General features: G+C 43.3%; 1 protein-coding gene and 2 pseudogenes across 1 annotated transcript; 1 reads left to right on the top strand and 2 right to left on the bottom strand.

Moving 5' to 3' along the window:
• Positions 1 to 39203: 39203 nt before the first annotated feature.
• GAB4 (GRB2 associated binding protein family member 4) lies at positions 39204 to 105559 on the bottom strand. Its single transcript, XM_073007123.1, is given in 13 exon segments — positions 39204 to 39347; positions 40219 to 40323; positions 41307 to 41403; positions 47654 to 47744; positions 48164 to 48431; positions 51245 to 51330; positions 53221 to 53471; positions 71560 to 71767; positions 75467 to 75773; positions 93581 to 93656; positions 93658 to 93763; positions 94568 to 94660; positions 105475 to 105559. Coding segments are annotated over 13 exon segments (1917 nt in total).
• A 1848-nt stretch (positions 105560 to 107407) lies between these two features.
• On the bottom strand, positions 107408 to 130154 carry LOC140709191 (putative vomeronasal receptor-like protein 4; annotated as a pseudogene).
• A 2217-nt stretch (positions 130155 to 132371) lies between these two features.
• Positions 132372 to 142850, top strand: LOC140709190 (uncharacterized; annotated as a pseudogene).
• Positions 142851 to 144179: the final 1329 nt, after the last annotated feature.

Genomic DNA, 144179 nt, shown 5'->3' with positions numbered 1-144179 from the left:
CTGTCTCTACTAAAAATACAAAAATTAGCTGGGCGTGGTTCGGCGTGCCTATAATCCCAGCTCCTCGGGAGGCTCAGGCAGGAGAATCGCTTGAACCAGGGAGCCAGAGATTTCAGTGAGTCGAGATCACACCACAGCACTCCAGCCTGGCGACAGAGCAAGACTTCGTATAAAAAGAAAAAAAAAAGAAAACTGCAAACTGCAATCCAAGCTTGGCCACCACCCCATGTGCAGCTCATAGTGGATCTACCCATTTGTCAACTCTGAGATTTACATTCCTTCCTTCCCTTTTCCTTTTTCTCTTTCTCTTTCTCTCTCTCTCTCTCTCCCTCCCTCCCTCCCTTTTCTTCCTTCCTTCCTTCTTTCCCCTTCCTTCCTTCCTTCCTTCCTTCCTTCCTTCCTTCCTTCCTTCCTTCCTCCCTCCCTCCCTCCCTCCCTTCCTCCCCACCCCCTCTTTCTTTATTTCTTTCTTTCTTTTTCTTGACAGGGTCTCACCTTGCCACCTCCATCTTCCAGGCTCTAGCGATTCTTGTGCCTCGGCTTCCCTGAGTGGCTGGGATCGCAGGTGCATGCCACCACACCTGGCTGATAATTGTATTTTTAGTGGAGATGGACGGAGTTTTGCCATGTTGGCCAGGTTGGTCCACTCTCATCTTCATTTTTTTACGTTCATTTTTTTGGAGATGGAGTCTCGCTCTGTTGCCCAGGTTAGAGTGCAGTGGCGTGATATCAGTACACTGCAACCTCCGCCTCCTGGGTTCAAGTGATTCTTCTGCTGCAGCCTCCCAAGTAGCTGGGATTACAAGTTCCTTCCACTGCACCCAGCTAATTTTCATATTTTTAGTAGAGACGGGGTTTCACCATCTTGGCCAGGCTGGTCTCGAACTCCTGGCCTTGTGATCCACCTGCCTCAGCCTCCCAAAGTCCTGGGATGACAGGCGTGAGCCACCACCCCCGACCCCACTCATCTTTAAGATGACTACACTGCACAAGAAAGAAGGAAGGTAGGAAGGTAGGAAGGAGGAAGGAAGGAAGGAAGGAGGGAAGGAGGGAAGGAGGGAAGGAGGGAAGGAGGGAAGGAGGGAAGGAGGGAAGGAAGGAAGGAAGGAAGGAAGGAAGGAAGGAAGGAAGGAAGGAAGGAAAATGTTTTTGGTGCCAATAATCTTTGTGAAATAATACGTGGAATTTTGCTTTAATGAAATAGTTTTAACTAAGTAGTGACATGATCTGCTTAAGTGTATTGACCCTACCAATCAGAGGCCTCCAAATCCCCACAATGACTTTTTAGTTATATTTGACAAGCATTGATTCTCCTATCATACATACAGGATAGTCAGAATTTCAGAATTCCAACTCTCCCTATGCTATTTGGGCACATTGCGCAACATCTCTAAGACTCAGTATTTTTACTCTTAAGATACTACTAATAATAGTACCTAGTTTTTATGATATAATGTGTATCAAAAGCATTATACTTTCAGGCAGATAGCAATTTCTCAATAAATATTTGCTAATGTTTTAGTACACACAGGAAAATTGGATTATGATATTTATGACACTGTTGATTCTTCTTCTAGAAATACTCGTTTCTAAAACTTGTTTTCAAGTTAGAGCACTATTTTGTGTTCAAACTGAAAATACTTTATGTTCAGATTTTTTTAAAAACAGTATTGCATGAATGTTTTAATAAAAATATTCCTAAATGAGCTTGAGCAAGGAGGACAGGGGAGATAAGTGAAATAAGGCTTTGTGGCATAGGAGACATTTGGTGGAAATCTTTCAGCTCAACTAAGATTTGAAAAAAATAAAAAATAAAAAATAAAAGAATTTTTATAAAAAATGTAAAGGCAGGATTTACCCTGATGATCTTGTGGAGAAAATACAGAGTCTAATGTAATTCAAAAGAGACTAATCCGTCAAAGTAGCTTTTAAGGAAATATCTTGAAGAGAGAGAACATAAAATGAAGATCAGGTATGTAATTATTTTAATAATCTATTCATGAGATAAAAAAGTTGATTTTTTTTTTATTGGTCAAAAAGGGACAATAGTTTCAAGAACCATTCTTTGTTCAGCCTAAAGAGAATTTTACATTTTGAACCAGCGATGTATTGTGCTACGTATGATAATATCCAAATTCGTGTTTATGTCAACCATTTTGTTCTCAATAAAAACACTTTATTCACACAACTGATGATTATCTGAATTTGATTTAGTGCTGAAATGCCAAAAGGGGACTAATAAAAACAAAATTAATTTAGAGTTGCAAGTGGCTTAAGTGGAAAATAATGATCACATTCAACTCATCATTACTGAAACAAGAAAACAAACCGAAAAATAAATAAGAAAAAAATTGACTACATGAACATTTGCTTCTCCCCTAAGAATCAAAATCCTTAATTTGCTGTGGCAAAAAAGCATCTGGGTCCACAAACCCATGCAAAAGTCAACTGTTTCTGGGAGATAAGAAGCAGCCAAACACACCAGCTTTCAGAGGAGGTTAAGAAACCTATCATACCCTAACCCACCCTACCTGAGACCAGGCAAAGGCTCACTGTTTCTGGGGGAGGGATGGAGGAAAAATACTTCTCCATCAGGAAAGGAACAGGGATTGTTTTGGGGCCCAGGATTTTGCACTAATGCAGAGTTGTGCTACTGTGGTAAAGGGTTGGAAAATCTCCATCCAGTGACCACAGACAAAGGTGCCTTGTTCCTATGGAAGGAGAAATAAGACTTTGTCCTTATTGTGGGGTTGAAAACTTGCAATGATATAAACCAAAGGTTTTTTACCACTGATTTGGGAGGAGGGCAAGATATTATTTCTTCCTCAAAAAACAACACAGATAAGTGACAGTTTGACTCCCACTAGAATAAGAGTCAGGAAGTGCTAAAAAAATACTCCTTCTCTGAGTGTCCGATGATGAAACTGCCTCAAAAATAACATGAATCATCCCTCTGCCCCCAACCTGAACTTTCTGCCTAGTCACACACATACACACACACAAAATGATGTTCTACAGTTAGAGAGGAACAAGAAAGTGGAGAGAGATCCTATCTATGACACAGGTGGTAAGGACTACCGAAAGCTAACTGTGGAACGGGACATTGGCATATGCCCTCCAGAGCCTAAGGCCCCACACAAGGCACATGATATAGCAGCCTACTGCTGGAGAAATTTGAGTTACATGGTTCACTGAACGTTTCAGACACCACAGCAAGAAGCAACCTTTGTTCCTGTACACACTAATAACATGACACAAACCAAAATGAAACAGAAATATAAAACAATCTGGACATAAATAATTGTCTTATCATCTACTGGTCTTCTACATCTGACGATTTGCATTTTTTAGAAACTGAGAGACGCATAAAAGCAAGTTAGAAATTTGAGTTATGAGTTACAATATTTTCAAAAGATAAAAAGTCAACAGAATCAAATTCAGAGGTAATTCAGATGTTGGAACTAAATGCAAGTAATTTAAAATAATAATGATCAAAATGTTAAAGGATCTAGTTTAAAAAAGACAATGTGTATGGAAAAATGAGGAATTTCAGCAGAGATGGGAACAGTAAAAGGCAAAAGCTAGAAATAAGTGAAAGCATGAGAACAGAGATGAAGAATTACATCAGCGAGCTGATTAGCAGACTGGTCATCAGAGTTAAAGACAGAAGCAGTAAATTTTATACTAGGTCAATACAAATTATTTGAATGGTAGCATGAAGGAAGGAAAGAGAAAAGCAAAATAAACCAATGAAGCAAGCAAATAAATACCCCAGTGAATCCAAGAATTCTCTGGTAATATGAAAGTAACTAAAATACAAAATTTTTAAATAACTGAAAAAAAATCAACCCCCAATCTTATATTCATTAACTATATAGCAAAAATAACAATTAAATGAAGACATTTTCAGATTAACACTGGAAGAGTCCCTTGTTAACAGGTCTGCACTAAAATAAATGTCAAAATGATTTCTTGAAGCAAAAGGAATATGGAAGCAGATGAAAGTTGAAACTACACAAAGAAATAAAGAGTGCCAGAGAAGATATAAAGATATATTACCCAATGATTTTACATTGCTCTAAAGATAATTGTCTATTTTGTTTTAAAAAGAGTAACTTTATATTATGGAATTCATAATATTTGAGACTATAATGCATGACATAAATAGTATAGAGGAGAGAGGAAACAGAAATATACATTTTAAGGTTTTTATACCACAGTTGGTATAATACAAATTATAGGTTACTTTAATAAGCTAGAATAGGTATTGAAATCTCTAGAGAAACCATGAACATTTTAAAAAGATGGTATGTGCATTGTTTTCATAGAACTTCCAGCTTTTATTTATTTGTTTTTATTTATTTAATTGTATTTATTTATTTATTTTTGAGTCTCACCCTGTTGCCCAAGTTGGAGTGCAATGGCATGATCTCAGCTCACTGCAACCTCTGCCTCCAAGGTTCCAATGATTCTCCTGCCTCAGCCTCCCGAGTAGCTGGGATTACAGGTGTTCACCACCATGCCCAGCTAATTTTTGTATTTTTAATAGAGACAGGGATTAACCATGTTTGCCAGACTTGTCTCAAACTCCTGACATCGTCATTGGCCCACCTCAGCTTCTCAAAGTGCTGGGATTACAGACTTGAGACACTGTGCCAGGCCCCAGCTTTTAGTTTTTAAGATAGTTATTGTGTTATTACATGTGAAGTAAGGTTATTCTTAAATATCCATGTTTTGAGAATTAATGATAATGACAAATTATCTCAATCTAAATAACATTTTAATATTAAATATTTAAATATTTTTATTATTTTTTACTTTTTAACAGAAGTCATTCTAACTGGTGTGAGGTGGGATTTCATTGATGTTTTGTTTTGCATTTCTCTGATGATTAGTGATGGTATATATGTGTTAATATATTTGTTGGCCACATATGTGTTCTTTTGAAAACTGTCTGTTCATGTTCTTTGCCCACTTTTTAATAGAGTTATGTATTTTTTGCTTGTTGATTTGTCTAAGTCTCATGGATTCTGGATAATAGGCCTTTGCTGTATGCATAGTATGTGAATATTTCTTCCATTCTGTAGGCTGTCTGTTCAATCCCTTGATAGTTTCTCATGCTGTGCAGAAGAAGCTCTTTAGTTTAACTAAAACACACTTGTCAATTTTCATTTTTCTGGCAATTGCTTTTGAGGGCTTACCCATAAATTCATTGCCAAGTGCAATGTCCAGAATAATATTTCCTAGGTTTTCTTCCAGGATTTTTATAGTCAGAGGATGTAATCTTATGCCAATGGGTCTCAATAATCAAATGACTCCACAGTGAGAATCATTACTCTGAAAAATCGATTTTGTTATAATGATGGAAATTTAAATATTTGAAAGTAAAAACAGATGCCACCTTTTTGCTAGAACTCTACAAGGCAAATTGCTATGAGAGAGGCAGAGGAAACACAACATATATATATATCTCCAAAATATAATTTGCAATGAAATAAATGAAAGCACATTATAAATAAACTTACCTGATTTTACAAACTAACCTGTAAAGGGATTTCTACTAATTTTTCTATTGCCTACATTGCCCTTTCTTCTAGATCCGATTTATATTTTTGTATTTCACCAATGTCCCTTCACCAATGTGTACTTCCCATATGTTTCTTAAGATTTATGATTTCTTCTTCCAACATTTTTATCCTCCTCAAGTTTTTTACATTCCTGTTGTACTTTTTTCATAGATAATAACTCCTGTTGAATAACTTGATTGTTTTTAGTCAAATAGACATATCTTGAAGATACAGCTTCCAACTCTGCTGTAAGATCATCAAACTACAATAATAAAATCATATATCTTGATAATGAAGGAGGATGAGGATAATCTCATACAAAACCAATAACAAATTTTCAAATACATTTACTTGCAATAAAATGTTATCTATAATATAGATTCTATAAATGTTAACCCTTAAATTACTCAGAAATTCAAGAACAAATAAAAGCCACCATGAGTCACAAACATATATTCTTTACTATCATCATCTTTGCCACAGAACTTTTACACTTGATCTTTCTTTTATTTTTCCGAAAATTTGCATTTGTTCCTCCATAAATGGCTCTAAGTTAACTCTTATTACAAAGTTTCAAACCCCCTTCTCTCATTATTATACCCCAAAATTTGTCACAAAAGGTATCAGAGCTATTACATTGGGTTATTTAGGCCAAAGTCAATAAATGGCTCTTAGAATAAGACTTTGAAAATAATGTAATACTCTATGCTAGGCATGGTGGCTCATCCCTGTAATCCCAGCACTTTAGGAGGCTGTGGCAGAAAGATCACTTGAGGCCAGGAATTTGGGACCAGCCAGAGCAACATAGTGATACCATAATCTCGACCAAAAAAAAAAAAAAGATGGCCGAATAGGAACAGCTCCAGTCTCCAGCTCCCAGCGTGAGCGACACAGAAGACAGGTGACTCCTGCATTTTCAACTGAGGTACTGGGTTCATCTCACTAGGGAGTGCCAGACAATAGGTGCTGGTCAGCTGCTGCAGCCCGACCAGCGAGAGCTGAAGCAGGGCGAGGCATCGCCTCACCTGGGAAGCACAAGGGGGAAGGGAATCCCTTTTCCTAGCCAGGGGAACTGAGACACACAACACCTGGAAAATCAGGTAACTCCCACCCCAATACTGTGCTTTACCAAGGGTCTTAGCAAACGGGCACACCAGGAGATTATATCCCACACCTGGCCAGGAGGGTCCCACGTCCACAGAGCCTCCCTCATTGCTAGCACAGCAGTCTGCGATCTAGGCAAGGCAGCAGCAAGGCTGGGGGAGGGTCATTGCTGCCATTGCTGAGGCTTAAGTAGGTAAACAAAGCTGTTGGGAAGCTGGAACTGGGTGGAGCTCACAGCAGCTCAAGGAGGCCTGCCTGTCTCTGTAGACTCCACCTCTGGAGACAGGGCACAGCTAAACAACAATAATAACAACAACAACAACAAAAAGCAGCAGAAACCTCTGCAGACGCAAATGAGTCTGTCTGACAGCTTTGAAGAGAGCAGTGGATCTCCCAACACGGAGGTTGAGATCTGCGAACGGACAGACTGTCTGCTCAAGTGGGTCCCTGACCCCTGAGTAGCCTAACTGGGAGACACCCCCCACTAGGGGCAGACCAACACCCCACACCTCCCACGGTGGAGTACATCCCTGAGAGGAAGCTTCCAAAGCAAGAATCAGACAGGTACACTCGCTGTTCAGCAGTATTCTATCTTCTGCAGCCTCTGCTGCTGATACCCAGGCAAACAGGGTCTGGAGAGGACCTCAAGCAATCTCCAACAGACCTACAGCTGAGGATCCTGGCTGTTAGAAGGAAAACTAACAAACAGGAAGGACACCCACACCAAAACCCCATCAGTATGTCACCATCATCAAAGACCAGAGGCAGATAAAACCACAAAGATGGGGAAAAAGCAGGGCAGAAAAGCTGGAAATTCAAAAAATAAGAGCACATCTCCCCCTGCAAAGGAACACAGCTCATCGCCAGCAACAGGTCAAAGCTGGACAGAGAATGACTTTGACAAGATGAGAGAAGAAGGCTTCAGTCCATCAAACTTCTCAGAGCTAAAGGAATTACGTACCCAGGGCAAAGAAACTAAAAATCTTGAAAAAACAGTGGAAGAATTGATAACTAGAATAATTAATGCAGAGAGGGCCATAAACGAACTGACAGAGATGAAAACCATGACACGAGAAATACGTGACAAATGCACAAGCTTCAGTAACCGACTTGATCAACTGGAAGAAAGAGTATCAGCGATTGAGGATCAAATGAATGAAATGAAGCGAGAAGAGAAATCTAAAGAAAAAAGAAGAAAAAGAAATCAACAAAGCCTGCAAGAAGTATGGGATTATGTAAAAAGACCAAATCTACGTCTAATTGGGGTGCCTGAAAGTGAGGGGGAAAATGGAACCAAGTTGGAAAACACTCTTCAGGATATCATCCAGGAGAACTTCCCCAACCTAGTAAGGCAGGCCAACATTCAAATTCAGGAAATACAGAGAATGCCACAAAGATACTCCTTGAGAAGAGCAACTCCAAGACATATAATTGTCAGATTCACCAAAGTTGAATGAAGGAAAAAAGGTTAAGGGCAGCCAGAGAGAAAGGTCGGGTTACCCACAAAGGGAAGCCCATCAGACTAACAGCAGATCTCTCGGCAAAAACTCTTCAAGCCAGAAGAGAGTGGGGGGCAATATTCAACATTCTTAAAGAAAAGAATTTTCAACCCAGAATTTCATATCCAGCCAAACTAAGTTTCATAAGTGAAGGAGAAATAAAATCCTTTACAGACAAGCAAATGCTTAGAGATTTTGTCATCACCAGGCCTGCCCTACAAGAGATCCTAAAGGAAGCACTAAACATGGATAGGAACAACAGGTACCAGCCATTGCAAAAACATGTCAAAATGTAAAATCCATCGATGCTAGGAAGAAACTGCATCAACTAGCGAGCAAAATAACCAGCTAATATCATAATGACAGTATCAAGTTCACACATAACAATATTAACTTTAAATGTAAATGGACTAAATGGTCCAATTAAAAGACACAGACTGGCAAATTGGATAATATGTCAAGACCCATCAGTTTGCTGTATTCAGGAGACCCATCTCACATGCAGAGACACACACAGGCTCAAAATAAAGGGATGGAGGAAGATCTACCAAGCAAATGGAAAACAAACAAAAAAAAAAAAAGGCAGGGGTTGCAATCCTAGTCTCTGATAAAACAGACTTTAAACCGTCAAAGGTCAAAAGAGACAAAGAAGGCCATTACATAATGGTAAAGGGATCAATTCATCAGGAAGAGCTAACTATCCTAAATAAATATGCACCCACTACAGGAGCACCAAGATTCATAAAGCAAGTCCTTAGAGACTTACAAAGAGATTTAGACTCCCATACAATAATAATGGGAGACTTTAACACCCCACTGTCAACATTAGACAGATCAACAAGACAGAAAGTTAACAAGGATATCCAGGAATTGAACTCAACTCTGCACCAAGCAGACCTAATAGACATCTACAGAACTCTCTACCCCAAATCAGCAGAATATACATTCTTCTCAGCACCACATCACACTTATTCCAAAATTGACCACATAATTGGAAGTAAAGCACTCCTCAGCAAATGTAAAAGAACAGAAATTATATCAAATTGTCTCTCAGACCACAGTGCAATCAAACTAGAACTCAGGACTAAGAAACTCAATCAAAACCGTTCAACTACATGGAAAGTGAACAACCTGCTCCTGACTGACTGCTGGCTACATAACCAAATGAAGACACAAATAAAGATGTTCTTTGAAACCAATGAGAACAAAGATACAACATACCAGAATCTCTGAGACACATTTAAAGCAGTGTGTAGAGGGAAATTTATAGCACTAAATGTCCACAAGAGAAAGAAGGAAAGATACAAAATTGACACTCTAACATCACAATTAAAAGAACTAGAGAAGCAAGAGCAAACACATTCAAAAGCTAGCAGAAGGCAAGAAATAACTAAGATCAGAGTGGAACTGAAGGAGATAAAGACACAAAACACCCTCCAAAATATCAATGAATCCAGGAGCTCGTTTTTTGAAAACATCAACAAAATTGATAGACTGCTAGCAAGACTAATAAAGAAGAGAGAAGAATCAAATAGGTGCAATAAAAAATGATAAAGGGGATATCACCACCGACCCTACAGAAATACAAACTACCATCAGAGAATACTATAAACACCTCTATGCAAATAAACTAGAAAACCTAGAAGAAATGGATAATTTCCTGGACACTTACACTCTCCCAAGACTAAACCAGGAAGAAGTTGAATCCCTAAATAGACCAATAGCAGGCTCTGAAATTGAGGCTATAATTAATAGCCTACCAACCAAAAAAAGTCCAGGACCAGACGGATTCACAGCCGAATTCTACCAGAGGTACAAGGAGGAGCTGGTACCATTCCTTCTGAAACTATTACAATCAATAGAAAAAGAGGGAATCCTCCCTAACTCATTTTAAGAGGCCAACATCATCCTGATACCAAAGCCTGACAGAGATACAACAAAAAAAGAGAAATTTAGACCAATATCCCTGATGAACATCGATGCAAAAATCCTCAATAAAATACTGGCAAACCGAATCCAGCAGCACATCAAAAAGCTTATCCACCATGATCAAGTGGGCTTCATCCCTGGGATGCAAGGCTGATTCAACATACGCAAATCAATAAACATAATCCAGCATATAAACAGAACCAAAGACAAAAACCACATGATTATCTCAATAGATGCAGAAAAGGTCTTTGACAAAATTCAACCGCCCTTCATGCTAAAAACTCTCAATAAATTCGGTATTGATGGAACGTATCTCAAAATCATAAGAGCTGTTTATGACAAACCCACGGCCAATATAATTGTGAATGGGCAAAAACTGGAAGCATTCCCTTTGAAAACTGACACAAGAGAGGGATGCCCTCTCTCACCACTCCTATTCAACATAGTGTTGGAAGTTCTGGCGAGGGCAATCAGGCAAGAGAAAGAAACAAAGGGTATTCAGTTAGGAAAAGAAGAAATCAAATTGTCCCATGTTTTGGCACCGGTACCAAAACAGAGACCTAGACCAATGGAACAGAACAGAGTCCTCAGAAATAATACCACACATCTACAGCCATCTGATCTTTGACAAACCTGACAAAAACAAGAAATGGGGAAAAGATTCCGTATTTAATAAATGGTGCTGGGAAAACTGGCTGGCCATAAGTAGAAAGCTGAAACTGGATCCTTTCCTTACTCCTTATACGAAAATCAATTCAAGATGGATTAGAGACTTAAATGTTAGACCTAAAACCATAAAAACCCTAGAAGAAAACCTAGGTAATACCATTCAGGACATAGGCATGGACAAGGACTTCATGTCTAAAACACCAAAAGCAACGGCAACAAAAGCCAAAATTGACAAATGGGATCTAACTAAACTAAAGAGCTTCTGCACAGCAAAAGAAACTACCATCAGAGTGAACAGGCAACCTACACAATGGGAGAAAATTTTTGCAATCTACTCATCTGACAAAGGGCTAATATCCAGAACCTATAAAGGACTCAATCAAATTTACAAGAAAAAAACAAACAACCCCATCAAAAAGTGGGCAAAGGATATGAACAGACACTTCTCAAAAGAAGACATTCATACAGCCAACAGACATATGAAAAAATGCTCATCATCACTTGCCATCAGAGAAATGCAAATCAAAACCACAATGAGGTACCATCTCACACCAGTTAGAATGGCAATCATTAAAAAATCAGGAAACAACAGGTGCTGGGGAGGATATGGAGAAATAGGAACACTTTTACACTGTTGGTGGGACTGTAAACTAGTTCAACCATTGTGGAAAACAGTGTGGCAATTCCTCAAGGATCTAGAACTAGAAATACCATTTGACCGAGCCATCCCATTACTGGGTATATACCCAAAGGATTATAAGTCATGCTGCTATAAAGACACATGCACACGTATGTTTATGGCGGCACTATTCACAATAGCCAAGACTTGGAATCAACCCAAATGTCCATCAGTGTCAGACTGGATTAAGAAAATGTGGTACATATACACCATGGAATACTATGCAGCTATAAAAAAGGATGAGTTCGTGTCCTTTGTAGGGACATGGATGCAGCTGGAAACCATCATTCTCAGCAAACTATCGCAAGAACAGAAAACCAAATATTGCATGTTCTCACTCATAGGTGGGAATTGAACAATGAGATCACTTGGACACAAGAAGGGGAACATCACACACCAGGTCCTATTGTGGGGAGGGTGCGGAGGGATAGCATTAGGAGATATACCTAATGTAAATGACGAGTTAATGGGTGCAGCACACCAACATGGCACATGTATACATATGTAACAAACCTGCACGTTGTGCATGTGTACCCTAGAACTTAAAGTATAATTAAAAAAAAAAAATTAGCCGGGCATGGTAGTGGGCACCTGTAATCCCAGCTACTCAGTAAGCTGAGCTGGAGAATTGCTTGAACCTGGGAGGCAGAGGTTGTAGTGAGCTGACATTGTGCCTCTACACTCCAGCCTGGACAACAGAGTGAGACTGTGTCTCAGAAAAATAAATAAATAAATAAATATTTGCATATATAAATAGACATTTGTGTTTTCTTCTGGTGCTTTTCTCCTTTTGTATATTTAAAATTTTTAATCAATACTCCAGGAACTTATTTTTGTGACATAAAAATCTAGCTAGTTTTCTCCAAACAGCATGAATTATTCAGCATTGATGAATAATTCATCTTGTTTTACCAATAAGAAACATCACCATTATTAAGTGATAAATTTGTATTTGGGTATTTCTGGATTTCCTATTCTGTCCTATTCACTGATGTCTTTTCAGCTGTTAGTAAACAATTTGTGGAAAGAGCACATGACATTTTGATGTCTGGAAAAGCAAGTCTTTTTCCATTCTATTGCAAAAAATTAATTTATCACAATAATAAAATACAGCATGTGCAATTTAAAAACGCTAAAACTTTGCTATTTTTATTTGGCTTACATAAAAGTGATAAACACAGAAAAAGCTCACATCTTCAGAAAAACGAATCTTCCTATTCAAGGACATGAACCATACTTCCCATTTCAGTTTCCTTTTACGGTTCCTCAGTAAAGAACTAATTTACGGCCAGGCGCGGTGGCTCACGCCTGTAATCCCAGCACTTTGGGAGGCTGAGGCGGGCAGATCACACGGTCAGGAGATTGAGACCACGGTGAAACCCCATCTCTACTGAAAATACAAAAAATTAGCCGGGCGCGGTTGCGGGCGCCTGTAGTCCCAGCTACTCGGGAGGCTGAGGCAGGAGAATGGCGGGAATCCGGGAGGCGGAGCTTGCAGTGAGCCGAGATCGTGCCACTGCACTCCAGCCTGGGAGACAGAGCAAGATTCCGTCTCAAAAAAAAAAAAAAAAAAAAAACATATTTACGTAGGGTACATCGATATAAAATCCAAGTTGGATTTTATTTGAAAAATATTTAGCCCAGAAGTTGATATATTATGGGACTTAGTTCTCAATATACACCTTTCTATAATGTATAGAACATTGTTTTTAAATGTGTACATTAAAAATAATCTGCTGCATCGACTTAATTTTGCAAGTTAAATCACTTTAAAACAGTTTATTGGTGTTCTATAAGAGAAATAATAATTGGATTGGACTTAAAGTTTTGTTTTTGTGTTGCTGTTCACAAAGGGCCTGTGCCCTGTCCTCTCTGAGGTTTCCACACCCAGGGAAGTGTGGGGCCTGCGGAGGCGAGAAAGCCAGTGTCCCCACTCTCCCGCCAGGAGGGTATGTCTCCATCATCCCCCCACGTCCTGCCTCCTCCCAGCCCAGGCCCGGTTACCTCTTTTGCTTGTCCCTCCTGTTCATGTCAGTGCCCCTGAGCATGAAGATGAGATCCTTTCTGGGGACTTTACCCCATAAGGCAGCTCTGTGGAGCTTGTCCATATCTTCTTGACGGACGTGGTACCGGGGCTCCACGAAGGCGCTGTCGTCGTAGTCTTCCCAAGCACCTACGTTGCTCTTGCCGCTCCCCCTGCAGCAGGGGAAGCAGTGGCAGCACCACTTGCTCATCTTGCTCCTGAGACCAAATGGCTTCTTCATAGAGGAGGCAGCAGGCATTGAACAAACCTCAGCCACCATCTGCTTTTAACAGCCAGGGGAGGCCGGTAGTAGTGAGCAGATCGCGTCTACCAACCAGTTTCAACAACTAGCAGGAAACTCTGGGTTTCCAATCTGCTCTAAGAGAAAGGCTAATCCCAACCAAAACCTGCCAACCCCAGCTGGGGAGCCCAACCCAGCCCACCCAGGGAAAACCCACACCAGCCCGGGAAAGCCCATGCCCACCCGGGGCGACCCCACGCCCACCCCAGGAAAGACCAAGCCCCCCACCCCCAAGGAAACACCCAGCCCAGTCAAGGGAATACAAACCCAGCAAAGAAAAGGTCAAGCCCAGCAAAGGAATGCGAGGGAGGAAATGCCAATCCAAGCAAGAAACTCCAGGCAAAGCCACTAAGGCCAAGCCAAGCTACGAACGCCAAGCCAAGCTAGGAACACAAAGCCAAGCCTAGCCCTACAGGCAAGCCAAGCCGTTGCGCGTGTGCGGCGTGCGCGTGCGCGCCTCAGGCTGCGTCATTGCACGTGGCGCAGTGGCGATGTGTGCAACCCGCGTGCGCAAGTCTTGGCGCCACAAATGTCAGTGACAGCTTTGTGTTATCGGCAAACTTTATGGGAGTTGGCCGAGCTTTCAGGCCACTGAGGAGAGGCCTCTGGTGGGAAAAAGCCTCTTGAAGCAGGACTGGGGCTAGAGCGCCTGGAACGTGAGGATGCTGACAGACTCCTCTGAAGAAAGTCCCCAGGACACTAGTGGTGGTGCCATTGCGGGTGGCCGTCGCTGCGGCTCAGAGCTCGGGTTGGCAGAGCTGGATGCAAATGGCCTCAAAATCACTGAGCACAAGACGCCCAGGGAGCCCAGGACCTGCCTGAGGGCCTTGGACACCGCTCCTCCTTGGTCCACACCCCGAACACAGGACCATCAGCGACTGGGCACTCCGGGTCACAGAATCACGGCTGGGCGGCCACCTTCTGCTCTGGTGCCCCCTGCCTGGTGTCCAAGCCAGGGTCAACAGCTGTGGGGCTTCTGGCCCGGGGTGCTTCGCTTGACTGGCATGCAGTAGGGGTGAGGTGCAGGCCGCTGTCTCCAGGCCTACAAGACGGCGTCTGGAGGAGAACGTACCACCGATGGGGAGATGCAAGAAGGTAACCCCCATGTGCAGATCCTGGGAACAGGACACTGCCAGCACCAGGGAGCTAGATCCGTGCCTCCTGGAGGCCTCTGCGCTGGACCCAAGCAGGGGCACCTTGACCCTCCTGTCGGGACCCTCCTGCTGTGCAGGCTTATGCAGTCAGGCTCCAGGCTGCTTCGCCCATACCGCAGGTGCTTTGATGTGGAGGAAAAATGGCTTCTGGCCGGTTGCAGGGCTGACGCCTGTAATCCCAGCACTTTGGGAGGCCAAGGCAGGCGGATCACGAGGTCAGGAGATCCAAGACCATCCTAACACGGTGAAACCTCGTCTCTACTAAAAATACAAAAAATTAGCTGGGCGTGGTGGCGGGCACCTTTACTCCCAGCTACTCGGGAGGCTGGGAAGAGGAAGAGAGATGGATTCTAAGCCTGGGACACCAACCTGCTCTTGCCAACAAAAACAGAGGGGAAGCCAATTACAAATGCAAAAAAAAAAAAGTTTTTATTTCAGTGGGACGAATACCTAGGCGTGCAGTCACTGGAGTAAACTTCACTGGGGCATGCTGTGTAATTCTTTGTGTATATTGCTGAGTTCTACTGCTAATGTTGTTAAGAATTAGTATATCTATGTTCAAGAGAATTACCGGACTAGAGTTTACTTTTTTGTACTGTCTATTTTGATATCACAGTAATGTTAGCTTCATAAAAATGAATTGTGAAAGATTCTCTATTTTCAGAAATGATTGTGTGTATTAGTGTCAATTCTTTAAGCAGTAGGTAAAATTCTTCAGTAAAACCAGTTTGTCCTGGAGCTTTCTCCTTCAGCAGTCTTTAAAATTAGAAATTAAATGTCCTTAATTTTGAAGGCTATTAAATTATCTATTTTAGACTGGGTGAATTTTGTGGTAGTTTCTGTTTTTCATGAAATTGGCCCATTTTCTCCAAGTTGTCAAATGTATGTGAGTGGAGTTGTTCATGACATTCCTTTATTATCATTTTCATGTCTTCAGGGTCTGTAAGGATAGCCCATTTCATTCATGAAATTGGTAATTTAAGGCATCCCTTTTTTCTTTGTCATTATTAGAAAAGATTTGTCAATTTTATTGATATTTTCAAAGAACCAACTTTATTTCTTTGCTTTTCTTTGTTGTTTTCTTTTGGCTGTTTCATTTATTTTCTGCTCTTATCCTTATTATATTCTTTCTTATATTTGTTTTGGTTTTATTTTGCTACTATATTCTACTTTCTTGATATGATAGCTTGAATTTTTATTTGAGAAATTTCTACTTTTCTATTATACACATTTAGTGAAATACCTTTTCCTCTCAGCACTGACATTAACTATGTTAAATCAAGTTTGATATGTTGTTTCTTTTTATTCAGTTCAATATATTTAATTGTTTCCCTTGAGACATTCTCCTTAGAAGTGTACTTGCTATTTAGCACTATTCACAATAGCAAAGACATGGAATCAACCAAAATGTCCATCAGTGATAGACTGGATGAAGAAAATGTGGTACCCATACAACATGGAATACTATGTAGCCATAAAAAGGAACGAGATCACGTCCATTGCAGAGACATGGATGGAACAGGAAGCCATTGTCCTCAGGAAACTAATTCAGAAACAGGAAGCCAAACATCCAGTGTTCTCACTTGTAAGTAGGAGCTGAACAATGAGAACACATGGACACAGGGAAGGAAACAACACACACTGGGGCCTGTGGATGGAGGAGGGAGAGGGAGAGCATCAGGAAAAACAGCTCATGCATGCTGGGCTTAATACTGAGGTGATGGGCTGATAGGTATAGCAAAGTACCATGGCACAAATTTACCTATGTAACAAAACTGCACATCCTGCACCTGTACCCCAGAACTTAAAATAAATAAAAACGTAAAAAAAAAAAAAAAAAGAACTAAAAAAGTGTGCTGTTTATTTTTCAAGTACTTAAGATTTTGCTGTTATCTCTTTTATTTATAATTGATGCCATTTTGGTTGGAGGATACATTCTACATGATTTCAGTTCTTTTAAAATTCTTCATGTTTGTTTAAATCCAGGACACAGTCCATCTTGATTTATGTTCTGTGGGTACCTAAATGTTCTGCTGTATTCTGCTGCTAGGGGGTGGAGCACTTTTATTCTTTTCTTTTTTTTTTTTTTTTTTTAGGCAGATTCCTGCTCTTTTGTCCAGGCTGGAGTGCAATGGTGCGATCTTGGCTCACTGCAACCTTTGCCTCCCGGGTTCAAGGGATTCTCCTGCCTCAGCCTCCTGAGTAGCTGGGATTACAGGCATCCACCACCACACCTGGCTAATTCTAGTATTTTTCGTAGAGACGGGGTTTCGTCATGTTGACCAGGTTGGTCAACTCCTGACCTCAGGTGATCCACCCACCTTGGCCTCCCAAAGTTCTGGGACTACAGACTTGAGCCATCACGCCCAGCCGGCATTGGAGCACTTTATGAATGCCAGTGAAATCCTGTGGATTGATGGTGGTGTTGAGTTTTTTTTTTATAACATTGATAGTATTTAGGTCTAGTTTTTCTACCAATTATTGAAAGATGCTTGTTGAAGTCTCCAATTGTAATTGTTGATTTGTGTATTTATTCTTTCAGTTCTATCAGATTTTGCTTCACATACTTTGTAGCTCTGTTATTGGTTGTATATACATTTAAGATTGCCAAGTCTTTTTCACGAACCGAATCTTTTTTTTCTTATGTGATGCCCTTCTCCGTCTCTCCCAATTGTCTTTGCTCTGAAATTAATTTTAGCTGATATTGAGATAACACTCCTGTTCTCCTTTGATTAATGTTTATATAACATATCACCTTTCCTTCTTTCACTTGCAACCGATCTATATTGTTGTTATTATTGTGTGCTAGTGTAGACTCTCATTGCTTCATCTTCTTATGAGTTTTAAAGAAAACTCCTAAGACTGGTTATAAATAGCAAAACAGACCCAATGGCAATAACCACCTACCCACTAAATCTTGTCATGTGATATTCCTGTATATCATACTTGCACCTTCTCTGTTCAATGACTGTGACACTTCAAAGAATTTGGCAGGTTCAGCACAGTTTCTTATATACATAACTAAGTGCCTAACCTTTCTCAAGTTTCCAGTGAAATCTTAGCTCTATTTATGAAACATATATTTTGGATAGCAAACTAAAATTTATTTTTTTTACTAAACTCCATATCAATTCCTCTCTAACAGCCACTGTAACTGTTTCTTTCCTGGTATCCAAAAGGCACAACCTTGGCTGGCTCTGATTAACATTTTCTTATACACGCTGATAGGCCCACTAAATTATGCAATTATGACAGAATAATATTAAAAAGCTTAGAATTCATCTGTTTTCAAGCCCAAGATTCTATGAAAACTATAGAACATTTACCAATTAACTTTGTATTAGGCACTTCACACATCTGTCATGTTCTTATTTAATCCTTGTAATCGCACAAATGATCTTCTGCAGTAGGCATCATCTTCTCTTCTTAACAGTTGAAAAACTGAACTCAACATCATGTAGCTGGAATTAAGTTGGCCTTTTACTGACACCCACCTTTGTGCCAGTCTTTGGGAGACTGTACATCTGACTAAAATGTTTACACTTCTCTGAATCCACTCCATGTGCACTGTCCTTCTACTATGGCTTGGTGACCTAGGTTTACTCCTGGGGCTTGCTTTGAGCAGTGGAACTTCAGCAGGTATTACACAAGCAAAGGCTTAAATGGAGTTAGCATAATTAGACTTGATTTGTGCCTCTTTCACTACCGTGAGATAAACATATCTCAGCTAGTCTCTTGGTTGCAGGAAGATGAAAGAAAGGTGGTGCAGATCCTCATTAGATAATTTGCCCAATGCAAGCCAGTAAAGAATAGAGCTCCCTCCAGTCAGTAAACTGCAGAAGCACAAGTTCAGTCAGGCCCAACTAGGTTCAACCTAGATCAACTTGGTCTTCAATGTTTCCAGATACTTGAGCTGAAAGGATAAATGATGATTTGTTTTGAGTTGTGGGGTGGTTTGTGATGCTGCAGTTGATAACCAACACCAAATTGTAAACTCTTTCCCCTGCTTTTTTGCAGACGATGAAATGAAATACAATGCCTGATAGAAAAAGCTTACAGAAGTGTTGAAACATCTTTGCTGTCTGTGCATAAGAAAAGTTCAACACTAATGTTAAGAGGCAGGAAAGAGTGATTTTTAAGTGGCTTGTTAGTTTTTCTATCTGAAAACGGTACTTGATGTTCTCTATTAATCTAGGACAAAAGATGAGAACCAAAAGGAAAAGAGAGAATACTATCTATGATATACTGTAGTAACACACCAGTATACTTCTGAGTATATAAATGTCAAGAAGAAGTGTTCTGACTCGCTCCTCTCTGCATGCCCTGCTGGAAGAGGTAAAATATAACAGGCAAGACTCACTTTTGCAGTTAAAGTAACCATGGAAATTTTAAGCGTTCCATCGTGGATTAACAAACTATACCCCGTAAGCCAAATCTAGCCTGCTGCCACTTTTTATTAAGTTTCACTGAAGAAGACAGCCATATCTGTCATTATATATTGCCTACTGCTGCTTTTGCTCTACACTGGCAGAGGTGAGCAGTTGAGAGAGACATTACGGCACATAAAACTTAACATACTTACTATCTGGTTCAGTTTAGAAAATGTTTGCTGACCCTTGCTGTAGAGTGCTGTAGGAAGGCATGGCTGGAAGATGTTAGACTAGAGCAGGAAAGTACAGCTGATCATGTGAGGAAATCATGTAGCTATAGTTGTGGCTGTGGTTGTAGTACTGTGATTGTGCTTAACAAATGGGAAAAGAGACATGATTTCAGGGAATTCTCACTGGGGTCCACTGTGAAATGTGAGGTCAAAGCTTCTGTCATTCACCTGTTGTAGAAAATTACTGAATGGCTTATCTACTTTTAAAAACCTCCTTTTGATGCAGCATCTTTACAACATTAGTGTCATCTCAAAGATTTAACTTGATTTCTAGGTGGAAATTGGAACGAAGAGAAATGGGACATTCTGGAAATGTAGCCAGGCCCAGATGTATTTTCTATAAAACATCATGTGTGTGTGTTTAAAAGGTATCAGTCAGATATTGCCCCCAAAATACGTATATTTGGATCAAGCACAAAGTGTTGACATAACTACAAGGCATATGCTGTCAGACCACATTTCAGGGCACTCTAAATTGTGTGTTTGTTGTGTGCATCCTCCAGCCCTGACAAATCCCCAAGGACCAAATAAAGACCTCCTCTCCACTTCAAAGTTCCTCTGAGTGTTACTGTTCAAATTACAGTAGTGGCTGCTTTCCCCTTCTCTATTTGCTTGTCCTTTGTCTTTTTTTTCTTCTTCTTCTTCTTTTTCTTTTTTTCTTTTTTGAGATGGAGTCTGTCTCTGTCACCCAGGCTGGTGTGCAGTGGTGCAGTCTCAGCTCACTGCAAGCTCCACCTCCCAGATTCACGCCATTCTGCCTCAGCCTCCTGAGTAACTGGGACTACAGGCGCCCACCACCATGCCCAGCTAATGTTTTGTATTTTTTAGTAGAGATGGGGTTTCACCGTGTTAGCCAGGATGGTCTCGATGTCCTGACCTCGTGATCCACCCACCTCGGCCTCCCAAAGTGCTGGGATTACAGGTGTGAGCCACGGCACCCGGCCTTGTCCTTTGTCTGTTTTCAAACTACTCCCGGCTATGTAATCACTTATTCTCTCTCATTGATCACAACCTTTTCCAGTCCTGACTACGCTATCTCCCCATTTTTGTCATGGTGCACTGGTACATTACAAATTCAATCAAACTTTTACGACATTGCAGCTTTTGCCCAACACATCCCAGCTTCAAGGTTGAAAGATTTCTGATATTACCTCTGATACCAGTTCTTTCCCATTTATCGACAGTATCCAGACTAATGCAGTAGTGTTGCATTAATTAAAGGAAGCATGTACTACTACTGGTCTTTTTGCCAGTCTGACGCTGAATCAGGAGTCTAATGCCTCCTCATGTTTTAAGAACCATTTATCACCCATGTCATCCCAAAGCAGCCAGCTGTCTGAGCCAAGCCTCATTTGCATTTCATCAACCACAGGCTCTCTTTCCCCATCTCACTCTCATGTCCTTGTACTGGAGCCTTAATTTTCTAAAGCATATTTTTCAAAGAAGGAGCTTAGCTAAAATTACATGCTCCATAGAAAGTGGATTTCAATACCACACACAAGTCTCCATACTGATTGTGGTCAAAATGAGTAACACAGACTGTGTCTTGAATTTGTTCTTTCTCTTGGTCAGGTGATGGAGAGATGGGGAGAGCTGTAACCACTACCTCGCTCCCAAAATTGGTACAGAAATTTTATTGATATTTGAGTTTAATAGTAAATAGAAAAATTCAATTTCATTTTCTGATTATGAAAATAATTTACTACAGTAACAAATGAAACATATTTGATTTCATTTCATAATTCATTTTGCACTTGGCCCTCTGTTCTTCCTACTCTCTCCAGTCGAACGTTATATAACTTCCCTACCCACCAAAGCTTTCTAGACATATCTTGACAATGGCCCACATTTCCCAAACCAATGAAAACTCAACTAATGAAACTGCAATTCGAAGCTATTTCAAAATAAGTTCAGCATTGATCTTCATAATTTCAAAATCTGTTTCTTTAATGTACACATTTTATTTTTTACATATGTCTTTACTATATCCCCCTTTTCTATCTATTGATCCAAATTCTAATACTGTTTGAGAAAATTTAGCTTTTTCTTTCCAAGGAAAAAGTAATACTTCTCCCTTTCCTTGAATCATTTTTAGAGTAAACACCTTTTCAGAAAGCTTATGCAGAATGTGTGTGTATGTATGTGTGTGTGTGTGTGTGTGTTGGGGGGTTGTTGGTTGAGGTTGTATGTATGGAGAGTGGGGTGGATGAGATTATGTTAATTCACTGTGCCATAGACTTGTCCAACCTCAATGTTTGACCTAAATCAAATCCCTGGAGATAATTTTTTTAGGGGCAATCATCCCCTTTTATGTTCTTGCTTTTAAACTCAGATGGTCAGCAACAGTGGACACCTGTCTCCTACTGAGACCACTTGATAAAGGTCATTTAACAGTTTTTCCTGATAATGCCCTTTAGTCACCATGGGGTTGGTTTCAGATTCCATTCGGTGACCTAGAAACTTGAAAGCTCTATATTCATAACTAATGCTTTGGGATTTCTGGTCCTCAATAGGGAATTATTGCAACGAGTTTCTTTTTGAAAAGTAAATGACCTTTTGGAATTTTTATTAAATTGAATGAGGAAATAAGAATTTTGTATGTATTAAATCTAGTTCACATCTCAAGCACATTTTAAGATGAATATCACTTAAATTTTAATCAATCATGTATCAGAGCACAAGAACAAATACTTTCCAATATACTATGTAAAAAGAGGTTTTACCTAGGTAATACCATTCAGGACATAGGCATGGGCAAGGACTTCACGCCTAAAACACCAAAAGCAACGGCAACAAAAGCCAAAATTGACAAATGGGATCTAATTAAACTACAGAGCTTCTGTACAGCAAAAGAAACTACCATCAGAGTGAACAGGCAACTTACAGAATGGGAGAAAATTTTTGCAATCTACTCATCTGACAAAGGGCTAATATCCAGAACCTATAAAGAACTCAAACAAATTTACAAGAAAAAAACAACCCCATCAAAAAGTGGGCAAGGGATATGAACAGATATTTCTCAAAAGAAGACATGCATACAGCCAACAGACACATGAAAAAATGCTCGTCATCACTGGCCATCAGAGAAATGCAAATCAAAACCACAATGAGATACCATCTCACACCAGTTAGAATGGCAATCATTAAAAAGTCAGGAAACAACAGGTGCTGGACAGGATGTGGAGAAATAGGAACACTTTTACACTATTGGTGGGATTGTAAACTAGTTCAACCATTATGAAAAACAGTATGGCGATTCCTCAAGGATCTAGAACTAGAAGTACCATATGACCCAGCCATCCCGTTACTGGGGATATACCCAAAAGATTATAAATCATGCTGCTATAAAGACACATGCACACATATGTTCATTGTGGCACTATTCACAATAGCAAAAACTTGGAATCAACCCAAATGTCCATCAGTGACAGACTGGATTAAGAAAATGTGGCACATATACACCATGGAATACTATGCAGCCATAAAAAAGGATGAGTTTGTGTCCTTTGTAGAGACATGGATGAAGCTGGAAACCATCATTCTCAGCAAACTATCACAAGAACAGAAAACCAAACACCGCATGTTCTCACTCATAGGTGGGAACTGAACAATGAGATCACTTGGACTCGGGAAGGGGAACATCACACACCGGGGCCTATCACGGGGAGGGGGGAGAGGGGAGGGGGGAGGGATTGCATTGGGAGTTATATCTGATGTAAATGATGAGTTGATGGGTGCTGATGAGTTGATGGGTGCAGCACACCAACATGGCACAAGTATACATATGTAACAAACCTGCACGTTATGCACATGTACCCTAGAACTTAAAGTATAATAATAAAAAAAGAGGTTTCAATTTGATTAAGTGTCATTTATTGTTATGTATTTGATAATCTTCCTAATTCATTGTCAAAACACCTTACATTTTCAGAGCTATAAAATGTGCTTCAGTAAGAAAAGTTATGTTCTAAAATCCCTTTTAATGCAGTGAGGACACTCTAAATTATTGCATAAACACTATACACTTATTTTCCACTGACTTGAAAATGCCATACTGGTACTTCTGAACTAACATTCATTTTTCAAACAGTAAACTGGTTTTCTGTAGCTTCTATGCTGTCATATATTCACAAGGATTCATAAAAGAAATATTTATTCTTATACATTTTTTTCATTTCTCTTAGTACCTTTATTTTCTCTTTATTTTCCTTCAGATTTGTGAACTGAGACGTTAATAGTTGAAGCTGAAACTTTTTCCCTCAGCTTTTGTACATGTAAATCTCTTTTTATATTACAACTCTTCCTGCCATGTTCAAGGTTATTAAAATATGTTCACATTTTTATAGATCGATTGTTTTGCTAATAACATTTTTGTGAACACTTTCCCTTTGACCACTTTAATTTGCTTTCATATTTTTTCATAATCCTTACAATATCATGAATTTTGAAAACATGGAATAAGGGCTTCTGATATTAAGAAGAATGGGTTTAATGAAATCAGATAACTTCGTTTCTGAGTATATTTTGCCCCTCTTTAGCAAAACCATCATAAAATTGGGATAGAAGATGTCTGTTAGTTGTATGGATGGATTGTTTTAAACACTGGCTGGATATGCATATATAGTCATTTCTATTTTTATTTTTATTTTTATTTTTTGAGACGGAGTCTCGCTCTGTGGCCTAGGCTGGAATGCAGTGGCGCGATCTTGGCTCACTGCAAGCTCTGCCTCCCAGGTTCACGCCATTCTCCTGCCTTAGCCTCCCAAGTAGCTGGGACTACAGGCACCCGCCACCATGCCTGGCTACTTTTTTGTACTTTTAGTAGAGACGGGGTTTCACCGTGTTAGCCAGGATGGTCTCAATCTCCTGACCTGGCGATCTGCCCTTCTCGGCCTCCCAAAGTGCTGGGATTACAGGCGTGAGCCACTGCCTCCAGCCTATATAGTCATTTTTTAAGATAGAATTTTAATTTTAGAATAGCTTTAGATTTCTAGTTGGAAACATTAACAGCAGTATAGGCAAGCTGAGGAAAGAATGTCAGAGCTTGAAGACTGGTTCTTTGAATCAACTCAGAGGAAAAATAAAGAAAAAAGAATCTTAGTCAATGAACAAAATATCTGAGAAATATGGGATTATGTAAGGAGACCAAAACTACAACCCACTGGCATTGCTAAGAAACAAGGACAGAGAGTAAGCAACCTCAAAACCATGTTTGAGGTTATAGTCCATGAAAAATTCCCCAATCTCACTAGAAAGGTTGACATGCAAATTCAAAAAATTGAGAGAATCCCTGTGAGATACTATGACCATGCAAAAGGCACATAGGTCATTAGATTCATTCAGGTGAAAGCAAAAGAAAAAAATCTTAAAGGCAGCTAAAGAGAAGAGGCAGATCACTTACAAAGGGAACCCCATCAGACTAGCAGCAGAATTCTCAGCAGAAACCTTACATGCCGGAAGAAATTGCAGATGCTATTTTCAGCATCCTGAAAGAGAAGAAATTCCAACCAAGTATTTAATACCCCAACAAACTAAGCTTCATAAACAAAGGAGAAATAAAATCATTCCCAACAAATAAACACTAAGGGAATTTGTTACCAGTAGACAAACCTTACAAGAGGTTCTTAAGAACATGCTAAACGTGGAAATGAAAGAACAATACCTGCTACCACAAAAGCTCACTTTAAACACATAGCCCACAGACACCATTAAGCAACTAGATAATCAAGTCTACAAAACATCCAGCTAACAACATGATGGAAGGATCAAAATCTAACATATTACTAATCTTAGATGTAAATTGTCTAAACACCAGACTGAAAATGCATACACCGGCAAGTTGGATAAAAAATAAAAGGCCCAACCATCTGCTGTCTTCAAGAGACCCATCTCACATGTGGTAAACACCGAAAATCAGTGAATTAACACAGTAATGATACAACTTTTCAGTAACATTTGTCGATGTCAAAATAAAGGATGAATTTCTAAATTTAACGTTTTATTTTTGGAAGCAACAGTTGCAATTCAGGACATACACACAGGTGGTCTTTGGTATATCTGAAGAACAAAGAGAAGTTTGGGGGTTTTACTTTAAAAAGAAACATTACGTATTGTTTTGAAAGAAGGCTCATGGGCACTAGAGAAGCCTTTGGGAGCTGGAAAGCTCTGATTGGTGAGTGATGGTGGCAGGTAAAACTGGTCTTGGTGTCAAAGCAGGAAGTTTCATCAGTCACTAGGTAAAACCGGTCTTAGGCTGACAGCAGGCCATTTCAGCAGCTGGACTTGTGGAAAATAAAATTCTTGGAGCAAGTGCTATGTTCCCTTAGTGCTTTTACCCCCTGGTCCCTAGAGTCTGATGTAGTTGAGCATGACAAGAATTACACAATTTATAAACTTTCACATATTATTTGATTCTATTTTTAAACACCTATCTAAAAACACTTCACTGCACACATTATATACATGTGTTGAAATAACTTGACAAAGCTAAGCTTTTAACCTTAATGGTAAGTTGTATGTTTAAAGAAGTATATGTAAACACTTGATCATTTAGTTTACAGTTAGGTAATCATATAATCACTAAATAGGCACTGTTAACAAATCATTTTTAAGCAACATTATTATAATCATCTTTTATGTATGTATGTATGCACAAACACTTCACCATACATTACAATGCTCTAAAATACCACACTTCAGCACATTCAAGCTTTACGTCCATATGGCACCCAAAATGTTTAAAGAAGTATTTTCAAACACTTTTTTACCTAGTTTACAGTTTGGTACACACTTAAGTTCACTCATGTACCCTACCACCACACTGCAGAAAAAAAGAGCATCATTTCCGACTTACTGTTCTGGAATTCAGTTTTCTCTTCCTTTTTGACCCCTGGTGATTCTCCCTTACTGTCTTGCAAGTTTAGCTACACCCTAAAAATGAGTTTATAAAGCAAAAATTGCCAAACACACTAAGGGCCAATTCACCATGAGTTGGCAAATGCAACAAACAAACAAAACATCTGGTATTTACTTGGAACTTCTCAGCTTTTCAAACTTCACAAGAGACAGAGTTGTTTAATAGTCCGAGCTACTTAAAATGGAATAGGCTGCCTAGATACCTCCTGAGCTCCCTGTCACCACAGGTGGATGAACAGAGGAGACAGGACTTCCATTTGTTGGAAATGTAGCCCAAGGTTTTGGCATCAAAAAGGAGGAAAATAAAGAGCTCTGAGCTTCTGAGACTGTTACTGTTTGTTTCCTGGTAGAGTGTGAGTTTCTGGTGGGCAGGGACCACATTGTTTTGAGCTCTTTGTCCTCTGTACCCAGTACATGCCTGCAGTGAATGAGGGAATATCATAACAGCATTAATGCAGTGTGAAGAATGCTATAATATAAGTATGAACAAAGAGGAGGGAGCATGGCCCTGTACTGGGCACTGAGGGAAACCCAAGATGAGTGAAACATGGGTGTTGAACTCTGGGCACAGAAGGTCTGATCTAGGGGATAAGATGATCTGCAAATACTTATTACTAGCAGGTGCATGCTATATTATATTATAGAGTTAAACTTTATAATACAGGTACAGATAGCTTAGGGAGCCAACTTGAGAAGATTCTGGAAAGCATCATAGAGAAGAGATCTAGCAGTTAGGCCTTGACAGACAGGAACTGGCAAGAGGGGGTCGCTCCAGATGAGTCAGAAGAAAAGGCACAGAAGTGGAAATATCCAATTTCAGTTTGGCAGTAGTGTGTCGGCAGAGTGTAGGGAAGATCAAAAAGATCAGCAGAGAGCAGTGCTCTGAAAACTAGGCGGAGTCATTCTGCATCATCCAGCAGATCTGGGCATCTCCACATTTCCACCAAACCACTTGATATCAGAGAAGGGGACTTACCCAAAGCAGCCTGACATGAGCTCAGAGTCTCTCTACAATCTCATTGTACCTCAGAGACTCAGCTAAGCAAGGAGGTGAAAGATTACTTTATGGCAAATTACAAAACACTGCTGAAAGAAATCAGAAATGACACAAATAAATGGAAAAACATCCCATGCTTATACATTGGAAGAAACATCATCATTAAAATGACCATACTTCCCAAAGGAATTTACAGATTCAATGTTATTCCCATCAAACTACCAACATCGTTTTCCACAGAATTAGAAGAATTATTCTAAAATCCATTTGGAACAACAACCACAAAAAAACCCTGAAGAGTCAAAGTAAGCCTAAGCAAAAAAAAAAAAGAAAACAAAACAGAACAGAAAACAAAACAAAAAAAGTGGGAGGCATCACACCACCCGACTTCAGACTATGCTACAGGGACACAGTAACCTAATACTGACTGGTACAAAAGTGGATACAAAGACCAATGGAACAAAATATAAAAGCCAGAAATAAAGCTGCATACCTACAACCACCTGATCTTCAACAAAGTCAACAAAAATAAGCAATGGGGAAAGGACTATTTAATAAATGGTCCCGAGTAACTGGCTAAGCATACACGGAAGAATAAAACTGGACCCCTATTGCATTAGTCAGCTTTCTCTAGAGGGACAGGACTAGTAGGATAGATGTACATATGAAAGGGAGTTTATGAAGGATTGTTAAGTCACACAATAATGAGGTGAAGTTCCACAATAAATCGTCTGCAAGATGAGAAGCAGAAAAGCCAGCCCTAGTCTCCAAACCTAAAAAGTAGGGAAGCTGACGGGGCAGCCTTCAGTCTGTGGCTGAAGGCCCGAGGGCCCCTGGCAAACCACTGGTGTAAGTCCAAGAGTCCAAAAGCTGGAGAATTCAGAGTCCAGTATTCAAGGACAGGAAGCAGCCAGCCTGGGAGACAGATGAAGGCCAGAGGACTCAGCCAGTCTAGTCCTTCCATGTTCCTCTGTCTGCTCTTATCCTAGCTGCACTGGCAGCTGATTAGATGGTGCCCACGCAGATTGAGGGTGGATCTGCCTCTTTCAGCCCACCGACTCAAATGTTAGTCTTTTTTGGCAACACCCTCACAGACACACCAAGGAACAATACTTTGCATCCTTCAATTCAGTCAAGTTGACACTCAGTATTAAACATCACACCTACCTATCATCACATACAAAAATTAACTCAAGATGTATTAAAGACTTAAGTGAAAGATCTCAAACTAATCAAAATCCTATAAGAAAACCTAGGAAATATCCTTCTAAATATAAGCCTGGGCAAATAATTGTGGCTATGTCCTCAAAAGCAATTGCTACAAAAACAAAAACTAACAAGTGAGACCTAATTAACTAAAGAGCTTCTCCACAGCAAAGGAAACTATCAAGGAAGTAAACAGACAACCCACATAATGGAAGAAAGTATTTGCAAACCATGCATTCAACAAAAGTCAAGTATCCAGAATCTATAAGTAATTTAAACACTTGAACAAGCAAAAAGCAAATAACCCCATTAAAAAGGTGGCAAAGGACATAAACAGCCACTTCTCAAAAAAAGACATACAAGAATATTTATGGAAAAAAAATGCTTATCATCACTAATTACCAGAGAAATGCAAATCAAAACCATAAAGAGATATCATCTCACACCAGTCAGAATGGCTATTACTAAAAAGTCCAAAAATAACAGACTGATGAGGTTGTTGAAAAAGGAGTGGGTATATACGGTTGATGGGAATTTAAATCAGTTCAGTCACTGTGGAGAGTAGTGTGGAAATTTCTCAGAGAACTTAGAACTACCATTCAACGGTAGTTTTGTGTTTTTTTTAACAATAGCAAAGACATGGAATGAACCCAGGTGCCCATCAATTATGGGTGGAATAAATAAAACGTGGCACATATACACTATGAAGTACTACACACCTATAAAAAAAGAATGAAATCAAGCCCTTTGCTGCCACTTGGATGCAGCTGGAAACTATCATCCTAAACAAACAAATGCAGAAACAGAAAATCAAATATCACATGTTCTCACTTATAAGTGGGAGCTAAACATTGGGTATGTGTGGTAATAAAAATAGGAGCAATAGACTTTTGGGAATACAAGAGCGAGGAGAGAGAGAGAGGGGTGTAAGGTTAATAAAAACTATCTATGGGTTTCTAGGTTCACTACCTGGGTGATGGATTCACTCATGCTCCGAACCTCACCACCATACAATATACCCAGGTAACAAACCTACACATATACCCTGATTGTAAATTAAAGGTGGACAAAAAAACTCAGGCATGTAGTTCATAATTATAAACACTTGTTTTAACATAAATGCATATTTTTCTTTGTTGAATATTAGAGAATATAGCTCCAGGAAAAAGTGCTACATTTTTCCTGTGGCTTTAGATACCACTTGCCAACAAGTCAGTTTGAGAGTCAAGACAGAAAAGTATAGGATTTTATTGTTTATGAAATTCTTCCACATGTGTTCTAAAAGCACGTTATGGTTTGGATATATGTTCCCTTGCACACAAGCTCTGGAAAGTGTTTGTACCAAGGCACATGCATCAGGCTACGCCAGTTTCTCTGGGAGCAGCAGAGCTTACTCAGGGGGCCATCATATGTAAATTTCCAGAAGCATTAGGAGCTTAAGAGTAATTTGGGGAATTGTTTTAGTTTCTGAAAAGTATGAAGTTCCATTCTATGGGGAAAAATGGCATTCGATGCTCTTTTTTCTGTTGTGAATATTTTTCTCTCTCTCTGTGTGTGTGTGTGTGTGTGTGTGTGTATGCGTATGTGTGTGTGTATAGGCTTTGTCCATCTGTCTGCCTTTCTGTCCCTGTTTGTTGATATTGTGTGTGGGGTGAGGAAGAACTGGATAGGGCAGAACTGCAAGAAAAAAGAGGGACTAAGAGAGAAGATGCTGTTATCTCCCCTCTGGCAGTTCTTTTGATCTTTTTTAATCATCTGTGGGAGGTGATTGGCTAATCTGATATATTATCTAATAAACGCTCCTGGGAAATGAGTGAGTTACACCACTGCTCGAGCAATGTCTTCTGCGGTAGTCAGAGGACGTGCACTGGGGAGATGAGGGTATTGGGTGCTAAGCCAGCTCAAAGTTCTGTGGAACCTTGTACAAATCTAGGGCACCGTACTCAGGATCTGGGGACAAGAATAGGGCTAGAGTAACTGTCATAAATGCTGCTTAAATCAATTAAGAAACACTACATTGTGCTTAGGTGTTTTCTTTAAAATATATCATTATTAGAACTAGTGCTTGGTGATACTGCTGCAGGTGCAGCTGTATAATGTGATAAAGGGTAATGAGGGGAAAGCTTGCTCATGACCAAGGACCCATACCACAGAACCCCAGCACACTCCCATTGACCTGACTGTAGGATCATGTCCCAAGGGGGTGACTAATTGTCTTGCAAGTTGACTCTGCAAATCTAATAGTAGAAGACGAAAGCAGGAACATGACTGCCGGTAAGCACCATGGAAGAATAGAATGCCAAACTAGTAGAAGGTAGACATATCCTCACCTGACAGATGAGGAAATCCAGGCCCAGGGAGGTTTACAGGTTGAGTCAGAGACGCTCACTGACCACGGCCAGACAGCAAGTGAGGACGAGCACTGGGGCTCACACTGAGGTCTTGATGCCACTGGATTTGGCCAATGGACCAGGGCTGTAGCTGCTGGGCTCCTGTAGGAACTTATGAATCCTTCATTCACTGCCATGTGACCTGACCAATTATTTTCTCTATCTGAATCTTAGTCATTTAATCGATAAAATGGGCATTACTTTAAGGTGGTATGAAGTGAAAGGTCACATAAAAGACCCTCACGTCAAGATGAGAAGCTGGACTGTGTTTGCAGGCAGAAGCTGTTGGCACCATTTGTAGGCAGTTTCTCAGGACTCCAGCCAGGTTGGATGTAGTGAAGACGACTTCCCAGAGGAGGTGACTGTTTCCTAGTCCAGTTACTGGGCTGATTCTGGTGCCCACTGCCTTGCCTTTCTTCCTCCTCAGGACTTTCATGTTCCCAGTAAGGATTACCCTAAGCAGCAATTATGGTAGGAGGCCTGGACCTCACAGGAGAGCGAGCTGACGGGTTTCTGCCCCGAGCACATGGCCAAGTCAGATACGGGCAATATTGTTTTAATCAATCTGGGTGCCCCATGTTGCGTGAACAGCATCCCTCAGGCCTTGTTCGTGGTTTTTGAGTAGACGCTGATTTTGCACTTCCTGTCTGCCTTCGGTTCTCTGCATTATGGTCAATGGTAGATGGTAGAAAGGAGTGAGAATGTGGGCTGGAGAGAGTGGGTCTTGCTTTGCATTGCTGACATGATCCCCTGAGGTCTGTGGGCACATGAAGGCCCCAGACGGCCTCAAGCCATTGTCAAGGCAGTAGGTAGCAACGGGATGAGAACTCAAGATGGGCACAAGGGACGGGGCTGCGGTGGGAGGAGGGGTCCTCGCTGGGCTGCTTGACATCACTGACTTTTCTCCATGAGTCCATGGTCGTGGACTGCGTCTTCCTGTGTGGAGCTCCCATTCATTCTGGTTTCAGACATGTTTTCGTTTAATGCAACACACACAGTATTTACAGTCTATGGCTACCTATTCACTTTATGGCTTGCTTAAAAATCACTCAAAATCTCAGCTTTGATTCCGTGAAAGTAAGCTTTGATCCAGGTTTATAGTATGACCTCAAGGCAATTTCTCCTCCCTGAGCTTCAGGTTCAGCAGAGGAGGTTGGCTATGATCTCTGACTTCCTAAGCTGCTGCTACTTGTTCTTCTCAAACTTCCTGGTGAAGGACTTGTTTTTTTCTGTTTTTGGTCTGCTGCAGACCATTACTTTTGTAAAATACAATAAAATGACTTACCAAAAAACAAAAAATGACCCTGTGCCTATGTGGGCATGGTAATATCACAATGTTTTACAGGTTTCTAAATGCTTCCTCCATTTCTGAACTTACACTGCCTTGGACCAGCTAAGTGGCCCACACTTTTGAGAGGTGCTATTCTGTGCGGTGGGCTGTTTGGAGAAATGCATGACTGATCTTTCCAGATTGTCTAGTGAGAAGAGAAACAAAGCTGGGATCTGGAAATCAGCTTGTTCCAGAGAATATGGGCATGAAGAGGATCTCCTTCCTGTCTCCCATAGGGGCCACACCTCTGCCATCAGAAGCCAGTGTACACCACCGTGTTCTCTTCTGTCAGCATAATTCTCATACTGATGCCTGCCTCTCTCATTTGAAGGCAGGGGGATAACTTTGGGTGACTCTAGGGCCAGGGTGCTGAGCAGGGCTGCAGGAGCGGACTGGGGGTAGAGTTGGAGCCAGAGGCACTGCTCTGCATAGGTCTGAATGTCCTGTCCCAGGGAAGCAGGGAGAAAGTGGTGTGGGTGGAATAACTCATGGTGGCTCTAGGGCCAGGCCCCTGAACAGGGGCTGCAGCAGTGGACTGGGACAGGGGTGGAGCTTGCTGCTTTGCAGGGGTCTGGATGTTCTTTCCTGGGGAACCATGGAGAAAGGGGTGTGGGGGCTGCCGTGGCTGGGATGATGTTAACATGAACTCTGTGGCAGACCTGAGCCCCAGCCTTAGAACCCTGGTACCACAAGACCTTAGGACACACTAATCTTTGGCTCCTGGGGCTATGGGATGTCAGAGCTGGAAGGGACTTCAGGGGTTACCTTGCTATACCGTTTATTTTCCAAACCAAGGTCATTGCCGTGTTTCCAATCCCAGACACTCTGGGCCAAGTGTTCACCTTCTCTTCCTCCGGGTCCCACGCCTCCAGCCTCACTTTGAACTAGAAATGCCTGTTCTGCCTTTGGCCTGGAGACCATGGGCGAGTAGAGGTTCCTTTGGGGCCTTTGCTTACCCTGGGCACTCCTGCTTTTTTTGTGACGCTTCAAACACTCTGGCTTCATTTGAGAGCAACTCACAGCCTTTTATTTCCAGGCTGCAGTGGCTCTTTGCCTTCCTGGATCACAGCCAAGTGTGTGCGGCGGGAGGAATGGGTGGAAAGGGAGCTCTGGTCAGGCCCCCACAGTGACACCCTCCCTGCCCCAGCACCCACCTGCATGTGACTACAAGAGCCTGCTTCATGGAAGAAGCTATGAAGCCCTTGTCCATGCTAGCACAGGTTCATGATGGAGCCTGTGGGGCCATGGCAGGGCCCCCTTGAGCCCCATTCTGTGCTGTGCTGCCCAAATCTCTCTCCAGTGATTCCACCTACTGCATTAAGTCTGGGGCCTTCACGTGCTGTAAGTATCATTCATCTACTGTCAACTTTGAGCACCCACATTGCCAGGCATCCCTGGGCTGTTGAGGGTACAGAAGTGAATGAAGGTGGTGAACAAGAAGGGGGAGAATGGCCTGGGACCAGGGACCCACAGGAACACCACCGCCCTCTCTGTGAAAACGCTGTGTGGTCTCCAGGGCTCCAGCTTTGACTTGAACCTGGTCAACTACTTCCTGTTCCCTGACAGGCTGACAGCAGACAGCTGCTGCTCCAGCGAGGTGGGTGCTGTTCCTAAGGGTGTCGAACAGACAGGGGCCTGAGCCAGCGGCCACACTACCTCATCCAGAGATTGCTGTGCTTCCCCTTCAATGCGGGAACTGCAAGATCCTGGGTGACATCGCTGCCCACTTGCTGGTGCCAGGCCAGGGCTGTGAACTAGCACTGAACCAGCACTCTCTGGAGTGTCCCGGGAGAGCTGTTCCAACCACTGCTAAGCCCGCAAGGGTGCTGCTGCCCAGCCCCTATGGGAAACTGCCCACACAGGTGGCCTTCTCCTGCTGTCTGCTGCAATGTCCCTTCCCTCTTATGCAAGGAAAGTCTGTGTGCTCTTTTACCAGCAGTAGCCCGGGGAGGGGCCCAAGGCTGAGCCGGGCTCTCCCAGAGTCTGGACCACGTCCACCCTCCACATGGCGGGATGGAAGCCATTTCCAAGGACAGCAGCATCCTCACCTGTGGGAGAGCAGACCCACCAGGATCCTGGATTTGATCTCCTGGGCAGAGATGCATCCAGTCCCAAGCACTGGTTCAATACAGTATTTTCCTTCACTTTGAGTCTTTTTTAAAAAATCCATCCATCCATTCATTCATTCATCGCTCAGTGTTCGGAATATATTGGTGGTCCAAACAGACCTAATCCCTTACTTCAGAGGAACAGACATTGAGTAATGAATTATGCAGTTATTTAGTAAGTGTGCTGTTCTACGAGTGTGAATGGCCGAGTGTCAGTGGGAGGTTAGTTCTAGCTCCTAACTGTGCCTGTGACTCCACCCTTTAGAGTTAAGGGTGGCATCAAGATATTTAACAACTGGAACAGGAAAGGCTTTGGCCAGCAGGATGAGTTTTAGCCATGGACAACCAGAGCAGGACCTCAGGGCTGAGCGGGGACAGTCCAGTGACCTTCTTGTGCCTTGACCCTGCTATAGCCCCTTTTCTATGAAGAGAAAGACCCTTGTTCTCAAATAGTATGAAACCAGCCTCTCTGGAGCCTTTGAAAGCTGTTGCTCTTCCTGTATGCTGTACCCTTGATTTCCTCACTGCATCTGGGCAGCCTGATAGGGACCCGTGCTCCTCCTTGGTAAGGCGAGGACATACCCATCCCCTTCACTTGAGATACAGCATGGAGTGAGAGCCCTGTGTGCTGAAGGATCTGCCTAGTTCTGAGGCTGGAAGGACCTAGAGGATGGAATGGAAGAAGGAGGAAGGGTGCACAGGATGTGGCATCCCAGTGGCATACTGTGGAGGGGACTCACCTCTCAGGTGCACCTGAAACCCAAATAACTGGAGATGTTTCAGACCCAAGAATCCTGGACTGCACACAAACACCTGTTGCAGATGCCACATTCCTCTTTCCTCGCACCTAAGAAGCTGGGGAGGTTGAGAGGGGGTTGTCACATCTCCAGAGCTGGACTTGGCACGGGTCAGGGCTAGCTGGGAGGCAGCCCCGTTTCTCCGGAACTCGAACCCATCTCCTTCCCGTGGGCACCATCCCATCCAGGAGCTGGAGAGGAGCACACGAGCAGCCACACTGGCAGGGCCGAGGACTAGCTGTCACACAGGGCCATGGTGCACCCACCATGCCTACACCCAGCTCCTTACCACAGGCACCATCCCATCCTGGAGCTAGAGAAACGCAGGAGCAGCCACGCTCACAGAGCCCAGGAACAGCCTTCACCACAGGTTTCCCACTCCAGAGCCTGCACCCGGCTCCTTTCCTGGACCCCACCCTATCCTGGAGTTGAAGCAGAGAAGTGGGGCGTGTACAGAGCCTGGGAGCAGCACTTACCACTGGGTCCCCAAGCACCATGCCTGCAGTGCCATTTGGGAGAACATGGAAGGTAAAAAGGCACCAGGGACCTCAAAGGCTGCCCCACTTGTGCAGTGGGTGGAGGGGAGCTGTGAGATGTCAGACCTCAGGGACCTGTGCCAGAGGCCCAGTGGACACAGACACAGATGAAGCCCTCTCAGAACCCACCATTAGACACCCTTCTGAGAAAGACGAATTGGCAGATGCTAGCAGAATGTCCAGTTTACAGATTAGGAAAAGAGATTCTGTGATAAAGAGAATTTATTTTCTTTCTGAGCCAGGAAAACTACTTATTTCCTACTTAAGATGAAGTGAACAGACTGGCACAGTGGCCTTCCTGGGTCATTGGAGAAATGATTCTGAAACGGTTTTCTTGTTGACAGTGTGTGTCTCTGCCTACCCAGGGCAGCCAGGTGCTCAGGCTCACCCCAAGGTGGGACTTCAGTGAGTATGGGCTCTACTCCCAGAGAGACCCAAGTAGCCCACGCTGGGCTGTATTCCTCATGCACTTCACTGTTGTCCTGCTCCAGTGCCTCAGTACAAAGGAGCCTGCCAGCACGAGGCCTGTCTCGTGGCCACAACAGAAACGACAACCACTGGAGCACACTCCTGTCACCCCAAGTCTGCTCACAGGGTAAATACACATAATAAAAGTTGTAGAAAAAAAATGGATTAACTTCAGTGATTAGGCACCAACAGTGATTTGAAAAATGAAATGTCAGTTTTAAATGGTACCAAGTCAAGAACTTAAGACGGGGCTTCTCGCCCATTTTCTCTTAAGGAGAAACCAAACATTCTGTACAAAATGATTCTAAACAGCAAGATACAAGTAGCCAACAAATAAAAACAAGAACACACACTGCTGGACCGAATATGCCAGCCTGACTCTGCAGTGGGCTCTCAGCAGGCAGACGGCCACTGTCCCAGGCCCCAGGGGCCTGGTGTATCCCAGAATGATGCCCTTAGTGCTCTGCAGGTCAGCCTCCCCTCCCCCACACTTCCTAGAGCAAGGCCCAGGCCCAGAACGGCAGTGCTCACTTCCCTGCCTGCATCTCCCTGGAGGTCACAGTCATGCCGGTGGTGCTGTGCCAGGGCCTGGGACTGAGATGACAGCCTCACCGCATGCTCAAGGACCACAAGGCAGACTGCAACTGAGCCTATGATCCCACAACCAGAATGGTTGTGCTTCTGCCGCAGGAATGCGGTCTATTTTACTGGTTTGAACTAAAGAAGTTGTCCATATCAAGCCAGGAAGGGACTGGCTAATTGGCCAAAGCTCTGGTGTTGCTCATCCCTCGTGATGCAGAGCCTCCAGAAAGTAACAGAGCAAGGAGCTCCCCGAGACCAGTAGAGCCTCAGCCTAGGAAGGGGACAGAAAATATCAAATCCAACTACCCACTCCACAGATGGAAAAGCAAGGTCCTAGGGAGATGTCCTTGCCCCTGCTTCTCATTGTTCCCACCTGACTGCTCTCTAACTTTGCAGGTGGTGGGGGTGGGTGAAGGCAGCTCCCCTGGAGAGCCCAGCAGGACAAGCCCCCATGTGAGTTGCATTGGCTGAGGTGTCCCTTTTTGGGGTCTCAGTCATGGCCAGGCCACCAGGGGAGGTGGACTTTAACCTCATGATAGGTCCAAGGACCCCTGTATTAAGCTGAGTTGACTTTTCCTTCTGGGCTGGTGGGTGGAGGGGTGGATACATGCTAGACATGACTGGAGTTCAGGCTTGGGACTAGAGCTCTGCTTCCAATAGGCCCGTGTCCTCTTCTCTTGCCCTTCTTTCCATCTCCACCCTAATTTCACCCTCAGGGTTTTGGTGGTCACAGGAACCAAGAGCTAGAAGGAACCCCTCTGGAGATGCGACTTCAACACCTCCGTCTCTGAAGCCTCCACCAGGTTCATGCACGCCATGCACACTCAGAACACGCAGCACTTTCTCAGCAGCCTGGGATCAACAGGGAAGGTGACTGGGCTGGGAACTGAGATCAATACTGGGCCCCATTGTAGTCAGCTGGGGACAGGGAACAGCAGTTAAGAGCTGCGCTGTATGGGATCTCTTGCAGAGGACCTTACAGGGACACAGTCAGGGCTGGGCCAGTCATCCAGCACCCTGCACACTCTGCCCAGTGTGGCCACCCGGCCATCACCATTCCAACTGTGGGAGCACAAAGGCCTGGCCCCTGCAGTTCTGAGCTGCTGGACCTGTACTCCAAAGTCCCTTTGGTCCCTCAGCACAAGGCTTTTCCAGTCTGTCGTTCCTTCTTTCTCCACTGCACCCTGGCCCTGCCCTCCTTCCCTGTAAAAATCTGACCTACCTTCCTCTCAAGCCTAACTCAGGCACCCCTTGTCCTAAAAACCACCTTCTCTGCCTCCACTCCCTGTGGAGTTTCTACTTTCTGGGCACTCCATCAGCATCTTCAGCCCATCTTGGCCATCACCACTGTCTGTGTCCTTGTCCTTTCCCTCACTGATGTGACCTTGTCAAATTTGGGAAAAGGTCTGATAGACTCCTGTGTCTTCAGTGCCTAAGCCCAGGGCCTGGCCACCTGAGCCAGGGGAGAGGGCTCCTGCTGAGGGGTAGATCCCCAGAAGCTGACCAGGCCCCTGGTCTGGTGAAGTGTGGCACTCACAGGTGCTGACAGGGTGTGGAGGCTGCCTCCATCAAACCCTGTGGGCAGTCATTTTTTGGAGGAGGAAAGTCTATTCACCCCAAGGTAGGTTGAAGTGTCTGCTCTGCCCTGTTCATTCTGAAACTCTTAATGTTTTCCCTTCCTTTTGCCTTTCCCTCTCTGCCTCTCCCACCCGGGAGCAGCTGCCATACTCTGGCCTCAGTCTGAAAGTGGGAGACCCTGCAGGTAAGAGCTGCCTTGCTGGGTCTAAGGATCTAATTCCTTTGCTTCTCAAGACCACCTTTAACCTTCCTTCTCAACTATCCCAATGTCTGATGGCCTTGCCTCTCCCCTGACCAAAAAATGCCAGGGCTGAAAAGGTCCATGTCCACTGTGGCCTGCGGGCCTTGGGTCCCAGGGTCAGCAGGGTAGCTCCTCATGTTCCAGGATTGAGGGGAACAGCCCAAAGGCTAGAGGGAAGAGGCTGAGGACCGTGAGCAAAGTGTGAGTGTGGAAATCTGTTGGGAGCCCGGGTCTGAGGAGCAGGAAGAGACTGAGGATGCTTGCTGGCAACCGCTCCTAGCAAGGGGGTGAAGGTGGGGACCACAGCCAGCCAAAGGCAGACGTGGGCCCCGAGTAGGCAGAGGATGTGTCTGGATCAGGCCTCTGCTCTCTGGATAAGGGATGCGGTCCCTGATACCACAGAGCTGTAGAGTGTGGAGGAGCAGCTCTGAAGCACTGTCCTGGTCCCGCTCTGGTTTTAGTGGCCCAAGTCACAGCTTGGCACCCCTGGGAGGCTCCAAGGACTGCCGCAGGCACATCTGTTCATGCATGGTCTTCTGCAGGGCCCAGGTCTTCTCCAGATCCACCTGGACATACTCCACCTTCTCACTGGACGTGACAGAGCCTATGGATGACTGAGGGACAGAGGGTGGAAGTGGAAGTGGGAGTGTCTGTGAGTTCCTGGTGAGGAAGGACAGGCTGAGGAGGGGGCTCTCCCAAACTGTCTCAGGGGGAAAGGAACCTCTGCCTCCTGCTCTCAGCAGCCTGTGGGGCCTGGGCTTTAAAGCCTCAACTCCAGGCTAACCTCTCCTGCTGCTGGATGCCACAGCCTTGCCAGCACTTCTCATCTCCCAGCTCGCAGGAAGAGCCAGGCCCTTCTCTAGCCCAAAGATTGGTCAAGGCCTTCCCCTCTAAACACTCATCCAGGGCAGGAAATTTCCCAAGGGTCAACAAGCAGCAGCCTAGGCCTTTCCAGGGGTGCCTCGGTGAGCCCTATCTCCCCAAAGGGGGCAATGTACAGAGGTGGAGCTCTCCACCCTGCTGTCTAGACAGGCTGACTACTGTCTAGTAGTAGACAGTGCTTTACTGTCTACCAGTAGGTGTGCTTTCTCGGGAGGCTTTCTGGGGCCCCGAAGTCCCTTCTGAGGCCCCCGCATCAGTGGCCAAGCTCTGGAACCCTCCTCATAGAAGAGTTTGGCCTGGAGCCAGGTTGCTGAGTCCTGGGTCTCTCCTGATTTATTCTGCAACCTCCACAGATCAGGTCTCCACACAGTCATCTGTCTGTCTCTACAGGGAGGCAGGGCAGGCTGATGAAGGCACCACGCTGAGAGGGAAGGAACAGGAGTCCCGAGATCCAGATCAGAGCACCACTGAGCATAAGAGCCAGGCACTAGGCTGGGAGTGGCAGCCCAGCAGCCCGGTGCTGCTGGTGCTGAAGGGCCTGGCCCCACAGTCTCTCCCCCAGGATCCAAGGACTCTGCCCAACCCCAGCTCCACCCCAGGCACCTTGCTCGGCTGGAAGTCCAGGGCCACATAGTGGATGGTACCAGTGCTCCTTGGCAGGGCTGAACTGCTGGTGCCACCGGAAACAGGAAATGCAGATGCCGCGTTCTGCTGTCACAAGGAGGAAAATCCTACAAATGAGTTTAGGACACAGACAGACGCAGCACCCAGTGGATCACACCCGTGGGTGTAGCTGCGAGCCTACTGGGTCCTACTCTGAGCCATGCACTGGGGCACTCTCTGCTCATTCAAACCCTCTCAGCAGTCCTGTGAGCCAGGTGTTACTACTGTAGCCTCTCCTTCACACACTAGATGCTGCACCCAATCAGTCCTCTGAAACTCCCACCCATGGCCCAGAGTGGGTCCATCCTACAAAGAAGCTGCCTCCCCCTCCAGCTCCCAGAGATCGGCAGTGCCCACCACCCCGGGCTGCACGGAGCCTACTCCCTTACAGCCCACCACCCCGGGCTGCATGGAGCCTACTCCCTTGGCAGCTCTCCAGGAGACACACAGGGTCCCCCAGCCTCCTCCCTAGAAGGCTGCCACCTTGCTGGGACATTCCTGAAGTGTGGCTCTGGTGAGAAAAGTGGCCGCCCTGGGCTCTGGGTTTTGGCTGCTTTGCTGGTTGGCTGGCTTATTCTTCTGGTATCTATGCAGCAACTATCAAGTGCTGGTCATGATGCCCTCTTCAGTGCCAATCTAACGGGTATCCTGTGCTCCACCTGCATCTCCACGTCTCTCACAGCCCTCACCACGGTGAGGCATGTACATTTGTGTCTCCCCATGGCCAAGAAGACACCTCCAACTCTGCCTCTTCCAGGGCAGGGCACCACCTGTATCACCATCATGAGGGCGAGGCAGGCTGCCTCTGCTCTTCAAGTTCCAGACTTCCTTAAGGGGAAACCATCATATTCCTAACCCTGATGATTGCCTGATACGCCTGTGCTCAAGAAGGCTTGCAACAGGAGACCAAATCACACCTGACTGGGCTGGGGTGAGTCAGCTGGGGTAGCTAAGCTGGGAACCAGGGACGTGAGTGTGGGTCCCAGGGGAATCTGATAGGAGGCTTACAGTGACCCCCAAGGACTCACCAAGAAAATCTCTCTCTCTCCACTGTCTTCTGAGTATGTGCTGGTGATGCTCTGCATGGAGATGGGGTATTGGTAGGAGCTGGAGTAAAAGGTGTCGCTGTCATGGGAAGAAGGCAAGGAATACATCCTGGGAGGGGCTCAGGGCTTCTGTCAGGGCTCCAGCCTCCAGCTGGGCCCTGACTTGAAGCATCCAGACCTCACACTGTTACCAGATCAAGAACTGATAGGGCCAGGGATCATTATTCCCCCTTTACAGATGAGAAGGCAGCCACGCCTCATGAGACGGAATCAAGATCAGCTATGTCCAGGCCAATATCAGCATCCAGTTTCCTGACCACAAGCCAATGGCCATCCCACTCAGTCCTCCACCAACCCGAACCAAGCTCCTGTTTCCACTAACAGACACTCACCTGGTCCCAGACCAGGACTCTGTGACAGGTGGCTTGAAGGAGGGCTCACTGATGACCCTGTTGTTTCTCAGGTTGGATGGTGTTGGATTTGCTGGAGCAGGAAAAGAACCTTCAGTCATCAGCCAGGTCTGGTTCCCTGTGGCCAGACTGATCCCCACCCAGGTATCCCACTCCTTCCTTGAACCCCGTGCTGGGCCAAGGCCACAAGGTGAGGTCATAGCAGCCTGGAAGCTGAACTCTAGCTCTTCTTCCTGGTCTACATGAGGAGGGCACAGACCACACTTCACTGGACACCTGCTGTGAGCCAGGGCCACTGTCCCAGACACTCTCCTTCCAAACAAACCAAGGAAGCAGGAGTTACTATCTCCATTTCACAGAGAAGAAAACTGAGGCTCAGAGAACTCACATAACTTGCCAAAGTCAGACGTTCCACATCCAGGATCCACCTGACCCCTAAGCGAATGAAGAGTCCCTGGACATTGTCAAGAGATAGAATGGGGAAAGACTTACCTTTCCGGTTAGGCTTGAGGCTGCGGTTGACAGGGGGCAGCTGGACCTCATGTCCCTGGCTGAGGTCTTGGTGCACAGAAAGCTCCGTGAGTGGGAAGCCAAGCAGGTTAAAGCAAAAAGGACATGAGCCCACAGCGGTGACACCCTGAGAATCACTGCGTGCTTGCTCCACAGCCACCAGGGTAGGGAAGCCTGGGTTCATGGGCACACAGCAGTCCTCAGAAGCAATGCTGTCCAATAGGCCCATGAGTACTTTTCCTGGCTAGGAAGGGGAAAGTGAAAGAAACACAGCTATCACCAGCAAGAACAAGACAGGAATGAGAATTTCTAGAAAAGGCCAAAAAGAGTCATGACTGGGTGTTTTGGCGAAACTCTTGATCACCTTGGTTGGGGGCTGCCGTCTTCAGCAGCCACCAGAGGCCCAGACAGAAGAGCTCCAGCCAGGAACCCCATGCATGGGGCCCCTCTGGGCAGCCTCAGGGGTCAGACTTTGGAGCAGCTTCCATTACACAGTCACACGTAAAAGTGGAAGAGTTTTCAGTTCTTACAGGTCCTGGGAGGTCACGGAGCACAGACAAAGAGAGCAAGAGGAGAAAGGGTGGCAACTGGCAGTGTATCTTGCGGAATGGGGTGTGGATCACTTAATTAAGGTTGGAGTAAATGCCTGGATGATCCATTTAAAGGGAGCAGCAAGACAGTGGTGAGTCCAGTCTGCTGGCTGGGGGAGGTGAGTCTAAGTTCCTATCTCTGGCCACTGACTGAAGCCACATGGGTGTGATGTAGAACTGGAAACCATCGGGGTGACTAAGTCCTCTGCCTCTGTTCTGAGAAAGTTAAACCTGCATTCAATGTGGATGCCAGGGCAGCATACAATTATAAGCCTTCACTACATGGGGAGGGCTACACTTTGAAGCTATCAGAGTGACCCTGGAAAGACTCTGAAATCAAGGTAGAGGCAAGAAAAAGTGAGATGTCTGGGCCCTTCTAGCTCTCAGGACCTCGTGGGGTTCAGCTACAATTTGTGACAAATCTATAGGATAAAATATTTTTAGTGGCTGGGTCCATTCTGGTTTCTGGATGCTGGACCCAGGCAGAAGGCAGCACAGGCCGTGCATCATGTAGGTGTGGCCTCAAGACCCACCAACCACCTCAAGTCCTTACTTGGCACTGGTAGGTGTGGTGAAAAGAGAGAGAGATCAGACTGTTACTGTGTCTGTGTAGAAAGAAGTAGACATAAGAGACTCCATTTTGTCCTGTATTTGAGATGCTATTAACCTGTAACCCTACCCCCAACCCTGTCCTTGCCAGAGACATGTGCTGTGGTGACTCGACGTTTAATGGATTTGGGGCTGTGCAGGGTGTGCTTCGTTCAAAAAGTGCCTGAAGGCAGTATGCTGGTTAAAAGTCATCACCATTTTCTTAATCTCAAGTACCCAGGGACACATACACTGCGGAAAGTTGCAGGGACCTCTGCCTAGGAAAGCTAGGCATTGTCCAAGGTTTCTCCCCATGTGATAGTCTGAAATATGGCCTTGTGGGAAGGGAAAGACCTGATTGTCCAACATCCATGAAGGGTCTGTGCTGAGGAGTATTAGTATAAGAGGAAAGAAGGCCTCTGGGCAGTGGAGATAGAGAAAGGCATCTGTCTCCTGTCCGTCCCTGGGCAATGGAACGCCTCAGTGTAAAACCCGACTGTATGTTCTATTTACTGAGATAGGAGAAAACCACCTTAGGACTGAAGGTGGGACGTGCTAGCGGGAGTGCTGCTCTTTATGCACTAAAAAGGTTTATGGAGATGTTAGAACATGCATATCAGGGCACAGCACTTTTCCTTAAACTTATTCATGTCAGAGATCTTTATTCACATGTCTTTCTGCTGACCTTCTCCCTCCTATGATCCTATTTGTCCTGCCACTTCCCCTTCTCCAAGATGGTAAAGATAATGATCAATAAATACTGAGGGAACTCAGAGATCGGTGCTGGCGTGGGTCCCCTGGGCCCACTTTTTCTTTGTCTCTGTGTCTCATTTCTTTTCTCAAGTCTCTCATTCCACCTAACGAGAAACGCCCACAGGTGTGGAGGGGCAAGCCACCCCTTCAGGCAGGTCAGCATCTTAGGCCCTGATCAAGGCGAGGACCATATCAGATGTCTTGGCTCTGGAAGGTGAGGTGTGGGGTGAGGTGCACTTCCCCAGACAAGGAGATTCCTCTCCCCCAACAGCTGTGATTAGCAGACAAGGTATCAGGGAGGTACAGGGAGCTTGGGGCTCACTCAGGCTTGTGGGTGACCATCAAGCTGCAGGCAGAGCTGCCACAGAGTTGTGCAATGCAGCAGACCTAGGTACAGCCTTCCTCCAGCTCCTGCCCCATCTGCCCTCTGCCTTGGTTACCTAATTCCCACCATCTTTATAAGGGGCCTGAAGCCAGGCTTTGTTGCTTGTCTGACACCTTGGAGAACTGTGGTTACCCTTTCCAGGTGGCAGCCTGGAATCCATCCACCTCACCTGACTCTGAGTACTGCCCTTGCCTTGAGGCTCACATGGAAGCACCCCTTCTCCAGAGGATCTCCTGGATAAGGTTGCTGAATCAGATCACCCACCACCCCAGTAGCCTGTCCCCTCTGCCTACCCATACCAAAGGCTCACAAGGAAGCACTCCTGCTCCAGGGGACTTCATGGGTTAGAGCACCTGCTGAGAGCACCCAGAACCCCAGCATTCTGCACCCTCTGCTACCCACAGGGCTGGTGAGCCTTGTGATCCCAACTACTCAAGCACTCACTTTCTTCCAGACCTGGATGCCCGTATCTCACTTATCCAAAAACTGAACCCATGATTCTGAACTGAGGTAAGAACCTAGGCAGGCTCCTAGGAGGGAGATGCTGTCACCCTTTGGGGGATGTGCTTTTAGTTCCATGGAGTGTGTGACCTTTATCTCCCTGAGCCAGCCTGGCGACCCCTGGTTCAGTCATACTCACCAGGAAAGAACTGACTCCCTCATGCATGGACTCAGCAGGCCGGCCGGCATTCCCTCCACCATGCCGGGGGTACTTGCAGGAGGAAGCTATGACAGAGGAAGGAGATCCAGATGTATCACAGTTGATCTATGTGTTGATGCCTCCCACACCCTCCCCAGTGCTGCTCAGGGTCTCACTGATGCTCCAGAGGACACGACTCTCAACTCCAAATGACAAGGTGTTACCTCTAACACATCCTTGCTCCCTACCACAACTCCTCCTGGGTTTCCAGGTCCAGCTCCAGTGTTACCCACAGAATGTCTTTCCTAGACATCTACCCACAGGATACACTTCTCCTTCAACTCCTACAGCACCCACCACCCATACCCTTCACCCACCTGCCACCTCCAGGAACAGTAAAGAGGCTTGTACTGACTTCTGCATGTCGGTTTCATTTCATTGTGTACATAAATGTGAGCTCTGAACAGCAAACCTGTTTTATATGTCTCTATCATTTCAATTTCACAACACAAGGGCCTTGCTGAAATTGCTGACACACTGAAAAGACTGCAAAGAGTTCTAACCCAGGATCCAGGACCTCAGGGTGAGGCTCATCTTTGCCACTTCTGACTTGCAACCCTGAATAAGCCTAAGTACCACGGGCCTCATATAAAACAGAGAAAACAAGGCTTTGCCCCACCAAACTCTCTCATAACAGGAAGAACAAACAAAGGCTTTGCAAGATATAAGAATGGATGCAAAAGGAAAGGAGTTACTATTGATCTATTTTTTTTCATTGAGGAGAGGAGGTTATATGCAGATATAAAATACTCTCAGTGGAAAACAAATGACAAAAAAATCTAGGTATTTCAAATACAAGTTTAGACTTCAAACAAAGAGATCTAAGTATAGGTTGGAAAATATTTTGAAGATCTCGTTTTGTTTCAACGGTGAGTCCACACTGGTTTGGCTCTAGTTTGGACTGATCTCCTCAATTTCTATTTTAAGTCTTTGCTTTGATTTACACATGCATACGCGATTATTTAGAATTCCAAACCCATAATGTGCTGTACTGCAACGAAGAATGTTCTGTCTCCCTTAGTGGAGGCCGAGTCTGCCACAGTCTTGCCACTGTGGGTGTCTACTAACAGCCTCCAGTGCTGGGGGACCCAGCGGTCAAGGTCCACACAGGAGATGAACTTGACTATCAGTGACCTGAGTGGCTCCCAAGTCTCCCTTGACCATGGGAGACCAAGGACTAGCTAACCACTGAGAACCCGGTGCCACCTCCCCTCTCCCTCTATTTCTCGGTGAGGGCTCATACTGACCTTGGCAACATCGGCTGTTGTCTATTGCAGGAAGGGTATTCCGCCTGGGGATGGCAGCGTCAATGGACCACCTGCTGCTTTCACTGACTGAAGGTCTCTGCTGAGGGCTGCCCCACTGACATGCTTCTGCCTGACTTGCCTCGGGCAGGGGATGGGAGCCAATGGACCCAGGAGTGGCCATGGCCGTGGCACAGAGGTTCTTGTCTAACATGACTGTCCTAGGGATCTGGTGCGCTGAGAGTGGGATGGCCGGAACACCACTATTGTTCACCAGGTGGCCCCCAAACTCCTGGCACAGGGTGCTTCTGGGTGCCTTGAAGGGGTACACACCCTCATTATCTGCCTCAGAGCCTGTGAGGCTGCCTCTGGTGTGGCCATGGGAGGCCAGGCTCCAGGAGGTTCTGCAGGTGCTGCCTCTGAATTCTGTATTGTGCTGGCTCGGCTTGGAAAGGCTATGGAAGCCATGGATGTGACCGCTGACTCCATCGACACTGTATTCACTGTGCTGGGCAAGATCGTGCACGGCTGTGCTTTTCCTCATGGGGAATGGGGCCCTGGAGCCCTGGGAGAAGCTGGCACTCCTAAGACAGAGAAAGAAGGGAAGGGGCAGGGGTGAGAGGAGGCCAGGACTGCCCCAGGGAGGCAGGCGGGGAAGTTCACAGCCCCATGTAGTGAGATGGTATGGAGAAAACACAGGAAGAGGAATTGGGCAGACCTGAAGTTTGTCTAGTTTGGGAGTTCACTACCTTGTGGCCTTGAGCATTTTCCCTTTCTGAATTAGTATCTCCATCTATAAAATGGTGATTAAAAACTCCCTTTGCAGGTTGCTTAGAAATCAGACTCTATAAGAAGGCAAGGAGTACATCCTGGGTGGGGCTCAGGGCTTCTGTCAGGGCTCCAGCCTCCAGCTGGGCCCTGACTTGAAGCATCCAGACCTCACACTGTTACCAGATCAAGAACTGATAGGGCCAGGGATCATTATTCCCCCTTTACAGATGAGAAGGCAGCCACGCCTCATGAGACGGAGTCAAGATCAGCTATGTCCAGATCAACATCAGCATCCAGTTTCCTGACCACAAGCCAATGGCCATCCCACTCACTCCACCAGCCCGAACCAAGCTCCTGTTTCCACTAACAGACACTCACCTGGTCCCAGACCAGGGCTCTGTGACAGGTGGCTTGAAGGAGGGCTCACTGATGACCCTGTTGTTTCTCAGGTTGGACGGTGTTGGATTTGCTGGAGCAGGAAAAGAACCTTCAGTCATCAGCCAGGTCTGGTTCCCTGTGGCCAGACTGATCCCCACCCAGGTATCCCACTCCTTCCTTGAACCCCGTGCTGGGCCAAGGCCACAAGGTGAGGTCATAGCAGCCTGGAAGCTGAACTCTAGCTCTTCTTCCTGGTCTACATGAGGAGGGCACAGACCACACTTCACTGGACACCTGCTGTGAGCCAGGGCCACTGTCCCAGAAACTCTCCTTTCAAACAAACCCAGGAAGTAGGAGTTACTATCTCCATTTTACAGAGAGGAAAACTGAGGCTCAGAGAACTCACATAACTTGCCAAAGTCAGACGTTCCACATCCAGGATCCACCTGACCCCTAAGCGAATGAAGAGTCCCTGGATATTGTCAAAAGATAGAATGGGGAAAGACTTACCTTTCCGGTTAGGCTTGAGGCTGCGGTTGACAGGGGGCAGCTGGACCTCATGTCCCTGGCTGAGGTCTTGGTGCACAGAAAGCTCCGTGAGTGGGAAGCCAAGCAGGTCAAAGCAAGCAGGACATGAGCCCACAGCGGTGCAGACACCCTGAGAATCATCACTGCGTGCCTGCTCCACAGCCACCAGGGTAGGGAAGCCTGGGTTCATGGGCACACAGCTGTCCTCAGAAACAATGCTGTCCGATAGGCCCATGAGTGCTTTTCCTGGCTAGGAAGGGGAAAGTGAAAGAAACACAGCTATCACCAGCAAGAACAAGACAGGAATGAGAATTTCTAGACAAGGCCAAAAAGAGTCATGACTGGGTGTTTTGACGAAACTCTTGATCACCTTGGCTGGGGGCTGCCATCTTCAGCAGCCACCAGAGGCCCAGACAGAAGAGCTCCAGCCAGGAACCCCATGCACGGGGCCCCTCTGGGCAGCCTCAGGGATCAGACTTTGGAGCAGCTTCCATGACACAGTCACACGTAAAAGTGGAAGAGTTTTCAGTTCTTACAGGTCCTGGGAGGTCACGGAGCACAGACAAAGAGAGCAAGAGGAGAAAGGGTGGCAACTGGCAGTGTATCTTGCGGAATGGGGTGTGGATCACTTAATTAAGGTTGGAGTAAATGCCTGGATGATCCATTTAAAGGGAGCAGCAAGACAGTGGCGAGCCCAGTCTGCTGGCTGGGGGAGGTGAGTCTAAGTTCCTATCTCTGGCCACTGACTGAAGCCACATGGGTGTGATGTAGAACTGGAAACCATCGGGGTGACTAAGTCCTCTGCCTCTGTTCTGAGAAAGTTAAACCTGCATTCAATGTGGATGCCAGGGCAGCATACAATTATAAGCCTTCACTACATGGGGAGGGCTACACTTTGAAGCTATCAGACTGACCCTGGAAAGACTCTTAAATCAAGGTAGAGGCAAGAAAAAGTGAGATGTCTGGGCCCTTCTAGCTCTCAGGACCCCGTGGGGTCCAACTACAATTTGTGACAAATCTATACGATAAAGTATCTTTAGTGGCTGGGTCCATTCTGGTTTCTGGATGCTGGACCCAGGCAGAAGCAGCACAGGCCATGCACCATGCGGATGGGGTCCAGTACCAATGTCCACTCGGATTTCTGGATACCAGACCCAGGCAGAAGGCAGCACAGGCCATAAACCATGCAGGTGTGGCCTCAAGACCCACCATCCACCTCAAGTCCTGACTCAGCACTGGCCGGTGTGGGGAAAAGAAAGAGATCAGACTGTTAATGTGTCTGTGTAGAAAGAAGTAGACATAAGAGACTCCATTTTGTCCTGTATTTGAGATGCTATTAACCTGTAACCCTACCCCCAACCCTGTCCTTGCCAGAGACATGTGCTGTGGTGACTCAAGGTTTAATGGATTTGGGGCTGTGCAGGGTGTGCTTTGTTCAAAAAGTGCCTGAAGGCAGTATGCTGGTTAAAAGTCATCACCATTCTCTTAATCTCAAGTACCCAGGGACACATACACTGCAGAAAGTTGCAGGGACCTCTGCCTAGGAAAGCTAGGCATTGTCCAAGGTTTCTCCCCATGTGATAGTCTGAAATATGGCCTTGTGGGAAGGGAAAGACCTGATCGTCCAACACCCATGAAGGGTCTGTGCTGAGGAGGATTAGTATAAGAGGAAAGAAGGCCTCTGGGCAGTGGAGATAGAGAAAGGCATCTGTCTCCTGTCCGTCCCTGGGCAATGGAACGCCTCAGTGTAAAACCCGACTGTATGTTCTATTTACTGAGATAGGAGAAAACCACCTTAGGACTGAAAGTGGGACGTGCTAGCGGGAGTGCTGCTCTTTATGCACTAAAAAGGTTTATGGAGATGTTTGCATGTGCATATCAAGGCACAGCACTTTTCCTTAAACTTATTCATGTCACAGAGATCTTAATTCACATGTCTTTCTGCTGACCTTCTCCCTCCTATGATCCTATTTGTCCTGCCACTTCCCCTTTTCCAAGATGGTAAAGATAAAGATCAATAAATACTGAGGGAACTCAGAGACGGGTGCTGGCGCGGGTCCTCTGTAGCTGAGCACGGGTCCCCTGGGCCCACTTTTTCTTTGTCTCTGTGTCTCATTTCTTTTCTCAAGTCTCTCATTCCACCTAACGAGAAACGCCCACAGGTGTGGAGGGGCAGGCCACCCCTTCAGGCAGGTCAGCATCTTAGACCACGATCAAGGCAAAGATCATATCAGATGTCTTGGCCCTGGACGGTGAGGTGTGGGGTGAGGTGCACTTCCCCAGACAAGGAGATTCCTCTCCCCCAACAGCTGTGATTAGCAGACAAGGTATCAGGGAGGTACAGGGAGCTTGGGGCTCACTCAGGCTTGTGGGTGACCACCAAGCTGCAGGCAGAGCTGCCACAGAGTTGTGCAATGCAGCAGACCTAGGTACAGCCTTCCTCCAGCTCCTGCCCCATCTGCCCTCTGCCTTGGTTACCTAATTCCCACCATCTTTATAAGGGGCCTGAAGCCAGGCTTTGTTGCTTGTCTGATACCTTGGAGAACTGTGGTTACCCTTTCCAGGTGGCAGCCTGGAATCCATCCACCTCACCTGACTCTGAGTACTGCCCTTGCCTTGAGGCTCACATGGAAGCACCCCTTCTCCAGAGGATCTCCTGGATAAGGTTGCTGAATCAGATCACCCACCACCCCAGTAGCCTCTCCCCTCTGCCTACCCATACCAAAGGCTCACAAGGAAGCACTCCTGCTCCAGGGGACTTCATGGGTTAGAGCACCTGCTGAGAGCACCCAGAACCCCAGCATTCTGCACCCTCTGCTACCCACAGGGCTGGTGAGCCTTGTGATCCCAACTACTCAAGCACTCACTTTCTTCCAGACCTGGATGCCCGTATCTCACTTATCCAAAAACTGAACCCATGATTCTGAACTGAGGTAAGAACCTAGGCAGGCTCCTAGGAGGGAGATGCTGTCACCCTTTGGGGGATGTGCTTTTAGTTCCATGGAGTGTGTGACCTTTATCTCCCTGAGCCAGCCTGGCGACCCCTGGTTCAGTCATACTCACCAGGAAAGAACTGACTCCCTCATGCATGGACTCAGCAGGCCGGCCGGCATTCCCTCCACCATGCCGGGGGTACTTGCAGGAGGAAGCTATGACAGAGGAAGGAGATCCAGATGTATCACAGTTGATCTATGTGTTGATGCCTCCCACACCCTCCCCAGTGCTGCTCAGGGTCTCACTGATGCTCCAGAGGACACGACTCTCAACTCCAAATGACAAGGTGTTACCTCTAACACATCCTTGCTCCCTACCACAACTCCTCCTGGGTTTCCAGGTCCAGCTCCAGTGTTACCCACAGAATGTCTTTCCTAGACATCTACCCACAGGATACACTTCTCCTTCAACTCCTACAGCACCCACCACCCATACCCTTCACCCACCTGCCACCTCCAGGAACAGTAAAGAGGCTTGTACTGACTTCTGCATGTCGGTTTCATTTCATTGTGTACTTAAATATGAGCTCTGAACAGCAAACCTGTTTTATGTATGTCTCTATCATTTCAATTTCACAACACAAGGGCCTTGCTGAAATTGCTGACACACTGAAAAGACTGCAAAGAGTTCTAACCCAGGATCCAGGACCTCAGGGTGAGGCTCATCTTTGCCACTTCTGACTTGCAACCCTGAATAAGCCTAAGTACCACGGGCCTCATATAAAACAGAGAAAACAAGGCTTTGCCCCACCAAACTCTCTCATAACAGGAAGAACAAACAAAGGCTTTGCAAGATATAAGAATGGATGCAAAAGGAAAGGAGTTACTATTGATCTATTTTTTTTCATTGAGGAGAGGTGGTTATATGCAGATATAAAATACTCTCAGTGGAAAACAAATGACAAAAAAATCTAGGTATTTCAAATACAAGTTTAGACTTCAAACAAAGAGATCTAAGTATAGGTTGGAAAATATTTTGAAGATCTCGTTTTGTTTCAACGGTGAGTCCACACTGGTTTGGCTCTAGTTTGGACTGATCTCCTCAATTTCTATTTTAAGTCTTTGCTTTGATTTACACATGCATACGCGATTATTTAGAATTCCAAACCCGGCCGGGCACGGTGACTCAAGCCTGTAATCCCAGCACTTTGGGAGGCCAAGACGGGCGGATCACAAGGTCAGGAGATCGAGACCATCCTGGCTAACACGGTGAAACCCCGTCTCTACTAAAAAATACAAAACAACTAGCCGGGCGAGGTGGCGGGCACCTGCAGTCCCAGCTACTCGGGAGGCTGAGGCAGGAGAATGGTGTAAACCCAGGAGGAGGAGCTTGCAGTGAGCTGAGATCTGGCCACTGCACTCCAGCCCGGGTGACAGAGCGAGACTCCGTCTCAAAAAAAAAAAAAAAAAAAAAAAAAAAAAAAAAAAAAAAAAAAAAGAATTCCAAACCCATAATGTGCTGTACTGCAACGAAGAATGTTTTGTCTCCCTTAGTGGAGGCCGAGTCTGCCACAGTCTTGCCACTGTGGGTGTCTACTAACAGCCTCCAGTGCTGGGGGACCCAGCGGTCAAGGTCCACACAGGAGATGAACTTGACTATCAGTGACCTGAGTGGCTCCCAAGTCTCCCTTGACCATGGGAGACCAAGGACTAGCTAACCACTGAGAATCCGGTGCCACCTCCCCTCTCCAAATCTCAGTGAGGGCTTATACTGACCTTGGCAACATCGGCTGTTGTCTATTGCAGGAAGGGTATTCCGCCTGGGGATGGCAGCGTCAATGGACCACCTGCTGCTTTCACTGACTGAAGGTCTCTGCTGAGGGCTGCCCCACTGACATGCTTCTGCCTGACTTGCCTCGGGCAGGGGATGGGAGCCAATGGGCCCAGGAGTGGCCATGGCCGTGGCACAGAGGTTCTTGTCTAACATGACTGTCCTAGGGATCTGGTGCGCTGAGAGTGGGATGGCCGGAACACCACTATTGTTCACCAGGTGGCCCCCAAACTCCTGGCACAGGGTGCTTCTGGGTGCCTTGAAGGGGTACACACCCTCATTATCTGCCTCAGAGCCTGTGAGGCTGCCTCTGGTGTGGCCATGGGAGGCCAGGCTCCAGGAGGTTCTGCAGGTGCTGCCTCTGAATTCTGTATTGTGCTGGCTCGGCTTGGAAAGGCTATGGAAGCCATGGATGTGACCGCTGACTCCATCGACACTGTATTCACTGTGCTGGGCAAGATTGTGCACGGCTGTGCTTCTCCTCAAGGGGAATGGGGCCCTGGAGCCCTGGGAGAAGCTGGCACTCCTAAGACAGAGAAAGAAGGGAAGGGGCAGGGGTGAGAGGAGGCCAGGACTGCCCCAGGGAGGCAGGCGGGGAAGTTCACAGCCCCATGTAGTGAGATGGTATGGAGAAAACACAGGAAGAGGAATCGGGCAGACCTGAGGTTTGTTTAGTTTGGGAGTTCACTACCTTGTGGCCTTGAGCATTTTCCCTTTCTGAATTAGTGTCTCCATCTGTAAAATGGTGATTAAAAACTCACTTTGCAGACTGCTTAGAAATCAGACTCTATTATATCTAGAGCTGGTATATCTATATCTGGGCTGTGATTAGCAGGGTGATCAGTTTCACCCCCACAAAACAGACAGTAGCAAGCCAGGTACACTATTGGTTCCCTGCTGTGAGCATTCCCGAATGTGCATGTCTGAATGCCCAGGCTGAGAAATGGTGGGGAGAGCTTTGAAGTGGGTGGCAGGAAGCAGCAAGCGAGTCATCTCATCTCTGAGTCTCAGTGTTCCCCTGTAAAGTAAACCAGCAGCTCATGGGTGTCAATGTGGTTAAGTTATAAAGAACTATTCAGAAGTAAGTGACACATTCATCTTCTACCAGGTATTACAGTGGTTAGAGAGGCAATTAGAGGGAAAAGTTTCTCTCCCCAGAAACCTAAACATCTAAAGAAAACATGGTTTCCTGTTTGGCAACTACATTTGGGATGGAAAAAGGTTTGAAGCCAGGCACAGTGGCTCACACCTGTAATCTCAGCACTTTAGGAAGCCCAAACAGGCAGGTGGCTTGAGTTCGAAACCAGCCTGGACAGCATGGTGAAAACCTGTCTCTTAAAAAAAAATATATATATATATATTAGCCGGGCATGGTGATGTGCACCTGAAGTCCCAGTTACTTGGCTGGGAGGCTGAGGTGGGAGGATGGCTTGAGCCCAGGAGGCCGAGGCTGCAGTGAGCTGAGATCATGCTATTATACTCCAGCTTGGGCAACAGATCCAGACCCTACCTCAGAAAAAGAAAAAAGAAAAAGTTTTGAATTATTAAAATGTAGGTTTTGGGAGATAAGGCAAGTATTAAAAAGAGAATCAATGAATGAGAAGGGAACTGTGTCATGTTCCAGTGCTGCCACTGACAAGCTCTGTGTGCCTTCCTGATTGCCCCAGACATGACCCGGAAATCACAGTGATTTTCAAGCATCCATCTGGCTCTGCAGCTCTACAGCCTTCGGCTTTATGAGAGTGGTTTGGAACTGGGTTCTATGTTCTGTGTGGGTGTTCTGGGAAACTGGAGGATGTAGTTTTGAGCAAGTATGGATCTGGGTCTTCTTCCCTATCTTTTATATTATTATTCCTCCTAGGATTTAATGTAGGGAAACAAGTAAGACTGGATCCTTATAGCAGTGGTTCTCAGCCTCTTCATGGCCACAGGCATCTTTAAAAAGCTGAGCAAAAGCTCTTGGGGTATCTCCCCAGAATGAGGCATATCTCACACACATGCACATTTGCAAGCTGTTTCTAGGGGTCATAGCCCTCTGAGACCAATTCGTGGAACTGCCTCACTGGTATGCTCTCAGCCTATGGAGAGCTTTCCCTTAGGGACGTGGCCAAAGCTGGCCCAGAAGCTTAGAAAAATGAAGGGAAGCAGGTGTTCAGACCAGGCTACCTCCTCTGTGAACATGGGCCACCGAGCTTCACAGCCCCCCTCCCTGGGCCTCTGCATTCCTTCTCTCTTTCTATTCCTCTCCACACACAAGACCAAGCCAACAGCATGGGCCTCCATAACTGAACACGTGTCTCTAAAGCATGCTGCGCTTCACCAGCAGACATGAGAGTGGAAGAAGATGCAGGATCCTCATGTTAATATTTGTCTTTGGTGCCTTTCACTTGGTCTTTTGGAGTTTCCAGCTCTCTGGTAGACATGCCACCTGGATTTGCTCCTGTGATGTTTGCTCATGCCTCACTTTCCATCTAGGCCAGGCACAGCAGACACAGATGCCACCTACCCTGCAGGACAGGCGTCATAGCAGTGGAGGAGGTGTCATGAACGCACACCACCACAATCAGATGGGATGAGCACACACGGTTACCGACAGATCTGGATGAGCCCTCCCTGGTGGTGGTCAAGACCACCAGGAAAGCCTTCTGCAAAGCCTTCCATCTTAGTGAGCCCAGAAGAATCAGCAGGAGCTGGCCAGACAAAAGCTGAGACAAGGGAAAAGCTGTTCCACTTGGAAACAGCAAGATGCAGAACACAGCCTGGCCGTTCAAGGGGCTGCAAGCTGCTCAGGCTGAGAGATGACAGTGGAGGGGCCAGGCCAGCACTGAAGGGATCAGGAGCTTCGGAAGGACGTCAAAGTGGGGATGGAGTGTGGGAAAGCACCTCAGGTGTCCTGCGGTAATCTCACACATATTCAGAATAAGCCCATCATCTTCCTCCTGAAATCTACCTCTCCTGATTGTTCTGTCTTAGGATTGGCACCAGCCTCTCAAACCCAAAACACTGGAGTTACCCACACTGTCATTCACTCATCAGTCAGCCTTAGTGAGCCCACCCTACTCATTTCCTCCTGATCCTTCTTCTGGACCACAAAAGTCTCGTAACAAGTCTTCCTCACATTTCCCAGGGCCTCTCCAGCCCTCTCCATCCTGCTATTTACCTTCCTCACCTCCCAGCTTGAACATCTTCACCACTGTCACAGAGACTTCAGGACGAAGTCCAAACTCCCAGCTTTACTCCATTCCATCTCTCCAGTCTTTTCTCCCTAGTTACACTTCCCACCTAGGATCCACTCAAACCAGACGTTACTGTGTCCCCAGCGTGCTCCTCAGTGACACTTCTGGGCTTTGTCCTGTTGTCAGCTGTCCCTGGATGGCTTTTGAGGTCCCTCTGGCAAGCTCCTACTCCATTTATCCTTCAAACTCAGCTCAAAAGGCACATTTTTAAAAGCCTCTCTTATATCCTCTTCCTCCAAGCGTAACCACTCACCTGCATAACTGTTCTTGGAGTAGCAGCAAATTGCTATCTGCATCACACTCCATTGTTACTTATCTCCTCCACCCGACTATGATTTCCCTGAGGAAGGAAACCCTGTCTTACTCATCTTTCTTTCCTCAGCACCCAGGTTAGTGCTTGTCACATAGTAAACAATGAATTAAATGTTTGCTGAAGGAAGAAGCCAATGAATGCAAAAGTAAATAAAGAAAAGTGGGGTGTTGCCATCCTTTTTCCTGAGCTTGGCCCAAACACTTTGAACCAGCAGATCCAAACTCTTTCTCCTTAAACCCCACTTTCTTATGTCCCAACATCTGCCTGCCCAGGTCCTTTACTCCAGCTCAGATACTTCTCAACCCTGACCATGTCATCCACATGGTCTAAACCCCATCCCTGGGTTTGTATACCTCATCTTGCCTTGGAATGCTTCTCTGATGCATCAAAATGTTCCACCAAGTCCAAAAGACTTTCTATCTACAAAAGAATTACTGGTCCCTAATTCTCCCTCCCATTTTAAGCACACCCTCCTCTGTGCCCCCATAGCACCTGGGCTCCCATCAGGATGTGCACTCGCTCTGTCTTGTGTGTGTTACCAGTGTATGAGTCTCCCCACTCCCAGCAGACCCTGGGCTCTTCCTCCCTGTTCCCACAGCACCTGGGCTACCAACAGAACATGGAACTGTCTTGTGTTGCTCTGTCTTGTGTTGGTTTCTGGGTCTATCTCTCTCTACTCCTAGCCAACCATGTCCTCCAAGACAGCAGAGGGCCACATCCTGTCCCCTGGAATTATGCCTGGCTTATGGTAGATGATACTGATGCATTTTGAGCAGGACTAATCATCACTTCAGGCATCAGGTAAAAGGTAATCAAGGGAAGGCAACATGCCCGAAATTACCTACTCAAAGAACAGGAGCACTGTGCCAGCACCCAGGGCTCTGGACACCCTGCTCAATCCCTGCTGCAGTGTGCTCCCCTTGGGCAAGAATCACGAGGAGAACTCTGAGGACTCAGAGGTCCTGGGGACTCCATTACTGACATGCACACCCATGTGAGGCCAATGTTACTATGGTGTCCTGCATTGCTTCTGTTGGATGGATACCTGGGAGCAGTGGATTTGGAGAGAGCTTCACTTCCAGGACTGCAGGCTGACAGAAGCTTCATAAAACAGGTAAGACCCTGTGTCAGGTGCATGACATGTGATGCCACTTTAATTCTTCCTAATAGGTCTGAGAGACACGTGTTACCCCGGCGTAGCAGATGAGGAAGGCAGTATATGGCCAAGTTGGTACAGGGAGACACTAAAGCACAAGTGCACAGGGTGCTTCCTGGAGTCAGCAAGCACTTTGGGAGGAAACACTCACTCCAGCCAGCAGCACACTGCACCTGCCCTCCTGTCCTAGGCTTCTGGCTACACAGAGGCTGTGGCATGTGGGGCTGTCACACCACCTCCTGCATATTCTTTGGTGTCAATATCAACCCAGAGCTCTCCCCTGACTTTTAAAAATGGTTTCCTAGTTTTTGTAGCCACTTCCTTTTGCTTTTGGTCACTACATTTAAATAAATAAATAAACACTGTAAAAATCTAAATGATGGGTGGCTGCTAAGATGGCCGAATAGGAACAGCTCTGGTCTGAAGCTCTCAGCAAGATCAATGCAGAAGGCGGGTGATTTCCACATTTCCAACTGAGATACCCGGCTCATCTCACTGGGACTGGTCAGACAGTGGGTACAGCCCACAGAGGGTAAGCCAAAGCAGGGTGGGGCATCACCTCACCAGGGAAGCTCAAAGGGTTGGGGAATCCCTCCCCTTAGCCAAGGGAAGATGACAGGGACTGCACTGTGAGGAATGGTGCATTGTGGCCCAGATACTACACTTTTCCCATGGTCGTCACAACTCACAGACCAGGAGATTCCCTCAGGTGCCTACACAACCAGGGCCCTGGGTTTCAAGCACAAAACTGGGCGGCCATTTGGGCAGACTCCGAGCTAGGTGCAGGAGTTTCTTCTACACCCCAGCGGTGCCTGGAATGCCAGAGAGACAGAACAGTTCACTCCCCTGAAAATGGGGCTAAAAGCCAAGGAGCCAAGTGGTTTAGCTCAGCGGATCCCACTCCCATGGAGACCAGCAAGCTAACATCCACTGGCTTGAAATTCTCACTGCCAGCACAGGAGTCTGAAGTCAACCTGGGATACTCAAGCTTGGTTGGGGAAGGGGCATCCACTATTACTGAGGCATAAGTAGGTGGTTTTCCCCTCACAGTGTAAACAAAGCCTTCAGAAGTTCGAACTGGGCTAAGCCCACCATAGCTCGGCAAAGCCACTGTGGCCAGACTGCCTCTCTAGATTCTTCCTCTCTGGGGAGGGCATCTCTGAAAGAAAGGCAGCAGCCCCAGTCAGGGGCTTATAGATAAAACGCCCATCTGCCTGGGACAGAGCACCTGGGGGAAGAGGCAGCTGTGGGTGCAGTTTCAGCAGACTTAAACGTTCTGCCTGTGGTTCTGAAGAAAGCAGCATGTCTCCCAGTACAGCTCCCGAGCCCTGCTAAGGGATAGACTGCCTCCTCAAGTGGGTCCCTGTCCCCTGTCCCTCCTGACTGGAGACATCTCCCAGCAGGGGTCAACAGACACCTCATACAGGAGAGCTCCAGCTGGCATCTGGCAGGTGCCCCTCTGAGATGAAGCTTCCAGAGCAAGGAACAGGCATCAATCTTTGCTGTTCTGCAGTCTCCGCTTGTGATAACCAGGCGAACAGGGTCTGGAGTGGACCTCCAGCAAACTCCAGTAGAGCTGTAGCAGAGCTGTAGCAGAGGGGCCTGACTGTTAGAAGGAAAACTAACAAACAGAAAGGAATAGCATCAACAAAAAAAAATCCACACAAAAACCCCATCTGAAGATCACCAACATCAAAGATCAAAGGTAGACAAATCGACGAAGATGAGGAAAAAACAGTGCAAAAAGGCTGAAAAACCAGAACACCTCTTTTCCTCCAAAGGATCACAACTCCTCGCCAGAAAGGGAACAAAACTGCACCGAGAATGAGTTTGACGAACGGACAGAAGTAGGCTTCAAAAGGTGGGTAATAACTCCTCTGAACTAAAGGAGCATGTTCCAACCCAAAGCAAGGAAGCTAAGAACCTTAATAAAAGGTTACAGGAATTGATAACTAGAATAACCAGTTCAGAGAAGAAAATAAATGACCTGATGGAGCTGAAAAACACAGCATGAGAACTTTATGAAAAATACACAAGTATCAATAGCCAAATCCATCAGGCAGAAGAAAGGCTATCAGAGATTGAAGATCAACTTAATGAAATAAGCATGAAGATGAGATTAGACAAAAAAGAATTAAAAGAAATAAGCAAAGCCTCAAAGAAATATGGGACTACATGAAAAGACCAAGCTACGTTTGATTGGTGTACATGAAAATGACAGAGAAAATGGAACCAAGTTGGAAAACACTCTCCAGGATATTATCTGGGAGAATTTCCCCAACACAGCAAGACAAGCCAACATTCAAATTCAGGAAATACAGAGAATATCACCAAGATACTCCTCGAGAAGAGCAACACCAAGACACATAATTGTCAGATTCAGCAAGGTTGAAATGAAGGAAATAATGCTCAGAGCAGCTAGAGAGAAAAGTTGGGTTACCCATAAAGGGAAGCCCATCAGACTAAGAGCAGATCTCTCTGCATAAACCCACAACCCAGAAGAGAGAAGGGGCCAATATTCAACATGCTTAAAGAAAAGAATTTTCAACTCAGAATTTCATATGCAGCCAAACAAAGCTTCATAAGTGAAGGAGAAATAAATTTCTTTACAGACAAGCAAATGCTGAGAGATTTTGTCACCACCATGCCTGCCTTACAAGAGCTCCTGAAGGAAACACTAAATATGGAAAGGAAAAACCAGTACCAGCCACTGCAAAAACATACCAAAATGTAGAGACCATCGACTCTATGAAGAAACTGCATCAACTAACAGGCAAAATAACCAGCTAGCATCATAATAACAAGATCAAATTCACACATAACAATATTAACCTTAAATGTAAATGGGCTAAATGCCCCAATTAAAAGACACAGACTGGCAAATTGGATAAAGAGTCAAGACCCATCGATGTGCTGTATTCAGTAGACCCATCTCACATGCAAAGACACAGATAGGCTCAAAATAATAGGATGGAGGAAGATTTACCAAGCAAATGGAAAGCAAAAAAAGCAGGGGTTGCAATCCTAGTCTCTGATAAAACACACTTTAAACCAAGAAAAATCAAAAGAGACAAAGAGGGCATTACATAATGGTAAAGGGATCAATTCAACTAGAAGAGCTAACTATCCTAAATATATATGCACCCAATACAGGCACACCCAGATTCATAAAGCAAGTTCTTCTAGACCTACAGAGAAACTTAGACTCTGACACAATAACAGTGGGGGACTTTAACACCTCACTGTCAATATTAGATCGATGAGACAGAAAATTAACAAGGATATTCAGGACTGGAACTCAGTTCTGGAACAAACATACCTAATAGACATCTACAGAATTCTCCACCCCAAATCAACAGAATATACATTCTTCTCAGCACCACACAGCACTCACTTATTCTAAAACTGACCACCTAATTGGAAGTAAAACACTCCTCAGCAAATACAAATGAATGGAAATCATAACAAACAGGCTTACAGACCATATTGCAACCAAATTAGAACTCAGGATTAAGAAACTCACTCAAAAACGCACAACTACATGGAAACTGAACAACCTGCTCCTGAATTTATTTATCGGGTAAATAACGAAAATAAGGCAGAAATGAATAAGTTCTTTGAAACCAATGAGAACAAAGACACAACGTACCACAATCTCTGGCACACAGCTAAAGCAATGTTCAGAGGGAAATTTATAGCACTAAATGCCCACAAGAGAAAGCTGGAAAGATCTAAAATTGACACCCTAACATCTAGAGAAGGAAGTGCAAACAAATTCAAAAGCTAGCAGAAGACAAGAAATAACTAAGATCAGAGCAGAGCTGAAGGATATAGAGACACAAAAAGCCTTTCAAAAAATTGATGAATCTAGGAACTGGTTTTTGGAAAAGATTAACAAATTAGATAGACCTCTAGCCAGACTAATAAGAAAAGAGAGAAGAAACAAACAGACACAATAAAAAAATGATTAAGGGGGTAACACCAGTGATCCCACAGAAATACAAACTACCATCAAAGAATACTATAAACACCTCTAAGCAAATAAACTAAAAGATCTAGAAGAAATAGGCAAATTCCTGGACACATACACCACCCCAAGACTAAACCAGAAAAAGTAAAATCCCTGAAGAGACTAATAACAAGTTCTGAAATTGAGGCAGTAATTAAACACTACCAACCAAAAAGAGCCCAGGACCAGATGGATTCACAGCCGAATTCTAGCACAGGCACAAAGAGGAGCTGATATCATTCCTTCTGAAACTATTCCAAAAAATAGAAAAAGATGGACTACTCCCTAACTCATTTTTTGAGGCCAGCATCATCCTGACACCAAAATCTGGCAAAGACACACAAAGAAGGAAAATTTCAGTTCAATATCCCTGATGAAGATTGATGCGAAAATCTACAATAAAATACTGGCATATTGAACTTAGCAGCCCACTAAAAAGCTTATCCACCATGATCAAGCCGGCTTCATTCCCGGGATGCAAGGCTGGTTCAACATACGCAAATCAATAAATGTAATCCATCACATAAACAAAACCAATGACAAAAACTGCATAATTATTTCAATAGATGCAGAAAAGGCCTTCGATAAAATGCAACACCGTTTCGTGCTAAAAACTCTCAATAAACTAGGTATTCATGGAACATATCTCAAAACAATAAGAGCTATTTATGACAAACCCACAGCCAATATCATATTAAATGGGCAAAAGTTGGAAGCATTCCCTTTGAAAACTGGCACAAGACAAGGAAGCCCTCTCTCACCACTCCTACTCAACATAGTATTGGAAGCTGTGGCCAGGGCAATCAGGCAAGAGAAAGAAATAAAGGGTATTCAATTAGGAAGAGAGGAAGTCAAGTTGTCTCTGTTTGCAGATAACATGATTGTATATTTAGAAAATCCCATCGTCTCAGTCCAAAATCTCCTTAAGCAGATAAGCAACTTCAGTAAAGTCTCAGAATACAAAATCCATGTGCAAAAATCACAAGCATTCCTATACACCAATAATAGAGAGCCAAATCCTGAGTGAACTCCCATTCACAACTGCTTCAAAGAGAATAAAACGCCTAGGAATAGAACTTACAAGGGATGTGAAGGACCTCTTCAAGGAGAACTACAAACCACTCATTGCTCAAGGAAATGAGAGAGGACACAAACAAATGGAAAAACATTCCATGCTCGTGGATAGGAAGAATCAATATTGTGAAAATGGCCATACTGCCCAAAGAAATTTACAGATTCAAGGCTATTCCCATCAAACTACTTTCTTCACAGAATTAGACTTTCTTCACAGAATTAGAAAAATCTACTTTAAATTTCATATGAAACCAAAAAAGAGCCCGTATTGCCACGGCAGTCCTAAGCAAAAAGAACAACCTGGCAGCATCATGCTACCTGACTTCAAGCTATACTATGAGGCTACAGGCACCAAAACAGCATGGTACTGGTACCAAAACAGAGATATAGACCAATGGAACATAACAGAGGCCTCAGAAATAACCACACATCTACAACCATCTGATCTTTGACAAACCTGACAAAAACAAGCAATGGGGACAGGATCCCCTGTTTAATAAATGGTGTTGGGAAAATTGGATAGCCATATGCAGAAAACTGAAACTGGATCCCTTCCTTACACCTTACACAAAAATTAACTCAAGGTGGATTAAAGACCTAAAAGTAAAACCTAAAACCATAAAAATCATGGGAAAAAAAAAAAAAAACTAGGCAATACCATTAAGCAAACAGGCATGAGCAGAGACTTCATGACTAAGGCACCAAAATCTATGGCAACAAAAGCCAAAATTGACAAATAGGATTAATTAAGCTAACCAGCTTCTGCACAGCAAAAGAAACTATCATCAGAGTGAATAGGCAACCAACAGAATGGGAGAATATTTCTGCAATCTATCCATCTGACAAAGGGCTAATACCCAGAATCTACAAAGAATTTAAACAAATTTACAAGAAAAATCCAAACAATCCCATCAAAAAGGGGCCAAAGGATATGAACAGATGCTTCTCAGAGGAAGACATTTATGTGGCCAACAAACATACGAAAAAAGCTCATCATCACTGGTCATTAGAGAAATGCAAATCAAAACCACAACAAGATACCATCTCATGCCAGTTAGAATGGTGATCATTAAAAAGTCAGGAAACAACAGATGCTGGAGAGGATTTGGAGAAATAGGAACATTTTTACACTGTTGGTGGGAGTGTAAATTAGTTCAAACATTGTGAAAGACAGTGTGGCAATTCCTCAAGGATCTACAACTAGAAATACCATTTGACCTAGCAATCCTATTACTGGGTATATACCCAAAGGATTACAAATCATTCTACTAGAAAGACACATGCACTCGTATGTTTACTGCAGCACTATTCACAACAGCAAAGACTTGGAACCAACACAATGCCCCTCAATGACAGACTGGATAAAGAAAATGCAGCACATATACACCATGGAATACTATGCAGCCATAAAAAGGAATTAGTTCACATCTTTGGCAGGGACATGAATGAAGCTGGAAACCATTATTGTCAGCAAACTTACACTAGAACAGAAAACCAAACACGGCATGTTCTCACTCATAAGTAGGAGGTGAACAATGAGACCACATGGACATAGGGAGGGAAACATCACACACCAGGGCCTGTCAAGAGGTGGGGAGATAGGGGAGGGATAGCATTAGGAGAAACACTTAATGTAGACGACGGGTTGATGGATGCGGGAAACCACTATGGCATGTGTATACCTATGTAATAAACCTGCATGTTCTGCACATGTATCCCAGAATTTAAAGTATAATTAAAATAACTAAATAAATATAAAATAAAATACAGTGTGGGGTAGAAAAAAACTAAATGATGCCCCTTAAAAAAGTAGAAAAGTAAGAAAAAAACCCCAAATTAGAAGGAAATAAATATTACAGTTCAGAGCAGAAATAAATAAAATTTAGAGTGAATAAAATAAAATATCAATGAAACAAAAACTTAGTTTTTTTGAAAAGATAAACAAAATTGAAATCCTTTAGCTAGATTAACAAAAAAATGAGTCAAGCCTTAAATAAAATTAGAGACAAAAAGGAGACATTACATCTGATAAGACAAAAATTCAAAGGACCATCAGAGATTATTATGAGCAACAATATGCCAAAAATTGGAAAACCTGGAAGATACGGATTAATTCCTACACAAATACAACCTAGCAACGTTGAATCATGAAGAAATAGAAAACCTGAACAGACCAACAAATCACAAGATATATGCAGTAATAAAGAAACTCCCATCAAAGAAAAACTCAAGACCTGATGGCTTCACTGCTGATTTCCACCAAATATCTAAAGAACTAACATCGGCCGGGCGCGGTGGCTCAAGCCTGTAATCCCAGCACTTTGGGAGGCCGAGACGGGCGGATCACGAGGTCAGGAGATCGAGACCATCCTGGCTAACACGGTGAAACCTCGTCTCTACTAAAAAATACAAAAAACTAGCCGGGCGACATGGCGGGCGCCTGTAGTCCCAGCTACTCGGGAGGCTGAGGCAGGAGAATGGCGTAAACCTGGGAGGTGGAGCTTGCAGTGAGCTGAGATCCGGCCACTGCACTCCAGCCTGGGTGACAGAGCAAGACTCCGTCTCAAAAAAAAATAAAAAAAAAATAAAAAATAAATAAAAAATAAAGAACTAACATCAATTCTTCTCAAGCTATTCCAAAATGTTGAGGAGGTTGGAATACTTCCAAACTCATCCTATAAAGCACTATCCTGATACCAAAAACAGACAAAGCTACAATAAAAAAGGAAACATCCCTGATGTTTATAATGATATATTATAAAGATAATTCATCTTGATCAAGTAAGATTCATCTCAGGGATGCAAGGTGGGTTCAACATATGCAAATAAATAAACACAATACACCACATTAATAGATTCAAAAACAAAAATCGTGATCATTTCAAAATATGACAAAAAGTTATTTGATAAAATGCTACATCCCTTCACAATAAAAACTCTCAACAAACCAGGTATAGAAGGAACATACCTCAAAACAATAAAAGGTTTTATATGCAAAACCCACAGCTAGCATCATACTGAACAGGGAAAAATTAAAAGCCTTTCCTCTAAAATCTGGAATAAGACAAGAATGCCCACTTTCACACTGTTATTCAACATGGTACTAGAAGTCCTAGCCAGAGCAATGAGAAGGGAGAAAGAAAGGGCATCCAAATTGAAAAGGAAGAAGTAAAACTGCTCTTGTGTGCAAATAATATAATCTTATATTTGGGAAAACTTAAAAATGCCAAAAGGTTGTTGAAATGGATAAATAAATTCAGCAAAGATGCAGAATACAAAATCAATGTGTAAAAATCAGTAGTATTTCTATATGTCAACAGCAAAGTCTAAAAAAGAAATTAAGAAAGCAATTCCATTTACAGTAGCTACAAAAAAATACTTAGAAATAACCTTAAAGAAGTAAAAGATCTCAACGAAACTATAAAATGCTTATTAAAAAAATTTAAAAGGACATGAAAATGGAACAATATCCCATGATCATGATTATAAAAATTAATATTGTTAAAATGTTCATACTATCTAAAGAAATCTGCAGAATCAATGCCTATCAAAATACCATTCAGTATTCTCTATGGAAATAGAAACAAAAATTCTAAAAGTTATATGAAACCACACAAGAATCAGAACAGCCAAAGCAACCCTGAGCAAAAAGAACAAAACTGGAGGAATCATATTACCTGACTTCTGTCGGGGAAAATCTGAGTGTTGGGAAAAAAGCTGAGGCAGGGCTTGCATGTCTGAAATAATGTAAAAGAGTCTTGGAACATGTCCAGGGTCCAGGGTCTAAAACCCCTCTTGGCCTTTGGAACACCAAGTTCTGTGCCAAAGGGTGGAAGGCTGCCCTGCCACACCATAATCTAAGTCCAAGGCATAAAACCCCTCGTGGCTTGGATAGAATCCAGGACTCAGGGCATAAAACCCCTAGTGGCCTCTGGAAAGTGTCTAGACTTGGTGGCTCCTTGCTTCTAGCCCTCCCAGGCTCATAGATTAATTGTATCTTAAACTAGAAGAACATGTTTCCCATTATCTCAAGTAGCAGAACATGTTCTGTATGCTTCAAAGAAAATGCTAAACCACCACAGCTGTAGATCATGCGCTTGACGCATCGCTACCTTTCAATCCCCACATCCTCACCACCTGTTTCTTTGTATGATCACCAACAAATAGCATGGGCTCCCAGAGCTTGGGGCCTTTGCACCCTCCATACTAGCATTGGCCCCCTGGTCCCACCTTCACTCTTAACTTGTCTTTTCTCAATCCTTTGACTCCACCAGACTTCGTAGCCCTCATGGCCTGGTGTTGGGTCTTATCATCCCAACACTATCCAAAGAAACCTGCAGAGTCAATGCCTATCAAAATACCATTCTGTATTCTCTACAGAAATAGAAACAAAAACTCTAAAATTTTTGTGAAACCACACAAGAATCAGAACAGCCAAAGCAACTCTGAGCAAAAAAGAACAAAATTGGAGGAATCATATTACCTGACCTCAAAATATACTACAAAGCTATAACCAAAACAGCATGGCACTGACTTAAAAATGGACATACAGGCCAGTGGAACAGAATACAGATTCCAGAAATAAATTCATGCATTTACAGTCAACTCATTTTCAACAAAGATGCCAAGAGTATACACTGGGGAAAGAATAGTCTCTTCAATAAATGGTGCTAGGAAAAATAAATATCCATGTGAATGTATGAATGAAACTAGAACCCTATCTCTCACTCTATACAAAAATCAACTCCAGATTGATTAAACATGTAAATGTAAGATCTGAAAACATGAAACATCTAGAAGAAAACATTGAGAAAACACTTCAAAACACTGGTCTAGCCAAAACGTTCTTGCATAAGACCTCAAATGCACAAGTAATCAAAGCAAAAACTGACAAATGGGATTATATCAAGCTAAAAAGCTTCTATACAGCAAAGGGAAAAATTAACAAAGTGAAGAGACAATCTATGCAATCGGAGAAAGTATTTTCAAACTATTCATCCAATAAGAAATTAATAGAATATATAAGGAACTCAAACAACTCAATAGACAAAAAATCAAATAATCAGATTACAAAATGGACAAAAGATCTGGACAGACATTTCTTCAAAGAAGACATCCAAATGGCCAACAGGTGAATGAAAAGATTATCAACATCACTAGTCATTAGAAAAATGCAAATCAAAACCACAATGAGATATCATCTCCCCCAGTTAAAATGGCTATTATCAAAAAGATAATAACAAATGCTGGCAAGGGCATGGAGAAATGGGAACACTCTATATACTCTTTGTAGGAATGTAAATTAGCACAGCCACTATGGAAAATAGTATGAAGGTTCCTCAAAAAACTAAAACCAGAACTACCGTGTGATCAGGCAATCTCACTGCTGAATATATATCCAACATCTGTATTATCTTGAGGTTCACATCTGTGTCTTCCAATTAGAACTGGTTAAATTCTGCTGGTTCTCCGTAAGCTGAGAAATTGTGAATTGCATCCTGAATGTTGTGCATGTTGTGTTTTGTGTAGACTGTGGGTTGCCATAATCCTTGGGAGAATGTTGATGTTTTGGATTCTGCAGCAAATCAAGCTGGTTAGGTTGAGACTGCAAGTTTCATCTCTCCTACGTGTGGTAGTTCCAAGCTGTGCTCAGTTCATATAGCTCTGTTACAGTGGTTTGGGACTTTCCATACATGTGTAGCTCAAGGTGAGCATAAGACTTTGGGGGTTTCATGCTTAGAATTAGCAGATCCCTTCTCCAGCTCACCCTGCTCTAGAATCCTTTCCAGCTCCACTGGGCTCTTTTCTGGTTCCTCTACCTAGAAAGACGGGGTTTCCAGGAAAGTTCTAACCACTGGCCCTACTGTGTTGCTTTGTGTGGGCGCACCCTGGAGGCAAATCCATGGAAGACAGAAAATTGACCTCTGCATATTTACTGCTCCAAGTTTTTCTCCAGTCCACTCTCTGCCTCCTTTCGTTTACTTCCCAGAGTCTTTGGGTAATCACACTTTGTATGTGTCCAGCGTTTTAATCTGTGATCTGGGAAGGATATCCTGTAGTGGGTCTGCCACCACAGTGGAGCTGGAATTTCTAAGTCCTTTTCCAGAGTCCCTGTATCTCTCCCAAAATCCATCATCTCTTCACCCATTACGTACATTTTTTGCCCATAGATTTAAAAAGTTAACATACTTATTTTAAAGTCTTTGTAGGCTAGCTCCAAAATCTGGGTCTATTCTGGTCTGTTTCTATGTACTGAGTTCTCTAAACTGTGGGTCAACTTTTACCATTTACTCATACGGCTAGTAATTTTTCATCGTACACTGAATATCTGGGATCTGTTCTAGAAAAAGCCATGGAAATTGAATCTCAGTTTTTTCAAGAGTCAAATCTGTTCCAGTTCCTGCCAGAGTTTTGATTGTTCTTCAGTGCCTTCAAACAGTTGTTTTTTAATGTCTCAGTTTCTAACTGTTCAGCAATTTAGTATGATGCAAGCTATGCCACTATCATTAGAAACAAATCTTTCAGGACTTAAGAAAGCTTCCTTCCTACTCTCCATCTCCCCTTGAAATTTGGCAAACAGTGTTTGAACTTTTCTGAAGAAACTACGCTGAAATATTGCTCATTGCCCTCTCACTCCCTCATCCACACAAGCAAAAACAAAGAGAGAAGACAGCTCAGCCTGGCCAAGGGCCCGTGGCAGTTCTGTTCCCAAGCTGTAGACAGTTCTTTCTCCTCCACTGTGCCATCTCACTACAGCACACGACCATCAAACACTGATCATGTACTGATGCAGACGTACTACATGCCTTGCCTTGTGTCCTCAGAGCATCTTAACATGGAAATCCGTAACACGACCTCCATAACATCCAGAACATCTTAACATGGAAATCCATTAACATGAGGCAGACAGCCCCAAATGCTGGGAGAGAGAACATAAAAAACTGCTGTGGTGATTCAAAGAAACCAACTCCTGCTGGTAAGACTAACAGGAATTTCACAGAGGAGGAAGGAATGCAGAAAGTGGACCCTCACTGCTCATGCAGGCAGAGACATTTATGTGTCTGTCTCCTTTTGCTTCAGCTGTGTCATTGGAGTGCAGGTGGTAGTGGCTGTTAGTATACCAAGTCTTCTACATAAAGTGTGTCCTGCAGATGAGCTGCACTGGTATCCTCAGTCTGTGTCAGCAAGGTTCACTGATGAAAACAAGCATCTCAGCAAGCTCACTAAGTGTTCTACGTGCATGTGAAAGCATGAAGGGCACCAACACGAAGCACTGTGTCTTTTACAAGAACGACTGTAAGACCTCCCTTCTCTCTGTCCAGGCATTCATACATGCAGGAGAGGGAAAGGGGCACAGGGAGAACCACAGGTAACATGGACGGAGCTTCTGCCACTGTGCACTTCATGTGTGTTCTGCCACCTTACACCCATCAACCCTTGAGTTAGTCATTTCCATTCTGAAGATAAGGAAGTTGAAGGTCAAAGAGGTTAAATAAGTGGCCTAAGATAACAAGAAAAGTGGCAGAACCTGAATTTGAAGCCATATCTGACTGATGCCAAACCTGTGCCATGCTTTCCATTGCACTGTACTGCCTATCCCTGGTCTGGGACTCAGGAGAGGCAGGTACTGGTGTGGTTCTGCCACTAACTAGTTCACTGATCTTGGTTAATTCTTTCTATCGTTCTAGAACACAGATCTTCATGTATCAGTTGATGAAGGTGGAACTGCTGAAAGTTCACAAATGAAGGAATAGCGTTGCTTCAGGAAAACGGCTGATGGAACCAGCCTTCAGATTGAGTGGTGGAGCCCCTGCTGTGTTACAGAAAAAGAATTAGAAAACCAGGAGTGCAGCAAAGTGTGAGACAAAGAGTTCAGGACAGATGTGAGGGCACCTGGGTTCTAGTCCCTCCTCTACCATTTGATAGCTGTCAGCCTCAGCTGCTTCACCTATAAAATGGACATAAATGATCTTTCTAGCTATCTCTCATATGTTTGACTGGTTCCAGTGAGATTATGTACGAAAATATTCTCAGAGATGTCATGAAGTAATCTATTAACACAGGCATTATCACATAACCATGTTATGTGAATATGACTGTGATCTGTGTGCCATGGTGGCAACTGAGCACCAGCTCTGGTCAAGCCCATCCCCTCTGCACATTTGCTGGCCCTTACACTGGGAATTACAGGTGATAAAACTGGTGCAGGCTCTGCCCCTGTGAGACAGCCAGTGGTGTCAGAGAAGCAGAGGTCATGGTTCCAGAGCAAGGAGTCCCTTGTGAAACCATCTGTGGTGATGGACATGCTGCCTATCTTTGCTAGTCACTTTGGTGGCTACTATAAGTGAGAAACTGAACTCAAAATTTAATTTAATTTTAATTAGCTTAAATTTAAATAGCCATGACTGCAGCTACTGGGGAGCAGCACAGCTTAGAATTCAACTGAGCTGTGGATCTGTTCATCAATCTTAAGGTTTCATAGCTGTCCTCTTAAGGCCAACACATAAACTGACTTTGTTATTTGCAGTTCTGAAACTCTAGCCACTAATCCTTTTTTCCCCAAAATCAAACAAAATTTTCATGGCATGATTTTTTATAATGGTAGGTTTCTTAGGAATCCAATTATCACTTTGTAGCAACATAAATAAAACCAATAAAATGTGAAGGCTACATAAACAAAAAATTAAATTTTGTTATGTATGTTTGCTAACCTGGAAAGATATAATATTTTATGTCCTTCTCTTTGAAATTTAAAAAAAACCAGGGACTGAAAAGAACGAGACCTTGTGGGGCTCACTCCCCGCACTGGCCGTAGTGGTCCCCTACCTTGCATGTCCTGCTTTCTGGCTGGCGTGCTGGTGCGAGCAGAGACACCCCCGAGGTGCAAGGATGGGCCAGATGGGCGGCACATGGTGAGACACAGGAGGTTCAGATGCGCGTTCTCGTTCTTGGGGGAGGTGCTGATGGGAGCGGCTGGGCTCAGCTGCAGAAGAGCAGGGGCCATGACTGGCTGAAGAAATGTTTCCCAGGGAGCCTGTGAATGAAACAGGAAGGAAAGGCATCCTTATCCTAAAGTGGGCTGCTAGAGGCAGAAGCACATGCAGGTAGAGGCGATAATCCAGCCCCAGCACCCTTCTTCTCACACGCCCGCCCCTGTGTCCTCCCAGAGGAGGGCTGGGGCCTCCTGGCTCTCCTGGCTGAGGAGCAGACGCTCTGCCTCTTTCCCACCCTACAGCAGCCTGGAAGCCTCATAGTGCCCTTGGGCCATGACTGTGCCACTCCCAGACGGTGTGACTCCCCACAGTCCAGGAGTGTGGTCCAGGCCCCCAGGCAAGACAGCCTCTGCAGTGGTGAGTGCCACCACCTCCCTCCTCCATGGTGGCTCCTCTGTCATGGCTTCCCTCAAAGCTAAGGCTGTCTGGGTCAAGTGAGGCTTGCCAACTGAAGCCGCATTCTTGCAAACCCAGCTCTCCTGCCTGTCCTTCCACGGCATCTCAGACTCCTGATGTGTTGGCAAGGAAGACAGGTATCATGGACAGGTGGTACTTTGCTGCACCCCAAGCCCAGCACACTGTTCATCTGGCTTGCTCTCCAGGACCTGTCCACACTCCTCAACAGAACCTACAAGGCCTTTCACAGTCTGACCTGTTTCCTGCTTTCCTACACCCACAACCAAAGTATATGGCAGCATCGGCCATCCTGCACACACCAGCCTCTTTCAGGCTTCTTTGCTTTGGCTTATGCTGTTCCTTCTGCCTGGATTTCACTTCTACTCAAGCTCACATGCAGACTTTAAGACCCTGCTCAAATATCATATTCTCTCTGAAACTTCCTGGACCAGCTTTCTTCTGGGTGTCACAGCACTTGGCCCATGTTCCCATTATATGCATGATCCCATCATAGGCACTTTCTTGCCCAGTCCATGGGTTTTTGAGAACTGCAACTGATGTTGTTACCTCCACGGCCCAAGCATTCACCTAATAGAGGCCAGGTACATGGACAGTTTTTAGTTTGTGTTTGCAGAATAAATAAAAACACACTTTCAGCCATCAAAAATCCCAACAGCAAAACTTCTTGTTCAAAAGAAATGAAGGTCTACAGGTGTAACTTCAAATGATGTGATTGCTAGTGGGGTTATGTTTGGGTGGTGTTGATGGTGGCTTTCTAAGGGTTCTTCAAGTCATATCAGAGGGGACAGAGTTCTCTTTCTGCCTCCCTGATATCTGGCCTATTTCTGGCTGTGCCACCTCATGGCCTGAAGCAGGAACCCCAGCTGGCTAATGCCCCTGAGTGTCCGCTCCTCTCCAGCTGTTTCTGATGCTGGGCAAGACAAGTTCTGCCAGTGAGCAACAGAAACATCTGACAGGGCTCTGGGAAAGATGGCTCCACTGACAGCTATGTGCACTCCAAGATGAGCTCCCATGCAGGTCTCCTGGTGAGTGGGATGTCTGCTAACAGAATCAATGGCCTTGCAGCTCCAAAAGACCTGCAAGATGAATGCTCTACCAGTGGAGGAGAAACAGTCTATGCTATGGGGCCAAGCAGCCACGGCACCAAGGATGAACGCAGCTGCTGCCCAGGGAGGGTGCAACAGGAAGCTCTGCCGAGCCTCTGCTCCTGCCATCTTGTTGGATCTGCTTCCTCTGCCTTCAATGGAGCTATTCTTCAGGATTCCGCTCTAGACCCTCCTCAGCCTCACCCTGACTCTGGATACTGCAGGATGATCCTGTCCTCCCACAGCCCCTGGTACCGCCTAAGTGATAGCAACGCTAAAACCTGAACCTGCAGCTCAGGCCTTTCTGGGGCTCCCTGCTGCAAGGCAGACACCCCATAAGCAGGTGTCCCCGATGCTCCAAGTGAGCCCCTCACATGCCTGTGTTCCCTCTAGGCAAGGCACATCAGCATGACTGTCCACTCCACTCTCCAAGCCAGAGCCCAGGCATCACTGTGACTCTTCACTGTTTCTCACCAACCATGTCCTGTCTTTATGGCATTGCTCATGGAAAGCTCTTCCACAGTGCCCTGCATCCTTAAGATGACTCACAAAGCATTCTCTCTTTCTAAAACCATATTTCTGTTTATTTCTTCAACCAGTTTCTTGCCAGTAATTGCTCGTGTTTCAAATGGAATTCTTGTAAAATACCAACCTTTCTCTCATCGCCCCATACATTCAGCTCGAAACTCAGTGAGGGCAGATACTTCATCTCTTTTGAAATGGTTCTGTTCTCAGAATCAAGCCCAGTGTGTGATACAACAAGTATGTGTTGATCAAACAAAGGATGTAGCACAGTAAGGAACTACTCCCCTGGTGACAGTCACTGCTCCTCACTGCCCTCCCAATAAAGTCCAGGCACCTCAGTCTGGTAGGAAAGGCCACTTTTCCACAACCTACTCACCCTGTCCTGTCACCCCAAGCATCCTTCATGTCCCCAGTTGTATCTGTGGGCTGTGAGGATGAAAGAGTGACCCACCCTCATCTCCACAGCCCCTGTCTAGCACTCAGGCAGTAGAGTCCTATCCATGACCCAGAGTCCATTTATATGCAGACCTGGGGGTCTGTCGGCACCAAGTCATGGCTATAAAACCGATCAGCTCTCTCAAAAGGCCTATAGCTCCAGAAACATCCTTTCAAAGCAGTTCTGACAATAAACGTTGCCTGAAGAGTTCTTAAAACCAGACTGCTGTGTTTTGTCCCAGAGTTTCTGATTCAGTAAGTCTGGACTGCGGTGCAGACTGACTTACAAGAATGAATTACTTACTGACATTCTTACAAGAATGTGCAGGTCTAACAAGTTCCCAGGTTATCCTGATGCTGATGAGCTAAGAATGGTTTTTACATTTTAAAAGGATTGTAACATTTTAAAAAAACAAGAATATAAAATAGAGACTATATGTGACCTTCAAAATCTAAAATATGTACAGGAAGTATCTGCTGAGCCCTGGACCCTTGCTACTCAAAATGAAGCTTTTCTTTTCAATTTTACCCTCCCAAAAAAGTGGGAAGGAGTGGAGCTTCCAAAAGACACTAATGCCTGGGTCCACCACTCAAAGACTTCTAGGTAACTCACTTGGCACAGGTCCTTGGCATCAACATTTTTAAAATGTCCCTCAATTCTGATACGCAACCAGGTTCAAGAATGACCAATTTAGACCATACACTTGCCTCAGAAAAAAAAAAAAGAAAAAAAGCCTGCTCCTTAACCTTCCTGGTGAGTAGAGGACGAGCCCGAACAAATGTGAAGGAGCATTTCTGCAACTTAAAACTCATTTTTAAAAGCTGAACTACTCTTTTGTGAAGGTTATTAAAACCCAAGCATAACTCTGTATTTGCTCCTTTCACCTGTACCCTCCTAAGTGATTATAAATCAGTAAGATTCACAAAGCACCCCTAAACAAACCCACCAAGGGTCAAGTGCAACTGTGCCAGGTGGTCTGAAGTAGGTGGGCCAGAACAGTCAGAGATGGACCAGTAGAGGGCGAAGGAGAGGTCTTCCCTAGGGGTGGCTGAGAGGCGACAGGGCAAAGGTGCAGAGAGCTCAGGGAAGGGGGAGAGGTGGAGGACTGAGGATGGTAGTGATATCGAGGTATCAGAAGAAACACCCAAAACGCCTTTAGCTTCATCACGAGCCCAACACTTCTTGGCAGTGTTGGCAGCTAGAGCTCCCCTCCTTGCTGGAGATCGGAGGGCCTCATCTCAGCCCCTCCTGAGACAGGGCTGTGTGTGCTCCCATACCTGTGCTTTCCTCAACCTGCCTGAAGCCGCAGATCTGACAGATGCTCTGGACCCACTTGTTCATGTCCTCCCTGGTCTCAGCCACCAGGTAAAAGGTACGCTCACTGGTCTTGAGGTCAAACATGTAGCCGTTCTGAATCTCCTTCTTGTTGAAGTTCAGAGTCACACCAACATCCAGCTGCTCACAGAGGTTCAGGTTGATGGTGCGCAGGGGATTCTTGGAGCCATCATTCTTGTAGTATTCCAGAACATCTGGGTCACTGCTAGTCTGGCCCCTCCGCAGGATAAACCAGCGTTTCCTCCAGGCCTAAATCCCACCAGGAAGGAGTAAGAAGAGGGGAAACATTCATTTGTTATTACAAAGCTTTTAACAGATCTAAGACATCACTAAGTTGAGGACGGGACTTGGACCTGCACTCAGCCTGTGTCTCCCTTTCGAATTTCCCCAGAGTTTCAAAGGTGGAGAGTGACTCTGAATGCATTTTACTGCAGCATCTCACTATGTCAACAGAGTCTCATCACTACAAAATAACGTGCATTTCCACACTTTAGAGCAGGAGGTTGGGTGAGAACACTTTATAGCAACAATGTCATTAGGCTAGAAAACTGACCTCAGTGCATAGCACTTTTAGACAGAGCAGAACTCTCAAAGCCACAACATCTTAGTTCATAGATGGGGACCTCCACTAAGCATGGTGAGTTGAAGCAACAGTGTCAGAAGCAGAAGTATTAGCAGTAAACAAGTAGCAGAAAAACATGTTTCCCAACTTTTAGTAAAATGTGCTTTTTACCATATAATGATGCTTTAGAAGAGTCACAGAAAAACCCTTCTAAAACTTCTCTCAAGCACAGGACTTCAGGATGCTTCTTTTTTAAGGGACACAGTCTTACTCTGTCACTCAGGCTGGAGTGCAGTGGTGGCACAGTCACAGTTCACTGCACCCTCTAATTCCTGAGCTTAGGTAATCCTCCCACTTCAGCCTCCTAAGTAGCTGGGACTAGAGCACACAACACCATACCTAGCTAATTCTTTCATATATTTTTCTGCAGAGATGGGGTCTCACTATGTTGCCTACGCTCATCCTGAACTCCTGGCCTCATGTGATCCTCCTGCTTCTGCCTCCCAAAGCACTGAGAGGCTTTTTTTCCATCTTGTTCACTGCTGTATCCCTAGTACTCATAATAGTGTCTTGTACGTGTTAAGTGCTCAGTATGTATTAGTGATCAGATAACCTCCTTACACTACTCCACCCCATAGAATTGAATGCATGATTACATTTTCTCTCAGGCTCTCTTCTTCCATCTCTTCAACAAGACTGAGTGATCCATGAGCAGACACCACATACAGGGATAAAAGACTACCCATGGTAGGCCGGGCGCGGTGGCTCAAGCCTGTAATCCCAGCACTTTGGGAGGCCGAGACGGGTGGATCACGAGGTCAGGAGATCGAGACCATCCTGGCTAACACGGTGAAACCCCGTCTCTACTAAAAAATACAAAAAACTAGCCGGGCGAGGTGGCGGGCGCCTGTAGTCCCAGCTACTCGGGAGGCTGAGGCAGGAGAATGGCGTAAACCCGGGAGGCGGAGCTTGCAGTGAGCTGAGATCCGGCCACTGCACTCCAGCCTGGGCGACAGAGCGAGACTCCGTCTCAAAAAAAAAAAAAAAAAAAAAAAAAGACTACCCATGGTAGAGAACTGTGGATGAGTCTATGCTTCTCCACTGGCTCCAGGTGTGACTTTCCAGTAAGCCATTTACCTCTTTGGAGCTTGTCTCAGCTACTGGAATCACCACCACCACCACCCTGAGTACCTCATAGTTTTATTATGCAAATAAACCCAAACCACTTGGTATACAACCCTGAAGGACTACAGACGCCAAGCATCGGGTTATTATCACAACTCTTTAGAACCCAGAAGACCTACACTCTAGGACTCCTACCACCTTTTCCCACTCACCTTTTATCCCTGTTATTCTCCCCCTTATCAAACTTCCTTTCCATGGCTCTATTATAATCACACCCTTGCTTCTTTCTCCATTCCTCTTATTTATCTGGCAAAACCACAGCCCCTGGCTAAGCCTAATGCTTTGCCTACTCCACCTGTTCCCATTCAGCTGTGAACAGCCGGAGAGAATTACATAACCATACTGCCTGGTCTCACTTTAACTTCAAGGGGCCCTCACATGGCCCAATGTCCTACCATATTTACCTAGTTCATGGCTTTCTCCTGCTGTTTTGCAACAACTTCTCAACTTCTCTCCCTTTAAACCTCCAACACCCCTATTTCTTTGTTTCTTATTCCATGAGAAAATATAACCAACGCAAAGAGAATCCGCCTCCACACCCACCAGCCTGCCTGTGCCTATAGCCCTGGACCTTGTCACTGGGGAGCACAGAGTCTTCATCCATTCCAAGGCCAACCTTCTTGCATTTGTGAACACCCTCTCGCTCACAAATGGACATCACCCCAACAGTTCTCCACCTCTACTAGGATCATTCCCATCAAGACACAAACTCCTCCCATCTTAGAAAAAAATTAAAAGTTTGGCTTTAGCCCACATTCTCTTCCAACTATGGCCCAGCTTTTCTACCCTCTTTACCTTAAAACTCTGAAGAGTTTCCTCACTGCTAATCTTCACTTCCTCTTCTCCTGTTTTGTGAAATCACTCTAATCAGGCTGTTCCCCTCTGTACCACTAAAATGACTCAGGGAAGGTCCCAAAGACTTCATTGCCGCTATGTCAACTTCTGGGCCTCACTTAATCTCCCAGCATAACCCGTGCCCAATAAGCCTTGGATTGAAAAAGATTGAAGACTGAGGCACAGCCAGACAGGATAGAGTTGAGGAACATAAAAATAAGTGCTACTTATTTACAGTCACCTGAAGTCTTGCCCAGGCTGCTGCCTGCACGATTGAGTGTGTGCGTGGTGCAGGTGCATGTATATTACGAGCATAGCAAGTGTACTGTTACTACTCTAGCTGGCGTTTACTCTCATATATTGTGAGGATTTTTATGCTACTGCATTATTTCAATTTTGTGTAAATTATGCAGCTGTATTTCCATATATTAAGTCTATATGTTCACCTTAAATTCTGTGATCTTGCTATATTCACCTAGTTCTGGGAGGGTTTTTTGAAGTAGATTTCTTAGAAGTTCCTGTATATCCAATCATGCCTTTTGAGAATAAAGACAATTTTACTTCATCTTTTACAATCTCTCTGACTTTCATTTCTTTTTAATGCTTGTTACACTGACTAGACCCTTTGGTACAACACTGCATAAAAGTCATATGCACAGACATCCTTGCTTTGTTCATGATCTTAGGGCAAAACATTCAGTATTTTATGATTAAGAATGATGTTAGCTGTAGGTTCTTCATAGATACAACTAATTTTCTATGGTTTGTTGAAATTTGGTCAAATACTTTTTTGCGTCTATTCAGATGATCAGGTGATTTTTCTTCTTTATTCTCTTACTGTGATGAACTGCACTGGCCTGTTTTTAAATGTTAAGCCAACTTTGCATTCATTCTATAAACGCCTTGGTCATAAAGTGGCAGAGCAAGACTTCAAGCCCAGCAGCCTGGTTTCATGGGCTCTGCTTGTTCTCTCACCAATACTGCTTTACGTGTAGAATTTGGGCTGAGGCTAGGGGAGAGGGAACAGTGATGACGATAGCTCTGCAAAGATAGTTGGGTGGATAATGGAATACAGTTTCCCAAATCTGTAAGCAGATCCTTGAAAGCTGTGGATTGCTCAGCTCCAGTGTTCATCCTCCCAACACTTTCTTCCAGTGCCTGTAATTTACTGGAAATCCTTCTGCATCCATGTTGTGTATCAATATCATTATACTCCCCAGAAGCACACTGCTGAAGTATTTCTTTTAGCATTTCTCATATTGTGGGTTGTCTGGTAACATATGGTCTTAGTCTGTTGTTGTTGTTGTTGTCTGGTAACATATGGTCTTAGTCTGTTGTTGTTGTTGTTGTTGTTGTTTTCTATCTGATGCTCTGACAGTGTGTTGGTTTTGCCTTCATATTGTAAAACAGAATTTTCCACTGGAGAATCTAGGGTGATGGCACCACAGACTGTGTCATGGCCTGTGTTCTCCATGTCTTCATTTCCTCACCTGAGAAACGAGGATAACACTGTGCTTATGCTATCAGGCTGTTCTAAGGATATGAAGTGACTCAGCTAAAAGCCTCGGTACTGTGCCTCACACCTAGCAAATATTCAATGAACACTTAAAGAAAAACAAATGTGTGCCTACAGTGATCAGATTCTGTTAGGCAGACTACCTATAGGATAAAAGCCACAGGTCATGGTTTCCAGGAGCCTGAAATACTTCTTTTAGCATTTCTTATATAGCATGCTTTCTGATAACACCCTTCTTAGCTTTTTAAAAAATGTGACAATGTTTTTATAGTATCTTCACTTAAAAAGAAAATTGCACTGGGTGTAGAATCTCAGATGATGGTTTTCTTCCTCCAGGGCTGTTGACACGTCAGTGCACGTCTTCTGGCCTCCACTGTTTCTGATAAAAGCTGACTGTCAATCTGGTACAGCGTGGGTTACCCCTCTGGCTGCTTTTTGTTTGTTTTTTGTTTTGAGACAGAGTCTTGCTCGCTTGCCCAGGCTGGAGTGCAGTGGTGCAATCTTGGCTCACTGCAACCTCCACCTCCCAGGCTCAAGCGATTCTCCTGCCTCGTTTTCCTTACCTTTGTCTTCAGTGATTTGATCATGATGAGCTTAGGTACATTCTCCTTTGTGTTTATCTTGCTTGGAATGAGGTGAACTTCTAGGAGCTGTGGACTACTGTTTATGATCAAATTTGGCAAAACTTCAGCTAAAATTTCTCCAAATATTTTTTCTCTCCTCTCCCTCATCCTCTTTCTGGAACTTCAGTTAAACATATGTTCAATTTCATGATACCATCTCACAAAGTGGCTATTCATTTTTCAATTCATTTTTTTCAAGCAGGATAAATAGCATGAAATAAGACAATAGAAATAAACCCAAGTATGTCAGTAATTACATATCCAAATGTGACAATAATCACAGCAGCCTGGGGGAGACTGCTAGATGACCTGGGCGAGGAAGGTCTCTTCGAGGTAGTGACATTTTATAACAGCAATCACTTCTACAGAGCCTTACTACACACTGAGCACCATTCCAAATGCTAAATATGTGTGTGTATGTACACATATACATGAATTTATCCTCACAACCTAGTCAAGTAGATATTACCACTCCAATGAACAGTTTAAGAATTAGGATGCAGAGAAGTAACTTGCCCAAAGTCACAGAACCAGTAAGTGGTAGAGCCAAAATTTGAAACCAGAGGACATGCTCTCATCACCTTACAACACTGCTTGAAAATACCAGTTGAACTAGAAGAATGAGAAGGAGCCAGGCACGTGAAAGTGGTGGAGGAAGCTGCTGCATCCCAGAAGAGGGAACTGCAAGTGCAAAGGCCCTAAGTGGGGAAGAACTTGGCTCTTTCCAAAGCGAGAAAGGGGCCACTGTGGCTAAATGACAGTGAGAGATGGGAGAATGTGGCACGGGAAATTTGGAAGGTGGCACATGCCACACTAAGCAGTTTATTTGATGGCCAACTCTACCTCAGGTACTGAGCTCCATGCTTTGTATCAACCTTACATTATACAATTTCTTAATACAAAAGTCACCTGTGATACATATTATTTGCACCTCACATTTTGTAGAAAGTGAAGCTTCATTCACTAAGTAGATTTGCCTATGATGCACAGCTATTAGGTAGAGCCACGATTCAAACCACATGGGACCACCTGCAAAATTCAGGCCACAACCACACAAGACATCAGGTCAAGCTAAATACAATCATTTGTCCAAGAATCATCTCCACCTCCCTAGAGAAGCACCTGGCTATGAACAGAAGATGCACACAGACTTCTAAGAGACTTCTGAATAAGGTGACTGTGAGGGAAATGCTTTGTGCTATGGAACTTCAGATCAGGATTATCTTTATTCTGAACTTGGCTTTGTCCCAGAAAGCCAGAGTTTCTTGTTAATTTCTTCCTTTGTCTAGCTCTTGGTTCTAAAACTGCATCTGTATTTCAGATTTATGTCAATATTTAATATTTACTACTGCTGGAGTTGCCTCCTTTCAGGGCCTCAGTTGAGCCCTGGTAACCTGTATTGATCTGCGGCATTTGTCTCTACCTCAGGCCAGCAGAATGCAGTCTAATGACTAAGGATCCTCATAAAAAGGGACAATGACCAGCGGAAGGTAAAAACGGAGAAAGAGGCCACTGGGAAGTTTAAACATGGTGCAGAACCCACCACAGCACAGCAAAGCGGCTGTAGCCAGACTGCCTCTCTAGATTCTGCCTCTCTGGGCAGGGCATCTCTGAAAGGCAGCATCCCCCCAGTCAGGGGCTTATAGATAAAACTCCCATCTCCCTGGGACAGAGCACCTGGAGGAAGGGGCAGCTGTGGGCGCAGCTTCAGCAGACTTAAACGTTCGGCCTGTGGCTTTGAAGAGCACAGTGTATCTCCCGGCACAGCGCCCAAGCTCTGCTAAGGGACAGACTGCCTCCTCAAGTGGGTCCCTGACCCCTGTCCCTCCTGACTGGGAGATATCTCCCAGCAGGGGTTGACAGACAACTCATACAGGAGAGCTCCAGCTGGCATCTGGTAGGTGCCCCTCCGGGACAAAGCTTCCAGAGGAAAGAGCAGGCAGCAATTTTTGCTGTTCTGCAGCCTCCACTGGTGATACCCAGGCAAACAGCGTCTGGAGTGGACTTCCAGCAAACTCCAACAGACCTGCAGAAGAGGAGCCTGACTATCAGAAGGAAGACTAACAAACAGAAAGCAATAGCACCAACATCAACAAAAAGGACACCCACACAAAAACTCCATCCAAATATCACCAACATCAAAGACCAAAAATAGACAAATCCACAAAGATGAGGAAACACCAGGGCAAAAAGGCTGAAAATTCCAAAATCCAGAATGTGTCTTCTCCTCCAAAAGATCACAACCCCTTGCCAGCAAGGGAACAAAATTGGATGGAGAATGAGTTTGACGAACTGACAGAAGTAGGCTTCAGAAAGGGGGTAAAAACAAACTCCTCCGAGCTAAAGGAGTATGTTCTAACCCAATGCAAGGAAACTAAGAACCTTGATAAATGGTTACAGGAACTGCTAACTAGGATAACCAGCTTAGAGAAGAACATACACAACTTGATCAAGCTGAAAGTGACAGCACGAGAACTTCGTGAAAAATAAACAAGTGTCAATAGCCAAATTGATCAAGCAGAAGAAAGGATATCAGAAATTAAAGATTAACTTAATGAAATAAAGTGTGAAGACAAGATTAGAGAAAAAAATTTAAAGGAATAGACAAAGTCTCAAAGAAATATGGGACTATGTGAAAAGGTCAAATCTACATTTGAGGTATACGTGAAAATGACGGGGAGAATGGAACCAAATTGGAAAACACTCTTAAAGATATTTATTATCCAGGAGAACTTTCCAAACCTAGCAAGACAAGCCAATATTCAAATTCAAGAGATACAGAGAACACCACCAAGCTACTCCTCAAGAAGAGCAACCTCAAGACACATAATTGTCAGATTCACCAAGTTTGAAATGAAGGAAAAAAATGGTAAGGGCAGCCAGAAAGAAAGGTCAGGTTACCCACAAAGAGAAGCCATCAGACTAAGAGCACATCTCTCTGCAGAAACCCTACAAGCCAGAAGAGAGTGAGGGTCAATATTCAACAGTCTTTTTTTTTTTTTTAATTATACTTTAAGTTCTATGGTACATGGGCACAACACGCAGGTTTGTTACATATGTACACAAGTGCCATGTTGGTATGCTGCACCCATTAATTCGTCATTCACATTAGGTATATCTCCTAATGTTATCCCTCCCCCCTCCCCCTACCCTACAACAGGCCACAGTGTGTGATGTTCCCCACCCTGTGTCCAGGTGTTCTCATTGTTCAATTCCCACCTATGAGTGAGAACATGTGGTGTCTGGTTTTCCGTCTTTGCAATAGTTTGCCGAGAATGATGGATTCCACCTTCATCCATATCCCTACAAAGGACATGAACTCATCCTTTTTTATGGCTGTATAGTATTCCATGGTGTATACGCACCACATTTTCTTAATCCAGTCTATCATTGACGGACATTTGGGTTGGTTCCAAGTCTTGCTATTGTGAATAGTGCCGCAATAAACATAAGTGTGCATGTGTCTTTATAGCAGCATGATTTATAATCCTTTGGGTATATGCCCAGTAATGGGATGGCTGGGTCAAATGGTATTTCTAGTTCTAGATCCTTGAGGAATCGTCACACCGTCTGCCACAATGGTTGAATTAGTTTACAGTCCCACCAACATTGTAAAAGCATTCCTATTTCTCCACATCCTCTCCAGCACCTGTTGTTTCCTGACTTTTTAATGATCACCATTCTAACTGGTGTGAGATGGTATCTCATTGTGGTTTTGATTCGCATTTCTCGAATGGCCAGTGATGCTGAACATTTTTTCATGTGTCTGTTGGTTGCACAAATATCTTCTTTTGAGAAGCGTCTGCTCATATCCTTTGCCTACTTTTTGATGAGGTTGATTTTTTTTTTGTAAATTTGTTTAAATTCTTTGTAGATCCTGGACATTAGCCCTTTGTCAGATGGGTAGACTGTAAAAATTTTCTCCCATTCTGTGGGTTGCCTGTTCACTCTGATGCTGGTTTCTTTCACTGTGCAGAAGCTCTTTAGCTTAATTAGATCCTATTTTTAATTTTGGCTTTTGCTGCCATTTCTTTTGGTGTTTTAGTCATGAAGTCCTTACCCTTGCCCATGCCTATGTCCTGAATGGTATCGCCTAGATTTTTTTCTAGGGTTTTTACGGTTTTAGGCCTAACATTTAAGTCTTTAATCCATCTTGAATTAATTTTTCTATATGGTGTAAAGAAGGGATCCAGTTTCATCTTTCTACATATGGCTAGCCAGTTTTCCCAGCACCATTTATTAAATAGGGAATCTTTTCCCCATTTCTTGTTTTTGTCAGGTTTGTCAAATATCAGATGGTTGTACATGTGTGGTATTATTTCTGAAGGCTCTGTTCTGTTCCATTGGTCCATATCTCTGTTTTGGTACCGGTACCATGCTGTTTTGGTTACTGTAGCCTTGTAGTATAGTTTGAAGTCAGGTAGCATGATGCCTCCAGCTTTGTGCTTTTGGCTTAGGATTGTCTTGGCAATGTGGGCTCTTTTTTGGTTCCATATGAACTTTAAAGTAGTTTTTTCCAATTCTGTGAAGAAAGTCATTGGTAGCTTGATGGGGATGGCATTGAATCTATAAATTACCTTGGGCAGTATGGCCATTTTCACAATATTGATTCTTGCTATCCATGAGCAAGGAATGTTCTTCCATTTGTTTGTGTCCTCTTTTATTTCGTTGAGCAGTGGTTTCTAGTTCTCCTGGAAGAGGTCTTTCACATCCCTTGTAAGTTGCATTCCTAGGTCTTTTATTCTCTTTGAAGCAATTGTGAATGGGAGTTCACTCAGGATTTGGCTGTTTGTCTGTTATTGGTGTATAGGAATGCTTGTGACTTTTGCACACTGGTTTTGTATCCTGAGAATTTGCTGAAGTTGCTTATCAGCTTAAGGAGATTTTAGGCTGAGATGATGGGGTTTTCTAAATATACAATCATGTCATCTGCAAACAGGGACAAATTGACTTCCTCTTTTCCTAACTGAATACCCTTTATTTCTTTCTCCTGCCTGATTGCCCTCGCCAGAACTTCCAACACTATGTTGAATAGGAGTGGTGAGAGAGGACATCCCTGTCCTGTGCCAGTTTTCAAAGGGGATGCTTCCAGTTTTTGCCCATTCAGTATGATATTGGCTATGGGTCTGTCATAAATAGCTCTTATTATTTTGAGATACATCTCATCAATACCTAATTTATCAAGAGTTTTTAGCATGAAGGGCTGTTGAATTTTATCAAAGGCCTTTTCTGTATCTATTGAGATAATCATGTGGTTTTTGTCTTTGGTTCTGTTTATATGCTAGATTACATTTAGTGATTTGTCTATGTTGAACCAGCCTTGCATCCCAGGGATGAAGCCAACTTGATCTTGGTGGATAAGCTTTTTGATGTGCTGCTGGATTCGGATTGCCAGTATTTTATTGAGGATTTTTGCATCGATGTTCATCAGGGATATTGTTCTAAAATTCTCTTTTTTGTTGTTGTTGTGTCTCTGACAGGCTTTGGTATCACGATGATGTTGGCCTCATAAAATGAGTTAGGGAGGATTCCCTCTTTTTCTATTGATTGGAATAGTTTCAGGAGGAATGGTACCAGCTCCTCTTTGCACCTCTGGTAGAATTTGGCTATGAATCTGTCTGGACCTGGACTTTTTTTGGTTGGTAGGCTATTAATCACTGCCTCAATTTCAGAACCTGTTATTGGTCTATTCAGGGATGCAACTTCTTCCTGGTTTAGTCTTGGGAGGGTGTCCAGGAATGTATCCATCTCTTCTAGATTTTCTAGTTTATTTGCATAGAGGTGTTTATACTATTCTCTGACGGTAGTTTGTATTTCTGTGGGATCAGTGGTGATATCCCCTTTAACATTTTTTATTGCATCTATTTGATTCTTCTTTCCTTCTTTATTAGTCTTGCTAGTGGTCTATCAATTTTATCGATCTCTTCAAACAACCAGCTCCTGGATTCACTGATTTTTTGAAGGGTTTTTTGTGTCTCTATCTCCTTCAGTTCTGCTCTGATGTATTTCTTCCCTTCTGCCAGCTTTTGAATGTGTTTGCTCTTGCTTCTCTAGTTCTTTTAATTGTGATGTTAGGGTGTCAATTTAAATCTTTCCTTCTTTCTCTTGTGGGCATTTAGTGCTATAAATTTCCCTCTACACACTGCTTTAAATGTGTCCCAGAGATTCTGGTATGTTGTCTCTTTGTTCTCATTGGTTTCAAAGAACATTTTTATTCTGCCTTCTTTCCGTTATGTTTTTCAGTTTCCATGTGGTTGAGTGGTTTTCAGTGAGTTTCTTAATCCTGAGTTCTAGTTTGATTGTACCGTGGTCTGAGAGACAGTTTGTTATCATTTCTGTTCTTTTACATTTGCTAAGGAGTGCTTTACTTCCAACTATGTGGTCAATTTTGGAATAAGTGTGATGTATTGCTGAGAAGAATGTATATTCTGTTGATTTGGGGTGGAGAGTTCTGTAGATGTCTATTCGGTCCACTTGGTGCAGAGCTGAGTTCAATTCCTACATATCCTTGTTTACTTTCTGTCTTGTTGATCTGTCTAATGTTGACAGTGGGGTGTTAAAGTCTCCCGTTATTATTGTGTGGGGGTCTGAGTCTCTTTGTAGGTCTCTGAGGACTTGCTTTATGAATCTGGGTGCTCCTGTATTGGGTGCATATATATTTAGGATAGTTAGCTCTTCTTGTTGAATTGATCCCTTTACCATTATGTAATGGCCTTCTTTGTCTCTTCTGATCCTTGTTGGTTTAAAGTCTGTTTTATCAGAGACTAGGATTGCAACATCTGCTTTTTTTGTATTGTTTTGTTTTGTTCTCCATTTGCTTAGTAGATCTTCCTCCATCCCTTTATTTTGACCCTATGTGTGTCTCTGCAAGTGAGATGGGTCTCCTGAATATAGCACACTAATGGGTCTTGACTCTTTATCCAATTTGCCAGTCTGTGTCTTTTAATTGGAGCATTTAGCCCATTTACATTTAAGGTTAATGTTGTTATGTGCTCGAGCTTCCAGGCCGCTTTGTTTACCTACTCAAGCCTCAGCAATGGTGCACGCCCCTCCACCAGCCTCCCTGCTGCCTCACAGTTTGATCTCAGACTGCTGTGCTAGCAGTGTGCAAGGCTCTGTAGGCATGGGACCCTCCGAGCCAGGTGCAGAATATAATCTCCTGGTGTGGTATTTGCTAAGGCCTTTGGAAAAGCACAGTATTAGGGTTGGAGTGTCCTGATTTTCCAGGTACCATCTGTCATGGTTTCCTTTTGCTAGGAAAGGGAATTCTCCAACCCCTTGCACTTCCTGGGTGACACGATACACCGCCCTGCTCCGTGGGCTGCCCTCACTGTCTGACAAGCCCCTGTGAGATTAATGTGGTACCTCAGTTGGAAATGCAGAAATCACCCACCATCTGCATCACTCACACTGGGAGCTGCAGACTGGAGCTGTTCCTATTCGACCATCTTGGAACCTCCATTTTCAACATTCTTAAAGAAAATAATTTTCAACCCAGAATTTCATATCCAGTCAAACAAAGGTTCATTAGCAAAGGAGAAATAAAATTCTTTATAGACCAGCAAATGCTAATAGATTCTGTCACCACCAGGCCTGCCTTACAAGAGTTCCTGAGGAACCACTAAATATGGAAAGGAAAAACCAGTACCCGCTATTGCAAAAACATACCAAAATGTAAAGACCATCGACATGATGAAGATACTGCACCAACTAACAGGCAAAATAACCAGCTAGCATAATGACAGGATCAAATTCTCACATAGCAATATTAACCTTAAATGTAAATGGGCTAAATGCCCCAATTAAAAGACACAGACTAGCAAATCGGATAGAGTCAAGACCCATCAGTGTGCTATATTCAGGAGACTCATCTCATGTGCAAAGACACACATAGGCTCAAAATAAAGGAGTGGAGGAATATTTACCAAGCAAATGGAGAGCAAAAAAAAGCAGGGGTTGCAATCCTAGTCTCTGATAAAACACACTTTAAAGCAACAAACATCAAAAGAGACAAAGAAAGCCATTACATAATGGTAAAGGAATCAATTCAAAAAGAAGAGCTAACTACCCTAAATATACATATGCACCCAAGACATGGGCACCCAGATTCATAAAGCAAGTTCTCAGAGACCTACAAAGAGACTTAGACTCCCACACAGTAATAGTGGGAGACTTTAACACCCCACTGTCAATATTAGGCAGATCATCAAGACAGAAATGAAACAAGGATATTCAGAACTTGAACTCAGCTCTGGACCAAGTGGACTTAATAGACATCTACAGAGCTCCCCACCTGAAATCAACAGAATATACATTCTTCTGAGCACCACCTAGCACTCACTTATTCTAAAATTGACTACATAATTGGTAGTAAAACACTCCTCAGCAAATGAATGGAAATCATAGCAAACAGTCTCTTAGACCACAGTGCAACCAAATTAGAACTCAGGATTAAGAAACTCACTCAAAAATGCACAACTACATGGAAACTGAAAAACCTGCTTCTGAACGATTACTGGGTAAATAACAAAATTAAGGCAGAAATAAAGATCTTTTTTTTTTTTGAAACCAATGGAAACAAAGACACAATGTACCACAATCTCTGGGACACGCCTAAACCAGTGTTTAGAGGGAAATGTATAGCACTAAATGCCCACAAGAGAAAGCGAGAAAGATCTAAAATCGACACCCTAACATCAAAATTAAAAGAACTAGAGAAGCAAGAGCAAACAAATTCAAAAGCCAGCAGAAGACAAGAAATAACTAAGATCAGAACAGAGTTGAAGGAGATACAGACACAAAAAAAACTTCAAAAAATCAATAAATTTAGCAGCTGTTTTTTTAAAAGATTAACAAATTAGATAGACCACTAGCCAGACTAATAAGAATCAAATAGACACAACAAAGAATCATCAAATAGACACAACAAAAAATGATAGGCGGGTATCACCAGTGATTCCACAGAAATATAAACTACCACCAGAGAATACCATAAACACCTCTATGCAAGTAAACTAGGAAATCCATACAAAATGGATAAATTCCGGCCGGGCGCGGTGGCTCAAGCCTGTAATCCCAGCACTTTGGGAGGCCGAGACGGGCAGATCACGAGGTCAGGAGATCGAGACCATCCTGGCGAACACGGTGAAACCCCGTCTCTACTAAAAAATACAAAAAACTAGCCGGGCGAGGTGGCGGGTGCCTGTAGTCCCAGCTATTCGGGAGGCTGAGGCAGGAGAATGGCGTGAACCCGGGAGGCGGAGCTTGCAGTGAGCTGAGATCCGGCCACTGCACTCCAGCCCGGGCAACAGAGCGAGACTCCGTCTCAAAAAAAAAAAAAAAAAAAAGGATAAATTCCTGGACACATACACCCTCCCAAGACTAAACCAGGAAGAAGTCAAATCTCTGAATAAACCAATAATAAGTTCTGAAATTGAGGAAGTAATTAATAGCCTATCAACAACAACAAAAAAAGTCCAGCACCAGACCGATTCACAGCCGAATTCTACCAGAGGTACAAAGAAGAGCTGGTACCATTCCTCCTGAAACTATTCCAAACAATGTAAAAAGAGGGACTCCTCCCTAATTCATTTTATGAGGCCAGTATCATCCTGATGCAAAACCCTAGCAGAGACACAACAAAAAAAGAAAATTTCTTTTGTTCATATTCCTAACGAACATCAATGCAAAAATCCTCAATAAAATACTGGCAAACCAAACCCAGCAGCACATCAAAAAGCTTACTGACCACGATCAAGTCGACTTCATTCCTGGGATGCAAAGCTGGTTTAATATACACAAATCAATAAATGTAATCTGTCACATAAAAAGAACCAACGACAAAAACCACATGATTATCTCAATAGATGCAGAAAAGGCCTTCAATAAAATTCAACACCCCTTCATGCTAAAAGCTCTCAATAAACTAAGTATTGATGGAACGTATCTCAAAATAATAAGAGTTATTTATGATAATCAATAAACATAATCCATCACGTAAAAAGAACCAATGACAAAAACCACATAATTATCTCAATAGATGCAGAAAAGGCCTTCGATAAAATTCAACACCCCTTCGGGCTAAAAACTCTCAATAAACTAAGTATTAATGGAACGTATCTCAAAATAATAAGAGTTATTTATGACAAACCCACAGCTAATATCACACTGAATGGGCAAAAGCTAGAAGGATTCCCTTTGAAAACTGGCACAAGACAAGGATGCCCTCTCTCACCACTCCTATTCAACATATTATTGGAAGTTCTGGCCAGCACAATCAGGCAAGAGAAAGAAAGGGTATTCAAATAGGAAGAGAGGAAGTTAAATTGTCTCTGTTTGCAGATGACATGATTCTACATTTAGAAAACCCCATCGTCTCAGCCCAAAAACTCCTTAAACTTCAGTGAAGTCTCAGGATACAAAATCCATGTGCAAAAATCACAAGGATTCCTACACACCAATATTAGACAAATATAGCACCAAATCATGAGTGAAATCCCATTCACAATTGCTACCAAGAGAATAAAATACCTAGGAATACAACTTACAGAGATGTGAAGGACCTCCTCAAGGAGAACTACAAACCACTGCTCAAGGAAATAAGAACTACAAACCACTGCTCAAGGAAATAAGAACTACAAACCACTGCTCAAGGAAATAACAGAGGACACAAACAAATGGAAGAACACTCCATGCTCATGGATAGGAAGAATCAATATCGTGAAAATGGCCATACTGCCCAAAGAATTTACAGATTCAATGCTATTCCAATCAAGCTACCATTGACTTTCTTCATAGAATTAGAAAAATCCACTTTAAATTTCATATGGAACCAAAAAAGAGCCCGTATAGCCAAGAAAATCTTAAGCAAAAATAACAAAGCTGGAGGCATCACACTACCCAACTTTAAACTGTACTACAAGGTTACAGTAACCAAAACAGTGTGGTACTGGTACTAAGACAGACATACAGACCAATGGAACAGAACAGAGGCCTCAGAAATAACACCACACATCTACAACCATCTGATCTTTGACAAATCTGACAAAATCTAGCAATGGGGAAAGGATTTCCTATTTAATAAATAGTGTTGGGAAAACTGGCTAGCCATATGCAGAAAACTGAAAGTGGACCCCTTCCTTACAGCTGACACAAAAATTAACTCAGTTCTAAAAGAGGTCAGGGTCAAGATGGATTAAAGACTTAAATGTAAGACCTAAAACCATAGAAACCCTAGAAGAAAACCTAGGCAATACCATTCAGGACATAGGCATGGGCAAAGACTTCATAACTAAAACACCAAAAGCAATGGCAACAAAAGCCAAAATTGACAAATGGGATCTAATTAAACTAAAGAGCTTCTGCATAGCAAAAGAAACTATCATCAGAGTGAACAGGCAACCTACCAAATGGGAGAAATTTTTTCCAATCCATCTACCTGACAAGGGGCTAATATCCAGAATCTATAAGCAATTTAAACAAATTTACAAGAACAAAACGACAACACTGTCAAAAAGCGGGCAAAGGATATGAACAGGCACTTATCAGAAGAAGATATTTATGTGGTCAACAAACATGAAAAAAAGCTCACTATCACTGGTCATTAGAGAAATGCAAATCAAAACCACAAGATACCATCTCATGCCAGTTAGAATGGCGATCATTAAAAAGGAAACGACAGATGCTGGAGAGGATATGGAGAAATAGGAACGCTTTTACACTGTTGGTTGGAGTGTAAATTAGTTCAAGCACTGTGAAAGACAGTGTGGCAATTCCTCAAGGAATTGCCTTCAACACCCTTTCAGAAAACTACACTGCAGAAAACTACACTGCAGTGCACACTGTCCCTCAGGATCTAGAACTAGAAATACCATTTGACCCAGCAATCCCATTACTTGGTATATACCCAAAGGATTATAAATCATTCTACTATAAAGACAAGTGTACCCGTATGTTTACTGCAGCACTACTCACAACAGCAAAGACTTGGAACCAACCCAAATGCCCATCAATAACAGACTGGATAAAGAAAATGTGGCACATATACACTATGGAATACTACACAGCCATAAAAAAGAATGAGTTCATGTCCTTTGCAGGGACATGGATAAAACTGGAAACCATCATTCGCGGCAAACTTACACCGGAACAGAAAACCAAATACAGCATGTTCTCACTCATAAGTGGGAGGTGAACAATGAAAACATATGGGCACAGGGAGGGGAACATGACACAACGTGGCCTATTGGGGTTGGGGGGCAGGGGAAGGGAAAGCATTAGGAGAAATACCTAACGTAGATGATGGGTTGATGGGTGCAACAAACCACCATGACACGTGTATATATGTATGTAACAAACCTTCACGTTCTACACATGTATCCCAGAACTTAAAGTATAATAAAAACTTGAAAAAACAAATGGAGAAAGACAAGAACGCAGAACTGGTTATAGCCCATACCGCAGGGAAGCAGAGGAAAGGGAAGATGACTATGGGATCAGCTTATTCTGGATAGATTCTTGAAGGGCTGGACCTGGGGCTAAGGAATAGGAGAGAAGAGCCTCTTCCATGTACTTGGTATAATCATACTGACTCCTAAAATTACTGTTTCCTCAGTAAAATTGTTGAAATTTAGAACGACACTCTTCAAATTAGCCACTAGGGGGAAGGGCAGCCAATCTTTTTTTCTAAATCGTTTAATCACGTGAATTAATATACAGAAAACTACACTGCAGTGCACACTGTCCCTCAGCACGCGTGGAGGCGTGGACGGACGCGAACGACCCCGGGAGTGGCGGGCAAGGAGGAAAGGGGAGCTGGTGTGAGGCGCCTGCGTTTTCTTGGGGACCAGGAGGGAAGAGGAGGGGGTGTGAGGTGCCTGCCTTCTCAGGGCTCAGGAGGGAAGACAGCAGGTTTGAGGCGCCTGCCTTCCTTGGGGCCTGGGAGGAAAGGAGAGGGTGCGAGGTGTCCGCCATTCTCAGGGCCTGGGAGGGAAGGGGAGCGGGTGCGAGGTTCCTGTCCTTTGTGAGGCTGCGGAGCCTGCTGTGGGTCTGCAAAGCCTAGTCTCCTTTCTCGCCCACTCTCCGACCTGCAGGCCCACGGCGCTCAGGGTAAAAGGGTCCCCAGCCCCGGAATCAACTCCCTGGGACTCGGAACGCAACCCACGCAAACCCGGACCCTGTCTCTCGCTGGCGGGGAGTGGCCTTCGAATGCAGACGTGGACAAGTCGCCTCCACCCACAGCTCCTCCCGTGGACCCAGGCCGCCTCCCCCACACCCCTCCCGGAGCCCCCAGACCCTCCGCGGCGCTCCTGGTCCCGCCCCCACTGCCCGCACTCACGAAGAGCCTCAACTTCTCCTCCGGGGGTGACTTCCTCAGCCAGCCACTGTGCAGCACGTGGCCACTTGTCATGCTCCGCCTGCGGGGCCGCTTCCGGCCACGAAGCCAAAGGCGCAAATGTTGGGTCAGGTGGTCACAGCTCCCGGGAGGGGGAGGGGGACGGCAGGGAAATGGGGTCCGCGGCTCACAGTGAAGGTGCCGTGACAGGGCGAGAGGGTGCTGCTGGAGGTGGGCTGTGGGGGGAGGCTTGCGGTTCCCTGGGACTGCGGGGTCGAAAGCGCAGTTTTGGGGGTGGTCCGGGTGAGAGGTGAAGCTCGTGGGGAGGGCGGGACCCGCGCGCAGGCGCTCAAGGCGGGGGCGGGGTTCAGGTTGCGGCTGGGTTTTGAGTTCCGGTTAAGGCTTGCGCCTGTGGTTCCAGATCCAATTAGAGGGGGAGTTTGGGAGTAAAGTTTAGACAAGGCCTCTGGTTTAGGGTTTGGGTTGGGGATTGGAGTGGGGACTTGCACCCTGGGTCAGCCTGGGTGCATCTTATCGGGACCACCGGGGTGGGGGACATGGGCTGGGCGGCTCCTTCGGAGATGGGGGACAGGGAGCACAGCTGGTGGGGAGGACAAGAACGAGGCGCGCAGCAGAGCGTCAGATGCTGAGTCCCAGGCGCCAGGTGAGGAAAGACAACGGAAGAGTTCAGGTTCCTGCTGGGGTTTGAGTTCCAGTTCGGGATTCGGCCTGTGGTTTACCTTCTGACTTGAGGTGGGGTTTGGGGTCGAGGTTCAGGCTAGGACTTGAGTTCTGGGTTGCAGTTTGGGGCTGGGGTTAGGTTTTAGAGTGAGGGTTTGGGCTGTTTGTGTTGTGTATGTTTGTGAATGTATTGGGATGTCGCTGTGTGCACATGTGTGTACTTATGTCACGTACGTGGACGTGTCAGCGTGTGCATGCATCAGTGTGTGCATGTGTGAGTGTTCGTGAAGTGTGGCACCGAGAGCCAACCCCTCTCCTCGCATTTATGCCCCACTGTCTTATCCTGGTTGAGGTGGGCTTTACAAGTTCCTTCCCTGGGCCGGTTGGAAGTTCGCATGTTGCCTGGGGAGAGAAGGGAAGGAGAGAAGAGGTGGAAAAAGAGGGCGGCTTGGCCTCAACCAGACCCTGCGTCATGGGGACCAAGAAGCCGGAGGTCCTTGTCTCCTGCCTCTGGAGGAGCTTGATTTGCTTCTTTGTTCACACATGGTGTGAAAGCACAGTTGGGGGCATGTGATGTGCACAGGATCTGTTCTTGTCCTTGCAGATGTCTTAGAGAACAGGACAGACAAGGGGCGTCTTCAGTAAGCCATTGCCAATGTGCACTGTGTGTCAGCTTACAAGAGGGGCACAGGGGCCTCATCAGGTAGCAGGGAGGATGCAAGGAAGAGTGTGTGGGAATGGGGGTGCTGGGTGGGGCCAGGTGAGTGGGTGCCTGGCTTCTCCTTAGGGCAAAGGAAAGTGCTGAAGAGTGTGAAACTGTGACGTTATGCTTTATGTTTTGAGAATGAAATTTGAGAATTGAAATTTAGAACGACACTCTTCAAATTAGCCACTAGGGGGAAGGGCAGCCAATCTTCTTTTTTTCTAAATCGTTTAATCACGTGAATTAATATATAGAAAACTACACTGCAGTGCACACTGTCCCTCAGCACGCGTGGAGGCGTGGAAGGACGCGATTGTGGGAACAAGCAGACATGGGGGACCTGATGAGGGCCAGTGGGATGTCCACAGAGGTAAGATTTGGTTTGAGCTGGTAAGAAAAGTGGAGATGGAGCCAAGTGGAGGAAATTGCAGGGTCTTGAGACTGAGGAGACATGTGGGTGGATGAGATATGAGTAGTGACCCTGAGGTGGGGAATGAGGGGACAGCCCGGAGGGGAGGTTGGTGAGGTGTATTTGGACCTATTGGGTTGGAACCCTAGGCAACATCCTCATGGGAGGACCAGTGGGTCCTGGTCAGGCAGACATGGTGCTCAGGGAGACATTGGATGAGGTAGGAGCCACAGACCCTCTGCTGATGGCAAGGATGGGGTTCCTGGAGGTGCTGGCTCCCTCTGCAGGCTGCAGTCATGGCAAGTCAATTATAAACTCACCGTCACAGCTCACACTGTATAGGACGTATGCCTTAGTATAAATCAGTTAGCCAGGGAGGCCACAGGGTACCCCGTTGGATCCTGCCCTGAGAGTAGGTTTGGATGGGGTGAGAGGGGAGAGAGGCAGTGGCAGGAGTGAGGCAGATGAGCTCTTCCTGGTTGGAAGGGAGCTCAGCCCCTGCAGTGACCTCATGCCAACTGGGGCCTCAGCAGGAGCCCCTACCTGGGTCCCCATGGACCTCTGACTGTCTTCTGGCCTCGGAGTGGAAAGAACCCTCTTCCAGAATATGTCTTCTCCAGCAACATTCTTCCAGCCCCCTACAGTACGCACAATGGGAACTTCAGGAGCGGGCAGAGACTGCCACAGCGCATGGAGGGCAGGTGTTGCCCCAAGGTCTAGCCTGCCCAGGATGTTGGCTTTGATGATGATTGAGGGACTTATCAGTGTCTTGAGCCTTTTATATATATATATACAGTGAGTTTAAATTTATCCTCTGTGTCTCAAGTGGACAAAAAAAAAAAAAAAAACCACTTTACTTTCCATTGATGATTGATTTTTCTTGTGTCTTCCGTTGCATGGTTGATGGGAAAAAAATGTAAGTTTCTCATGACTTATCTCTATTTCCTCTGGTTTGCAGCTGTCTACACCCACCGTAGGTCTCACCTCCTCCTTCTGTCCTGTGGCCTTGGGGAAAGGTCTCTGGCACTTATGCTGCCCTTGGGACCCTCACTGACCCTGGGCTCCTGGTCTGCCCACCCCTTCAGTTCCCCTGGGGTCACACATTGGTACCAGAGCCAGGAATGGGCTCTGCATTTCCCCCTCTTTGAGCCCTGTCTGGCTCCTACAGCCCATGTATTGGTGAACTCCTTGGGGGTCACATAGACCCTCCCCTCCCTGCTGAGCTGGCAGTTCATGCCCTGTGGGTAGGAGGAGGGGCAGAGGGAGAGCTCCAGGAGATGGGCTCCAGTATCCTCCCTCAGGCTTCTCACTGTGGGCAAAGGGCATAAGGCATGAGGTCCCTGGGGTCCGGACCAAGCTGACCTGGGTCTTCACCAGTCAGGAAATAAAATAACTTTTCTCTTAGAAATGCAAGTGTTTCTAATTATCAGGTCCAGAAGGAGGCATTAAAATGAGACCACAGTCATGTTCTACTCCCTCACATTGAGCTGCGTATTCATTTCTTGATACTGCTGTTGCCAGAAGTAGCTTTGAATTTACCTCATAATGCCACACCAGATACCACACCCCACACCCTATGGCTTAACCGTGTCACACCGGATGCCATACATCGTACCCTGTAGCTTAACAGTGTATGGCCCATCACTAAGGAGTGTTATTGCTATGAACCAACTAAAATTCCTGAGGAATTGTATCTGCCCCTTCCCTGTCCCGGTTGTTTTGCCTTTAAAAATCGGCTCATACCTGCTGCTAATTGGAGTGTATATTTAGGATAACTTGAATCTATGCTCCAGAGTTGCAATCCTGAAGTCTGTCTCAAATAAACTCTCTACCAAGATTAACTTTGTCTCAACTTCTTCCTTGTAGGGTGACACCAGGGTCCCCTTTCCTGGTGCTGCGGCTTCCCTGGACCCTGTGTGGCAGAGACATCCCCTCCACACAGTATTGCCAGCATATTATGCAGAAAAAATCATTTTCCCTTTCAACAGGGAACCTAGTTCTTAGGATTGTTGTTCAAAAATATAATTTAAAGCTTAAAACTGAGCACCTGGGTCTTGGCAGAGTTCCCATCTTTCCTCAGAGTGGCAGATGTGACTGTCAAGAGCCTGGGCAGCTGAAGACAAGGCTGAGTGGGGCGGAGGTTGTGATTGTTCCCTGACCTGTGTCATCCGCTTGCAGGCACCAGCCCTTCTCTGTAGAACCAGGGCATCTGCCAGGGATTATTCAGGCCCATGGGTGGGGGTCTGGCAGGGAGCAGTGCAGCGATGGAAGGTGTAGTGTGTGTGTGGTGCGTTGGGTGGATACTTCCGGTCCCACCAAAGGAAGAGCTTCCTTTTGGAGGCAGAGGTCTCCTATGTCTCCACAGAGGGATTCAGGTTGGCTGGCCTTTCCCAAGTACCTTGAAAGTCACCAGTCTTAGTGTCACCTGTCTGTCATGCTGTGTGTGTGTGTGTGTGTGTGTGTGTGTGTGAGAGAGAGAGAGAGAGAGAGAGAGATAGAGAGAGAGAAAATTGTTCAGGTGGGCGTACCCAGTCTCTGTAGCTGCTGAAAGGCCCTGGGACACACGCTGCATGCTGCCAGGCGTTTTTTCTGTCCTCAGCACGTGTCACCATCTGTACCCTGGTGCAGGCTGCTATGAGCCCCAGGCTCTGTGCTAGGGGAGCAGTGAGGGGACTGAAGAGACTCAGGGTCCCATGTGGAGGCTGAGCTGGCGCATAGTAAGGAAGACAGAATGTTCCTGGCACAGGTGCTGCTTGATGTGGACATCAGGAGGGCTTCTTGGAGGAGGAGGGAGGGCCTACTGAGGAGGAGGTTACCACTCCCAGGGTGAGTTCTGATCATGCTGCCTGAGCCCTTCCCTCATCCCATACTCTGCTCCAGACCTGGATGGGGGCCCACAGGGCCAGTGTGCAGCCGAGCCAGGACTGTGCCAGCACCTCACAAGGAGCCTTGGAATTCAGTGTGCGAGGGGCCACTGTGGTGCTCACCTGTGGCTCAGCCTGTCCCTGGAAATCTGTGACATGGAGGAGAGCAGGAGGGCATGGAAACACCTCCTAGGATCCCCAAGTTTGGAGGATATGCTGCCAGTGGAGTGTGAGGAGTGAGAGGCACCGCTGCCTGCCTACCTGCCACTGGAGGACCAGGCGCCTACATCCCCCACAAGCCTGCTCACTGAGACTGAGTGGGGTAGTAGTGGCTACTATGCCTTGGGCTGCTATGGCGGATGCAACCCTTCATCCCTCTCAGGAAGCACATGGAGCCCTCAACCCATCCCAGCCCTGCCCCGTGGCGTTTCACATGACCAGTGAGGCTTGGAGACCTAGTGAGGAGGCATCTGGGTGGTGAATGGTCCCAGCCAGAGGCATCGGCTGCCCAGGGACATCCAGGGCCCACAACCCCCTCCTGTCTTCACCAGGGCTCAGTCCTGAAAGTTCTGGGGCCCAGATACAGCCACCTGCATCATGTCCATCTTGTGGAAAATGGACAAAAGTCTCTGGAGCTGGCCCTGGGCTGGGACAGGACCTCCCAAGAAGGGGCCTCTAGCAGTGGTTAGAAGTCCTGCCTGGATGGAGGCTGGAAGCTCCTCCTTGCCTGATCTGCTCAGCACCTGTCGGGAGGGGCCTCTGCCCTCAGCATCCTGCCCACAGCACCACATTCTCCTGTCCCCTTTCTGGCTTTATCTATGGCCACTCTGATAAAAGAGGTGTAGTCTCCCAGCCTGTTCTGCTCTTACCCCTTAAAGGGCCAGCATGGGGCCAGCGAACACAGGTGAGACACCATAACCTGATGGTGGTGACCTCTCCATGCCTTCCTGAGGCACCTTTCCTAGATATTAAAAGGTGCTTTTAATGGAAAATGGCTTTTCCAAAGTGCTGATGCCTGGGAGGAGAGAGCAAGGGAGGGGTGGAGTTTGACCAGCCCTGGTGGGCTTTCTGGCCTCCCAAGAACAGCAGGGTGCAGACTCAGACCAGCTCCCAGATAGTAGGGTGGAACATCAGTGACAGCTCTGGGGACAGCAGAGTGGAGGCTCAAGGACGACTTCAGACAGTGGGGTGGAGGCTCACATGATCCAGCACTTCCCTTCTGGGTGTCTACACAAAGGAATTCAAAGAAGGGTCAAAGAAATATTTGTACATCCATGGTCATAGCAGAATTATTCACTAATAGCTTAAATATGGAGGCAACTCTAATGTCAGTGACAGATGAATGGATAAACAATATGCGGTCTATACATATAATGGAATATTCTTCATTTCTCAAAAGGAAGGTAATTCTGACAAACGTTATTAAAAATAACCCTGAAGACGTTAGAGTAAGTGAAATAGGTCACAAAAAACAAATACCATAGATTCTGCTTTTATAAGGTCCCAAGAATAGTCAAATGCGTAGAGACAGAAAGCAGAATGGTTCTTGCCTGGGGCTGGGTGGAAGGGAGAATGGAGAGCTATTGTTTAATGAGAGAGGGTTTCGGTTTTACAAGTTGGAAAGAATTCTGGAGATGGATGGTGGTAATGGTTGCAAAACCCTATGAGTGTTAATATTACTGAACTGTTCGCTGAAGCATGGTTAAACTACTATAGCTTATGTTATGTGTATTTTAACACAATTTTAAAAATTGGAAAATAAAACAAAACACCTAGAGCCATGATCTCTAAGGCCATATGTGTTCTGCCCCTGTTACTCCTCACTCACTCCATTCCGGCCCCACTGGCCTTTTTCTGGCTCCTCAAACACACCAAGCACTCCCTGCCTCGGGGGCTTTGCAGTGTCTGTTGCCCTCACGTGGAATCCCCTGCCCACAGATCTCTCTAGGACTCTCTCTCTCACACTTGCTCTGCTCTAATGTCTCTTTTTCAGTGAGTCCTGTCCTGATCACCCTACAGAAAAGCACCCAGCAATATTCTCTATTCCTTTTCCTTGCCTTGTCTTTGTAGCACCTGCTCCATGATGGCATATAGAAAGAATATGTTTATGCAACAGTCAATGTGATGACCACAGATTTTTCCCCAGCCCTGTTCTAGGCAGAGACTGGGAAATGGGTCATTCCTGTCCCCTATTCCAACTATCTTCTTATATAAAGGTTTATTTTTCCTTTTTAATGCTCTAACCTAATGTTAAGCAATTTCAGTTGATTTTTTCATAAGCCGGAAGGTCCATGAAATCTTTTTCTATGGCCATTATTTTCTCAAACATTGCAGAGTCTTTTTTCAGTGTTTTCCCATATATAATCATATTCCTAGGAATATCTCCTTGTCCTTCCTATCTAAATTCACCCAATGTGGTGTTCATATTTCAAGTGAGTTCAATACTGCCTTCATAATTCTTGGCACCTTTAAACTTTCATTGTCCCTGGTAGGTAGTTGCTCATCTTGTTGGTTAAATGAGTGATTTCGGCAATTTCACTTTTTACATTATTTTTATTTTTATGTTGAGACAGAGTCTCAGTCTGTTGCCCAGGCTGGAGTGCAGTGGCGTGATCTCAGCTCACTGCAGCCTCGACTTCCCAGGCTCAAGCGATCCTCCCATCTCAGCCTCCCAAGTAGTTGGGATGACAGACATGTGCCACAGCACCACACTAGTTTTTTCTGTGTTTGTAGAGACAGGATCTTGCTATGTTGCCCAGGCTGGTCTGTAACTCATACACTCAAGTAATCAGACCATCTGGGTCTCCCAAAGTGCTGGGATTACAGGCATCAGCCACAATGCCCAGCCTAAAATGTCTTCTAGATAGAGTGATTTTGAAGATTAAGCAGGCTAGTGAGTCAAGCACGTAGTACGACATTTGAAGCCCAAAAGCAGGGAGTGTGAGCCCCTGGTGGTGGTGGTGGAGGCGAAAGGAGAAACAGGAAGCAATGGGGAAGAGACACTTGGGACTAGAGCTCAGGGCTCTTCAGGGAAAGAAGCTTCCAGGTCCTGGAGAAGGGGCGAGACCCGTGAGAGTCCCCTGGAGGCTCAAAAGGAAGGGCCAGGCTTCCCAGACACAGTGGGCTCCGTGGCCTCCTCCCCTCCTTGTCACCTCAGGAGGGAGGGAAAGAGGGGAAGAGAAGGTCCTGCAGAAGAGGCAGGACGGCCGGTCGAGGGGGGCCTTGGGCGTTTTTTCCCAGGGCTGCCTCCTGCAGCTGTCCCAGGGGCTTCCTTGAACAAGGACTCCCTGCTTTCTAGCTGAGAGACAGGGTGGGTCCCCTGTCCCTCACCATGAAGTTCAATGAGTATTGGAGAGTCCGCCTGAGGCCAAGGGGCTTCAGCCCAACCGCTAGTGCCTGCTGCACTCACTCTTCAAGAAGGGCCACCAGCTGTCTGATGGAGAGCATGGAGCAGGTCTGACTGGGCCAGACTAGCACCAAGAAACACCCCAAAATTGAAACATGAAGAAATACAACACAGAACAGACCAATAACAATGAGATCAAAGCTGTAATAAAACGTCTCGCAGTAAAGAAAAGACCAGTATTCTATGGCTTTACTACTGAACTCTAACAAACATTTAAAGAACTAACACCAATCCTACTGAAACTAGTCCACAAAATAGAGATGGGGAATGCTTCCAAACTCATTCTATAACACCATAATTACCTTTATACCAAAATCAAAGACACTTTAAAAAAGAAAACTACAATATTTCCAATTAATATTGATGCAATAATCCTCAACAAAATACTAGCAAACCTTTAAACATTACATTAAACAGATCATTCTTCATGACCACGTGTGATTTATCACAAGGATGCAAGAATGGTTGCAAATCAATCCATATGATACATCACATCAACAAAATGAAGGACGAAGATTTTATAATAATTTAAATTAAGACAGAAAAAAGCATTTGATAAAATTCAACATACCATCATGAACCTGGGTAGAGAAAGAACATTATTAACATAATAAAAGTCATATATGACATACCCACAGCTAGTGTCATACTGACTGGGGAAACACTGAAATCCCCTTCTCTAAGATCTGGAACATGACCAGGATGCCCACTTTCACCACTGTTATTCACCATAGTACTGGAAGTCCTAGCAAGAGCAATCAGACAAGAGAGAGAAATAAAGGGCATCTAAATAGAAAGGAAGAAGACAAATTATCCTTGTTTGCAGATGATATAATCTTATAATTGTAAAAAACCTAAAGACTCCACAAAAACTACTAGAACTGATAAATCCAGTAGAGTTTCAGGATACAAATCAAGATATAAAAATGAGTAGCATTTCTTTTTTTTTTTTTTTTTTTTTTTGAGATGGAGTCTTGCTCTGTCACCCAGGCTGGAGTGCAGTGGCGCTATCTTGGCTCACTGCAAGCTCCGCCTCCCGGATTCATGCCATTCTCCTGCCTCAGCCTCCTGAGGAGCTGGGACTACAGGCGCCCATCACCACGCCCAGTTAATTTTTTTTGTATTTTTAGTAGAGATAGGGTTTCGCCGTGTTAGCCAGGATGGTCTCGATCTCCTGACCTCGTTATCTGCCTGCCTCAGCCTCCCAAAAGCGCTGGGATTACAGGCATGAGCCACTGCGCCTGGCAAAAATCAGTAGCATTTCTATATGCCAAGAGTGAACAATCTGAAAAAGAAATTAAAAAGAAATACCATTTATAATAGTCACAAATAGAACTAAACACATAGAAATTAACCAAAGAAGTAAAAGATTTCTACAATAAAAACTATAATACAGTCATAAAATAAATTGAAGACACAAAAATTGAAAGATATTCCACGTTCATGGATTGAAAGTGTTAGTATGTTAAAATGTCTACATTACCCAAAGCAATTCACAGATTAAATGCAGGACTCACATTAACTGACTTCAAATTACAGTACAAAGCTATAGTAACTGTAGCAGCCTGGTACTGGCATAAAAATAGACACATGAGCCAATGGAATTGAACAGACAACCCAGAAAAAATTTTTATACATTTTCACTGAATTCATTTTCGATAAAGGTGCCAAGAACTTAAATTAGGGCAAAGACAATCTCTTCAATAAATCATGCTGGGGAAACTGGATATCTATATGCAAAAGAATGAAACTATAACCCCTATCTCTTGTCATATACAAAACTCAAATGAAAGTGTACTAAATACTTAAATCTAAGACCTCAAATTTAAAAACTACAAGAAAACATTGAGGAAAGTCTCTCCAGGTATTGGCAAAAATGTCTTGAGTAATAACCCACAAGCACAGGCAGCCAAAGCAAATATGGACAAATGAAGTTACATCAAGTTGAAAATCTCCTGCATGTCAAAGGAAATGATCAACAAAGTGAGGAGACAACCCACAGAATAGGAGAACATATTTGCAAACTATTCATCTGACAAAGGATTAATAAGTAGAACAGATAAACAGCTCAAACTACTGTATGGGAAAAAAATCTAGTAATCTGATTTTTTAAATGGGCAAAATATTTCAATAAACATTTCTTGAAAGAAGACACATGAATTGCAAGCAGATATATTATCAGAGGTATGCAAATCAAAACTACAATGAGATATCATCTTACCCCAGTTAAAATGAATTTTGTCCAAACGTCAGGCAACAGCAAATGCTAGTGAGAATGTGGAGAAACAGGAAGCCTGGTACACTGTTGGTGGAAATGTAAGTTAGTACAACCACTGTGGAAAACAGCTTGGAGATTCCTCAGAAAACTAAAATAGAGCTTCCATATAATCTAGCAATTTCACCGCTAAGTATATACTCGCAAGAAATGAAGTCAGTATATTGAAGAGATGTCTACATTCCCATGTTTATTGCAGCATTGTTGAAAATAGCCAACATTTGGAAGCAACGTGTCAATCAACAGATGAATGGATAAAGAAAATGTGGTACATATACACAGTGGAGCCAGAAAAAAAGAATGAGATCCTGTCATTTGTAACAACATGGATGAGGATCATTATATTAAATGAAATAAGCCAGCCACAGAAAGACAAACTTTGCATGTTCTCACTTATTTGTGGGAGCTGAGGGTCCCACTGAGTTGAGCTCCTGGAGACAGAGAGTAGAAGGATGGTTACCAGAGGCTGAGAAGCATAGTAGGGGGGCGGTTTGGTAGCGGCATGCAGGGAAGTGAGGATGGTTAATGGGTACCAAAAATAGTTAAAAAGAATGAATAAGAGGTAGAGGTACTATTTGATGGCACAACAGGGTATTTGTGCTGATAGCACCACAGTAGTATTTGTACTGATAGCACAGTTTGTACTGATAGCACAACAGTAGTACTTGATACCACAACACTGCAATTGTCAATAATTGACAATTACTATAATCAATAATAATTTAGTTGTACCTTTTAAAATAACTGAAATAATATAATTGAATTTTGGTAGTACAAAGAATAAATGCTTGAGGAGATAGATACCCCATTTACCGTGCTGTGATTATTACACGTTGCATGCCTGTATCAAAGTATCTTATGTACCCAATTTATACACACAACTACTGTATATCCACAAAAATAAAAATAAATGTGATATAATAGTCAGGTATGGTTTTGCTGGGATATATACTACATTGTTGTATTTTGCCCAGTCTGTAGGATTAGGGGAATAGCTGTAGTAAATCCCCACAGAGGCAGTTGCAAAACTGCCTACGCTTCTCTCTCCCATTTGCCCTTTAATTTGTTAAAATCTGCTAAAGCGGTTTCTAATTTGCTACCTTGTAGCATTCTTCGGCTTTGTTTTGGAGGACTAGTAAGTCAATTAGCTGATATTGGTTTGAAAACCCTGAATCACAGGTCTTAAGCATTATTTGGAATTCCTTGGCAAACTTAAGGTGTCATGAGTCAGATGAGGAAATCCAAACATTGGAGCACTTAATTCTGACTTGGTATAAAGTATATATCTTATGTTTGAACCCATTCTTCTGTGGGTTTTGCTTTAAAAGAAATGACTACTATTTTTCTTCTTCTGTAGCTATTTCTGCACCCTTTGTGGTTTAAGAAGAAGGAATATGGAGAGGAGAAAGAGAAACAAAATGAAATCATCCAGGGGAAGTTTAGAAAGCAGAGGTTCGGGAGAAGAAAAAGAAAACAGTTTTTGGCACCTTCCTGATTTTAGAAGCTGATTTTGCTACTTTTCTTTAATTCTGAGGTAGTTTCAATTATTTTGTTGTTACCTTTCTGGAACGAAGTAAGTTTATCATTTCCACTTTTGGATGTTTTTAGGTGCCAGCTAAAATACAACCCTCGTTTATTTTCCATGATTCCGAAACCTAACTTCTCTAATTTAGCATACAAGAAGACCAATTTGGGAATACTTAAAGTTCTTAACTTTGGGAACCTTAGATGTCCATCATCCTTAGTAAAATCCTCCATTTACACAAATGTTTGCAAGAAGAGGTGCTGTAATTATCACATAAAACCAGCTGTTGTGCCCGAAGGGGGACACTGTCCTTGCCTATCCTTGTTTTTAGAGATTTTTTTTTTTTCTCATTTTTCTTTAAAACAAGTAATTGGACTGTGGCTTGTCGTTTGGTTAGAGGATCAGAGTGTGCCAATTGTGGGTGAGACCCCATAGTGTTTATCACTGAGTCATTTCTGTCCTCTTGTATCTCCCAGTTTCTCTATCTTTGTGTTTATTACCTCCAGGGAGATGCAAATCAAAAACTACCAGACCTTACCTTATCTTAATTAGAATGGCCATAATCAAAATGACAAAAGAGAACAAGTGTTGGCAAGGATGTGGAATAAAGGTAACTCTTATACGCTTTTGGTTTGAATGCAAATTAATACAGCCACTATGAAAAACAAGTATGGAAGTTTCTCAGCCTAAAAATAGAACTACTGTATGTTCCAGCAATTCCACAACTGGGCATATAGCCAAAAGAAATAAAGTCAGTATGTTAAAGAGATAGCTACACTCCCATGTTTATTACAGCACTATTGACAGTGGCCAAGATATGGAATCAATCACAGTGTCCATCAAAGAATAAATGGATAAGACAACATGGTATGTAAACACAATGAAATGCTATCTAGCCACAAATATATGGCATAACAAAATGAATGGCAGAATAAAATTCTACCATTTAAGACAACATAGATGAACCTGGAGGACATTATGATAAGCGAAATAAGCCAGACACAGAGAGACAAAAAACACAGGAATTTATTCAAATGTGGAATCTAAACAAGCTTACCTCTTAGAAGTAGAGAGTAGAATGGTGTTTACCAGAGCATGGGTTGGTTAGTGGAGAGGATGCAGAGATGTTGGTCAAAGGAAACATAGTTACAATTAGATAGAAGAAATACATTTTACAAGCTCTGTTGTGCAACCTGGCAGCCATACTTAATTATGACATGTTGCAGTCCTGAAAAATGGAAAAGTAGTTGATGTTAAGTGCTTTCACCACAAAAAATAATAACTTTTAGATCATGCATCTGTTAATTAGCTAGATTTTACCATTTTATAATCTATATGTAATTCAAAACATCATTTGTACGTAATAAACTTACACGTTATCTTCGATTAAAAACAAATGTTAAAATCATGCTTAAAAATTTTTTAGTCAAGCTAGAATTTGAATGTAGCTAAGTATCTTCAATAAAGAAGAAAAATTGTAATCCCAGCACTTTGGGAGGCCGAGACGGTAGTCCCAGCTACTCGGGAGGCTGAGGCAGGAGAATGGCGTAAACCCGGGAGGCGGAGCTTGTAGTGAGCCGAGTTCGCGCCACTGCACTCCAGCCTGGGCGACAGAGCAAAGACTCCGTCTCAAAAAAAAAAAAAAAAAAATTAAAATAATTTCAAAAATTAAAACTGAGAGGTTTGTTTGCCAATAGGAGCCACCTAAGAGTGTACTCGAGAAGAAAATAACGTTTTCCTGTATAAAGGTAAAATTAAAATGAAGGGGTGAGAGGCAGACCTTGAGAATACAAAATCATAGTGGACATTGAACTGAGGAAAGTACATAGTTCTTGGCACCAAAAAATTAAAAGATGTTGAGATATTATAAAAGTACAATTCACATATTTTATTTGAAGCAGAAAGAAAGTTACGTGCTTTTTGTATAATTTAATTGATTATGAAGAAATAATTTTTAGAAAATTTTATCACCAACTTGTTAAAAATAGATGGCACTTCCATTGAAACTTTTGCAGAATATTGACGGCTCTTTTATCAGATCTGATTAGCACCAGAGGACTGACAGTGGCATAGGCATTGATCACAAACTTGTGGACACCATAGATGACAGGGCCAAATACCCATAACGGCACTGTGGATGATGAGAGGGTGAAGTCCACTGAGTACATGAGCACAAAGAAATTCACCAGCATCAGGATGGTCTTGGTGGCCATTTTCACTAGGGAAGTCCTTAATATAAGGCTGCTGTTGTGAAAGCGCTGGGAGTGCCTCTGATGGCTGGACAAAAGAATCAACATGTATACACTTGAGAGGAACATGATTCCTATGAAGAAGGCATCTCTGGATAGCAACAGCATAAGAAATAGCACCCTGATGATGGCGTTCACTGGGAAAAGTATGCAATATTTGCTGATATTCAAAATTATCTGAGTCATTGTAATAACCTACAGTGTAAATTATCATGTCACTACTGAAAGACAAATTGCTAAACCAAAACACGAATAAGCCCAGGATATTGTATTTTGTAAATTTAGGTTTAGATCTCACCAACCAGGAGGGTCTGGGGCTGATGGTAATGGCCTGCAGCATGCTCAGGAGGCAGGTGGTGCAGATGGAGAGGACCCTCATTACCTTGTGCACATAGAACAAAGCTTTACATCTAAAGTTATTCTGAAATTCAGTGACTCAAACATGTCTGGAGACAAAAACTCCATTGCAGTGAAGAGCATCACTAGGTGGACAAAGGCCAAATGACTGGTGACCAGGGCATTGGGTCTTAGGCCTGTGATCCTGAAAGAATGTAAAAATGTGGAAGAGAAGAAGGAAGATGTTAGCTGAGATTCCAATGCTAGCTTGAGACTTTTTAAAAGATAACCTAAGTGAAAACTGTGTTCATCCTAATGGCATAGAAGAAACATATTTTGTAGATATGAAAAACAAATTGACTTCATATCATCAGTGTTCTTTATTCAGTGTTTGAAATTATTAATGTCATTATTATTTTCATTTTACTCACTTATTCTTGATTAACCTGGACTATAAATTCTTAATAATGTACCTCCTGCACTATTTTCTAAACCAAATAATTATATATATATATAATTTTATATATATAATATAAATATATAATTATATATATATTTTATATATATATGCAATGACGACATTGGCAATCATGCTTGTATAGGGTGCACATTGTATTCCTAATGTCCTTTGCCCTCCATCTTTAGAAATCATATTTTTATCATTTTATGTTCTCTCATTTTATTTTTAGCACCCAATTCAGTGACAAGCATATAAAATGAATCACATTCGCACCGTTGAATTGAGTAAAACATATGCTGAAGTGGAAAGACTCACTAAAACAAACAAAAATATATCCAGTTGAGTCTTTCTCATGATCTGTCACTTTGATACGGTTTATTCTTCACTCTTCCATGGTTTTTGACGCTTATGCTTCTACTGGACCCTCCATGATAATTCATAATAGTCTTCTTATTTTTCATCAGCATATCAGCAGTTTTGATCCCATCTGCAGCCTTATATTCTCTTTGCCATGAATTGTAATGTATTTCCAGTATCTAAGAACGTGGATGTAAGTATCTTTTTTAGGGAATGGGGAACGTTATTCTGTTTACCCAAACCCTAATTAACTGTATGTCTTAGAAATGGTCCTGGTGCGCTCCCAGTTTAGTTCACATCCCATTATCATGTGAACTCCCTTCATCTCAAAACAAAATTTTTAATATTTGCCTCTCAGTTATCAACGAGATAAACACCACTTTTAATCATTTTATTTCAACCAAGAGGTTGCATTAAAATAGTCACACATGGTTCTTTTTCCTGAGACTTTACTTGATACAAGAATGTCTGTCTCCAATGAGAAAGCTAATGCCTCTCAAGTTTTCTTGGGATATCCTCAATACCATAATACCTTGTAAAATTTTGCAAAACAATTTTGCAGCTTCCATTTCATGTTATTTGAACAGGATTCAGGTATCATTGTATCATTTTACTTTAATCCATGGGTAAAAACAATTTAGCTTCATGCATGAAATATAAAAAACAGTGAATTAGCACAAATTACGGGGGGGATGAAAGTGTGTCTGGTTATATATTCAAAGACATTTATCATTACACTGTCCCATAAATAAAAATATGAAAGGCAATGCAAACATCTTGACATTTAGTATTCTCTAATAATCATAAGTGACTGAGGTAAAAAAAAAATTGCTTTAAAACCACCAGATATGTTTGATTTTATAAAGGAAACATCATCTAGGTGATTAAATGGTTATTACTCTCTCTACAAAACTTTAGTAAGTGAATCCATTTATCATAAATGTCAGAATCAAACAATGAAAAGTTCCCACCAACATGCATGTGCACCATCAGCACAGTTGAGTTCTGCTGTCAAGTTGAAATCAGAAAAAGAAAAAAACAAGGGGAGGCACCAAGATGGCTGAATAGGAACAGCTCTGGTCTACAGCTCCCGGTGTGACTGACACAGAAGACGGGTGACTTCCGCATTTCCTACTGAAGTACCTGGTTCATCTCATTGGCACTGGTTGGACAGTGGGTGTAGCCCATGGAGAGTGTGAGCCGTAACACGGCAGGGCATTGCTTCACCCAGGAAGTGCAAGGGGTTGGGGGATTTCCCTTTCCTAGGCAAAGGAAGCCATAAAAGATGGTACCCGGAAAATCAGGACACTCCCACCCTAATACTGTACTTTTTCAACAGTCTTAGCAAATAGCACACCAGGAGATTATATCCTGCACCTGACTCAGCGAGTCCCACGCCCATGAAGCCTTGCTCACTGCTAGCACAGCAGTCTGAGATCGAACTGGGAGGCAGCAGCCAGGCTGGAGGAGGGGCATCCGCCATTGCTGAGGTTTGACTAGGTAAACTTTTGATGCTAGGAAGAAACTGCATCAACTAACAGGCAAAATAACCAGCTAACAACATAATGACAGGATCAAACTCACACATAACAATATTAACACATGTAAATGGGCTAAATGCCCCAATTAAAAGACACAGAATGCCAAATAGGATAAAGAGTTGAGACCCATCAGTGTGCTGTATGCAGGAGACCCATCTCACATGCAGAGACACACATAGGCTCAAAATAAAGGGATGGAGGAAGATCTACAAGTAATTGAAAAACAAAAAAAGGCAGGGGTTGCAATCCTAGTCTCTGATAAAACAGACTTTAAACTGACAAAGATCAAAAGAGACAAAGAAGACCATTACATAGTGGTAAAGGGATCAATTCAACGAGAAGAGCTAACTATCCTAAAAATATATGCACCCAATACAGGAGCACCCAGATTCATAAAGCAAGTCCTTAGATACCTACAAAGAGACTTAGACTCCCACACAATAATAATGGGAGACTTTAACACCCCACTGTCAACATTAGACAGATCAACAAGACAAAAAGTTAACACAGATATCCAGTACTTGAACTCAGCTCTGCATCAAGCAGAATAGACATCTACAGAACTCTCCACCCCAAATCAACAGAATATACATTCTTCTCAGCACCAAATCACACTTACTCCAAAATTGACCATACAGTTGGAAGTAAAGCACTGCTCAGCAAATGTAAAATAACAGAAATTATAACAAACTGTCTCTCATACCACAGTGCAATCAAACTAGAACTCAGAATTAAGAAACTCAATCAAAACCGCTCAACTACATGGAAACTGAACAACCTGCTCCTGAATGACTACTAGGTACATAACAAAAAGAAGGTAGAAATAAAGATGTTCTTTGAAACCAATGAGAACAAAGATACATCATACCAGAATCTCTGGGACACATTTAAAGCAGTGTGTAGAGGGAAATTTATAGCACTAAATGCCCACAAGAGAAAGCAGGAAAGATCTAAAATTGACACCCTAACATCACAATTAAAAGAACTAGAGAAGCAAGAGCAAACACATTCAAAAGCTAGCAGAAGGCAAGAAATAACTAAGATCAGAGCAGAACTGAAGGAGACAGAGACACAAAAAACCTTCAAAAAAATCAATGAATCCAGGAGCTGTTTTTTTAAAAAAGATCAACAAAATTGATAGACTGCTAGCAAGACTAATAAAGAAGAGAGAAGAATCAAATAGATGCAATTAAAAATGAAAAAGGGGATATCACCACCGACCCCACAGAAATACAAACTGCCATCAGAGAATACTATAAACACCTCAACGCAGATGAACTAGAAAATTTAGAAGAAATGGATAAATTCCTGGACACATACACCCTCCCAAGACTAAACCAGGAAGAAGTTCAATCCCTGAATAGACTAATAATAGGCTCTGAAATTGAGGCAATAATTAATAGCCTACCAACCAAAAAAAGTCCAGGACCAGATGGATTCACAGCTGAATTCTACCAGAGGTACAAGGAGGAGCTGGTACCATTCCTTCTGAAAGTATTCCAATCAATAGAAAAACAGGCAATCTTCCCTAACTCAATTTTTCTTTTTTTTTTTTTTTTTTGAGATGGAGTCTCGCTCTGTTGACCAGGCTGCGGTTCAGTGGCACAATCTCGGCTCACTGCAAGCTCTGCCTCCCAGGTTCAAGCCATTCTCCTGCCACAGCCTCCCGAGTAGCTGGGATTACAGGCGCCCGCCACCTCGCCTGGCTAAATTTTTTGTATTTTTAGTAGAGGCGAGGTTTCACCATGTTAGCCAGGATGGTCTCGATCTCCTGACCTTGTGATCTGCCCGCCTCGGCCTCCCAAAGTGCTGGGATTACAGGTGTGAGCCACCGCACCTGGCCCCTCCCTAACTCATTTTATGAGGCCAGCATCATCCTGACATCAAAACCTGTCAGAGATACAACAAAAAAAGAGAATTTTAGACCAATATCCCTGATGAACATCGATGCAAAAATCCTGAATAAAATATTGGCAAATCAAATGCAGCACCACATCAAAAAGCTTATCCACCATGATCAAGTGGGCTTCATCCCTGGGATGCAAGGCTGGCTCAACTTACGTAAATCAATAAACGTAATCCAGCATATAAACAGAACCGAGGACAAAAACCACATGATTATCTCAATAGATGCAGAAAAGACCTTTGACAAAATTCAACAGCTCTTCATGCTGAAAACTCTCAATAAATTAGATATTGATGGGACGTATCTCAAAATAGTAAGAGCTATTTGTGATAAACCCACAGCCAATATCATACTGAATGGGCAAAAACTGGAAGCATTCCCTTTCGAAACTGGCACAAGACAGGGATGACCTCTCTCACCACTCCTATTCAACATAGTGTTGGAAGTTCTGGCCAGGGCATTCAGGCAGGAGAAAGAAATAAAGGGTATTCAATTAAGAAAAAAGGAAGTCAAATTGTCCCTGTTTGCAGATGACATGACTGTATATTTAGAAAACCCCGTTGTCTCAGCCCAAAATCTCTTTAAGCTGATAAGCAACTTCAGCAAAGTCTCAGGATACAAAACTAATGTGCAAGAATCACAAGCATTCCTCTAGGCCAACAACAGACAGAGAGCCAAATCATGAGTGAACTCCCATTCACAATGGCTTCAAAGAGAATAAAATACGTAAGAATCCAGCTTACAAGCAATGTGAAGGACCTCTTCAAGGAGAACTACAAACCACTGCTCAATGAAATAAAAGAGGACATAAACAAATGGAAGAACATTCCATGCTCATGGATAGGAAGAATCAATATTGTGAAAATGTCCATACTGCCCAAGGTAAATTGTAGATTCAATGCCATCCCCATTAAGCTACCATGAGTTTCTTCACAGAATTGGAAAAAACTACTTTAAAGTTCATATGGAACCAAAAAAGAGCCCACATTGCCAAGACAATCCTAAGTCAAAAGCACAAAGCTGGAGGAATCATGCCACCTGACTTCAAACTATACTACAAGGCTACAGTAACCAAAACAGCATGGTACTGGTACCAAAACAGAGATCTAGACCAATGGAACAGAACAGAGCCCTCAGAAATAATACCACACATCTACAACCATCTGATATTTGACAAACCTGACAAAAACAAGAAATGGGGAAAGGATTCCCTATTTAATAAATGGTGCTGGGAAAACTGGCTAGCCATATGTAGAAAGCTGAAACTGGATCCCTTCCTTATACCTTACACAAAAATTAATTCAAGATGGAGTAAAGACTTAAAAGTTAGACCTAAAACCATAAAAACCCTAGAAGAAAACCTAGGCAATACCACTCAGGATGTAGGCATGGGAAAGGACTTCATGTCTAAAACACCAAAAGAAATGGCAACAAAAGCCAAAATTGACAAATGGGATCTAATTAAACTAAAAAGCTTCTGCACAGCAAAAGAAACTAGCATCAGAGTGAACAGGCAACCTACAGAATGGGAGAAAATGTTTGTGATCTATCCATCTGACAAAAGGCTAATATCCAGAATCTATAAAGAACTTAAACAAATTTACAAGAAAAAATCCAACAATCCCATCAAAAAGTGGGCAAAGGTTATGAACAGACACTTCTAAAAAGAAGACATTTATGCAGCCAACAGACACATGAAAAAATGCTCATTGTCACTGGCCATGAGAGAAATGCAAATCAAAATCACTATGAGATACCATCTCACACCAGTTAGAATGGCGATCATTAAAATGTCCGGAAGCAACAGGTGCTGGAGAGGATGTGGAGACATAGGAACACTTTTAAACTGTTGGTGGCACTGTAAACTAGATCAACCATTGTGGAAGACAGTGTGGCAATTCCTCAAAGATCTACAACTAGAAATACCATTTGACCCCACTACCCCATTACTGGGTATATACCCAAAGGATTATAAATCATGCTGCTATAAAGACACATGCACACGTATGTTTATTGCGGCACTATTCACAATAGCAAAGACTTGGAACCAACCCAAATGTCCATCAATGATACACTGGATTAAGAAAATGTGGCTCATATACACCATAGAATACTATGCAGCCATGAAAAAGGATGAGTTCATGTCCTTTTTAGGGACATGGATGCAGCTGGAAACCATCATTCTCAGCAAACTATCGCAAGGACAAAAAACCAAACACCGCATGTTCTCACTCATAGGTGGGAATTGAACAATGAGAACACTTGGACACAGGAAGGGGAACATCACATGCCGGGGCCTGTCATGGGGTGGGGGTACAGGGGGAGGAATAGCATTAGGAGATATACCTAATGTAAATGGCAAATTAATGGGTGCAGCAAACCAACATGGCACATGTATACATATGTAACAAACCTACACGTTGTGCACATGTACCCTAGAACTTAAAGTATAATTAAAAAATAAAATAAAATATGAAATTACCATTTGTAATGGAAGAAGGGAAGGGAAGAAGAAGGGAAATTAAACTAAATTAAATAATTATTTTTAAAAGTAAAATATGAAATTTCACCTGAGTACATACAGTAAGTTAAACTGAGAAAAGTTAGTAAAACAAGACGTATAATGCAAATGCAATTCAAGCATGGTATTACAAAATTACCAAAGTATCTTCAAAATTAATACATTATAGACTCATGAGTCAAAAAATGTTATCTTTTCATCTGAAAATATCTGTTGTTTTCAGTTATGATTCAGCGAGATATGACTGAAATTATGAAAAAAGAATTATCCTAGCTGTTCCTTGAGTAAATCCTGCTTCATCTCACCACTCACCTGAGTCTTGAGCTCTCTGTTAACAACGCTGACAGTCTCTGTTAACAATGCTGTCAGTCACTCAGTTGAGTCTTTGGAGTGAGCCTCTGTTTTTAAGATGAAGCCCACACTCGTGTGGAAGCAACGCCATCAGCTCATCTCCCTCCAGGTTTATAATTTTCCTGTCAGCTATAGAAAGATTGCAAGCCCTGACCTTGTGATTGTAAGAAAGGGAGTCACCAAAGGGAAAATGGAATTTTACAATTCCTAGAAAACACTGTAGAAACAACTGTGCTCCAAACTTTTTCATGTGTGAGCTTATTTCTCTAGGTGTTTTCAGCTCAGTGAGTTGTATGGTCTCTGTCCTAGTAGACAAAACAGCTATCTCTCAATTGCTCAGCCTTCAAGATGAGAACACAATGTTAGATTTCCCAAAGCATCTCTGCTGTTTCAAGTAATTCATGGTAGCCCTCACAAACGTTCCCTGGTGGTCTCTATTTTTTGGAGTAAGAAGTAAACCATAAGCACCTTTGTGAGAATCAGAAAAATGTCACCTCTATTAGATCTACATGGGCAACGTGCTCTGTCTTCCGGAGGACACAGTTCTGAGCCAGAGCACCAGACGTGGGAGCAAAATGTGGACTGCTTTTTACCTCTCCCACTAATTTGTCCAGGTGCATTTACAGAGTACAGAAGGACACCTCCATTTTAAACAAGAGTGGATATGAACTGCCCATGCCAAGAGATCTCTCTTAGATGTGAAGTATCAAGCTATTCTGGTGGCGTATTCTACAACCACATCCCCCGGTTGCATTTGTGGCTTCCACTCACAGGAGGGTTTTATTTTAAACACTCAGTAATGGAGCACTTACTTCATAGCAAGGGATGTTTCTTTTGCTCCTGTAGCACCCATCAAACACAATTCTATCATAACTAAACCTAATATTAATTATAATTAATGACTGCATATTTGCGATCTGCTGTTGGTTGACTACTTTATGTTAAACTGTTATGGTTAAAATGGTGACTTTTCTTTCTATAAGTTTATGGATCTTAGCACAATGCAAAATCTCTGCCAGTTTAGGTTCAGCATGCTGTGCTCTCATGCATTGTCTTTAATCCTTTAAAAACTGTGTCCTGTCCTCCATTTGGCCTCAGTTCTGAAGGCCTGAGACTTGATTGTCCACAAGTTAAATTCTTCTTGCCCTCTCCAATCCAGTTCAATATATCATTAGCTGCTGTCAATATGATTTCATTTGCAATCCAATTTGCTAAGATCTTAATTTGATTGTCTTTGTCTAAGCCTTTCAACTCTGCTCAAAAATTTTTGTTTACTCTTCAGAGAAAAACTATCAACAAAGAATCCTCTGAACAAGAAAGTTATCAATAAAAAAAAATGTAAAATAAGCCCTTTCCAGATAAACACTGAGTTGATTTCAACTAAGTTGAAATCAAATGACCAAAGATGATAATTTGAAATCTACATAAAATAACAAAAGCAACAGTAAAGATAATCATGTCATTATAAAAGATGTTATGTATGCATATTCCTTTTTGTTTCTCATCTTATTTTCAAAAATGAATGTATAACAATAAAAATAGTATTGCATTGTTGGAACTATTGCAAATATAAATGTAATATATTTACCAATAACTAAAGAGGTGAGTGATAACAAAGTTGTTTTGGAATAAAGAAATATTCTCTGACATATTTCAAATAACTTGAATATTCTGGAATAAATGAGGAAATACAGAAACAAAATAGGAAAGTTCATATGACAAGATTTGTAGATGTATAATTGCTTTTTTCTTTTCTCAACCTCTTTAAAAGAAATAAAATTATATAAAATAAAAAGTATAAAATATATTAAGTTTATAACATGCAGATATAAGTATAAAATTAGTTATAACACATAGATATAAGTATAAAATTAATATCACAAAATGAAAAAGAGAAATAGAAATACATATACTAGCATTCATATACCTCATCAATATTGTCAGTATAAATGTAAAGCAGATTCTAATGAGTTAAGATGTGTGTCAGAAGCCCTGAAAGAAGGAATAGCTCCAAATATATATTTAAAAATCATAGAATAAATTGCAATGTTACATAAAAATATTTTCTTAATGCAAAATGGCAGAATAGGTAGAAAAAATAATAAAATACACAGGTGATATACAGAAAACAAAAATAGTATAGCAAATATAAATTCACCTATATAATTATTGACACTAAGTATAAAAACATTAAATACTTAAATTTTAAAAGCTGAGATTGTCAAATATTATAAAAGTAAGATACGAATATGTGCTGTCTGCACCACAATCACTTTGGATCCAAAGAAACAAATTGTGTAAAAGCAAAGAAATAAAAACATGCAAGCAACAGATATAATAAAGTTGTAGTTGCAATTACAAAATTTTTAAAAAGAATTTTAAAAAACAAAAGCCAAAAAAACCCACACACTTAGATGTGTAACGTGAGACATTCTGTATTGATAAAAGAGTCAGTTCCACAGGAAGATTTAACAATTGTCAGCCAATATGGAAGTAAAAAAGCAACAAAATATGTGAAGCCAAAACTGACAGAAATGAAGCAAGAACTAGATAATCCCACAACAAGAGTTGGAGATTTAAATGCCCCATTTTCAATAATGGATTAAAAAACACCCTGAAGATCAATGAGAAAATAGACTTGAATCTTTTATATACTCTGGATGTTTGTATAGTTTGCAAATATTTTCTCCCATTCTGTAAGTTGTCTCTCCACTCTGTTGATTGTTTGTCGTGTAGCTTTTTGGTAGATAATATGCTGCTTCTGTATGCTGTGGAGCTTTGCAGTTTGGTATCATCTATTTGTCTATATTTGCTTATGTTGCCTATGCTTTTGAGGTTCTATACAAAAACTCCTTCTCAAGAGCAATATGATAGAGCATTTCCCATGTGTTTTCTTCTAGTGAATTTATAATTGTGGGTCCTACATTTAAGTTTTTTTTTTTTTTTTTTGAGGCGGAGTCTTGCTCTGTCGCCCAGGCTGGAGTGCAGTCGCACGATCTCGGCTCACTGCAAGGTCCGCCTCCCGGGTTCACGCCATTCTCCTGCCTCAGCCTCCAGAGTAGCTGGGACTACAGGCGCCCGCCACCACGCCCGGCTAATTTTTTGTATTTTTTAGTAGAGACGGGGTTTCACCGTGTTTGCCAGGATGGTCTCGATCTCCTGACCTCGTGATCCGCCCATCTCGGCCTCCCAAAGTGCTGGGATTACAAGCGTGAGCCACCGCGCCCGGCCGCATTTAAGTATTTAATCTATTTGAGTTGATATTTGAATGTGGTAAGAAATAATTTTATTGTTCTGCTTGTGGCTGTAGAGTTTTCCCAGCATCATTTATTGAAGAGACTATCTTTTCCCCAATGTGTGTTCTTGGCACTTTTGTCGAAAATCAGCTGGCTTTTTAGCATGGATTTATTTCTGGTTTCCCTAGTCTGTTCCATTGGTCTAAGTACCTGGGAGGCTTTTTGTTTGTTTGTTTTTGGTTTGTTTTTGTTTTTTTTGTCAGTATTACGTTGTTTTGATTACTATATATTTGTAGTACATTTGAAGTCAGATGACGTGATGTCTCCAGCTTTATTTTATTTATTTTTGCTGAAGGTTACTTTGGCTATTTTGGTCTTTTGTGATTTAATTTATATTTTGCACTTTTTTATCTCTATGAAGAACTTCATTACCATTTTTATAGGAATTATGATAAGTCTGTAGATCACTTTGGATAATATGAACATTTTAATGATAGTATTCTTCCAAGTAGGAACACAGGATATCTTTTTTGATATCTTTAATTTATTTCAACAGTGTTTTATAATTTTGTTGTAGAAATGTTTCACATCCTAAGTTAAATCTAATCCTAGGTATTTTATTTTATTCAATAGCAGTTATAAATGAGATTGCTCTCTTAATTTCTTTTTCAGATACTTGTTATGAGCATATAGAAATGCTACTAATGTTTGTATGTTGATTTTTTATCCTACACCTTTACTGAATGAATGTATTATTGCTAATAGTTTCTTAAAGGAGTCAAGATTTTCTATACATATGATCATGCCATCAGAGAACAGAGGCAATTTCCCTTCTTATTTTCCAGTTTAAATGTTTATTTCCTTCTTTTGCATAATTGCTTTGGCTGGGAATTCAAGTAATACGCTGAATGAAAGTGGTAAAAGTGAGCATACTTGCCTCGTTACAGATCACAGAGAAAATGTTTTTAACTTTCTCCCTTCACTCTGATGTTAGCTGTGGATTTCCCATCTATGACTTTTACTGTGTTGAGGTGTGTTCCTCTAGTATCCAAATTGTAGAGAGTTTGTATCGTAAGAGTTGTTCTATTCACTGAATACTTTTCTGCATGTGTTGAGATGACCACATGGTTTTTTATTTTGATTCTGTTAATGTGATGTGTCATGTTTATTCATTTGACTATATTGAACCACCTGTGCATCCTTGGGATGAATCCTAGTTGTGTATGGTAAATAATCTTTTCAAAGTGTTTTTGGGTGCAATTTGCTGGTGTTTTCTCTTTTAGTGTTTTTACATCTACGCTCATGTGAGAAATTGGTTGTTGGTTTTCTTTTTGTTGTGTTTTGGTAACAAATTTGGTATTTGTTGTGGTTTAGGTTAATGTTGGCCTTGTAGAGTTATCTTGGAAGAATTCCCTCCTCTTCCACATTTTGTAAAAGTTTGAGAAGTATTGTTGTTAATTCTTTGTATGTTTGTTAGAATTCAACGGTGAAGGCCGGGCGTGGAGGCTCACGCCTGTAATCCCAGCACTTTGGGAGGCCAAGGTGGGTGGATCACCAGAGGTCGGGAATTCGAGACCAGCCTGACCAACATGGAGAAACCCTGTCTCTACTGAAAATACAAAATTGGCCAGGTGTGGTGGCGTATGTCCATAATCCCAGCTACTGGAGAGGCTGAGGCAGGAGAATCGCTTGAACCCAGGAGGCAGAGGTTGCAGTGAGCCAACAACGTGCCATTGCACTCCAATCTGGCCAAAAAGAGTGAAACTCTGTTTCCAAAAAAAAAAAAAGAAGAAGAATTATTCAATGGTGAAGCCATCCATTCCTGAACCTTTCCTTGATGGGAGAGTTTTTATTTCCAGTTTGATCTTCTTACTCATTATTGGTCTTTTCAGTTTTTCTATTTCATCATGATTCAATCTTGGTAGGTTTTATGTATGCGGTAATTTATTCATTTCTTCCAGGTTTTTCATTTTGATGGCAAATACTTATTCTTAATAGTCTCTTGTAATCCTTTGTATTTCTGTGATATCAATTGTAATTTCTCCTTTCTATCTCTAATTTTATTTATTTGAGTCTTGTCTCTTATTTTCTTAGTCTACAAATTATTGACTTTATCTTCAGAAAACCAACTGTCTCATTCATCTTTTCTATTTTTAAAATTTTCTATTTTGTTTATTTCTATTATGATCTTTATTATTTTTTCCCTTCTACTACTTTACTGCTTTGTGCCTTTTGTTTTTTCTTGCATTTATGGTTCCCTGAAATATAATATTAGATTGTTTGTTTGAAATAGTTCTTTTTTTCATGTAGGTATTTATTGCTATAAACTTCCCTCTTAGAATTACTTTTGCTAGAGTGCAATTTAACTCCATTTATTTGTTGTTGTTGATTTTTCATCTGGTTTTTTGTTTGTTTGTTTGTTTTTTACTGCTGAAAATGTGGTGCTTAAATTTTCTATTATTATTGGATTATAGTCCATTTCTCCCTGTAGGTCTGTTAGTATTTACTTTACATATTTATGTGCCCCTGTGTGGGGTACATATTTATTTATAGCTGTTATAACTTCTTGCTGTATTGACCTCTTAATTACTGTATAATGGCCTTCTTTACCATGCTTGACTTAAAGTCAGCTTTATCTAATGTATCTACTCTGGTGATTTTTTGGTTTTCATTTGATGGTATATCTTGTTCTATCACTTCACTTTAAGTCAATCTGTCTTTGTAGACAGATTAAGTGACTTTTTATTGTAGACAGCATATATTTGGTCTTGGTTTTTAGTCCATTCAGCTATTCTATATCTTCTAATTAAATAATTTAATCCATTTACCCTCAAGGTTATTATTGATATGTAAGGGTTGTGTGCTGCCATTTTGTTACCACTTTTCTGGTTGTTTTGTAGATCCTTTTTTCCTCTCTTATTGTCTTCCTTTGTGGTTAAGTGATTTTCTTTTGTGATACGTTATAATTTTTAGTGTATCTATTATAGGTTTTTGTTTTGTAGGTACCATAATGCTTACAAAAAAATTCATAATTATAACATGTTATTTTAAACTGATAACAATTTAACTTTTAATACAAATACAAGTAACAAAAAAAAACTACACTTTAACATTATCTCTCCCACATTTTGACTTTTTGGTATTTCAAATCATATCTTTTTATATTATCTATCTCACCAACTGTTGTAGTTGTATTGTGGTTAATACTTTTGGATTAAGTCCTAATACTTAAAATATAAGTGGTTTACCTACCACAATTACAGTATTAGGCTGATGTTTTCTGTGTTCTTTCTTTTATCAGTGAGTTTTATAACTTCATCTGATCCTTTGTTACATGTCAATATGTTTTTCTTTCAGATTGAAGAATTATTTTCAGCATTTCCTGTAAAACACATCTGGTATTAAAAAATTCTCTCAGCTTTTGTTTGGAAAAGTATTTATCTATCAAGGGAAACCAGCCCCCGGTATTTCACATGGGTTCTTTTCTATTTCCCAAAGTGTCAGCTGGTCTGAGAAATAAAGGGAAAGAGTACAAAAAAGAGAAATTTTAAAACTGGATGTCCAGGGGAGACATCACATGTTGGCAGGTTCTATGATGCTCCCCAAGCCACAAAACCAGCAAGTTTTTATTAGTGATGTTCAAAAGGGGAGGGAGTGTACAAATAGGGTGTGGGTCACAGAGATCACATGCTTTAAGGGCAACAAAAGACCAGAAAGCAGGAGGTCAGGGTGAAATCACAAGGTCAGGGTGAAACTAGACTCACTAATGAACTTCCATGTCCCACTGTGTACACATTGTCATTGATAAACATTTTAACAGGGTTCAAGAGCAGAGAACCAGTCTGACTAGAATTTGCCAGGCTGGAATTTCCTAATCCTAGCAAGCCTGGGGGCACTGCAGAAGAGTAGGGCATGTTTCATCCCCATCTATGTCTGCATAAAGCAGACATTCCCAGGGTGGCCATTTCAGAGGCCTCCCCTGGGAATGCATTCTTTTCCCAGGGCTGTTAATTATTAATATTCCTTACTGGGGAAAGAATTCAGTGATGCTTCTCTTACTCGTTTTCAGTAATGAGAGAAATATGGCTCTGTCCTGCCCGGTCCACAGGCAGCCAGACTTTAAGGTTATCTTCCTTGTTTCCTGAACATCACTGCTATCCTGTTCTTAAGGTGCCCAGATTTCATATTGTTCAAACACACATGCCCTACAAAAAATTTGTGCAGCTAACGCAATCATCACAGGGTCCTGAGGCGACATACATCCTCAGCTTACAAAGATGACAGGATTAAGAGATAAAAGTAAAGACAGGCATAGGGAATCACAAGAGTATTGATTGGAGAAGTGATAAATGAATCCATGAAATCTTCACAGTTTATATTCTTCTGCCATGGCTTCAGCTGGTCCCTCTTTTCTGGGTCCCTGACTTCCTGCAACGTTTATCTTTTGTATATGAAGATTAGCTTCAATGGGTACAGTATTCTCTCTCTCTCTTTTTTTTTTTTTTTTTTTTTGAGATAGGATCTCTATCGCCCAGGCAGGAGTGCAGTTGTGGTATCACAGTTGACTACTGCCTTGGACTCTTGGGCTCAAATGTTACTCTTACCTCAGCCTCCTGAGTAGCTGGAAAATGCAACCATGCCCAGCTAATATTTTTATTTATTTATTGTTGAGATGGGAGTCTCACTATGTTGCCCAGGTTGGTCTTGATTTCTGGGCTTAAACAATCCTGTTGGAGCCTTCCAAAGTGCTGGAATTACAAGTATGAGCAACTGCAACTGGCCAATATAGTATTATTGTCTGAATTTTTTTTCCCTCAGCACTTTGAATATTTTATCATATTGTCTCCTGACCTGCAGACTTTCTATCAGAAATCCAGTGAAAGCTGTATTGGAGCTCTATAAAATATGTTTTGTTTTATTCTTGCTGCTTTTGGTATTTTTTGTTTTGATTTTTGATAATTCATTTATGATGTGCCTTGAATTGTTCCTCTTTTGGTTGAATTTAACTGAAGGCTTCTGAGCTTCCTGTACATGGATGCTGTCATCTTTCTCCAGATTTGGAGCATTATCAGCCATTATTCTTTAAATATGCTTTCTAGGAACTTTTCTTTCTCATCTCCATTGGGAATTCCAGTTATGTGGGGTTTAGTTTGTTTGATGATGTCCCATAATTCTTGAAGGTCTTCTTCACTTTTTTGAAATATTTCTTTTTCTCTCTGATTGGGTAAATTTCACATATTCTGTCTTCAATCTTGCTGATTCTCTGTTTTATCAAGTCTGCTGTTGAATATTTCTAATATTTTTTTAAATTTCAGTTATAGTATTTTTTATTTCTAGGATTTCTATTTTTTTTTCTAATTTCGTACTTCATTCTTGGATGGTTTTTAAATTTGGTTCAGTTTTATAAATATCTCTTGTAATTCTATGAACTTCTCTAATAAAATTATCCTGAATTCTTTGTTAGATATTTCATAGATCTTTAATTGTTTTGGGCCCATTACTAGGACTTTCTTGCTTTCTTTTACTTCTGTCAGATTTTCCTTAGTTATAACAGTTGTTGCATCTTTAAAGTTTTTTAAATCTGAGGAGACAGCCATCTCTTCCAGCTTTTTTATGTGTTCTTTGGTGATGTTAGACCTGTTGGCACTTCCTATTCAGGGCAAAACTTATAGTGAGCTCTAAAACTAATACAATACAGCAGAATTAACATGTTACCCTGCTGTTGTTTCTGGTCTGGATAAGACTTATAGTGAGCACTGGACTAAATACTGTACCAGAACTATGTCACAGTCTTGTTAATGTTTTCCAATCTGAGGGAAGATTTAAATGAGCACTGAAACTTAATCATTGACCTTTTAATTGTTTCCAGGGCAGGATAGGCTTTACACAAGCATGTGGTCTTTGTGGGAAACTCAGCTATAATTTTGGACTTTCTCGTGCAGTGTGTCCTCTGCAGAATTATGGCACAAGGTAATCTCCTTTGCATGGAAGCCTTCTGACCTGATGCAGAGCAGCCACAAAGATCCACATGCTAATCACTACACTCAGCGCACTTAATTTTTGTCCCTCATTCACCCCATGAGAGACTTTTCAGCTTTTCTAGCACTCCCAATGGATTCTGTGAGATGAGAACACAATGGGCTTTCTGGAAAGATTTTCAGACTCATGAGATTATTTACAGCCTACCTCCAGTTTTTCCCTCCCACCTCAGAAAACCTGGGTCTAGGGAGGCTCTGTGTGAGTGGCATTATGCCAACTTGAAGGAGGGGCTCTAAAATGGTCATTGTTTTTATCAGGTGCATTAAGCCATTTTTGTGTTGCTATAAAGATATACCTTAGGCCTGGTAATTTATAAAGGAAGTAGATTTAAACAGGTCACACTTCTGCAGGCTGTACAAGCATGGCATCAATATCTGCTCAACTTCTAGGGAGGCCTCAGTCATCTTTTATTCATAGTGGAAGGCAAACAGGTAGGAACAGGCACATCACATGCCAAAAGCAGAAGCAATAGGGTGAGAGGGGAAATACCACATACTTTTCCTCATTCAGGCTCCCATTACCCATTTCCAAAGCCACTGCCATATTTTCAGGTATCTTTATAGCAATGCCTCACTCCTAAGTACCATTTTTTTCTATGTTAGGTCATTCTTTCTTGCTATAAAGAAATACATGAGACTGGGTATTTTACAAAGAAAAGAGGTTTAGGCTGGGCACAGTGGCTCACGCCTGTAATCTCAGCACTTTGGGAGGCTGAGGCGGGTGGATCACGAGGTCAGGAGATTGAGACCATCCTGGCTAACACAGTGAAACCCTGTCTCTATTGAAAATACAAAAAATTAGCCAGGCATGATGGCGGGCACCTGTAGTCCCAGCTACTCAGGAGGCTGAGGCAGGAGAATCACTTGAACCCGGGAGAAGGAGATGGCAGTGGGCCGTCACGCCACTGCAACCCAGCCTAGGCAACAAAGCGAGACTCCGTCTCAAAAAGAAAAGAAAAGAGGGTTAATTGGCTCACAGTGCTGCAGGCTGTACAGAAAACATGGCACCAGCATTTGCTCAGCTTCAGGAAAGACCTCAGAGAGCTTTCACTCATGGTGGAATGTACAGTGGGAGCAGGCATGTCTCATGGTGAGAGTGGGATCAATAACAAATTTGAGTGGGACAAATATCCAAATGATATCATCAATCATAAATTCTCACAGATTCATGGGCCCACAGAGTATCTCTGCTTGTCTCATGAATTTCATGAGTTTAGAGTGATAGTCTTGACTTTGAATTGTCTCTAGTTGCACCTCTGTGGGAGCAGGGATGCCAGGATATCTTTTAATCTGTCATCTTGACAGTTGGAGATTTATTTTTATGGGAAAGGCAAACAAGTATATTTCTGTCAAATCATCAGCCTATCACATAGCTAAAAAAAAAGAGAGACTCCAGTGTTTGTTTACAGCAAATAATGGCATGTTATAAATATAGATTACAAAACAGCCCAAAGAAACAAACAATTAAAACTCATGATACTTAGCTACAAAATCTTAAAGGAAGAGAAAGAATCTGATCTCCTGTGTCACAGCACTATATCCCGCATTCCCACTTTTGAACAAAACAGTTACAAATCGTGCACAAAAATATGAAAATATTGCCCACTAATAAGAAATTAACAAACTGTCCCTGAAGATATCTGTACACTTGACTTATGAGACAGAAACTTTATAACTGCTTTAAACATATTTTAAAGAGTTAGAGAAAAATATATACAAGCTACCATAATAATCCAGGAAGATGAGGCATTACCAAATGGAGAATATCAATGAGGTAGAAATTTTGAAAATGAGCCAAAAGTAGTTATCAATCTGAACATTGCAATAACTGATGCAAAAATCAACAGGCGACTTGAACAGTAGACTTGAGTACACAAAACAATCAGTAAATATGAACATAGGTTAATGTTAATTATCCAGTGTGACTATCAAAGAGGCAAAGGAATGAAGAAAAATATACAGATTCTGAAACACGGCTGATTGAACATCACATATATGTACATTGCAATTATAGAAATCAAGGTAGGAGAGGAGAAAGAAAAAAGGCAGTAACTTTTTAAAAGAAAGTAGTCACTTAACACTTTCTAAACAAGATGAAAGGCATTAATCAACAAAACCAAGAATTATTGAGGGCTCTCAGAAGGATAAACTCAAAGAGATCCACACATTATAATCAACCTTTTGAAAAACAGAGACAAAAACAAGAATCTTGAATGTGGTAAAGAGAAAAGTGACTGAATTTACAAAGCATCCTCAATTAGACAAAAGCTGATTTCTTGTAAGAAACTATGCATGTCAGAGAACATCAGACTCACATATTTCAAGTTAGTGAAGGTGGAACTTACACAGATAAAAAATGTAGAGCAAACCTTATTTGTGATTGCCCAAAACATTCATTTGTTCAAGCCGTTCTTGGTTGCTTTATGTGAGTTTTTGGATGGCTTGTTTCTTTTTTTTTTTTTTTTGAGACGGAGTCTCGCTCTGTCACCCAGGCTGGAGTGCAGTGGCGCAATCTCAGCTCACTGCAAGCTCCGCCTCCCGGGTTCACGCCATTCTCCGGCCTCAGCCTCCTGAGGAGCTGGGACTACAGGCGCCCACCACCTCGCCCGGCTTGTTTCTTATCTTCACACTTTATTAAATTCTGGCTCATTCTCACTTTACTTTGGACATGTGGCTCCATGTTTTTATAGTGGCATGGGAATTTACTCTCATCTCCTGGTTTTCAGTGAAATGTTCAAAAACCCAGGTTTTCAGTGGACACACTCATTTTTAGGCACCACCAGCCACAACAGCTTGCCACAGGTTTCTGCAGTGGATCAAAGGAAAATCTGAATGACAGAAACACCATCTTGCCTAAGGATCATCCCTTTGTTCTGGATGTCATACTTGTGCTCCTTTAGCATTATGCCTAGGCAGGAGTCTCTTTTCTGTGGTAAGAGGTGATGTGGCTTTTAGACACTGAAGTGTTTTTTGTTTTTTGTTTTAACCCGTCTTCCAGGTTGTACTTGGACTGTGTTCATTCATGTAATCCCAGCACTTTGGGAGGCCGAGACGGGCGGATCACGAGGTCAGGAGATCGAGACCATCCTGGCTAACACGGTGAAACCCTGTCTCTACTAAAAATACCAAAAAAAAAAAAAAAAAAAAAAAAAAAACTAGCCGGGCGAGGTGGCGGGCGCCTGTAGTCCCAGCTACTCGGGAGGCTGAGGCAGGAGAATGGCGTGAACCCGGGAGGCGGAGCTTGCAGTGAGCTGAGATCCGGCCACTGCACTCCAGCCTGGGTGACAGAGCAAGACTCCGTCTCAAAAAAAAAAAAAAAAAAAAAAAACTGGACAAATTCTTTAACTTAGATTCTTTAAATTGTCCCATTGCCCTGATGATCCAAGAAATGTTTAAGACACAGATGTGCAACTTTCTTTTCTTTCGTTGATTTACCCATTCTAAAAATCTTTTTATGTTCTGTTATGTCAGACATTATTCTAAGCTCCAGAGATAATAATTCTGTAATGTAATTGACACATTCCTACACTCTCATGGAGGCTACATCCTAGATGGTAAATACGGTCCAGATAGAAAAAGATAAAACATGAAAGGTTCAATTTTGATATGTGGTAAGAGCTAAAATACATCAGGTAAATGGAGGTGATTGTAGGTAGTGTGGACTGACAGTGTCCCATTGGAAGAGTATTTCAATATAAATGTAAAAGATGTATGGGAGAAAGTCATAGGCACCTGTATATTAGGCAAAAGCTATCTACCTCACTATATTGTAATTTATCCACTTTAGTATTGACAAATATCTGGATAGTTTTCATGTTTTGGCCACAATAGAATTGATGTGGTCATAAGAATACATTTATTTCATGTGTATATTTACAATAATTTTTGGTCACAGGGCGAGCATTTGTATAGTTTAAATTGATACCGAAAAACAGCTTTCCTAAATAATTAGATACTTGCTAGGATTAAGCATGTCTCATTCCAACATATTCTCCCAACACATTCAATTCCAACACAATCTTTCCTAGTAAATTTTTAAATAATTGTATTAAGGTTCAATCTACATTCTTTAAAATTCACCAATTACAAGAAAAAAAATTTGAGAAATGTTGACATATTACTTTGTGTCAGATATTACAGATGATTGTAAATCACCATCACAAATATAACATAAAACGCTTTAATCACTACAAAAGGTTAAATTCTGTTTGCTTGTTTGTTTGTTTTTCAATAAATGCTCTATTCCCACATTATGACTGTGAAACATCTATTTCATTTCTGTCACTATATATTGACTTACTAACATTTTTATATAAATAAAGTCCTAAATGTCCATGAAAGGGCCATATATAGGCAAAGCAACCCCCACATGCCCAAGGAGCCAATAAACCAAAAAAGGAGGCAGACAAATCTAGTTGTTCAATATAGGATGGTTTATTGGAGGAGCTTACAGAAGGAAGCATGGTCTTGGGTGACTGCAAGACAGGTAGATCTCTGCAAAAGAACCCCCCAGATTCAGGGCTTCTACTTTGGGGAAAAAGTGTGCATGCTTTGGAAAGAATGTGTAGGTGTCCACACACATCACAGCCTGTGATTTCCTACAACAGCATCAAGTGTTGTTTTGGAGGAAAATTACAGCCAATCAGTGTTCCTACATAAAGAGTAATACATCAACTAGATATGTGCAGGCATCCTCAGACTTGGGGTTAGTCTGAAGTTACATTTGTCACTGAAGATCAGCATTTGTAATAAAATCACTCTCGTTCTCACATTCCACCCCTCTAATCTGGCTCTTAAAATCCCATGTGCCCACCTCTTCTGTGATGGTCTCTGAGCTTTTAGAGGGAGTCATCCAGCGCCACATATTTTGCAAATTTATTTGCCAATTGCAAGAAAAGACCACAACAGCAACACAAACAACAAGAAGTGATACCTACGGCAAGGACAAGATCAAGAATTAATTATAGCTTTTGCCACCATGAACCCCCAGATCTAAACCAAGAAGAAAGCCACTGGGAGAAGGAGATGGCAGAGTAGCCCACCATAGGAAAAGGTTCATTTCTTCTTTCATAAAGCAGATCAGCAGCAGGAACAAAAACTTTAAACAGGTTTAGAAGACACTTAATGGGACATTTTTTTCCATCTAAGTTCATCTTTGTTGATTACAACATAGGCGGCCTGAACACTATGGGCTAGGGGCTCATGTCAAACATGTTGCCTAAGTGACAAAAGTGTTGATATTATCTTTAAGGTTACAGGTGTGGCAAAAGACCCTGTGAAACAGCTACCCAGAATTCTCTTTGAAAAAGGCCATTTTCCAGTTATTGGCCTGTGGAGTGTTTTGTCCCAGACCCTAATAGAAATTGTTGGTATGGCATCAGCCTTGTATTTATTTCAATTGAATTAATGTTTCAAATGGCCTGAGGCAAAATCTTTACCCCTGCATGCAAGGTATTGTATTGCAAATTGCTCACAGTTGTGCCTTTAAAATGTCATTTTTCTTTTCAGTTAACTGTGCCCCTTGGGGATTGGGTAAGTGAAATCCTCAATCTCTGTCATTTTGACGCACCCAATCTTGGACATCGTGCCCAGTGGAATATATGCCTTGGTCGCTATCAATACATCAAGGATATCCATACGTGACACGGAGTTGCTCCAAATCCTTCATAGTGGCTGTTTGATTTCCCTTTTTGCAAGAGAAGGCCTGCAACAGTCCCATGGCAGTATCCACATGGTAGCACATACTTTTGTCTCAAGCTTACTGGCAGGGGTTCAATGTATCTGTCTGCCAGTCTGTCACAAAGGTGACTGTCTTTTGTCTTATGTACTTGTCCCAATGTATGTGGGATATAGCGAGGGCACAGCAGTAGCAAACGAAACAGTTTGTTACAGTTACCACTGAATCTGCATAAACAGAGGCAATCCTGTTCCCCCTGCTACTTGCCAGGCCACTTAATACTTACCATGCGCTGTAATACTCACTATGTCTACACACCTAATCGACTAGTTCAGAGGATTTCGAGGGATCTAGTGTTCCAATTTTTGCTAGAGTATCAACTTTTATATTATCGGGGGCAAATCTGACCAGTGTACTGAAACATGATATACAATTAGACTCACAGTGGGTTCCTGTTTCCTTTTTCAAATGTCTTTCCCTATGGCAGCCCCCGACAGGGTTTTTCTCAGCACATGCCAGTCATCCTGGGCCCACTGGATGAGCCAAGTTGTAAGACCCTTAAATACTGCCCAATGGTCTGTACAGAAAACTATAGGTGATAGCTCGTAAGTACAAACCAACCATGCAGCTCAGAGTTCTGTCTAGTGACTACTTTGCTGTATTCTTGTCTCAAACCATATGGTATCTGCTAGTTGACAGCTACTGTTGTCCATACACACAGGTTACTTTGGCTTGACCAATTTGAGTACCAACATTTTCAGGAATAGGGTCTGTGTCTTCACGTACCATTGGAGACATCTCCTGTTGGGGCTCCGCAATAGGGGAAGCATCGGTGTCATACTGTACAGGCTCTAATGTGGCATGCAGTTCGCCTCCCAAGGGACTTATGGAGAGTGCACTACAGCGTTTCAGATATACAAGCCACTTTTGTAAAGTGGAGGCCTGGGCAATAGTTGAGGGAGGCCTGACAAACAAGCCTTCTATTCTACCCTTGTTAGGGAGACCTGTTCTTACTGTTACCAGCAAAGCAGCAGTTGTGGCTTCAACTTGCTGCAAGGACTTATATACTCCCAGGACCTGTTGTTCAGTTGGGGAATAGCAGGTTTCAGCACCCTTCCAATATTGTGGCCAAAATTCTAGAGGAATTCTACTCTCCCATGCTGGACTTGTCAGAGGGCCCAACTTGTCCTCTCAGGGCTTATGGTCACATCTAAAGACATCGGTACCCTGCTAAGGGGGACACCTCAGGCTTGTTCCTGAACCATGTGTATTTAACCTTCCCAACACTTCCTCTTGTTCTTTATCCCAACACCAACAAGACCCCTTCTTTACTAGTGAGAATAGTGGACACAAACATTGAGCTAAATGTGGAATAAAAGCCTGTCAGTACCATTAAAGGACCTAGGAAACTTTGTAACAATTTAACTGTTCTAAGCACAGAAAATTGTATTTTGTCAATGACTGCACCTGAGATAAGGCATGTTTTGCCCAACCAAGTGACCCCTAAGACCTTTACAGAAAGTTCGGGGCCTTGCATGTTTTGTGGGTTCGTTGCCCATGCTCTGGATTGAAGAAGATTGCCTAAGGCATCAAGGTGTTGGTGTAGCAATGACAAGTCTTCAAAAGTTAGCATAATCTCATCAGTACAACTGTTTAAGAGCAAGTGGCAGTGGGTGTTAAGTTCAATCTCTCAACAATTATTCACTCAAAAATAGTGGGGCTATGAAGACAACCCTGGGGAAACACTTGGAATGTCTGTTGCCGGCCAGCCCAAGCTTTAGGTGGATAAAAGTATTATGGGGATTAGATAAAGGATTTATGGTACATAGACACCATGGAATACCACGCAGCCCTAAAAAAATAATAAAATCATGTCATTTGCAGTGACATGGATGCAGCTGAAGGCCATTATCCTAAGTAGATGAATGCAAAAAGAGAACAGTAGTATAATATGGTAAGTTAAGGTTTCCAAATGTGCCTCCTGAGTTTCAAGCTTATCTGCCAAGCCAGACAGAAACACAAATATGAAATGAAGGGAGAAAAAGGAGAGATCAGACTGTTACTGTGTCTATGTAGAAAGGAAAGACATAAGAAATTCCATTTTGACCTGTTCCTTGAACAATTGGTTTGCTGAGATGCTGTTAATTTATAACTTTGCCCCAGCCACTTTGCCCAAACTTTGAGCTCACAAAAACGTGTGTTGTATGGAATCAAGGTTTAAGGGATCTAGGGCTGTGCAGGACATGCCTTGTTAACAAAATGTTTACAAGCAGTATGCTTGGTGAAAGTCATCGCCATTCTCTAGTCTCAATAAACCAGGGGCACAATGCACTGCGAAAAGCCCCAGGGACCTCTGCCTTGGAAAGCTGGGTATTGTCCAAGGTTACTCCCCATGTGGTAGTCTGAAATATGGCCTCGTGGGATGAGAAAGACCTGACCGTCCCCCAGCCCAACACCCGTAAAGGGTCTGTGCTGAGGTGGATTAGTTAAAGAGGAAAGCCTCTTGCAGTTGGGGTAGAGGAAGGCCACTGTCTCTTGCCTGCCCCTGGGAACTGAATGTCTCGGTATAAAACACGATTGTACATTTGTTCAATTCTGAGATGGGAGAAAAACTGCCCTATGGTGGGAGGCGAGACATGTTGGCAGCAATGCTGCCTTGCTATTCTTACTCATCTGAGATGTTTGGGTGGAGAAAAACGTAAATCTGGCCTACATGCACATCCAGGCATAGTACCTCCCCTTGAACTTAATTATGACATAGATTCTTTTGCTCGCATGTTGTTTTGCTGACTTTCTCCCTATTATCACCCTGCTCTCCTACCACATTCCTCTTGCTGAGATAGTGAAAATAATAATCAATGAAAACTGACAGAGCTCAGAGAACGGCGCCAGTGCAGGTCCTTGGTATGCTGAGTATCTGTCTCCTGGGCCCACTGTTGTTTCTCTATACTTTGTCTCTGTGTCTTATTTCTTTGCTCAGTCTCTCGTCCCACCTGACGAGATATACCCACAGGTGTGGAGAGGCAGGCCACCCCTTCATGAAAGTTCTCATATCCATTTCTTTCATTTATAATTTCAATTTTAGATTCAGAGGGTACATGTACAAGTGTGTTACAAAGGCATATTGTATGATGCTGAAGTTTGCGTATAATTGAACCTATCACCCAGGCAACGAACACAGTACACAATAGGTAGCTTTTCAACCCTTAACCCCCTCTCTCCCCCATGCTGTATTTCCCAGTGTCTATTGTTCCCATCTTTCTGTCCATGTGTATGTAAAGTCTAGTTTCTGTTTATAAATGAATAAACATGGTATTTGGTTTTCTGTTTCTGCATTAGTTCACTTAGGATAATGGCCTCCAGCTGCATCTATGATGCTGCAAAGGACAAGATTTCATTCTTTTTTATGGCTGCATAGTATTCCATGGTGTATATGTACCACACTTCTTTATCTAATTCTCCATTGGTGAGTGCCTGGATTGACTACATGTCTTTGCTTTTGTACACAGTGTTGCAGTGAGCATAAGGATGCGTGTGTGTACAGATAGAAAGATTTATTTTCCTTGGGTATATACCCAGTAATGGAACTGCTAGGTTAAATGATAGTTCAACTCAGTAGTTTGAAAAATCTCCAAACTGCCCTGCATAGTAGCCTACCTCACTTGCACTCCCACCAACAGTGTATGTATTTCCTTTTCTCTGCAGCCCCACCAACATCTGCTATTTTTGGACTTTTTAACAAAAGTCATTCACACTGGTATGGCATGGTATCGCATTATAGTTTTTATTTGCATTTTTCTGATAATGAGCAGTTTTTCATATGTTTTTTGGCTACTTATATGTCTTCCTTTCTTCTTTTGAGAAGTGTCTGTGCATGTTTTTTGCCCATTTTTAAATAGGGCTATTTGGTTTTTGCTTGTTAAATTGTTTAGGTTCCTTATAGATTCTGGGTATTGGGTCTTTATTGAATGCATAGTTTGCAAATATTTTCTCCCATTCTGTAGGTTTTCTATTTACTCAATTGATAATTTCTTTTCCTACATGGAAGCTCTTTAGTTTAATTAAGTCCCACTTGTCAATTTTTGGTTTCGTGTAGCAATTGCTTTTGAGTACTTATTCATAAATTATTTGCCAAGACTGATGTTGTGAAAAGAATTTCCCAGATTATCTTCTAGGATATTTATGGTTTGATGTCTTACATATAACACTTTAATCCAACTTGATTTAACTTTCCTATAGGGTAATAGGTAGGGGTCCAGTTTCATTCTCCTGTATATGGATTGCCAGTTATCCCAGCACCATTTGTTGCATAGAGTTCTTTCTCCATTGCTTATTTTCTTAAGTGGTTGAAGATTAGATATTTGTGAGTATGTGGCTTTATTTCGGTGTTCTCTATTCTGTTGCATTGGCCTATGTATCCGTTTTTATACCAGTAGCTTGTTGTTTTGGCTACTACAGTAACCTCGTGGCATAGTTTGAAGTTGGATGATGTGATGACTCTGGTTTGGCTCTTTTTACTTAGGTTTGCTTTGGCTCTTGGGGCTCTTTTGGTTCAATATAATCTTTAGAACAGTGTTTTCTAAATCTGTGAAAAATAGCATTGGTAATTTGATAGGATAGGATTTGTAGATCACTTTGTGCAGTACGGCTATTTTAATAATTTGGATTCTTTCAATCCATGTGCGTGGAATTTTTTTTCATTTGTTTGTCATCTACGATTTCTTTCAGCAGTGTTTTATAGCTCTCCTTGTAGAGATCTTTCACCTCCTTGGTTACATATATTCCTAGGGATTTATTCTTTTTGTGGCTATTGTTAATAGGATTGCATTCCTGATTAGACTTTCAGCTCTAACATTATTGATGTATACAAATGCTACTGATTTTCATACATTGATTTTCTATTCTGAAATGTTAATGAAGTGGTTTATTACTTCTAGAAGCCTTTTGGTGGAGTCTTTAGGGTTTTAGGTATAGAATTATATCATCAGTGAAGAGAAATAGTTTGACTTTTTCTTTTTCTCTTTGGATGACTTTTATTTCTTTCTCTTGCCTGATTGCCCTGGCTAGGACTTCCAGTATTACATCAAATAGAAGTGGTGAGAATGGGAATCATTTTTTGTTCTACTTCTCAAGGGGACTGCTTCCAGCTTTTTTCCAATCAGTATAATGTTAGCTGTGTGTTTGTCATTGATGGCTCTTATTATTTTGAGGTATATTCCTTTGACGCCTACTTTATTGAGGGTTTATTTTTTTAACACAAAGAGACATTGAATTCTATCAAAAGCTTTTTTTTGTGTGTGCATCTATTGAGGTGATCATGTGGGTTTTGTTTTTAATTCTGTGTATACGGTAAATCACATTTATTGATTTGCATATGTTGAAACAACCTTGATTCCAGAAAAGAAATCTACTGGGTGATGGTGAATTAACTTTTGGATGTGCTGCTAGATTAAGTTTGCTAGTAGTTTGTTGAGAATTTTTAGTATATGTTCATCAGGGATATTGACTTGTGGGGTGTTTTTTTTTTTTTTTTCTTGTGTCTTTGCTAGTTTTGATATCAGGGTGACACTGGCTTCACAGGTTAGTTAAGGAGGAGTCCCTTCTCTATTTTTTTGAATCGTTTCAGCAGAATTGGTACCAGTTGTTCTTTGTATATCTGGTCGAATCCAGCTATAAATCAATCTGGTCCTGGGCTTTTGTTGCTTGGTAGATTTTTATTACTGTTTCAATTTGCAACTCAAGATTGGACATTTCAGGGTTTCAACTTCTTCCTAATTCACTCTTGGGAGGTTGTATGTTTTTAAGAATTTGTCCATTTCCTCTAGAATTTCTGGTTTGTATACATAGAGGTGTTCATAATAGTCTCTGAAGATATTTTGTCTTTTTGTGGAATCAGTAGTAATGTCACCTTTGCCATTTCTGATTGTGCTTATTTTGGTCTTTCCTTTTGTTACTTTGTTAATATAGCTAGCAGTCTATCAATTGTGTTCATACTTTCCAAGAACAAACTTTTGATTTTTGATACTTTGTACAAATTCTTGTATCTCAATTTCATTCAGTTCTGCTCTGATTTTATCTATTTTCTTCTGTTAGCATCAAGGTTAATTTGTTCTTGTCAATCTAGTTCCTTTGGTGTAATGTTAGGCTGTTAATTTATGATCTTTCTATTCTCTTGATGTGGGCATTTAGCAAAGTTTATCTTTTCTTCTTAATACTACTTTTGCTGTATCCCAGAAATGTTGGCATGATTTGTCTCTGTTTTCATTAATTTGAAAGAATTTTTTATTTCTGCCTTAATTTTATTGTTGATGCAAAAGTCATTCAGGATCAAGTTGTTTAATTTCCATATAACCGGTTTTGAGCAATATTCTTGGTGTTAAATGATGTTTTTATTGCACTGTAGTCTGAGAGTATGGTCTAATTTCAACTTTTTTGAATTTATTGAGAGTTGCTTTATGGCTAAGCATGTAGCCAATCTTATGGTGTGTTCTATATGCAGATAAAAAGAATATGCATGTGGAATATTATGTGTTTATTGGGTGGAGTATTACTAACATAAAAACACACTTAGGTACACAGCCCAAAGACTCTATAAAACAACTACATAGTTGACTCTACAAAACGACCAGCTAACAAAATAATGACAGGATAAAAATCTCACCTATCAATATTAACCTTGAATGTAAATGGTCTAAACAACCCCACCTAAAATGGACAGAATGGTAAGTTAGATAAAGTAACAAGACTCTATTAGGTCAAATTGGTCAAGTGTCAAGTTTAAGTCCAGAATTTCTTTGTTAGTTTTCATCACAACAGTCTGTCTAAAGCTGTCAGTGGGATATTCAAATCCCCCACTATTATTGTGTGGCTGTGTAAGTCTTTTTGCAAGTTTAGAAGTATTAGTTTAATGAATCAGAGTGTGCTAATGTTGGGTGCCTACATATTTAGGATTTTTAAGTCTTCTTGTTGAACTAAATGCTTTATCATTATGTAATCCTTTTTTCCTTTTTTTTTTTTTTTTTTTTTTTTTTTTTACTGTTGTTGGTTTAAAGTCTGTTTTATATGACATAGCAATGGCAACCTCTGGTCTTTTTGTTTTTCATTTGTATGAGAGATTTCTCCAACCCTTTCCTTTCATCCCATGGATGGCGTTACATATTAGATAGGTCTCTTGAAGACAGTATATGGTTGAGTCTTCCAGCTTACCACTCTGTCCCTCTTAAGTGGGGTGTTTTGATCATTTACATTCAAGGTTAATATCGATGTGTGAGATTTGTATCTTGTCATTGTTTTGTTAGCTGGTTGTTTTGTAGATTCAACTGTGTAGCTGCTTTATAGGGTCTTTGGGCTATGTATTTAAACGTGCTTTTATGTTAGCAGGTTTCATTTTTCATTTCCCTAAAGAACCTCTTGTAAGGCTAGTGTAATGGTAACAAATTCTCTCAGCATTTGCTTTCTGGGAAAGGATTTTATTACTTATTTGCTTATGAAGCTTAGTTTGGCAGGATATTAAATTACTGGTTGGAATTTATTTTCTTTAAGGATGCTGAAAATAGGCTCCCAAGATTTTAAGGATTGTAAGGTTTCTGCTGATAGGTCTACTGTTAGCCTAATAGAGTTCCCTTTGTAAGTGACCTGACCCTTTCCTCTAACTCTTGTTAAGGCTTTTTCTTTCATGTCGACCTTGGAGAATCTGATAACTGTGTCTTGGTGATCATTGTCCTGCATAGTACCTCACAAAGGTACTCTAAATTTCTTGAATTGGCATGTTGACCATGCTAATGTGATTGAGGATATTTTTGTGTGGATTATATTCCCAACAACTTTTCCTTTTTTTTTTTTTTTTTTTTTTTTTGAGATGGAGTCTCGCTGTTGAACTCCAGCTGAACCCCAGGCTGGAGTTCAATGGCACAACCTTAGCTGGCTGCAACCTCCACCTCCCAGGTTCAAGCAATTATGCTGCCTCAGCCTCCTGAGTAGTTGGGACTACAGGCAAGCACCACCACACCTGGCTACTTACATATTTTTAGCAGAGACGGGGTTTCTACATGTTGGTCAGTCTGGTCTCGAACTCCCAACCTCAGGTGATCAGCCGGCCTCAGCCTCCCAAAGTGCTCGGATTACAGGCATGAGCCACTGCGCCCAGTCTCTTTTAACTCTTTTTGATTATATGAATCTTCCAATCTCCCCCAAACATCAGTGAATTGTTTCTAATTTTTTTTTTTTTTAAGAGAATGACAGAAACTCCACCCTGTTCCAGTGCGAGAGTACAGGGATTCCCTGGAAAGAGTCTGGCTTGGAGCCCTCAGACCAGAGTTTAGGTCCAGGGGTCCACTTGGTGACTCAGGAAAAACCCTGGACCCCACCTCAAGGGATCGTGGATCCCGCTGGTGGGAGTCTCAGAAGCAGGAGGCTGCTGGGCCATGTCAGGGACAAGGCTTTCTCCAGCATGCCCATGCAAGGCTCCTCAATAAAAAGAAATCATGTTGCCTGTTCTGCAGCAGGCACGCCATCCCCAGGCCCCTAAGACCTTCAGGGGACATCTCCACTCTGCCATCTGTGTGAACACACTCCACCTCCCAGCCTCTGCCACGTCACAGATGACTGAGGCTTCAGATGAGTGACCTCCCCAGGGTAACGTGGGCCTGTGCTTGGGTCCCAGCCTCTTCTATGACCCTTGGGTGGCTCTCAGCATGGGAGGCTGCTTCCTAGGCCTCTATTTGCTGTTCTGTGAATGGAACAGGTAACAGACCTCTAGGGCGGGCATGAAATGCCAAGCGCCTGCCACAGGGCCTGGCAACAAACTCTCAGGAAATTCAGGTCATTCTCTGGGAGTGGCCACAGATGCTTCTCAGAACCCCAACCTCTGGCACTACTCCAGCGCATGCAGTCTGGGCAGGACCCTTCATCATCCAGGTGTCCCAGGCCCACAAGTAGCTGACGCCTCAGATGGTACTTGTGGCCCACTGTGTGACCCCAGGCATACCTCCATGTTCTCTGGGCTGGGTCTCTCAGCCGCCACAGCTCTGCAGAGCCCAGGCTATGGGCTCCAGCCCCTAAGCTCCAGCTTGACTTGCTAAATATAATCTCCAGGGCTAATTTTAATCCTGGACAGGAATTGGACACATTCCCATGGCTAGGATGGGTCCCTAGAGGCTGGAGGTGACACCATCCCACACGACCTAGTGCCAAGATCATCCCCCAAATGACCCCTATGCCTATGGTCTCATGAGAACAGGGACCGGGGCTGAGCTTGGGCCTGAGTCTCTTGAGCATAGAAGGCTCAACTAAGACCCTTCTCAATCTGTCTCAATTTTAGTTACAGAGACACTATGGCTAGTGCAGGGGTCACGTGACAGGGGAACCCCCAAGAGGCAGGAAGTTGGGGGGCCTTTCTGGACTGAGATCCTAGAGCTGAGACAGGAAGTGAATTCCATGCAGAAGGAACAGCAGGTACAAGGATCCCAAGTGGGAGAGAAACAGCAGTGAGGTTGGAGTGGGTGGGGAGGGTGAGAGGCCACAGAAGCGGGGCCACACTGGGCCTTCTGAGCTGCAGGAGGCTCCGGGTTTTAGTCTAAGAGCAAAGACGAGTTATGAGAGGGTTTTGAGGAGAGAAGGGATGGGGCTGATTTATCATTTTAACATGCAGCTCACGGCTACCATGGAAAGCGGGACTATCAGGGCCGGGGTGGAGATGGCAGGAGGCTGGAGATGAGGTCAGGGTTGTGTCCATCTGAGCAGAGCTGGGGTGGTACCCTCTGTGTGCTGTTCTGTACCTCACACTGTAAGTCACTGGGTCCCACGGCTTATTTGACCCTCCAGAACATCAGGAGGTGCCCCAGCAACTCTGGTGCGAGGTGACAGGTGCAGATGAGCTGAGGCAGGGCTTAACTCTCCTGACCCCCCCATGACACTGCAACTCTCCTGATTCCATCACCAAAGAACCAAACTGTCCCCGACTCTGCCCCTGAGAGATCAAGCTCTAATCATGGCCTCCCTTGCTGACACATTCTCCATGGCTCCACATTGGCCTTGTGAGAAAATTTCTGCACCCAACCTGACATTCAAACAGCTTGCCCTAATCAGCTCCTGCCTACTTCTCTCTATCTTTGATAAATATTTCTGTCTAGACAGTCCTTTTTTCCCTTCCCCACCTAGCCAACTCCTAGTGACACTTCAGAACTCGGCTAGGTCAGATGAGGAAGTTCATGCCTGTAATTCCAGCACTCTGAGAGGCCAAGACAGGAGGATTACTTGAACCAGGAGTTTGAGGCCAGTCTGAACAACATGGTGTAACCCCACCTCTACAAAAAATATAAAAATTAGCTGTGTGTGGTGGCATGTGCCTGTAGTTCCACCCTGAAGCAGGAGGATCAATTGAGTATGGAAGGTCAAGGCTGCAGTGAACAGTGATTGTGCCACTGCACTTCAGACTGAGCTACAGAGAAAAAAAAAAAACAAAACAAAACTCAGCTCAAAAAAAAAACATTCCTCCAAGAAGCCCTCCCTGTCATTCCTCTGGAATCCCACAGTCCCCATCCTTCCCCTGTAGTTCTGACCCAATGGGGCTGGCAGTAGATACATCCAGCTTTGTCTCCCCTAGACTAGACAGTCCTCTAGATCAGGCCTAGGAGTGGACAGTAAAATGTAGAGAGTGCAACAGGTAAAGAGAGACGTGACTGACTCCCTCCTCTTTAGCTTCCCTTGACAGCTTCCTCTCAGTCTGCCCCAGCTGATATCCTGCCCAGAAACACACATGCTTGCAAATCCAGCCACTCACCATTGACCTGTCTTGGACTCAGGTGTGAAAAACCAGTCAAGGAATGCAGACCTGGAAGCCCAGGGTGTGCGTGTGTATTTTAGTCATGTGAAAATCCCACCCAAGCTCCAGACAGATCCTGGCGGCCCATTCTGCAGATGTTGGTGAGGTTGGTATTTGTGGGGAGGTGTCAGCAAAGGTTGAATGTGCCAGGCATGAGGCAAAAGCCAAGGTTTAGGGAGGCATCTTCTACACACACACCTGCCCCCTTGCCTTGTCCAGCCAGAAAGCAGAGAGCTGTGGCATTTGCCCAGCACAGAGGCAGATAGGTGGATCCACTGACCCAAGGATAGAGCAGGGAAGACAGGACAGGAGAAATCCAAGAGGGCTTCTAAGGGGAGAAGGCATGTAGTTTGGCTTAGATGCAGAGGCTAGGTAGGGGCCTGAGCAGATGAGTCGGGGACTGGGCATTTGAAGCTAAGAGTCTTGCACTTTCCTACCCCTTTCTTTGGCACCCTCATACTTGAGCATTTATTAGCAACTTGTGCTAACCACTGAGCTAAGCTGACCTCCAAATAATTAGAAAGCTTAAGTAAACCAGCATCCATAGATGACAAAGGTGACTGAGGACCTACTGTTACAAAGGCAAGGTAATTTGAGGCTGCAATGAGCTATGAGCAACTGTGTTCCAGCCTGGGAGACAGAATGAGACCCCATCTGTTAAAAAAAAAAAAAAAAAAAAAAAAAAAAAATAGCAATAACAGAAAGTATACATCAATCTCGATTTTTTTTTAAAAAATGCAAATGGCTTTACAGTTGTTTTATCAAAACTCAAAGAACAGGAAAGCCCAAATTATTTCAACAAAGTCAGACATTTTAAATAGATGATAGCTGCCCAAGTCATTTTTATGAAACTTCTTTATGTCAAAACCTAAGTCTAAAAAGAGAAAAGTGTTGACCTTCATACAGGCTGTGTTAGGCAGAGATTTCAAGGAAGTCTTCTCTGAAGAGGTGACATGTGAGCTGAGACCTGAAGCACCAGAAAGAGGCAGCCAAGCCAGGAAGAGGCAGGAATGGGAAGGTCTAGGGCAAGACTGGTCCTGGGAGGGGGAACTACAGCGGCAAAGGCCCAGAGGTGATCAGGAGCTTGGCATTTGGAAGCACAGAGTCTGTGTGACTGGACAGCATGAGAGGAGGAGATGGTGATAGGGTGTGCACTGCTCAGGCCACCTAGGTCCTGGAGCCTACAGTGAGAAGCATGGTCTTGACTCTGAGGGCAAAGGAGAGCCATGGAGATTTTGGGTAAAGGGGAAAGTCGGCATTTAATTTTATAGCTTTTTGAAGTTTGTTTTGTTTTGTTTTCTTAGAAACAGGGTCTCAGTCTGTTACCCAGATCGGAGTGCAGCTCAAAATATTTTCCAATTTATCTTGTGATTTTTTTTTTTTTTTGATCCAATGATTTAGAGGTGGGTTGTTAAATTTTCACATCTTTTCAGATGTCCAATAGTTCTTACTGTTGTTAGTTTCTAATTCCGTTTCAGTCAGATAACTTTTCTCTATCTCTTCTGTCTTCTGATCCTGTTTTTCCATTGACTACCATTGTTTAAATAAACTTATTTCAATGTGGTATTTACAATCCTATTTTAATTTTTTGTTCTATCTCTGACGTAGCTGTTCCAGGGATTATAATGTGCTTTTCAATTTTTCCAACGAATGAAGAACGAAGTGATCGACTTCTTGCCCCAGCTGGGGCTCTGGAGCGCTGCTCCGAGGCGGTGGATGGAGGGTGCCAGGCACATCAAGAGTTCTGCAGCCAGGGCCTGGGACAACCTCCCGCTCCACCTCCCCGGAGCCTCGCAGCCAGCGCCCCAGCGGCCGGTGCGCCCCGGCTAGGCTGGACCTCAGCGCTGTGGCGGCCGCAGACCTCACCTGAGCAGGCCCCGGGCTGCACGCGGACCGCCGGGCGCCCAGAACCCTAGAGGCAACCGGCGGGCTGGATCCGCACTGCGGTCCTGAGGAATGGATGACGTGCAGGCGACGAAGCTACCCACGTCTTTCATTTTGGAGGGGGAAAAAAAAAAGAAAAAATGGAAATGGAAGTTTGAAAATGTGTGGGCTCTCCGTCCTTTCCTTTGTTCCTGCGCGCCCTCTGGGGTGGGAGGCTCAGCGAACTTCAAGAGGTGGTCGGGATTCCCCCACCTCACCCCCAGATCCCCGGGAGAGGTCAGCACGGCCCCTTCCGTGGGTGTCACAGAGACGGATGCGGGTCCCTCTCCCCGGGAATGGGTAGGTCTGGGTCCAGTCCGCAGGACCCCCTCGCGAGTGCTGACGCAGAATGGAGTTGAGGTGGGGGCAGCGCTGGACCCCAGGGCCCCTGCCTGCCTCCTGGGGAGCCCGGTGACCCAGGCAGCCCTGGTGAGGCCCCAGGGTTCCCACAGGACGAACGCCGACAGTGAGGCCAAGGAGGCCCTGCTGCCCTCGGGACTGTCCCTCCAACCCCCAGCTTTCCGTGGTTCCTGGGCCCCCTCTGCAGAGGGGCAGGGGAGACCACCCTGGATCCTGAGGCGCCGAGCTTGAGGGACCCCAGAGCTCCAGCCAGGCCGCTTCCCTTGCGGATGGTGAAGCTGAGGTCCAGAGGAGGGAAGGGGCAGGTCCCGGGCGTTCCCCAGGCAAAGGGAGCCGATCTAGGGGCTGGGGTCACAGGAAGGGCTCCTGCGACCTCTAGGGCCCTAGACCCCGGGAGGATGAGAGACTGGGGGCCTTTCGTCCACCCCTGGGGCTGGGCAGAGGTTCAGCTTGTGTAACCCGAAGCAGCTTCTGGCCAGTCCCAGCCGCGGCCCCTTTAAGAGGGGGCGGTGCTTCAGCCTGGCGCGAGGGACGCTGCCAGCTTGCAGGCCCGTATAGAAGCGGAGACTGCGCTTCGCGCCAGGCCCCCGCAGCAGCGGCGGCGGCGTGGTCAGAGCGACCCTCGCAGAAGCTGCGGTGGTTTCCGTGTGTTGGTGGAGGAAGAGGCAGGTCTCGGCGGTAAGTGACGGGGGATGAACCCCACTGGGAACCCTCTGGGTCTCCCTGCTCCTTCCCGGCCGCTCCCTGATTTCGGGCCCTGACTTCTTCGTGGGCATCTGGGCCCGAGTCGTCAGCGCGGGGGCGGTTGTGGGATCCTGGCCGCTGCAGCGTCCGCACCCCGGCCGGGAAGGCTGTGCCCCTGTGCGACCCGCGTCCAGGCTATGGGAACGCCCTGGCCCAGAGCCGGCGGTGAAGCGCTGGACCCGGGTCCCTCCGAGCCCCACGGGCCTCTGAGCTGGAGT

The sequence above is a fragment of the Chlorocebus sabaeus genome, chromosome 19 (genome assembly GCF_047675955.1).
Source record: "Chlorocebus sabaeus isolate Y175 chromosome 19, mChlSab1.0.hap1, whole genome shotgun sequence".
Taxonomy (NCBI): domain Eukaryota; kingdom Metazoa; phylum Chordata; class Mammalia; order Primates; family Cercopithecidae; genus Chlorocebus; species Chlorocebus sabaeus.
This window is presented reverse-complemented; position numbering and strand designations above follow the sequence as displayed.